We start from the raw sequence: 144,179 nt of genomic DNA, 5'->3' as shown, positions 1-144,179 counted from the left end.
ATACAATATACCGGTAACTTAACTTTGGGCAGTTTACACTTTATAAATGGCGCAGGTGTTCCAGGTTATGTTATATTCATATAACATATTATGTAGAAATTAAATTAATTCCTTATAGTCTAATTTTCTACTTCAAAAATCAGAAAACAAGATATCTGTGAGCCAATGCTCACTAGTGATACCCCCGCTCTGATGTGAATATGCAAAATAAGCAAAGTCGACATTTAACAGAAAGCTGGCATCCGATTGGTACAGAAATATATCCAACAATATGGCATGCCTAAACAAATAGTGTGTTAAAATTTCAAGCATCTGCGATAAACAGCTGCTGAGAAATCTTTGATGAAAATTTGTTTGAAAATTTTGGCTAAAATAAACAAAGTACTCATTTAACAGGAAGATGACGTCCGATTGGTACAAAAATATATCCCACAATATGGCATGCCTTAACAAACACTGTGTAAAAATTTCAAGCATCTCCGATAAATAGCTGCTGAGAAATCTTTGACGAAAATTTGTTTGAAAATTTTGGCAAAAAATAAACAAAGTCATTATTTAACAGGATGTTGACGTCTGATAGATACAAAAATATATCCCACGATATGGCATGCCAAAACAAATAGTGTGTTAAAATTTCAAGCATCTGCGAAAACTAGCTGCTGAGAAATCTTTGACGAAAATTTGTTTGAAAATTTTGGCTAAAAATAAACGAAGCCCTCATTTAACAGGAAGTTGACGTTTGATTGGTACAAAAATACATCCCAAGATATAGCATGCCTATACAAATACTGTGTAAAAATTTTAAGTATCTGCGATAAACAGTTGCTGAGAAATCTTTGACGAAAATTTGTTTGAAAATTTTGGTTAAAAAATAAGCAAAGTCGTCATTTAACAGGAAGTTGACGTCCGATTGATACAAAAATATATCCCACAATATGGCATGCCTAAACAAATAGTGTATTAAAATTTCAAGCATCTGCGATAAATAGCTGCTGAGAATTCTTTGACGGAAATTTGTTTGAAAATTTTGGCAAAAAATAAACGAAGTCGTCATTTAACAGGAAGTTGACGTTTGATTGGTACAAAAATACATCCCACGATATAGCATGCCTATACAAATACTGTGTAAAAATTTCAAGCATCTGCGATAAACAGTTGCTGAGAAATCTTTGACGAAAATTTGTTTGAAAATTTTGGTTAAAAAATAAGCAAAGTCGTCATTTAACAGGAAGTTGATGTCAGATTGGTACAAAAATATATCCCACGATATGGCATGCCTTAACAAACACTGTGTTAAAATTTCAAGCATCTCCGATAAATAGTTGCTGAGATAAATGCGACAGAAATTTTTGTTACGGACGGACAGACAGACGGACAGACGGACGGACAGACGGACGGACAGACGGACGGACAGACGGACGGACAGACAGACACACAAGGGTAAAACAGTATACCCCCTCTCCTTCGGAGCGGGGGTATAATAAGGCACATTTAATAGTAAAATGAGGTTAATTTGTTCAAAATTTAATGTAAAGCGGATTAATACGTTTTGCAAGCCTGTTGTAATCTGATGTTGGCAAGTTATATGATATATGTGAAAAATTTGTTCAGCCAATCAAATGAGGCTTAACAACCAGAATTAAATTATATTTAAAATAGGAACGACGCATTGAATATTAATTTGGCTTAAATGTGAATATCAATTGAAATCATATTTTGATTGACAAGAAGTCTATTCCATTTATTAAAAAAACCTTAATTAAAGAGTATGGCACGCCAAAGTCACAAAAATGAACTAAACATAGTTTCACCAGAGACATAAATAACAGATATTGGTAACTCCGCCATTAACGTGCTTTGTTGTTGAAAAATGGTATGGGACCAACCTAACTTTGAGAACTACATTTTAGTAACCGAGATAATGATCTTAAACCAAAAATATATTGTTTTAATGAAAAATATACATAGGTTTTAGACATTTGTGAAACAAAAATTTAAAAAATAAGATTAATATATAGAAAATATATTGGCCAGCTATAAAATATTGACGCAATCTCAGACGATGGGTAATCAACTGCCTCCTAAAACTCCTCTTTTAATATTGTTTATATAACATAAACTCACGAAAATATAATATTTTAAATGTTTTGGTAATAGGTTTTAGCTGTTTATATTTGGAGATAATTGTTTATTAGAAAGATATACTGATTTATACTGGGAACACTTTACAATAGGAACCGCGGGATTTCGCGAGAATTCGATCAGTAGCCAATCTCTGTTATTATTTATGTCTCTGGTTTCACAGTCTAAAAACTTGGTTTAATAAAGGTTGTAAAACTTAGTTTATCTGATAATTTGTGAAACTATGATTAACAACTCTTACCTATAGTTAAATAATGTAAATTAAAGTTTACAGATGTGAATCTATATTTATCTGCAAAATCTATTAACAATTATCTACTGACAGAAAAACATAGATTTGTATTCGAAAACTACCAGTGTGCAACCAAATCTCACCGAGTACCATTCTCCCCAATGCATTGATTACGTCATTTTATCAACACATCAAGTTATGAACGAAACATCTGTAATTATGCATTGGCAAGAAATGGTCACAGGCCAATATAGTTTAAATACAACTGATAAATATGGTTTTACACATAAAAACTATAGTTAATGAATTGTTAAGTATAGTTTGCAGTTCATAAACTATAGTTATATCAATCGATAAACCTAGTTTATCAACTGTGAAATTATGTTAAGCTTAAGCTCATTTTTGTGAATTAAGCGTGGCGCCATAAAAGGGTGGCCCATGGGATACCGTCTTTTCATAATCATCGTATGTTTTCAACTAATATTCTGTTATATCAGGGACGTATGTACCGTACTAATTATTAAACAGAGTTTTAAAAACTTGTCAAGGCTCGCGTGATAGTTTGTGAAATAAACATGGCGAATGTAGAAGTTGCTTATCCCGTTAGTATATACGTCCCTGCATGGTTATACATTGTATGAATTTCATTGGTGTTATTCACTACTTTTTATTTTAAATTGGTCTAGTGTAAATCAACTACACTTCTCAAAATCGAAACTTTTAGTTTTAAAAAATTAAAACGAAAGTACAATTACAAAACTACTTTTAAACAACGATTTTAAATGTCTATCATTCTTTCCATGCTTCAACAACGATCATTAAAGTATATTTGCAATATACACATATACATAAATAAATGAAAACACAGTTAGGTCCCACCTTTTACAATTTTCTTAAAGTCACGGTGTCTCCCCTAACTTGGTTTGGCAATCATTGTTGAAGGGACGATAACTCTAATCACGTCACGGGTGACTGAATCACGATTACATCATTTCCAAACAAAAATGTTTCTATTTAAATTAGAACCCCCCCCCCCCCTCAAAAAAATAAAAAAGAGTTCCAGGGATATACATGTACGTGAACAAATGTAAAAAAAACCCAAACAAACAAACAAACAAAAGTCAGTATGTAGGGAAAATGGAATTACCGGGAAAATGAATAGTTCTAAGATTGCGATTTTTTTTGTATGTGCGTGGGATGGGGTGGGGGTCAGTGCTTGGGGACAATGTAAATTGCACATTGACCTATATTATTATTTGGTACTTATGTAATCTAACGTTATAGAAGGGAAATGGCACACTGACACTCCCCTCCCCCCCCCCCCCCTTCGAATTGCAAGTTTCTTATAGCTAAGGCCTATATAATATTTTTTTTTAAAGTTTCGGTTTTAGGAAACAAGAAATTACTTAGATCTGTATAAAAACTATATAAATTATCACCAAATATAATGTCGATATTTTTAGACTATTTTTCTATGCATTGCATGATTCTTGATTATAAAACTGATTTGTACTTTGCCATGGTTTGGTGTTTTCGTATATATATTTTTTTAAGGAAACTGTCCTACGCTTTTCTTTTCTATGACTCTAATGTATAAATATTAGAGAAACATGAAAAAATTCGAATCAAGTTAGAAAGCATGATTCTTGATTATAAAACTGATTTGTACTTTGCCATGGTTTGGTGTTTTTGTATATATTTTTTTAAGGAAACTGTCCTACGCTTTTCTTTTCTATGACTCTAATGTATTAATATTAGAGAAACATGAAAAAATTCGAATCAAGTTAGAAAGGGTTGTAGATAGTAAATCAGTGGAGCTCCATGCCACCCCCCCCCCCCCTAAATCATTGTTTCACGGATAAGAATTGTGAGCTTTGGGAAAAGAGGGGTGTCTGTTTAGGGGAGTAAGATTTTTAAAATAAAGTCTGGTCTAGCATTTAAAAAAAAACCGGTGATACTTGACAATATATTCTTTTGTTCGCATACATACAGTTCAGTTCTTCACCCCAAAGAATTTGTTCATACAGGCGGGGCCCGAATCCCTTTTAAAAATAGTTTTTCTTTCCTATTGTCGTAAGTTTATTACAGATTGGGTACCACAATACTAACCTGGCTATATATTCTGTCTATCAATATAATAGCAGACTAATGACTACATCTAATACTGAGTGTATATTTATCAACTGTCATCTGCATGTATAAGACGCAGATCCAGGATTTTTTCGGGGCCCACTTTCCATTGCCCTATCCATACCATTCCCTGCCCCACTCACTTTGACCAGCAAAATAATACATAGATTATATTTATATCACTGGCATAATCACTTTATGTACAAATTCAATAATTTTGCCAATCTCAGACTGTGTGTGGGTACCCCCATCTACTCTAAGTCAGCACATATATAATGAATGATGGTTATATAACGCAAAGATTGAATAAAGTCAAAAGAATGCATGAATGTAAAATTCATAATGTATTAACAAAGGCGTTTATAAATGAAGAGTGTCGGTATTGGGCAACGCATCTGTATATACACGTAACATATATATACTTCATCTTGCCAGCTGTAATGTCATATATATACTGTAGTATAGTATTCAGGCAGTTGTCCGACACTTTTGTAAATTTCACATTTAGCGCTGATGAATATAACATTTTTACAATTGCAATAATTTATACATTAATTTGTGTATGTGTGTACATGTATGTGGAAGGGGGGGGGGGGGGGGCATCATTGAACAAGACTATGGATGCTTTGAATATTGACTGCATGTTTGCCAGATGCAGTTTTCCATTGCATATATACTTATAATTATATATAGATACCTATAACTTTGTAATACATGTATGAATTTTACAATTTGACAGCTATATAGTAGCTGCAGGATATTGCTCTTTAACCTTTCTATATTCATCTGTTGGTAATGCAAGGTAGTACATGCGAGCTTAACAATTTCGTTGCTTCAAGCGAAAATAGACCAAACAGCCTATATGGGTAAAAATAAGGTCACTAGGTTAAACAATCAACACACAGGTAACCAAAAATCATTTTCATCGAGTGGTGGGTCATTTTAACCACTGCGACCCCCCCCCCCCCCCCCAATTCAACACCCCCCCCCCCCACACACACACACCCTCAATCTCTGATTTGATAAAATCTATTAACATAATTTTTCCAAACTCAGTCTACGTAATGTGGAAAATTCTCATAGAATAAACGTCTGCTTTAACGAAATAATTTGTCGTAAAAGTGAAGCGACACGGCTTAAGTACAAGTAGACAAGCGTCAGTAAGTGCCCGGGGGCTATAATTCATTCGGCTGTCATAAATTACACTTGGGGTTGGCTTTTTCTGGATTTGAGAAAGGACAAATATAGGACAAAGTTAATTTGATTCAAGTTTGAGTTTTCTGTAAAAAAAAAAAAAAATATATATATATATATGCCATGGAAAAGGGCGAATGAAAATGGAGGTTCAGGCCCTTTTCCTGTACACAACCATTTTTACGGTATTCATGTCCATGTGATGACACTGAGAATTTAGCCGGCCGGCTGAAAATAAATCAAAAGTATACATGTCACCAATGTCTGTCGTGGTGTCCTCTGGCAAGGTTGTTTTCAAGAGAGCAATCCTCTATAAACAGAGAGGTAATTGATAATATTGAAAAAGAGAGAGAGAGAGAGAGAGAGAGAGAGAGAGAGAGAGAGAGAGAGAGAGAGAGAGAGTTGTAGTGTTCCCCAGCAATGAAAATGGATAGTACTCAAATTTCACATTAGTATAACTATATCTAACGTTATTTTCGATATCAATCCCGTTTCACTAGAAAGAAACCCACAACATAGTTACAGTAACTACAGACGAATTTAAGAAAAGAAAGTAATTGGAAATATATGATGATTTGGTGAAAGAACTGAGTCGTGTTAAGTAGTTTTTGTACATAAGTATCCAAATTATGCATACATTTACAATTAATAATATGCAAGCGTATGACGCCTTGTAAATTAACATGATTATATTGGTGCGTACAAGCTCATGTTATTCGGTACGTTTTCATTATCATTGAAGAATACATTGTCTTTCACAATTTAGGGGACAATGTAAAGTCATTCACACACACGGAATGTAAAGTCATTCACAGTCAGACACAACTTGTGTGTTACCGCAGTGTGCACACAAGACAGGTGATCTGTTAAGTCAATATTGGAACCAACTTGCTATTCAGTCCTATCTCTGTATGAATTGAGAGATTTTGTTTGTTATCACTGTAGTTTTACATTTAGTTGTTGTGTAGTCTCAAGTGCGCCCCCAAAAAACCCACAATAGCTTTGTACTTTTAAATACAACAGTACTTTTTATGGCGACAAATTTCGTCAAATAATAATGTCAGCTTCATATGCAAGGATGTCCGAATTGTTTTTAAAAACAGAAGAAAATTTCAATTAACGACAATTGAGCAGCTCAGCTCCTACATTGTATCTATATGATTGATTTTTAAAAAGTTCAGGTTATATATATTAAATTGACCTTTATTCTAAATTTGGAGTTTGTTCTAGTTAAATTGTAGGGATTTCTTGTGGTTTGTATTATTTTTCGCTCTCTAAACACAGATCACAAGAAAATCTTACAACAATTAAGAGATCTTTGATCTTGCTTTAAAAAGCTTTAATGATACGGTTGGAAGACAATGCTGATCGACCTGTTAATTAAAAGGAACCATACCGGTGTACCTCAACTTCAATCGCCGTGTGGCTTTATCGTCAATATCTGCATAGCATACCGACCTACAGGCTATAATCCCAGATTTAGCGTTGTAAAAACTACCACAAACTATATATCGACCTGAAGACCTGCCATAATATAGACCAGGCCACTGATATGTACCCGTTGTTCTTTGATGACATTGGTTTTTATATCTAGGTCAGTTCTGTGGGTTAACCACTTAAAACCGGTGTCTAGAAATCAAACAGTGATTTTTTTTATAATCTCCTCAGAGAGAGAGAGAGAGAGAGAGAGAGAGAGAGAGAGAGAGTATATATGTATTATGTATGAGTATACAGATGTAGATATTCTTACCTCTATCGATTGGTGTAAATGAAAAGATTTTGTTATACATGTAGTTGCACGGCATGGTAAAATGAAGGTAGTGTGTATTTAAAAAATATGGGGTTTATTTTAGTGCTTCATATAATATCATAGTTTTTAATGCAAGCGCAGATCTAGAAATATTCCCCCGGGGGGAGGGGGGTCCGGAGGATATTTTTGTTTCCCGGGCGGGGTAGGCCTATTTGCTTTACTTTATGAACTTAATGAGTCCAAACCCTCGATCACGCCCCCCCCCCCATTCTAGATACGACCTCTTCATGCATATTATAAGCTGTTGTCAATAATGTTGTAAATGGTTACAACCAACCATCAATGCATTCTGATTACTTACCCAACTATCAACCAGTTGCTATCCTCCTTTAAAATTTTTCAGTAGAATGTTAAATTTATAATATTTCCGCCCAACATGTTAACATTTTAGACTGCATTATCTTGGAATTAATATGATGATGGCTAAATGGGCATTGCCTGTTAATCAATTAATATACGTTCATAACAGATTTTTATTTTATTCAGATTTCATTATATATGTCGATAAAACAATAAACTTCATTCAGTTGTATATTTTTCAAATAACTTCATTTACAATTATCATAGTCATGGATATGAGTTACATAAAACAAAACATTAAACATAAGCATGCACAAGATATACTTTAACTAATGTATTTACAATTGACAAACCATTGGGTGAACAAAACTAAGCTAGTGAAAATTGACTGGTATTCATAAAGTTGAATAAGTTTTCATCGTTGACTTTCGATCTTTCTAGCGTTTAAATTTTTATTATTTTTAATTTATCTTTTAAAAAAACACCCCAAAACAACACATCCTTTTATAGCAGCTGTAATCTTTTTATGAGTGATAAGTTCCTTAATGTGATTAACATTTATAGATGTGTTCACATCATATATATTATTATAATTCAATCTACATTGGTCATATTTTGAACAATACAATACCAGGCACGTAGCATCAGGGGGGGCCAGGGGGGGCCTGGCCCCCCCACTTTTTCTCGCAGCAACAATTTTTTTAAAATTTACATATAAAAAAATGAAATATAATGGAGTTGGCCCCCCCACTTTTTTGGAAGGTAGTAAAAAATTGATATGAAAAGAAGGAAATGAGTAGTGTAATTGAAGTTACCCACCCCCCCCCCCCCCCCACCCCACGGAATAGGAATTTCATGATTTGGAGGGGAAAAAATTTTGGCAGGGAAACTTTTTTTTTGGGAAGTATAGTTGAGTCTCTCCCCCCCCCCCCCCCCCCCCCCCCCCCCCCACGGATTAGGATTTTGAAGATTTTTGGAAACTTTAAAATTCCGCCCATTTATTATTTTTTTTTTTTTTGCTTGTCAAGATTTTTTGGATGGGTCTGGCCCCCCCACTTTCAAAAACGATGCTACGTGCCTGAATACAAAGTGTTTCTCATCCTCAGCAAACAATTTGCAAAAATTACACAGACGTTTTTCTCTTGGAAAAGGAGGGTTAGAATATCTACCAGTTTCAGTAAATAATGAATAAGCTGATTCTTTATTTTGTTAAGACAGATCTGTCACGTTTTTTTAAAAGGTAAGTTAATGTTGAAGTTTTTAAAATATTTATCAAACTATGCTTATAAGACTATGTTTGAATAGATACAAAGGTATTTTTATGTACAATGCAAATAAAAATACTTGTTTTCTGTATAAAAAAAGATAGCAACTAGGTCAAAAACCAAAAGTTATCTTAAAACTGATGTTGCATACAGAGTTTCGATAAACGATTTTTGTTTGTTAAATAAAGGGGGGTTATCAAATAATACCGATATTACATTTTATCTGTAAATATGCTAGTAAGTACAACCCCAGTCGGAATGGAATTCAGTTGTTCCTTTATTTATTGTTATTGTAGAACAATGGTTCCATTTTATTTGAATTTTTGCGGCAAAATTGTTACCTTGCAAACTACGACAAATACGTGTACGACTTACTATAAGACCTGGTGATCACGTGATCAAAATTTTATTTCGAAATATTTTCTGTAAAAGTTCTTGTATTGCCTAATATCTTTAACATTTAAAAAAATGTTACAGTTGTGTCAGCAATTTATTTCTTAATTCTTTTTGTCTGTATTTTGCTTTACTCTAAGATATTTTCGTAGATGGAATAAGTGTGACGTCACAGCATAATAGTATTTCATTGGCTGTCTACTGCGTCAGAGTTCCTTTCAGTGACCGCCTGGGCTGAGATGGCGTCGACCAAGGTGAAATCGCAACAACAGGTGAGAAAAATTGTATTTTACAGAAAGAAAGGGTTGATTTTTACTCCTATTTATTCTTTTAGGTAACATTATTGTCTTTCACTTTTTATTTAACGTTATATTTGTAAAAGACTCCTATGAAGTTACAATTTTAGCTTAGCTTTACAAGGTGAATTCTGAGCGTTGGTATTTTTGATGGTCATTATTTTGGTCAGTACGACTTTGATAACATTTATTGCGATACCATTGTAGTCTTCAGTACGATTTTATTTATGGTGAATCTAATCGCAGTATTTGATACATTTTTTGAGTCCTGTTATTATAGGAATTTTTCTGCCAGGGTGTACTCATAAATATTCATGAGGCCTATATATTTTATTTGTATTTTGTTGTTGCAAAATGTACGTAATTTGTTAAATTGAAAAACTTAAGACCTCCAAATTATTTGCAAAGTTCCTGATTTTACTTTATTCTTACCATTTGTGAGTAAATTTACTCTCAATTGTTTCATTTCCTGCACGTGAAATGGAAAAGGTCACGATGATTTAGAGGTCATTTCACCGCTGAAGTTTACGCTTCAACAAACACAGGACATGCTGTCAACTGATGATATATAGTCTTTTACTTTGACAATATACAAGAATGCAGTCTCTGTTACATCAAATATGTTATATAACAAGCTGACAAATGCTAATGTTAATATTTTATGCAAATTATTATTAAATGTATGGCATTAATGAAAAAAAGCAAACGGAAGCCTAAATAAATCTCCCGTGTGTGTTCAAAATGATGCATAGTTTTAAATTTAACTGTGGTGGAATTTATTTATAGACATGTTAAGCTGTTAACAAAGCTGTCTTTCTAGCTGCTCTCAATCAGATAATCTTAGACCACAGTTTTATCTTGTTACATAATTTTACATACAGTTATTTGAATTATACTGCCCAGTGTACAAAACACTGTCTAGGTATACATGTTAAATAAACACCTGTAGGCCTACTAATGGTGGTCATTGTGTCATATTATGTAACTGTAGATCAGTGACCAGCTTACCTTCTAGCAAAACAGGATAGCATTTTCCCAAAACTTACCAGTCATAAAAACTGCCATTTGTAAAATATTTCTGGACAATAAATATTTTAGACTAATAACCATAAATCAATAAAAAGGATTATGTTCTCCCTCTGAATAATGCTGAATCTTGCAAATTGTAATTGCATGTTATTGCCCCTAGCTGTAAACAGCAGGAATTTTCTTTGTTTGAAATTCTCTGTTTGAAATTGGATGATTCCATCTGAACATTTGGAGGTACTCTTTTTCAAAGTAATTATTTAACAAATGATTTAATGAAGCATAATGCTAAAAAATGATGATTTGAAAGTTTGAGAATTTATAACCACACTATTGCTCTAAATGAAATAAATCCTGTAAACAGAAATTGAAAGGCAAGCTCTTATTGACCTTAAGCATTATATGCAATGGTTTGTGTAGATGCTGTACATTAAAAGTAAAAACTTAAAATAATATTTTTTTTATTGTTCTTTAAAATATATGAAGGAATTCTATCTTTAAAACATAAATGACAATCATTTAAATCTTGCTACTGAAAGCAAGGCTTGGTTGAATTATAGAGAACTTTTCCCTATATAGCATTTATGCAATGATAAAGTTCAAGGTTAGCATCATTACTGGGGTAATTAGGAAAAAGAGGGGTCCCTTGCAAACTGTGACCAATAAAATAGGGTACTAAGACGGTAGATGCTAAGTGAGAAGGGGAAAAAACACATGATGTACTTGCTTGTTTTGATGAACAAAAATAGGAATTTTTCCAGCATTGATTAAAAAAAATACAGATGACAGTAAACAAAGAAAGATAAAAAAATGTTTTACTCATTTTTTCCCCCCAATTTTCTTTTAACAGAACCCACGGGCTGACAGCTACCGCTATGCTGTCACTCCAGGGGGAGAGGACCCCAAAAAGGGGAAAAAGAAGAAGTCCAAGAAGGAAAATCTGGATGAACTCAAACAAGAGTTGGAAATGGATGAACACAAAGTCCCCATTGAAGAATTATACGCCAGGCTAGGCTCTGACCCCTCCATGGTAAGTATTTGATTTTATAATCGCAGCTGTTTCATATTGATAATAGAATTATGATTTCAGATCTGCTGCTGCCTCACCTTTGACCAAAATATTTGCATGTTAATGTTATTATAATAATTCATTCTGTTCAGCTAAAAAGCCAATCTTCTTGTAAAAAAAAAAAAAAGGAAAGATTTTTTTATGGTCCATTTAATTTGCATATATATATATATGAAGATAGTATATTGTGCATTTAGGAATCTTTAATTTTGAGGCAAATGATTTAAAAATTCACCTATGTGTATTTACAGGGATTAACATCTCAAAGAGCCAAAGAAATTCTGGAAAGAGATGGCCCCAATGCCCTGACTCCACCTCCAACAACCCCTGAATGGGTCAAATTCTGCAAACTTTTATTTGGAGGTTTCTCATTACTTCTGTGGATTGGTGCCATTCTCTGTTTTATAGCTTACTCAATTCAGGCCAGTGCCTATGATGATCCACCAGGTGATAACGTAAGTGTTTATAATTTATTAGATATGGATAGTGATTAAAAATTATCATTTTATTGATTTTTTACTACTCTGTTAAATCATTATATCTTACTATAACCTCTATTTTCTTGAATTTTAGTTGTACTTGGGAATAGTGTTGACAGCTGTCGTATTAGTTACTGGAATTTTCTCATATTACCAAGAAGCAAAAAGTTCAAAAATTATGGAAAGCTTCAAAAGCATGGTTCCCCAGGTAAGTTATTTTTCTACAAATTAAGCACAGGAGTACAAATAGATGGGTACTTGCAAGAACTGGACAGTCATTGTTTTTCCTTCCTTAGATATCTCATTTATTAACCAAAAGATATGAATGAATTAAAATGAATGATCAGTATTGTATCATAAATACGAATATTGAAATGTTATGCCTGACTTAAAAACATTTTCATATCTTTCAGTTTGCTGTTGTTACAAGAAACGGAAAGATTTCAAACATCAAGGCTGAAGAATTGGTTGTGGGTGATGTCATCGATGTCAAATTTGGAGACAGAGTGCCAGCTGACGTTCGTGTCATCACAGCACATGGTTTTAAGGTATGCTTCTGAAACTCTTTTAATTAAATATTTAATGTTTAATCAAATTTTCAGGTGAAAAAGATTGAAAGAGTTGATATAGATGAAGCCTTATTTTACAGGTAGACAACTCTTCACTGACTGGAGAATCAGAACCTCAGACCAGAACTGCTGATTTCACTAACGATAACCCTCTGGAAACCAGGAACATTGCCTTTTTCTCAACCAATGCTGTGGAAGGTAAATTTTTTGCCATTTTTTTTTAGATTTTATAAATTTATATATCAACTAAAGTAAAGCTAGATATGACATTCTCATGATATTTTCATACAGGTACTTGCAGAGGTATTGTTATCAGATGTGGTGACAACACTGTCATGGGACGTATTGCTAACTTGGCCTCTGGTTTGGAAGTCGGAGAAACCCCCATTGCTAAGGAAATTGCCCACTTTATCCACATTGTCACAGGTGTCGCCGTGTTTTTGGGAGTTACATTTTTCATCATCGCTTTCATCCTGGAGTACTTCTGGTTGGATGCTGTCATCTTCTTGATTGGTATCATTGTCGCCAACGTACCAGAGGGTCTTTTGGCCACTGTCACTGTAAGATTTTGTACCTTGACTTCTCTTTAAATTTTAACAATCTTATTTAACCTGCAAATCATTATTGAAAGATATGGTTCTTTTTCAAGGTGCTTACTTGATTATCTTCTTTCAGGTGTGTCTGACACTGACTGCCAAAAGAATGGCAAAGAAGAACTGCTTGGTCAAGAACTTGGAAGCTGTAGAAACTCTTGGATCCACCTCCACCATCTGTTCTGATAAGACTGGAACTTTGACACAGAATAGAATGACAGTCGCTCACATGTGGTTTGATGGGAAAATCGTCGAGGCTGATACCAGTGATGACCAGACCAGTAAGTTGTAGTGATGAATATGATTTAATACTATTTATTAAGAGAAATATGTCAGGTTTGGTATTGCTCATATTTAAATGGAAATGTAATCTGGAAATTAATCATATTTTAGATGCTGCATACAGTGGTTCTGATGAGACATGGATGGCCCTTGCCCGTGTTGCTATGTTGTGTAACCGTGCTGAATTCACTGCCAACCAAGAACACTTGCCTGTCTTGAAGAGGTAAAAAAAAGAAAGGACAATTTTTTTATACACTGTTATGTAAAGATAATTTTATGAACACTTTATAACTCTTTCTGTAACTTGTAGAGAGTGCAATGGTGACGCCTCCGAATCTGCCCTTCTGAAATGTGTTGAGTTGTCCATTGGAAAAGTTACAGAATTCAGAAACAAAAACAAGAAGATCTGCGAAATTCCATTCAACTCAACCAACAAATACCAGGCAAGTAAAAGGAGAACCATGTTTATGATAAAAAATTGTAACATTTGAAATTAAAAGTAAATACCCTGCTGTAAAAGTTTTTTTTATAATTTGTTCTTTTACTTTTGAAAGGTGTCCATTCACGAAACAGAGAATCCAAATGATGCTAGATGTATTCTTGTGATGAAAGGAGCCCCTGAGAGAATCCTGGAAAGATGTTCAACCATTCTGATGCATGGAAAGGAAGTTCCCATGGATGATAACTTCAGGGAGGCTTTCAACAATGCTTACATGGAATTGGGAGGTCTTGGAGAACGTGTGTTGGGTAAGTTGTTGTTTTGGCCTAAATTTGTGGAAGATATTTACAGCAAACTCTTAAAGGTATTTAAAATAATCTTTCAAAAAATAATTTTTTTTATCAGGATTCTGTGACTACTTCTTGCCTTCTGACCAGTACCCACCAGGATACCCCTATGATTCTGATGATGCCAATTTTCCCCTAACTGGCCTCCGATTTGTTGGTCTTATGTCTATGATTGATCCTCCAAGAGCTGCTGTCCCAGATGCTGTCGGAAAATGCAGAAGTGCTGGAATCAAGGTGTGCAAATAAATTGTACACACATTTGGATGTTTCTCTCTGTTTACATTTGACCGGATTTAATAACCCTTGATTTGTATTACAGGTTATCATGGTTACTGGTGATCATCCCATCACAGCCAAGGCCATCGCTAAAGGAGTCGGAATCATCTCTGAAGGAAGCAAAACCATTGAAGATATTGCAGCTGAACGTGGAGTCCCAGTGGAGGAAATCCAGGATACCAGGTTATTATACAGAATTTAATCTTTATTTCAAATATGTTTCTCATTGCATTTTGATTTATAAATGAATGGCATTGCATCATTGATTTTACATATACAGTAAAGGTGAATTGATTTGTGTTACAGTGCTGCCAAGGCTGCTGTCATCCACGGTAGTGACTTGAGAGACATGACCCCAGCCCAGATTGATGAGGTCCTGAAGAACCATTCCGAAATTGTATTTGCTCGTACTTCACCCCAGCAGAAACTGATCATTGTGGAGGGATGCCAGCGACAGGGTGCCATTGTAGCCGTAACTGGTGATGGTGTCAACGACTCTCCTGCTTTGAAAAAGGCTGATATCGGTAAGCACACTGGATTTTTCTTTTGTTTAATTTTAATAAATGATTTGAACATTTGATAATTTTATTTTTCATGAGATAATATTTGAATTAAAAGGAGAAAATATTTATTTTAGGTGTTGCTATGGGTATTGCTGGATCTGATGTGAGTAAACAGGCCGCTGACATGATCTTGTTGGACGACAATTTTGCCTCCATTGTCACAGGAGTAGAAGAAGGTTGGTTTATTTTCTCTGTATTTTATCTGAATCATTGAGACATGTTGATCAGTTATTGTTAATGGTTCTCTAAGCTTGCATTAAAGTGAAATATAATGTTTTTCCTTCACAGGTCGTTTGATCTTTGACAACTTGAAGAAATCCATTGCTTACACACTGACCTCCAACATCCCCGAGATCTCCCCATTCTTGTTCTTCATTCTGCTGGACATCCCTCTGCCTCTCGGAACCATCACTATCTTGTGTATTGACTTGGGAACTGACATGGTACCAGCTATTTCCATGGCTTATGAAGGTGCAGAGAGCGACATCATGAAGAGACAGCCTCGTGATCCATTCAAGGACAAACTCGTCAATGAGAGGTGTGTGCAACATTATTGTCTAATAGTGATGATACAAATGACTAAATGAATTTTGATTATATGATAATTTTTTGGTTCTTTATGTTTCTCATTTAGAAGTTATTATCTCTTCATTTCAGATTGATCTCCATGGCCTACGGACAGATTGGTATGATTCAGGCTTCCTCAGGATTCTTTGTCTACTTTGTCATTATGGGTGAAAATGGTTTCTGGATGACCCGTCTCTTGGGAATTAGAGAACAGTGGGACTCTCAGGCTGTTAATGATTTACAAGACTCCTATGGACAGGAATGGGTAAGCTTATGACTTATTTTTGCCAATATGTCTTGAAAACTGCAATGATGGTTCTCTTTGATAATTATTATATTGCACATGGTTGTAAGAATTGTATGAATATTGTTTGTATTTTCAGACTTACAACCAGAGGAAGATTTTGGAATACACTTGCCACACCGCTTTCTTTGTGTCAATTGTGGTTGTACAGTGGGCCGATTTAATCATCTGTAAGACTAGACGTCTGTCACTCTTCCACCAGGGAATGAAGTGAGTAGCTCTAGATTTTTTTTACAAATTGTTTCACAGATATGAGTTACCATACATGTATACCTTGAAAGTATGCTTTTACTTATGCACTATATATTCTTCTTTTCCAGAAATCATCACATGACCTTCGGTCTGTTCTTTGAGACTGCCTTGGCTGCTTTCTTGACTTATTGTCCAGGATTGGAGCAGGGTCTTCGTATGCAGAATCTCAGGTATGATTCCTTTCTCCATTTGATGGATTTCAGTTAATCTGTTTTAATGATGATATAACAGCAGCTCTGGTTTTGGACAGTCTTTTACAAAGAAATCATTTCCTTTTCAGATGGTCATGGTGGTTCCCAGCTTTCCCATTCAGCATAGCTATCTTTATCTATGATGAATCCCGAAAATACATTCTTAGACGCAATCCAGGTGGTTTTGTGGAACGTGAAACATACTATTAAATAGGTGCAAATACAGACTAATTCAATAGATACATTTGTGTTTGTAGAGAATGTGAACAGATTTACATGAAGTTTTTAAATCAACATTTATGAAATATGTTCAAGAAACAGACTGTATATATAACATCGTATGTACACACATATTTGGCATTGTTTATAGACATTTTGGTATCCCGATCCTACTTGAATCTGTTTCTTGGGTGATTTTATAAGTGCTGGTGTATGTGGTTGTTGTTAACATGAACTTTGTTCAATAAGCAAATTGGTTTTTTTTTTTTTAAATATTGCTGTTTTACTTGTTAACATGTCATTCTTTAAGATCACACTTGTACACTGAGGCTAAACTAAGAGTTCACAAGTTTTTATCACCGTAGGTAGTACTGTTAAACCATTTGTCATGTACAAAAAAGAATGATACTTAATGTTTTATTGAGACAATATATTCTATATTTTTATTTTCGCTCATTAATTTTTAATTTTATACATGAGTGTTTTTATTAAAACCAAAAATTGTGATCTTTTATTCAGATTGTTCACTCTCATTTGTAATAAGTTGAGAACCAAAATTTGCACTTTCTATCCTATTCTTTTTTGTTTAATAATTATCTTCTGTAATCATTCAGAAAATCAAGCAATAGCATCAAGTTCAGTGTACAGATCTGAGTGGATGTGGTTTTTGTACATAATATTGCACATATCGTAACCAGGAAAAACTTTAAACTAAGAAAAATAGTCAAAATTGATATGCTTAAAGAAGCAGGTTATTGCCAGTAAAATGAAAGGTATTTAACTCGTTTAAAATCAGTAAGATATCCAATTATTGAAATATGGGATTATATATAAACTGTATTCTGATTATTGTAATATATACTACCAAATAAGCTTTGTGTTTAAGGGTTAAGGAAATGAAAGAACATTCCAAATATTGCATACAACACCTAGATGTATAGTTTGGTACTGTGTAATCACAAGGCAAAAATCAACTGTGAAAGAGATGCAATATTGTAGACTAGATGTTTTATTCTTATCTAGAAATAGAAAATTCATTTGAATTCAAAAGTAGAGTAGATTTCTTGTTCTAAATTTCATTTCTACCTTTTCATAGCACTGAATCTCAAATCCCCCCAAAAAGATGTGCAACAGTAATCGCCTAGCATTTTTTTCTTGTTCGCTTTGTTTGTCATTTCATATACAGAGAATAGTGATGCAAAAGTCAGGAGTTCTGATAATGTGGGTAGCTATTTTAATTTTATGTAGAACTACTGAGCTTTTGTCACAGTGCTAGCGAACCAGCTACAGCTTGTAGTAGAGTCGCTGTAAAGCCTCACACATAGCGACCCTCCTCATAGCTGTAGTGGTGCTGCCTTACAAAGGAAGATTTTTTCTTTAAATAATGTATCTTTGCTGCATGTGTTTAGCACAAACCTTGTTTACTGGTTTATATAGAACATTTTTGTCCATTCAGGTGGAGTCTTGTCTTTCATTTTTATAGAACATGAATTTCACCTGCCAATTGTTTGTAGAGGAATAACACAATTTTCAATAAACCTTTTAGAGACTTGTCAGTGTCTTTCTGTCTTTTATCTCAAGTTTTTCAAAAGATCTAGACTTAAATGCATTCAGTAAAGCCATCAACCATGTCAAACTAGAGTGAAAGAAAATTGTTCGAGTGTAACTGCTCTTCAGTTAAAATGTAACTTTCCATGAATTATGAATAAGAGGGCTGTTAGTTTTATACGCGTTTAACACCTGTAATGTATGACGAAGAAACGAATACATACACGGACAAGGGTGTACAGTCGGATTCCCACGTCTCCTTTATAACTTCTCACAATGATGGTAACAACAGGTTACATGATACTGAAGGTTTTAACTACTTTTACTGGGATCTTCATGGTTTCCTGTATCTTTTGCTTACATGATGTCAGCAACAATAGGTACAAAAGCAGAGTAATGATAACCGAGGGGATATCAGGCAAAGTTGTAAAACTCTGACCCCAGTATCAATTTATCATGCATCATTTTCGAAAAATGAGCATATGCTATAGCAGTGCGTAGTTCTGCCCAGCTAAATAGTTTCTACCCCTGGGTGAAATTTCTAGTTCAAGTGATCTTTTTTACGTAGAAAGAGAGATAACTCTATTTAGATATATGACTTCTAAACAAGGTCTGTTGAACATATTGTTCGTCTCGGGACCAAAATTGAATTGTAAAGGATTTTCTATGTCAAGCAATTCAAAAGAAAATCCTGTATAATAATGTACAGAAAATTCAGGGAGGTTCAGTGTCTACAAGAATAAAGAAAAAAGAATTGAATCTCACACCCCGACTGTCACTCCAGCACAAAATGATACATTTTCTGAGTCAACAGAAAACTAAAACCACTAAAAACAAAGTTGGAGTTACCATATTTTTTATTCAAAGCGGTTTAATGATCGATAAAACACAACATAATGAAAAGAAATTGGCACAAAAGAAAACAGTCAAAGATAAGTATTTAAAGCTTTTATCAATGTATAAATGAAAAAAAAAACCCCAAACCATTCAATTTAAATAATTGCACGACGTACGGTATATTTAGCTGGCAATATTTCAAAAAGTAACGGACGGATGATGAGGGCGTTAAAAGAAAGTCTTTCATGTCTCGTAATTGCAATTTTGACTTAATTTATTTTAAAAAAGATACATATTTCTAGTTACAAATAATTTACTGAAAATAATGAATTGTGTTGTCTATTGAGAAACAAAACTGCTTTCATTTTCCTTTTTCAGTTAGAAATGAATATTCGTGTAATTAGTTATCAAAATATTTCCCCAGCCAAGAGAAGTAATCCGTGAATAGGTAAAACACGAGGACACTTTACATTGTAAAACGCATTGCTCTAAGTGATCAGCTAGCACTTAAATCTAACCAAAACAAATGTGTAATATTGGAATGAAAAAATATAAATTGTGTTTGTCGAAAAATGAACAATTCTGAACAGTAAAACAATAGACCATTCACGTTCTAGTTTGACTTCATGTGATTTCAATTGTTTAAAATTCCATCAAGTGTAACCCCCCGAATCGCAATAAACGATAAAATATATTCAAGCATTTGAGAACAAAAACATGCAAATGCATTATTTTATGAAAATGATCATACGTATATCAAGAATAGATAAAAACACTCAAATTTTTAAAAGAAATGTTCAGAGTTCTTGAAAGTCTACAGTGTCATTTGTCATTGCATGATAAAGAGGTGATTGGGATGCATCGAAACCACTGTTCTGAATAACGATACTGTGTTGTTTAGACTATCACGTCAACACTAACTTTTCTCTTCATTTCCGTATTTTGATCATGAGAAATAATAAACGGTATTTATCTAATCAAGGCGACACCACGTGTCTAGGTTAATCGACAGGGTTGATTTTGGAACTGTCCTTCACAATCCATATCGCAAACACAATGCATAGAATCTGGAAATAATAAAAACCCACATTAATTCCTAGTAGCAATATACTATACCGGGAAATTTCAACGCAGATTAAGCCATTTAGGACATGACAACTGACGAAATTTCAAATCAGAAATTTAAAGTTCTTGTAAAGAACAAACTGGTAAGCAACCAATGTTTTAAGAAAATTCGTTCCGTTGCTTGTTTAAAGATGTTGTCTTCGACATATCAGCTTGAAATTCTTAATTTTCAATAAATAAGCTTGGAAACTTTTTTTTCGATGAATAAGCTTAGAGAACTATGTTTCCCGTACAAGTAATGAGAGTATTTTTAAAACAATACTAGTAACCAGGGTAAGAGCATACCTGAAACACAAACAGCCCCACCAGGATTCCTATGGTCATGGGTTTATTGTCCTCGATCAGGTCTATCACAGCCTTGTAGCACCCCTAATAAAAAAAAAACTCCCATATCATTGGTCATTTATATCACTAATTCAACTTTTAATGCTATATACTTTTATACTTGAGAAAAATGAAACTTGATCAATAAAATACAAACAAACATTAGGAAAACATCAATTCCAGAACAGGAACCATATGTGGAGTCGCACTTACTCTGTTGAAAAATGTAGGTGTTAATTTTGTACAAGTATGGGCATTTATTGACGAGGGATTGGCTGCGTTCAGGATGTCTTCCGAGAAACCTTTACAACAGGACTGCGGCACACTTGGTAAATCATTGTAATCATTCCATCCACAGCACTGCATCTATACCAAAATAAATAAACTCTTGTTAATCTTAATCTCTCTCTCTCTCTCTCTCTCTCTCTCTCTCTCTCTCTCTCTCTCTCTCTCTCTCTCTCTCTCTCTCTGAAATTACATTTATAAATAGGAGATCCATAGCTCTGCTTTGCGGATCTGTGTTGAAATTACCACCGGAATCAAGGATTGGCTGGTACTTCTTTATCTCCTTGGTCAGGGGATCTGACAGCAAGTTTTTGAGCTATAGTAAAAGTGTATAAATTAAAAAAATGATTCATAATATTTTAAAAAACGTTAAAAAATAATTAATAATGTTTTGGATTACAAATCTTCTGTTCCCAAAGGAACAATAACAAAACTTATAAAGAAAAAAAACTACATACCGTGTCTGAAAACAAAAGTGCGACGAACGTGATCTCAGCCACAATGAGGATGATCATGACGACCACATACTGTTCAAAGATAGAAAATTGTTAAACTACTCTGAACAATAATAAAGAATGGCATAATTTTAACAAAAGCAAAAACGAGAAAAACCCACCAAAAACACATGCATTATTAAAAACTGCGATACATATGCATATCATGGACGTTTCCCCTATATACTGTGGAATCATTAAAATTCGTTGGGGCCAATTTTCGTGGATTGCTTTAATTTTACAGGTTAAAGGGGACATAATTTCGTGTATTCTATTACACCTAAAAAAGGGTTCAATATGACTTTTTATCTCAAATTTATATATTCGTGGAGGATGTTAATTCGTGGATGAGAGATACCCACAAATTTCACGAAAATTGAGCCACCATGAAATCCGATGATTCTACAGTACTCACGCCAATCAGGAAGACTTTGATACTACAACAAGCACCGCATCCTCCTAGCACCCCCATAACGACTAGGAATATTCCCAGTCCGATCAGGGCCCATGCCAGACCACTGACTACGTTGGATATCGCGGGAATTCCCTCAAAGGCTTTAAGCGCCGAGGCTATGAAATCAGATCCCACGACAACCAGAGACCCGGCGGCGATCAGTGCCAGTCCAATGAGCTGGAAAAGAGTCGAAATGTCTGTAGATTCAAAGAAAATTCTCAGAGTTCATAGAATCTAAAGGCATTAATCGCTTGAAGTAAATTAAAGAGGTTCGTTCCTGTGTTTTTGGGTAGCCATTTTGGGTCACCTCTATTATAGAAAATATGCATCATATATTGATCCTACTCATAAATTCAAATTTTATAATGCCAATTTAACTATTTTAAATGAAAAAGTAAAGGAAAAATTACATATTTACAGAGTTTAGTATGGGACTATATTTTGTGGCGGAAGTTTTTTAAGAAGAAAATGAATATTTTTCATAACTCAGTTGTTTTAGAGTACCGTTATTTTAGCTTCCTTCTTTTCAGTTCAAACAAAATATCCAGATGGTTTGTGCATTAGGATATCTTCATTTTGTTACGAAAAACACAATTTTACAATTTTTCAATATTTCTATTGACATATATTGGCAAATTTAACTTATAATTCATAAAAGTCAAGGAAAAATGAATTCCAATTTTAGCCTAAAATCAGCTTATTTCATGCCATATCTCAAATTTTACATAATAGACCTTTACTTTTTGTTTTATTTTCTGAGATGTTAAGCTTTTTCTGACAAGTTTATCATAATTTGAGAAAAAGTTTGAGACTTTTAAATAATTTCATTACATGTTAAATTAGTATTGGATAAAAATAGCCTTTTATCAGTGCAAAAAGGTCAAAATATCAATTAGGTGAAGAAATATAAACATTTTTCTTTATGATAATTTTAATTCTATTTATTTTAAATAGTATAAATTTGTGTTTGATGCCATGGTTCATTCCGATAATAAAATATAGAGGGAAAAGCGATTTATGTGCAATCTGCACTTTCAGTGCAGAAAGGTAATTTTTAATACACCGTAGTGCAAATGAAGCATATAGACCCCAAAATTTTGTTTTGAATTTTGATTAAGCTGTGTTTGTAGATTTTTTAAAAATACTTTAGAAAAAAACTTTAAAACTTTTGATTGCAAGATCCAACGTCCTTAATTTGATTAAATGTCATTAAATCAAGATAAAAGGAAATTAGAATATCATGGGTTTTTTTTTAACAATCATACAACTTCGCATAGAAATAGTAATCGAAGTTTAGAATTTAAAAAGGACTATATTTTTGGCGGAACATTGGCGTAGGAAAATATCACATGTTTTTGCAATTCCGAATTACTGTAGATTCATGAGACTATTTAACATTTTTAAAACAAAAATATTATTGTCGGATTTTTTTCAACTAATGTGAACTACTGATAAGGTACGACTTCAGAATATGTTTTTGAAATAATGATTTGCCTACCAATTTACATTTTTATTAGCTTTTTGAAGCGGTTTATTAAAAAGCGTAAACTGCCCCAAACCATTTTATATCGCATAAAACTAATAAATATTGCATTCATTGCTTATAATTTAATTTTTTGCTATTAAATGTAGATAAAAACAGTCATTTAACCTTTAAAATGTCATCAAATTGTAAAAAATTCAAACGTAACGTCAGGCGGATTAATACATGTACATGTTTGACGAGTCTTACTATGACGTAGGCAACATTCTTTATATAATATAAAATAATTTTTTAGCCAATCAGAAAGCGCGTTACTACCAGAACTAAATTATATCTTTATGTAGGGTCTTCAAAATATGTAAAAATCAGAAATATTTTAATATTGGAAGCATTAAAAAATAATCAAAAGATCTTCAAAATTCAAGAAAATAAGAGGAAATGCGGGCTAAGCAATACCAATTTCAGTTTAGATATTAATTCCAATTTAGTAATATGAGCTGATATACATTCTAATATTATATCATTTCAGTGAAGAAAAGAAACTTTATATCTTAAACAGATGTCTACATAACTATACAGATAACTACATTTATTTTTATCCAATCTAATTAGATCGATTTTTATCATCCTTTAAGTTGAGGAAAAAGGTTGACCTTGACCTGACCTTGATACGAAAACAAGAAGGTTAAATTTGATAAAACTAATAGAATCATTTGGTTATATGATCTGTTTGACTGTATCAAAATTTTATGAATTTCTTAATATAAGAAGTATGTCTGATAACGAGAAGACTCCTTCCTTAATGTCATGGTGTATTTGCAATCTGATTAAAATCAGCCGTTCTGATACGCTACTGCTCTCGAGATTTTAATCAGATTGGGCGAATATGCAGCTTGGAAGGAAAAGGAGACAAAGATTATAATGAATCAAGGAAATTACAAAATGTATGAACCCTAACGAACATCCTCATTAAAATTAAATATTTTCATAATTGAAAAATATCAATATGGAGAGATTTTTTATTACATGAATAACGTCAAATTCCTGGGAAACAACTAAATCTGAAATACATATTTGAAAATGGTACATCTATTTGGAAACATTTACTTTAAACAGTTTGCAAAAATCTAATCATAGTAGACTTTAAATTAGTTATTTTTTTATTATTAATTCAGAATTCAGTACTTAGGATAGAGTGAGATGAAAGAGTATACATCGACCTGGCCGAGGTGACAATTTCACAAACTAGTATTGTAAGTAAGGAGAAAATCGGTAGACCTTGAAATTTCGTACGTTTCATATGCTGGGCTATATGTATGAAAAATTCATTATATCAAGTTTAGTTGATAACGATGCTTGATCGTGAAATATTTGGAAGACATCAGTATAGAACCTCCCCATTTCAAGATAACTAACAATAAAAATGCGGGACTTAACGCGTCAGACTTGTTATATCCACGAAGATATTAACATTGGCGTTATTGATATTCCTGTTTCATACGTCGGTTGTTAGGACAAATATCAAAACAGGAGAGTTATTAAAATTGATACATGTAATCGAAAATAAAGACACCAACTTGTTCTTTACTGTTATTTCGAAACCGATGCGTCATAAGATGCAATTTTTCTCAGATCAATATCTCAATAATGATTTTTTTGGTTAAAGATTGGTATCTTATTGATATTATTTATTATCTATGCTTACTTATGATATAAGTATGACTTTAGGTGGAAAAAGAATCACAATAACAGTGATTTTAGGTTTCTTGCTCTTCTTAAGATGACTTGTTCATTCACGTGTAAATTTTGACAGAAGTTTAATAGTTTTCATTTCATTGAACACATTCAGTTAATGATGTAAAGATAATACAGAGACATGCTAGCTTCTTTCACGCACTTTTTTTTCATCTTTTTTTTTCATTTATTTTTATGTACACATTATACAGCAATCGGACAAATTACAACCCTTTTTCTAACAAATAATGGGATTTTAAAAGTTTGAAAATAGATTTTGTACGATATTCGTTTTCCAATTGTTTAAACAAAAGTCTAAAAACATTGAACTTTCATAGAAATTCACAGAGGTTATTTAAGTATTCGTCAACAACTTACCAGAAATAGTGTATTTAATATTCCAAGAAATAGCTTTGCGCAACATGCTCCTGTGCTCCCCATTTTTAAGCCTTAAAATTAAAATTAAAATTTTAAGGAATACAATATATCGCACCGTATAAGGAAAATTCTATACAAGAAATAACATCAATGAAATCAAAACCCGGTCCTGATTTTAACACTTGCACTTGAAATAAATGATTTTCTGTGTTTGTACCGTTTAGCAAAGGCAGACCCTGTGCTTTAACCAAACCTTGATAAGATAAGATTTAAAGCTTTACTGGAAACATAGAAACGGATATCAGTGACTCGGTTTTCTCCTCGGCCCGCATTGGCCAATGCCTTGTCGCAATGTTTGGATGGGCTGATAAAAGTGTCGATTGTTGCAAATTTATCTCCAACCACTGTGTCTGTACCCAAGCAAACTGCATTGTTTTGCTCAATTAAATTTTTGTTGTCCTCCAGTCCCATAAAATGACAATGTATAATAGAAGAAATAGATTGGTCATTTTGCTCTTTTTTCTGAATATTCAGGTTATAATTGTGATGATTTAATTTCAATTCTCTTTATTGCTGTTGCATTTATTTATATATTTCTTTATGGCAAAAGTTAGAGTAATCTATAGCAATACATTTCTATAATCTTTATTTTACAACTAGGTGTTATGATAGGCAGATTCAACCTTACACTCTACAGGTATTCAAGAAAATGAGAACAGACCCTGACAATCAAACTGCTCCAGAATATTGACAAATGTTCAGATCTGCCAAGTTTGTTTGAATAACCATACACCGCACAGAGTTCTTATGTAATCATTTTATTTACTCATTGGACATGTTAAGATAAGAAGAAAAAAATCAAATTAATTTTAGCGAATACACCAGAATGTTCAATTCTACATCCAGAACGTTATTCATGCTTGGTAAAGTCAAGACGAAGCAGAACGTACACGCGACAAAACTCCAATATGTTGATATAGTTTTTAACTCTATGGATTTTATTTGTATCAAGAGTTGTCAATCCGTGATTAATTCATGGTTATTGCAGGTAATAAATGACATTAAAACCAGCATTTTTAACACATGCTGTTCAACAGACCTTTTTCTCTTACCCAACCAAATAATTAGGGACTCAGCAAGTTTCATAGAGTGATGTTTGTGTGTCCGTCCATCCTATTCCATATGTCCGTAATATATTTCCGTTACCTTTGCCAAAGTCGAAAAATCCTTCTGTAATCCCTGTTCCTAGCACGGTTTTTTCTCCATCTTGATCGGGTTGGTCAAACTTCACCCACAGAATACCTGTGGGTGAAAGCGTGCAGTGACCTTGATTAATATTCTACACGAAGTTCAAATATAAAGGTCAAACAACCAATCTCTGTAAAATCCTTGTCCTGTCCTGGGTACATTTTGTCTCCCTATTACCCAGTCAGACTTACACTTCGCCCACTGAGTGCCCATGGAACCCTGAATGTGAACCATTTTTCGTCCGCCTGTTTGTCTATGAAAATCAATTTCATTTTTTACTTAATTATGACACATGTATCAATTCATTGAGTCAGTTAGTTATATGTAGTTAGTTAATCTAGTTTGATCCTCCTTACGATTAAAAATTGAAGAACAAGACGCTCTTCTTAAACCATTGACTAAGTTTCAATAGTATAAATTACGAAACTCGTATTACCTATCAATGTAAAATGCCTGATGTAGTAAAAAACAAATGGTCCAGGGGCCACATCGCTCACCTGAGCAACACTTGCCTTAATTCTGATCAAATTAGCATTACAGTATCAAAATATCTTGATAACTGAGTACAGTAGATCTTGCTAAAATAAATTGAAAATCTGCCAATTTTTATCCACCTCTTATTTTTTGGTAAATACCAAGCCCCTTTTGTTGTTGTACCTCTAAGATTTTTCTCTATTCCTATATACCCCCCCCCCCCCCATTTCGTGGCCCCACTATTCTCTAGAGAATCATGGTTTCATCAAACTTAAATCTACTTTAATCTCATAACCTGTGCTTTCACACTAAGTACTGAGTTTTGGACCAAAAACTTTCCCAGAATATTTTTAAAGATTTTCTCTATATATTCCTATGTAAAAATTCAAACCGCCATCACGGTCCCGCCCTACCACTAGGGACTGTGATTTTGCAAACTTGAATTTACACTACCCGAGGATGCCTCTACACAAGTTTAAGCTTTTCTGGCCAAATAGTCTTCAAAAAGAAGATTTTGAAAGATTTTCTCTATATATTCCTAAGTAAAATTTCATCCCCCATTGTGGCCTCACCCTACCCCTGGACTATTATTTAAACAAACTTGAATCTATATGATCTGGGGATGCCTCCACTCAAATTTGGGCTTTCCTGGCCTAATACTTTTGAGAAGAAGACTTTTAAAGATTTTCTCTCTATATAAAAATGTATCCCCCATTGTGGCCCCGCCCTACCCCCAGGGACCATGATTTGAACAAACTTGAATCTACATTATCTGAGGATGGTTACACGCCAATTTGAGATTTCTTGGCCAAATAGTTATTAAAATGAATTTTCTAAAAGATTTTCTCTATATACTCTTATGTAAAAATTGATCCCCCAATTGTGGCCCCACCCTACCCCCGGGGACTATAATTTGATGAAACGTGAATCTACATTACCTGAGGATGCTTCCATTTAAATTTGAGCTTATCTGGTTTTGAGAATAAGATTTTTAAAGATATTCTCTATATATATTCCTATGTAAAACTTGATCCCCCAATTGTGGCCCCACCCTACCCCCGGGGATCATGATTTGAAAAGACTTAAATCTACATTACCTGAGGATGCTCCCATTTTAATTTGAGCTTTTCTGGCCAAATAGTTTTTGAGAAGAAGATTTTTAAAGATTTTCTCTATATATTCCTATTTAAAACATGATCCCCCTATTGTGGCCCCACCCTACCCCTGGGGACCATGATTTAAACAAACTTGAATCTACACTACCTGAGGATGCTTCCACTCAAAGTTTAGCTTTCCTGGCCAAATAGTTTTGAGAAGAAGACTTTTAAAGATTTTCTCTATATATTCCTATGTAAAACTTGATCCCCCAATTGTGGCCCCATCCTACCCCCGGGGACCATGATTTGAACAAACTTAAATCTACACATCCTGAGCATGCTTCCTTTAATTTGAGCTTTTCTGGCCTAATAGTTTTTGAGAAGAAGATTTTTAAAGATTTTCTCTATATATTCCTATGTAAAACTTGATCCCCCAATTGTGGCCCCACCCTACCCCCGGGGATCATGATTTAAACAAACTTGAATCTACACTTCCTGAGGATGCTTCCATTTAAATTAGAGCTTTTCTGGCCTAACAGTTTTTGAGAAGAATTTTTAAAGATTTTCTCCATATATTCCTATGTACAACTTGATCCCCAAATTGTGGCCCCACCCTACCCCCGGGAACCATGGTTTGAACAAACTTGAATCTACACTACCTGAGGATGCTCCCATTTTAATTTGAGCTTTTCTGGCCAAATAGTTTTTGAGAAGGAGATTTTTAAAGATTTTCTCTATATATTCCTATGTAAAACTTGATCCCCCTCTTGTGGCCCCTCCCTACCCCCGGGGACCATGATTTGAACAAACGTGAATCTACACTACCTGAGGATGCCTCCACACAAGTTTAAGCTTTTCCGGCTGAATAGTTTTTGAGAAGAAGATTTTTGAAAAATACCAACAAATTTTTAATAATTCTCAATTATCTCCCCTTTAAAAAGGGCGTGGCACTTCATTGGAACAAACTTGAATCCCCTTTACCTAGTGGTGCTTTGTGCCAAATTTGGTTGAAATCTGTCCAGTGGTTCTTGAGAAGAAGATGAAAATGTGAAAAGTTAACAACGACGACGACGACGACGACGACAACGACAGACAACGGACAAATTGTGATCAGAAAAGCTCACTTGAGCCTTTGGCTCAGGTGAGCTAAAAATCCATGTAAAGAAGTCAATTTCTATTGGATTATTGTTGGATGTAAGTTCTAAGAGTTTATGTAATATACGAAAGCCCAGAAGGTTCATTCGTACGAAATCCCGATTCATAATTTTAAAAATGACTTTTTTGCTTTAAAAACCTGTACATGGAGAGAGAGAGAGAGAGAGAGAGAGAGAGAGAGAGAGAGAGAGAGAGAGAGAGAGAGAGAGAGAGAGTGAGAGCGAGAGCGAGAGCGAGAGAGAGAGAGAGAGAGAGCGCATGTGTATACATGTGGGGATGGGGTTTTCAGTAGAAATAAGCAATGGGGGCGAAAATCCACGATAAATTGTGGGATAAAGAGCAGAACACATACACGGAATATACCATAGAAATAAAACAATATGGATAATTAATGCAAAATATTGTCCAAAGCAGCTGTCTTTGCCACAAACGTCTATGTATTCCCAAATTACATACATGTATAAAGTGGTCACTACCATATTTGGTGTTATCGGTTATAATACGTATGTGTATATGGTAACAAAGTAGTAATTTTGCGCCACCTCTTCCACTTTGTAATTTTCGATTGAATTCATGGGTTATGTTGTAGTATATGTACACAGATGTTTGCAGTGCATGTTTAAATGTTTAGAAAGTTGTTTACCAACCAAGGACATGTTTTTTATTCTTCTTCAAATGATATGTCAAATTTGGTTGGGATTTGAGCTAAGATTTGATATATGCACTCCACTCTTTCTTGTTAATAAAATTTCAAACCCAAAAAAGTAAATAAATAATAAAAACACATAAAATCAATTTTTTAGGTATTACTGTTTTCAACCCATAATTAAAATTTTTTGTCAGAGCATTGTCAACAATATTGGCACCAACCACCGCAAACCTTTCATGGTATAGATTACATATATTCTCCTTGATAGAACGGTAGACCCATAAGATGTTTCATTAAGAGAAAGAGACTTTACATTTAGTGATTTAAAAAAATAATCAAATACATGATTGCGATTTTTTCAACGTGATTGTATCTTAATAATCAGTTTATGCACCAAGCGTCTACACAGTGACAAACAATACTCTGATTAATAGCAGAAACCGGTGAATGCTATTAAGATAAAAACAAATAAAATAATCTCACTTTACTTACAGCTTTTTATTTACACAATCTGGGTAAATACAATCCGGGGTTAAACGTACCAGGGGCGAATACAGACATGACATGTTTTTACATGCATACACTAATTACACTGTGTGAAATAATTTATCTGTTATTTTAAAAATTTTATAAGTGATTATTTTACATTCAAATGTAGAAAATAGCTTACACGGATGATTTCTATTTAAAGAACAGCTTGATTTCGCCAAAATCCAGTTTTTCATATTCATGATTTGATTGTTAATTGTTTATAATGTCGAATCTCAAATGAGCCTTCTGGGCTAAACGAATAGGTATTAAAATTAACTAAAATATACTTTTTGCATAAAATAGATTAAAGCATTATTATAAATTCACAATTTATGGAATTGAAAAAATCATACTTTTTGCGGGATTATATCCGCCCAATTTACTAAAAAAAACACCCCAAAACCAAACCCATATACATTGGTATTGTGAAATCGGCATTTGGATTTTTGTATTATATTTTTACATATAATTTTACATATTTTGTAGTAGACATAATATGATACATGTACATCGTCCCAAGCCACCACCCGGATACCGCAAATAGTCCTTTTCCAAATAAGGGGGAGCTAATAAATCGAAGTGGTTTCCGACGAAGACGTCCAATACTGTCTTTCCATTGCATTTATGCTGCAATATGACTAACATGTATAATATTGTTTGTTTTTTCACCATTAAGTGCGGGTATTAAAATAAATAACAAAAACATGCAATGTGAAAAGTTGATCTGCTTTATTTTGACAAATTGCATCGAACATTTTAGAATCAAAACATTGTATGAAAATTATCTCGAACCAAAGCCCGATAATTTCAGTGGTTTTTTAAAATGCTCCTTTTAATTCAGTTTTTTATATACTATATTTTATATTATTTAAGATAAAATGATACTAAGAATTATAGTCATCTAATAATACTTATGATCAAAATTTTAAAAAAATCACGGGAATATCGAACTATACTGAGGGGCGAATAACGTTAAAATTACATGTGTCTTTTTGAGTTTTTGTTGGTCTAGTCTAATGATTGAAAAAGAAAAAAGAAGAAGAAAACAAACTAACGAGAGAGAGAGAGAGAGAGAGAGAGAGAGAGAGAGAGAGAGAGAGAGAGAGAGAGAGAGAGAGAGACAGAGAGAGGTGCTATTGACATTTTTAAAAAAAATGCCTATGGATCTTCCTTACCTTAATCCAATTTGATACTATTCCACATGACAAAGAATCCAATGCTACAATAATACCAATTCATTTTCCCAACATTTTCATAATACGAAAAGACAAACAACGTGAATTATTGTTGAAAAAAGACATAAAAGCCAACTGTAAGTGATATATTTTTTTTTTCAATTCTTATTTCCGATTAATTGATAACTTCGTCACCGGTTGTTTCGTTTTCCCCAAGGCTTCAAATCAAAATCCAAAAATTACATGTCAGTAATGTATTGCTCAGGGCGGTACCAGTGACAAATGACAAAATGTTTTATAGAAAAGTCAACAAACGATTTTAGTCATCGATTGCAACTAGTCTGATGTTAATATGTTGGGGGAAAAAAGAAATGAATGTTTAGAAAATTGAGTATTATTTGAATGTGTTCAAGTAAATAAATCTACATAAACATTATTGAACTGTGTGAATTATTACATTTAACATAAGGAGATAATAACAAAATTTGAGCGAAACAAAGACAAATACATTGTATTGTTTTTTACTCCTATAGATTTTAGTCAATTCAGTCCAAGAAGTTTGCGATAATGAGATTGGTAGGCTCTGTTAAAAAACTGCCTGGCAAAAATTAAAAATTCATTGAAAAATAACGAAGAGACATATCAACTAATTGTAATTAACCATACATCCTCAGACTGAATATCTAACAGAGACAATAAACTCAATAACACTCAAAGCAATCTATTATGATTTTCCAACAGTTGTAAGTATTCTAAATTTAATTTTGTTTGATTAATCAATAGAGCTCTCTTTAGAAGACCAAAAAATATTATATTAGATCGTCATTTGTATGTATGCTTTAAGACCATTTTTCTAATTAATCATCATTTATCAAGTTTCAGAGAATATTCTATTACTTACGATAACCATGTAAATATTTTCCTTAGGATGCCATTACAAGTGTTTTTACAACATAACACGTAATATTTACTCAAGAATGTAATTCATTGCCAGTAACGCATGATTGGGCATTCAGCGTTCAGAAACCGTGTCAGGTGAATGTACACTGACACATTTTTTCAGTATAGTAATTTCATATCTTTTAAATGAGCAACCAATTTGATTCATCATCCGTCCATACCCCATCCATATTAAAATGAAAGATCGTCAGCTCATTTCATCAGAAGGTCAGTACTCCTGTAGAGGAAAGGGTGTGCAATATCGAAGGCTTCTGCTGTACTTGGCAAAGTTGAGCTAAAAAACTGAAGTCTCGCTCTAGAATAGCCTCTTTGTCCTGTGTTAGTGTTTGGGACGGCGATTTGAAAGTTTGTTACATTGACCTGGATAAAGAAGAATCCGCCAAGATGAATCTTTTAGGCCGTGTCGGGATGGTTTTTCTCGTTGTCATCAACATTTTCTTTTTGGTAAGTTTCCTTTGCATACTTTTGGCATATTATTGTTTGATACGCAATACATTTTTCTATTAAACTCCATCTTCGTGATAATATTTAATATTTTCAAAATAATTTTTTATTAACTTGTAGATTGCTGGCATTTCATTACTGATCGGCGGGGCAATTATGAATGAAAAAGGAGGGGCGTATGCCGCACAGTATATGCCATTGCTAGAGAACATTTCCATCGGATCTTTTAAAATGGGCAGCCTTGTGAAAGCTCTCGCCGGATTCGGAGTATCCCTGGGTCTTTTCGCTGTTGTCATAGCCATCATTGGTATTGCAGGTGCAATCACTAGAATGAGGCTGTTACTAATTATAGTAAGCATATTTGTAATCACGGGTGATAAGTTTATTAAATCGATTCTCATTTAACACTTAAGAAATGTCATAAAAGATTCTTTGCGATTTGTATTTTCACAAGCAGATACTAAGTTCATCGAATTAATTCTATATCTATCTTAATTCTGTATTACAGTACGGAGCGGTTATAATTATCATCTTACTTCTGGAATTTGTCGCTCTTGGAGGATGGTTCACTTTCAAACATGAGGTAAAAGACCAATGATGTATCAATTTTAAGTTTAAAAAACATCGTAAAGCAAATGCCAAAAATATTTTTATCGAAATCTTATGAAAAATAATTGTACTAAATGCTTCATATATATTTTGTTCTTGTAGATGGTGGCCTCCATTAAAGACCAGATGTTGAACCTTATCCAGAGGTATGATGGAAATGCCGCAAATCAACTGACAAGGGCTTGGAATTTCCTCTTCTTGACCGTAAGTTTAAAATAATAACGTATATAGGTAAATTACTTAAAGGTTCAATGCAATTTAAAAAATTGCATTCATAAGACTTTGTTTCGCTATACGTACAATAACGTGCTTTGAAAACGTATTCTAGCAAGTAGATATGTTATTTTTTTCCCCACAGTTCCACTGTTGCGGAGTGAATCCTGTTATTCTAGGAAACGACTTTGTGAGCAGTATCTGGTGGTTGAACCCCCTCAGAGGCCAAGCCATCATCCCGGGTCACTGCTGTGTGGGCGCGGATCCAAACACTGCCGACTTCAACATCAATCAACTGTGTACCATCAATCCATCAACTGTGACCGCTTACATTGATAGGGTAAAGAAATACTTGACCTGACCATTCATCCATTTTACGCATATTTGTTTATTATGCGTAAACCAATTTCGTCCTTGGGCAAATAACTCCAACAAATTAAAAATATGTCATTAAACTAAAGATTTATGTTACTTTCCTTTTTACAGGGATGCTACAACGAAATGTCGAACATAATGAATCCATACAGCAGTACATTCATCGCTATTGGCGTTGTCCTTGTGATAATTGAGGTAAGAAAGAGTTTCATACTATCAATAAGATAAAAAAAATGCTAAAGATCATTTCTAAGGTCCATTGATTGTAAGAAGCTACGAAATAGTTCGATTGACATTGAAAACGAAAAATTCCAAAGGAAAATTAATTCTAGATAATTCTAATCACCTTTAACTGTAAAAAAAATAAATTTAAATGGCTGTGCCTGAATTGACGATTTGTAGAGACAAACCCCCTATATCCTTATCCATACTTTTACAGATAATTGCCGTAGCATTTGCTTTCTTGATGGCTCGTCAGTTGCAAAAAGAAGTTGAATCGTAATCCCACCGGCGGAAATAAATCCAACATAAGAAACTGTTGAAAGTGTTGATTGGGCGATATAGCGACAAAGCTATGCGATGCTGATTTTATTCGAACCAAAGTCTTTTTTTAAAGCATTTTTTTACGGGTTAAGTCTCGCTAGGAATTGTGCTTGTCTCAGACCTAGATAAATGGGACGCGAGGACGACCCGATCTCGTGCATGAAGCATAATATTTTGTATATATAGCGTGAGGGAATAACAGAAAGTATATTGTATAATTTGTCAAGGCATTAGACGTACGACTTGTTCATTATGTGCTTTTGTTAAGTAGTTGCTTTAGTCCCCAAAGGTGTACATACTTTTAACGGCATGTAGAAATGCTTAACTGAATTTACCTGTATACATATGTTCGTGTGTTTTTGATTGATTATGAATAAAGTCTTTGTAACCATCTTCCATTTGTGGTCCTGACTAACGCAACGCTGTATCTTGACTTACAGATCTGTGCAGTCATTGCAGCATTTGGAATGTTGTCTCAAATGAAAAACGATGTCGAATATGAAGTCAATGAGAAAAAATGAAAAAGACTATAATAATGTGTTTATATATAGATTGGTGTACTTGGCAGGGACATGTATGCAATCAGATGTTGTTTTATTTTTTGTCATACATATGGATATAAATTAACATTGTAAACAGTGTAAACATCAATTTTTTGTACTTATGATATACTTTTCTAAATATTAATTTTCTTATATAAACAACAAAATCAATACCGTGTTTTTGTTTCTTTGCACGATGAGAAGCATTGAAATCGAATTTGAATGATGACCAGGTTTTATTTTATTTTAATCTACACTTTCGAAATTGGTATTCTTGTTATGTAACATTAAGACATGCGTCTTCTGGGATACAGACAAGCTGCCTAAAGGACAGTTCGCAACTGCAGAAAAAATGTTATCTTAAGCTTTGAGCAAACACGGTGAAACTTTTTGAGAATCCTACTTGTGTTGCGCAATATGTCACACAACGTAATATAAAATAATACTTTCTTTTACTTTGAAGCGATATCGGTCCAGGGAATATTTAACAAAGACTTAGCTCTACTACGGTATTATCAAAAGTTATAATATCATGCACCTGTCAATCATTCCTACCTCACGGTGAGAAATAGCTATCGGTTCACGTGATAAAAATGTACGCAGGTAAGGCGCAGACTCGCCACATGGTTCAACAGCTTTGACGAAATCATTAATAAAATGCCTTCTGTTTCAAAAATTCAATCAAATGCAAATGTATCCACATTTATTAGCTTTGTCATCTTGAATTATAAAGATATCATGGTTGTCAAGAAACGGTTTGAACCTGTATTTCCATCAATACTCTAAATTGGTTTTCCGCCATCTATCAACCCTACATGTAACTACCAAGACTAGCTATGCCAAATTTGGTTAAAATACAAATAAATAGAAAAATACATATAAATGAACAATTGAAAGAAAACATGAATGGATTAAATATAATCAAATATACTTCATATTTTGAAAATCATTTTATTACATAACATTAAAAACAGATGGCATTTTCAGCAATTCCATCAATAACTGCTAAAACAAGTTGCTACAGGAAAATGCTACATGGAACATGCCAGCAGAATACTAAAATAACTTGTCGTTTGATTCGGTATGAAAATGCTTACTTCTACTGTACAAAAAGAAGTGCATGTTTTTGACGGGTTGAGGGTGAAACTGTTTTAAAAATAAAATAATACTGGCAGGATGAAGAAAGTGTCCCTACTTCATCGTCTCTTGATATGTTTTGTGTTAAAAGTAAAACTAGAGGTACTGTGAGCAAGCTCACAATTGATACCCCCCGCTAAGAAAAAAATCATAACGCGTGTACTTTTGCTATTACAGAAAATATTGGATGAATCTATTTCACTGTCCATTTTCTATAAATAACAACTGCTTTATATTTGAAAACTGTTAATTTTTAGCTTCTAATATTTCCATTAATACAAGACATGACCCAGACAGAATTTAGCTTTTTTGAAACAATGACCTTGAACTTTCTCAATTGACCTTGGGTCAAGGTCATGACACACCCTTTAATCATAAGCAATCTTTGTGTAAAGTAAGAACTTCCAATGTTTCCCCATAAGAAAGATATGGACCGGACACAAATTTTGCATATTTTTTTTTGCCAGTGACTTTGACCTTGCCCGAATGACCTTGGGTCAAGGTCATGACACACCCTTAGGTCATAAGCAATCTATGTGTGAAGTAAGAACTTCCAATGTTTCCCCATAAGAAAGATATGGACCGGACACAAATTTTGCGTTTTTTCTGCCAGTGACCTTGACCTTGCCCAAAAGACCTTGGGTCAAGGTCATGACACACCCTTAGGTCATAAGCAATCTTTGTGTGAAGTAAAAACTTCCAATGTTTCCCAATAAGAAAGATATGGACCGGACACGGATTTTGCACTTTTTCTGCCAGTGACCTTGACCTTGCCCGAATGACCTTGGGTCAAGGTCATGACACACCCTTAGGTCATAAGCAATCTTTGTGTGAAGTAAGAACTTCCAATGTTTCTCCATAAGAGAGATATGGACCGGACACGAATTTTGCACTTTTTCTGCCAGTGACCTTGACCTTGCCCGAATGACCTTGGGTCAAGGTCATGACACACCTTTAGGTCATAAGCAATCTATGTGTGAAGTAAGAACTTCCAATGTTTCTCCATAAGAAAGATATCGACCGGACACGATTGCACAGACAGACGGACAGACAGACAGACAGACAGACAGACAGACAGACAGACAGACAGACAGACGGACGGACGGACGGACAAGGTGATTCCTATATACCCCCCCAAACTTTGTTTGCGGGGGGTATAATAAAAATATAAAGCACCCAAGAACAGTTTCAAGTAGACATAAAATGGTCGAATAGAATCACACCACAGCGGTACTAGTCACCACACCCGACTCCATCTGTAGCTGATCTCCGCCGGAAGCGGGCATGTCGATCACCCGTCCGGTTCTCTTTGCTGCCTTTTTGTGATCTACGTCAACCGTTATTTGCCAAAACAGGATCAAGGTTGCAACGATCGCCATCAACTTAAAAAAAATCAATTCATACAGTCAAAGTGGCTTGTATAAAAACTGATCGAGATCGAGGTACAAATTCCATCAATAATGAGTGATGTAAACATATGAATGAGAGCTGACATACCTCTGTCAGTAAGATAAAGGAAGCGACAGATACCACCCCGTCACTGTACTTGGTGAGTCGGTCGTTCAAGAAGTCGTAACAACCCTACAGTGCAAAATACAAGGGCATCAGTAATATAGTGTGTCTTTTCACCTTAAAATCATGAATCACACGAATTCAAAGTACAGAAATTACATAATGTAACAATAGCATGCTTTTAAACTTGACGATATGAACTTATAAATCTTACTCGATAAAGAACCCCCAAGACCGAATAAAAAATCGAAATAATCATGTTATCAAAAGACTAAAGATCATAAATCGTATATACCAGTCCTTAGTTTCAGGTACTATATATGTAATTAATACAGAGAGTATTGCTATTATTGATCGTTAAAAAACCCCCAAGTATATCAACTATTTGATCTCCTCTTATTGATAAAGTTGTCTTTATAAGAAAAGCTATGTAAGATTAAAACGCCCGTAAAAGTCGATCTCTTACAGAATTCATATATGCATTCTGTGCAGTCGGGGTCATTGTACAAGAAGTTCCATTCAAGGTTGCAGCCGTTGTAAGCGTAGCTTCTCTGCAGCAATATCCTGGTATGACGTCACTTCCTCTAGACCATGCTGTCGACTGGAAGTCATCTACAACCGATTGTTTGTTTACTCCACAGCATTCAAACTACAAAAATAAGCCCAAATATATCATAATACGTGTGACTTTATTATACACATTTTAAAAAGCTAATCATAACGCCTGGCATAAATAATGTCTAGTACACTAGAACATTCAAGGTATTATATGAACATTTTTAGAAATTTGTAAAATAAATTTATTAATAATATTCATTTGAAAATATGTCAAACAGAGTAATCGTTGTGAATAACGTGTCCCCAGTTTAAAAATCAAAATACGATTCAATAACAATTAATGAATGAGTTACATTATAAAACTACAAGGTTGTATTCTAATGAACACCAGTGTGCATTAAACTCCCCCCCCCCAAACTTGATTTTATTATTTTTTATAACAATTGTGTGAGAATATCAGAGCTTTACACATTAATATTATACATTTTGGCTCAAGGCGTTTAACATTTACATGTTAAAACCTTCATTACATCTCTTTAGATACACCCCACCGCATTCCCCGAATAAAAAACACTAACGATAAAGATGACTTGAATAAGATACCAAGCTAGCTTTTAACTCAGTGCTTCAATACTAGAAAATAGGATTGGTATGTACAATGTTATTTTAATTTTGGTCTGTCGTCTGTTTGAAGTGTATAAACTAAAGCTAAAAGCAATACGTATTAAATCAAGTTAACATGCATGCCGGGAAGAGTATTTCAATGAAGTCATACCAAATAGAATATGAGGTTCCAAGCAATGGATATTAGGTCTAAGTTGTAGCCTTTGTAATAAGACAAAACTTTGAGCAATTCTCCTTTAATGGCATTGTTTAGCTGCAATGTAAAATAAAATATAGGATCTATTTCTCATTATATAAAATCAATAAATTTTTAAATTTTAACTTGGTTTAAAAAACAGAAATTGCAGCTTTTTTCTTACAAAGACCTGGGAAAGTCTTTACCTTTATCTTCAATTTTGCTACTTCAGCAAGAACGAAAATTTCTGTGACGCCACAAAGAAATACTATCACCATATACTGAAAATGCAAAACCAAACACAGATATTGACGATGCCTTTCATTTATGATGAACAGTAAAGTGGAACAAAAAATCCAACAACAGTTTTCGGGCATTGTCTTCTTTGATAGTCTTTAGCTCAAATTGTATAGTATTCATAACACATACATAGTCAGCTGATCAACCAAAATTCACTGTATATATTTATTCATATAATGACTTATATGTTTCCTTATGGACTATGTTTATTGGTATATACGTGATTTTTCCCAGATGTTTTGTGGTTGTTGTCACCAATAATTGTCATATATTTGTATGCCAATAGTAAAATGGATGCAAAGAAGTTGATTTGTTTAAGTATATATTATCGGTGGAACATTTTTCATGCAGTTATACTGATGCAAATACTAAGATCTTACGACAACAAGAACTGGTCGGAACTTTCCGCAGGTCCCGATAATTCCGGCGCCAGAGACCAAGAATGAGAACACCCCGATGACAATGATGACGACAGCGATGATCCTGATGAGGTCCGAGAGGGTGAAATCTCCGCCAGTGATGGCATTCAGTACCGGGGATATGTCATCATTGACCAGCCCAGATTCTTTGTACACCAGGGATCCGATGATAATTAAACCCAGGCCCAGGAGCTGAAATTGTGGGAATATTTATACACGCTGCAGTCAGTCAATGTACACGAAATGTCTCCACCTTTCTAAAGACTTTTAATAATGGTAATTGATAAAGGGGACTGGATGGTCGTGGGCATATTTAGACTACTAAAAACACAGGATGAACCTCTACCATTCAGTCAACTGAATGTTAACTGAAAGGTCTGGAAAGGTGACTGAATGGCACAGCTATGCCATGAAGTCACCTTTCAGTTACCATTCAGTCACATTTCGGTTAACTGAATGGCACAGATTCATCCTGTGAATTTCAAATTTTAAAGTTAAGAAATGTTTTTTTTACTATGTAGTAGTTTATAGCCAAGCAAATCATTAAAAAAAGTTAAGGTAGATATGACGGGTAATTTGTTGACTACCCAGCCTCCTTTAATGCTGTTTGGGCGACACTTACTATGACCACGAGGTTCAGGATGATGAGGAAGATGGCGCCAGCTGATCCTAACAGGTTCATGATGTAGGTGGACCCTCCGTCTCCTCCCTAGCTTCCATAGTTACTGTTTCTCTGTTGTTGTATTATGTCAACGCTGATAAGACGTTTTATAAACTTCTACAAAACATATATACTTAAAAGTATTGCACTCTCGACCTCTTTTTATCAAGCCACTTTGATCATTAGAGACACAAATATTTAACGATCGCCCAGGGCGGAATCGAGGATCGATAGAAATGTCACATCAGGGGTGGATCTTGCAGTTTTAATTCAATATTTCAGCTGACATAGGGTAAAAAAAATGGCATATTGTCAAATATTAATAAATCATTCACGCGTGTTGACTTGACTTGACCTACCAAACCAACGTGACGTCCACTACTTAGCAAGAATCCATCGCCGTTACCTCCACCTTTACAAGTCTGTCTCCCGCATGAAAATCATCCAAACCGTATCGACAGAAGGAATTTACATACTGCATAAATTCTAACCGGTTTCAATTTCGAAATACTTACGTAACATTCTCTCTTAACAGCTATGTGAAGGCCACAGTGGTGAAAGGTATAAAACTAATCGTTAGACGGGGAAAGGGCCACTCAGGTGTGCAAGTCAACACAGGTGACCATAGGTAATCCATGCTACGGACCGATGATGGCTGGCGATAAAACCCGTAATATAGTGGATGTACAGGATGACTAGGAAACAGCAAATCAGGGGATACAGACCACACAATTATATTCATTACTCTCTTAACGGCTATTTACTTTACAAATGGCGTATGAAAAATCAAATTTAAATACTTCTATTAGGATAAAAAATATATTCCTAGTTTAATGAGATATGGTATGAACCTAAGCCACAGTATTCCTTAAAATAAAAAAAGTATATCAGATACATACAAACTATAATTTAAGTGCATAAGAGGCATTGCAGAATTAGCAAATATAGCAAAATACGGTATTCAGCTTAACCTCGTAAGTGGGATAAAAACTGTGTAAATTTTGCTTTATCAAATTTGTCATTTCTCACCTTTTAGCAGTGCACGAAACTTCAACTTGAGTATTTAATTATAAAATGATTTCGCGTATCACGCTATATCACGGGTCAATCAAATCAATTTTTTAAATTTTTTTTATTTATATCATTATCTCTGGATGACAAAGAACACGTTTAAAATCGATTTTTATTATTAATATGTAATTTGCTAAGAATTTTTCCTCTCTTAATCCAATGTAGAACACAAACCTCGTGATTTTCAAGCAGATTTTCATTTTTGAGAACATTTTTCTATAAAAAAAAATATTTACCGTTGGCGTTCATAATTCATTTTATAAATCAATACCTTTATTTTTTGCCAAGATCCTAGTAAAGCGAGAGATTAACATGAATTAAACAATAATTTATTACGCGGAAATTCGCGGAATAACCCAGGATTGTAAATAACCAAAGCAATAGAAGCATCGCTCGATTTTTCTGTCAAGTCAAGATATATTACCGTCCAAGCGATGTTTAAAATTGCATGCAGTCATCATCGATCCTTTTCATGCATGATTTAAAATAAAATATTGTGATTATGATAGCATAATGGCGTTTTGAAGTTTTAATCGTTTAGAAACATAGATATCGCTAGATTAACATTAGAATTAACTTCGTATTGATATACTTATAATTATAATCAATACATTAACATGCAGTATAAAACAGTTTTTAAAAAGGCAAAGATACATGTATAAACAAGTTCACCCCAAAATATCTTTTAAAAGCAAACTTTATATAACATAAAAACTAGTGAACGCTTCAAATTAATCTCAATTTTCTTCAGAGTCGAGTTCTTCTTTAGTGATTTCGGCGTTTGGATCTCTAGTAGCATCATAAAACACCAAGAAATCCTTTCCTACCACCGTAGCGTTATGAACTCTGTCCTGAGGCACCTGAATCATGTCCCCTGGGCCAAGAATAACGGTCTGTCCATACATACAAAACTTCATCTGTCCTCTCAAAATGGCGTCTTTCTTAGACACCCCATGGGTGTGATCGGGAAAATGCATTCCTGGTGGAAAATCGTATCTAATGAACTTATATCCTTGTCTTCGAAGTTTTTGTTCCAAACTAGATTCTGATAACTTTCCGTCTTTCTCTTCGTTCCACTTTTCCACTTTCAGATCCCCTGGTTTGGCATTATCCATTTTTTGAAACTAAATATTTTGTAAAAAAGAAAAGAAACAAAAATATGAAATCAACATCAGATAAATTTTCTGAGTCGTTTAAACTTAAAAACTTACCTTTAACACCGTTATAAAATGAAAAAGTCATTTCGATTGTAATGATTATGGTTAAGTGAGAAACTTTATTAAAACATTTTGCCAATGAACAAGTAAGATCCAAGGGTTTTTCTGGTTTTAAGTACCACCTGTCAAAGTATACACAACAACATTATTAATGTTTATAATCCATAAAATTACACTGCCCACGTTCTATCAATAAATTATTCACACTTTTTTTGTAAGATAATTTGTAACATCATTTTAAATATATTACATACCCGACTGTAATGACAACAATGAATCTAGCAGACTCGTAAACATTACACAAGTCAAGAGGAATAACTCCGAAGTTTTGTACGGTGGTCCGCTTGAGACAGCCCAGACAGGCTTAGTTATTAGCAACACCAAATTATGTTCCACGAAAACCGCCACTGTACAAAACAATCAATGATTACCAAAAGTCTAGTTATAGATGTACATGTAGCATGTCGTAAATCTAGTATTTATTGCCATCCAGTGAATTCAAAGTTTACAACATGACAATACTGTCATACAAATCAAACAATTTTTTTTTACGATTGAACTACATTTCCCTATAAAACCCTCATGAAAGGGACTTACACACGATTTGAGATGAACATTTTATTTTGATTTTTTTTGTATAAAATGGTTTAATGGTGTATTTGAATGATTCACTAAGATTTGAATGTTAAAAGTCAAGTTACAAGTGAGATAAGGAGGAAATACCGGTAAGTCGTTGTTATGTAAACAAAGCTCGAGTCTTAAAAAGTATATTTGTTTACAAATAATGTAAAGAAAAGAAATTACCATTTCTTTGACAATATAACATGTGGACAACAAGATTAACTGATTTAATGTGTTCATAAATAATTTTATCAAAAACAAAAAGCAACATTTAATTTGAAACTTGTACATGTACATGTACCTATCAACCACATATGTAAACAATAACAGGACTCGAGCAAAGAATTCTAACCTATGTAACTCGCTAGTAACTCGATATTTGACTCTGAAATTTTGACAAAGCACTAAAAACATCCACATTGACAATGACATTTAGAATAAAAAAAAATAAACTATGAAAATTTTAAGCTAAAATAGTGTCCAAGTCCCTTTAAGATCGCGCTCAATTTGTATTTATCATAAAAGATTAATCTATATTTACATCTACCAAGTATTATTTCTCCTTTGTCTTGACTAGATTTAGAATTGACTATAAGTTTCTTATAGAAACTTGTAGTCAATTCACAGCTCTATAGAAACAGCTAGACTGAAATCTACATGCCCCGTTTATCGATTGGTCAAAATCTACAACGGCTGAAACTGATAAGAAATTAACAGGAATGGAATTGACACGCCCTGTTTATCGATTGGTCGTAGCCAAAAGCGACCTAAGAAAACCACGGACTGCTCGAAATAATCATAATGATGTTAGACTCAAAGTATCACAGGAGACGATTTGGCTGTTTCGTTTATATTATAGCTAACGTACTTATGTACGTTAACAGTAATTTAGTGAACTTTTCATAATCAATTTATTAATAAGTTAAAAGAAAGATGGTAATATAAATGATAAAATGCTTTCTTTGATGATTCATGCAGGTTATGAAGGTAGCGATCATTGCAGAAAAAAAATTATATAACCCGCTAACGCGGGTTACGTATTATTTCTGCAATGTCGCAACCTTCATATCCCGAATAAATCCCCAAAGAAGGAATTTTTTTGTTTAAATAACCACTATCACCAAAAGTGTAAAAGTACTAAAAATGAAAATAAAATAAAATAAAAAGGTCGCAATGATTTAAGCTTCTATTCCTCTAAAAATAAAGTTTTAAATTACTTGTACTCATTTAACAACTTGTTGTTTAGTACCTCCGACCCCCACCCTCAGGAATATGTTTATCACATCGTTTTTAGTGACAGGTTTTAGTCTGAGAACACAGACTAATCATCTAAATCTCCAATAAATGTCTTGAAGAAAATGATATAATCAATCAAAAACCATAAAAAAAAAAAATGAAAAAATTACTATTAATTTGGATATGCACTATATCTGACATTTCTTCGATACCAACAACCCAGCCTATTGCCATTTTAATCAGCTTAGTAAAGATAGATGAATCTCTAAAGCCTGCAAATATAATGAACTATGTGAGTAGATTTCAAATTACTGTATTACTTCATCAAAATCGATAATTTATTCTTCTCTGTTCTTTTACACACTTGTTGAAGCAAATTTTTAGAATTTTCTCAAACATTTTTGCATAAACCGGTTTATAAGTACATATACCGGTATGTGCATTCGAAATGGACTATGAACTATTAACTTGGAAAAAGCCATAAAATAGATCTTCTTATCAAGACCACAATTAAAATGTGAATTCCATACTAGGTACCGCTAAATCTAAACAAAAGTTCATTATGAAAGAAGTAAGTCTGATCAAATCTCGCGAATATTGATTATAAATCACTGTAAAATACAATTTTCCTATATGCTCTTGAGAGACAACGCTGTTTTAAGCTATTCAATTCGTCTCGGAGAACATGTTTCTTGTTCATTTCGTTTAACTCTTTGTGGCTCACATGGCTATAATGTGCCTATTGCAAACACTGTATGGACATGTTTTTATTCAACTTTAGCAAAGTGCAAAATTCATAGGCGGGCAATTTTTTTTTATACATATCCTACTATTTGTTATTGTTCATAAATATTTCATGAAGGCCAAAGGAACATAGCATATTGGTACATTACATACGAGAGAGTGTCACGTACTGTCTTACCATAGAATAATACGTATATGAGGTCCAACTTATTTTGGTACAGTCAAAATCGGTTTACTTTTATATTCTTCAGTTCCACTGTAACCATTGTATTTGGTCATAAGCTCGGTGACTGACAACAGCGTGCTGGTCATCTTTGGTTCCTTTAATTTTCGAGCTCAAGGTATAATAGGTCACAATGTGTTCTACATAACTATTGACAAACATGCATTATGTAAAATTTACACAAAGGTTTGGCTTCTACTTTAAATTCTTTTCTGTAAGAAACAGATACACTAGAAAGAAATTCGTTTTCCAATACCTAATTCCAGTATACCTAATTTTTTGGGGCTTACAGATGTGCTGACAAAGTAATCATATTACCATCATATCAGAATTTTCGGTACTATATGCATTTTTTCCTGAAGGAAAAAAGTGTCTCATATTTTTTTTTTTTTTTGGGGGGGTATAAAAATTCAATTTTGTATAATTTATCAAAGTATATTGGATACTAGTATTGATTATGCATGGAATGTCTGTGTTTCGGTTTTTATTCACTCAATTTCCGACTTATTTTGGTACAGTCAAACTCGGTTTACTTTTATATTCTTCAGTTCCACTGTAACCATAGTATTTGGTCATAAACTCGGTGACTGACAACAGCGTGCTGGTCATCTTTGGTTCCTTTTCTCTTTGGCTGATAATAATTGACTTGATTTTACATATAAGTACTAGTATATCAGGTGTAGTTTTCTTTTTCAAAATTTGTAATTCATAAGTTCGAATTAGGGATTTGAAAAGTTTCATCTTTCCAAAAATGTTTAAAACGCATTTTTTTAGTTAAATATAGTAAAATTTGAAAATTCGAAACCAGTGAAAATATATTAATAGAACTGTGCTTTAATCCACAATATTTACTTTGCCTGTGATAACACTACGTATCGATTTTGTACTATATAACCCATAACTTCAAACGACGCCAAATTGAGGCACCAGTGGGGTTTGCTTATTTATAAATGTATGATGGCTTGAATAAATATAAGTAATAAGAAATCATTCTTGGAATATTATGAGGTGATAATTTCTATCGGGGCGTGATCAAATCTATCAGAAAGCCCTTCGAGCTTTATTGGATTTGATCACGCCCTGACCAAAATTATCACCTCATAATACTCAAAGAATGATTAATTATTCCTTAATTAAAATCGACAGATGTCCCATGCAACCTTTAGTTAACAAACCTTAAATTAATATTTCTTTCAAATGACCTTGTCCGTTAAACATGTCCCATTTAATAAATTGGTGACAATACTTCACACAAGGTCATTAGTGACCTTGCCCTATCTAGCCAGTATTTCAGTAGTCCTTAGCTGTCCAGTCATCCTTTGGAAGACCCGTGAATATCGTGCACAAATCAAGACAGGAGATCAAATGTCAGGAATTTTTGTTACCATGGTTATCGAATTTTCTCCCACCTATATCTTATGATCTTTTGGTAAGGCTGACATTTGGCTTGCTACACAGTACATTTTTGATAAAAGGTCACCAATTATTTATGATGTAAATTATTTTATATAGAAAAACCACTTGAAAGATTTAAAAGTAAGCATATTAAATAAATAGGAAAAGCTTGGGCTCTTCTGATTTTCGAGCTCAAGGTATAATAGGTCACAATGTGTTCTAGATAACTATTGACAAACATGCATTATGTTCAAATTTACACGTAGGTTTGGCTTCTACTTTAATTTTTTTTCTCAAGGTATAATAGGTCACAATGTGTTCTAGATAACTATTGACAAACATGCATTATGTTAAAATTTACACGTAGGTTTGGCTTCTACTTTAAATTTTTTTTCTGTAAAATAAAGATGCACTAGAAAGAAATTCGTTTTCCAATACCTAATTCCAGTTTACCTAATTTTTTTGTGCTGACAAATGTGCTGACAAAGTAATCATTTTATCATCATATCAGAATTTTCGGTACTAGCATTGATTATGCATGGAATGTCTGTGTTTCGGTTTTTATTAACTCAATTTTCCTCTAAGAAGTGCAACTGACTTATCCGATGTGGATATCTTTATCTCTCTCTCTCTCTCTTTAGGAATACAAGATCTCATCACATATATCCCTGATCATTTCCACTAGTTGTGCACAAATTTACAAATACTATATAACAGTTCTTCTGAAGTTTATTTCGAATATAAACAGTTTTTGTACGACACAATCTGATTTTAACAATTATACATTTATGAAATTAATATGCAATTTTAGTGGCAGCTAACTTTGGACGTTTCTTTTGCACGGGAGTATTGGGAATGCTTGATGAAAAGCGAACAGATTTCATACTAATAACCAGAGGGTCTCGTTTATAGCCTTTTGGTGGGTTATTAGACGCTTTAGACGTCGAATTGTGGTTTCGAACTTTCGCCATTTGTGTAATAAATGGAGTGAACTCATCTTCACTATCACCCTGAAAGTCTTTTGGTAAATTAACATCCCCAACTACTTTAATCGATTTGGCATTGGCTTGGTGGTCAGCAGTGGAGGAACGTGACTTGGGTGTGATAGAACGAGGCGGGGTTTTTGACTTCCGGTAGTCTTCTAGTCCCTCTCTCTGAACCTCGCTATCAGGGGTTAGTCTGGGTTTGTGTAATGCCCAGCCCATTTGTAAGTCACTCTGTTCTCGTTTGGTCAGTTGATAGCAAGGTCTCACTGTACTATGGAACACAGGGGCATCATTTTGCTCAACCGCGTCCTCCCATATATTCTTCTTTTTCTTGTTTTTAATTGTAAACGCATCTATAGTACGTAATGTTGAGGGAGTCTTCTGTTTGGATCTGAGCTGATGCATATAGTGTGGAACCTTCTCGTTCTCAAAATGTTCATTGTATTCTTCTTCATCCAAACCCATCGACATTGCTAAAGCCTTCTTTCTCATTTCCGGGGACGGTGGTCGTTCAACTAATATAATGGGATCATAGTTCAACACATGACAAGATTTTACAAAGGTCTTCTTTCGTTGGTTCATTTGCAGACTCATGCTTTTAATCTCGTGTTCAATCTTGCGTAGTTCACGAACTAGACTCTTGTCCTTTTTGGAGTTAATTTCAGCAAGAGAATGCCCAAACTTACTAGCACCAGGGTTGCGAGCACCATCTACCGCCTTCTCTCTATCAAGCATTGACCGCCTAGAAGTGTATCCCCCAAGGTCCATAGTCCTTGATCTGAAAAAGAGGCCGATGTACATCATGAATTTAATAGAACAATATTACGAGAATCTTTCAGGCGAGTAACTTTACCATTTTGATACGGAAGCGATTAACTGATGAATGAAATGTTTTCTTTTATCACTTGAAATATTAAATGAATATCGTCTGTGTCATTAGTTTTGCAAAGTTTGAATTTAGCAAGGATACCATGGCAAAGTTGCATTGGTGCCCTCACCGACACTTTTAACTACATTTTCTCAGCAGAATGCACTACTGGTATATAATAATGTCGCCAATCCGAACGAATTTCTCGAAATATCGGTTTGCTCTTGTTTTTCTTTCAATTCTTTTATCTAACCGAATTCTTCCTTAATGAAACAATTCACAGTTTGCATGTTTAAAAGTACCATTTAGTAGTTTGCGTGTGATATATAGTGCATATATGCAATTAATTGATATTTTTTCCTTTGACACACAGATATCGTGTGGAATTTACATGGACAAACGTTGTAAGATATTTCAGTTATGGGAACTTTAAATGCTCAAAAAAGAAGGAGAAGACAAAAACAGCACGATAAATTAAGTCACCAAGACTTTTAAATACCATGAAGTAGGAAAGTTAGACTCCACATTCTTGAGCTATTTGTACAAGTTAAACATTTTGAGTACGTGTAGCGGTCGTTGTTAGCATTGATGACACCGATGATAATACAAGTCAGTTCCTTTAATCTTTCAGGGTTTGATTTGGTTTAGAAAAGAAGGGATTTTAAATATTACAGTACTATCTAATAAAACTGCATGCAACAATATAAACAAGTCATTGATTTTGCTAGGGATACTGATTTGTGAATTTCAATTTTGATACCATGCAACTGTTATATATTTTATTTCATCAAAAGTAGTGAATCTGTCAAAGATTAAAGAACTTTAACTGGGAGTGTTGAAGCATTCTGTATGAAAACAACGTGAAACCATTAAAACAGTGCAGTTCAAGACAGTGGGCTTCAACAAACTGTGTAGACGTTTACCTAGAGTCTAGGCAATATTTATCAGATTTCTTAACGATTGGCCCTCAGATCAGTTGTTAAACTGACAATTCACCTGCGAGGAATTCAATACTGAAATAAATATATATCACAGAATGCATATATTTTTCTGTATAAGTAACAACTGATATTGGTTTCTGTGGGTGATTCCTGTCCCTAACCAATTCAGTTAAACTAAGATACATTAAATGGCAGTAAAGTAAATTATCAGCTGAGACATTTGGGTTTCCAACGGCTAAATATTCAAACAAAATCGCTTTGTATGCTTCATATTCATTGTGTTAGGTAAACTTACCTGGGCATCCTTAATCAGATTGTGAAACACCTTTTGAATCAACAGCCTTTACTTCACACCTGTGGAAGAGAGAGTGAGAATGAAAAATGAAGGCGTCAGAGTGGTCCAAGCAACGCCGACAGAAACTTTAGAAAATGTGGAAAACTAAATACAACGTCTATACTCTCACCCATTCTCAAAATCCAGCACACAATGAGTAGAAGGCCAGAATTGTTATCAAGAATTACCTACCAAAACGATACACAGATTGTCTATTTACCAACGGATGAGAAGTTTCTGAATCGATGGCTAGATTTTAAATTGCTGTCAAGCACTCTATGAATGCCCCCGAAACCCAAAAGGTAATTCTTGATATCGATTGAAAATTAACGTCTTTGTTGGAAAATAAGACTGTCATTCAGGTTATTGTGATTCTTGGCTTCAACTTTTCTAATGGAAGTCGGTACATTTTCTGTAAATATATACTCACTGGGTTTTGGAGTAGACTTCTGTTTTGAGTTTCTCATCCTTGTTTGTCCAATTTTGTCATGAATAGGGTCCTCGTATTAAAACTACAGAAATATAAAAATCATTATCTGCAGAAGTATCTGCTAAAGACTATTTAAATGTCATTCATGTGAATTCAATAGAGGAGTGCCATTTAGTGTTCGATGGAGGTTTTACTGGGCGCTCGGACATGGACCAATGGGCCAAATCAAATTCTTTTTAATGGATATTTAAAAACTGTATTAATTAATAGCTGGTGAGAGATCTAAATAAATAGAATATATAATGTGCAAGAGAAATATTTACCTTTACAATCATTAAACTGAACTATATTTATTTTAGAACAATTGATAAACAAAACCTACAACTTATATTAATATCTCTCGTTGGCACTGATGTTAACGCGAGAGCCCGAGTGACCCGGTATCATTACTGTGGGAGGAGGCCGGAAAACCCCGCCCCCCCCCCCCCAAAAAAAAAACACGTGTCAAAGTCATATTTCTTGAACAGAAGTTATTATTTTCCGAGAAGTCAGGCAATAAACAAATAACGGTGTTATTGAGATGAATATATAGACACAGAAACGTAGATCTATCCGCACGTACAGGTATTGATGACAGCAAAACACAGCAACTTTGAAAGTATTCATACTAAGTGGTTATCATGTATCGAATGACAATTATACAGCACATGTTATGCGTCAAACTGTTAATGAAAATATAAAAAATAATAATTATAGATAGTTTTTACGACAATGAGTCAAGTAAAACCATTATTAATCCGCACGGTATTTTTTTGTCTTGCTGCCTAAAAAAAAAACAGAGTGTGAAGAGTCATTGCAAAAGGTGTATAGGGATAGGGAAAACACTCTATCTGTACCTGATTTATTACTTAGCAAATTGTTGTATCGATTTGCAATAAATGATTTAGAAGTAAAAGGTACATATTTGCCCACGCAATCACTTTTTTCGACTAAAACACTAAAACGTGGTTTTAGTGTATGCTACATGGAACAGTATTTGTGCTCGACTTTTTTTTTTCAGAATGATAGTTATTAATTTTTTCATCCTACTTCGAAAAATGTTAATTCAAAGACGACTGAAAAGATATGCAATCTGGTTTGTAAAAAATCTTGAATTTTTTAAGAACATACATGTACTTATTGGTAAATGAAAACCATAAAAAATGAAAGCTTAAATGACATCACAAGCCATTTACAATGATTAGTGGATCATAAATAGAACTACTTTTATACATGCCATTGTTCATAACATAATAAGACATTGTGTGTGAAATACTATCTGATCTGCATGTATAAGGTGCTCTCTAGAGGAACATTACTTAGCATTGATAATAATGCATTGTTTTGTGTGCATCAGTCAGAAGTCGCGATCTCATCTCTAAAGTAAGCAAACGTTGATTATGCTTTTGCATACTGATCCCGAAGTAAAGCTGCGATATTCGATCGATCGGTAACAAATCCGTAGCAAATGTTGACATTTCATTAAAATCCAAATCAATAATACATCAAAGCTATGACGGTGTCTATCTGATGTGCTCTATCAAATGACAAGTTTTGATCTCCCAATGTTCATAGCCTGCAAACACAAATTTCCTGTGCTGATGAAGAGCAGACTAAGTATGGAGAAAGAACAAAAGTATATATCTCGCTATTATTAGCATGATATGCCGAAAATTTCTAACATGATTTGATTGAAAAATAAAATTTTACTGAATGTTAATAACGTACAACAAATTTCTTTACTTGATATATCTTTAAATACATCGTCGTTAAAGAAAATCTTCGATCATTATTTTCTTCCAACTTAAGTTTGGAATATAAAAGGCGAATGAATAAGAGTGAAGTTTAGAGTAAGTCTTATATGAAAGGTGTGTTGGAAAATTCAAACCTTTTCAATTCCCACTTTACTAACAAAAGACTGTGAAAAAAGACCTAAAAACAACGTTGTAAAGAAACCAAAATATTGAACATATCATAGCGGCCCGAATACTTTGTTCGTTCCCCACCGTTAATCCTACAAGACAAAAACCTACCTGTGCAGATGACAAACCATTAATATACCCCGATCGACTTAGCCGGTGTACAGCTGTTTGAGTTATATCATGTTTTTTAAATATGTGCACCGCAGTTGGAAGGTCTTTTCTCTAAACCTGGAATAAAAAGGACAATGACTCTCTGTTTTCTTTAAAATTTCTACAAGAACTTAAGAAGTTTTACCCTAGTTCAATCTTATTACACGCATAACCTGTTGAGGAGGCAATCGCGCATTTCATCATATTAAATTATGTATAAATCTTGTTAAGGGCCAGTGGCAACCTTTAGGGAAACACGTACACTCGGAATTAAACCGAGAGAATAAAAGACTTGTTTTTTTTTTTTATAAACTAAGCTTTGAAACTCGATAAATCTAAATATGTGTGCATGTTCACACTGCAATTATTAAATATATGCTGCATTTATAAAAATACACTAAATAGCAATCTCTGAGCATTGTATCTGATTTAATACCCTACCTTGAACTGCGTGATTTTAACCCGTCCGTGTTCAAGGTACATTATATTCCAAATAGATTTTAAATGGGGTGTGCAACTAAATCTATGTACATAATTTGCTCTGTAAATAAGAAAATGAAATAGTCAATAACTTTTGAAAATATTAATGAAAACTCGACGATCAGTTGGGATTGTGAATCGAGATTTAAATACGGTCCTTTTAAACCCAAAATAGAAGTCTCAGGCTTTGCCCTGGGAATTTTTTCATCCTTTTTTTCATCCATTTAAAGACTTGCCCTTTGTGCTATATCAAGTGTAACCAATTAGAAATAAAATTCAAATCTTCCTCAAATTGGTACTGTTGTAAGAATATCACTTACTTTCGATCGGAGCAATTATTTCATGTGCCTGTATTTAATTCTGAAATGTGCGGGCTGGAGGAATAGCAAATAAATACCTATAGATTTTCAATTTTCAGACGTTGTATTAAAACAGTAAAACAACATCAAATGAAAATGATTACTAGTCTCCTTAGTAATGGACCAGATGAATGATATATGTATGATATTTAAATCTTGGTGTGAATTGCCATTGGCCACAATACTATAATTATGATCTTGAAACTTTATTCAACGTATCTAAGAGTTATATTTCAGCTTGATTTTCAAATATTTAATTTCAAAAACGTGTCACCCATATTCAAGAAACATGTAAACTGATTTATAAACGTAAATTGTGATTCTTATTCGAAACATGTGATTGTTATTCGATAATTATGTCTTTCATATTCGATAATGTGATTTATATGCGACAGTCACTTGATTTATGTTCGATAATCTCGTGATTAACATTCAAAACATGTGATTCATTTTTTCCCAATCCATTGCATTTGCTTTGCATAATCCAATTAGATGGAGTTTTATATTGTGTCATTTACACAGAAGATCAAATAAAAATCCAAAATGTTGCGTAGGAATGTCCAGATTGTTGAACATGTCTGACACGTTATTGAATAAAAGTTTTAATAAACTTTGAGTAGTGCAACGTTTTAAACGCCATACATGTATGTTAAACAAAAATATTTACATCCACCTAGTATGATCATCTCTGTTTCTTAAGAAAATTGATTGCAATTCATAGCTCTATAAAAACCGAAGTCTATACGCCCCGTTTATCGATTGGTCGAAACCTACAGCGACCTAAGAAAAAAACACGGACTGCACGGAAAGTTCATGATGATGTCGGACTCAAATTCCCATTAAGAACAATTTGGCTGTTTCCTTTAGCTAAGGTATTGATGTATGCTGTAAATTTCATATTAAATGCGAGGAATTTATATCAGCGTAAAATCGCGAGAAGCACCCCTCGCGGATTTTTTAACCTCGCCATTATTTTCAGAGGGTTGAGAACTAAAAGAAATATGGATAAATGTTCCGTGTTCGCGATTTTATATTCTCGTGATTTGATACAAAACACCTAGATCGCGGAATTAAGTACTCACGTAATATAAGGAATTTACAGTATTAACAGAAATTTAGTTAATTTTACTTATTTTTTACAATAAATATATTAATTTCTGAAAAGAAAGATGTAAATATGCACAATAAAATGCTTTTTCTGAAGATTCACGCGGGCTAGCGTTGTTTATATTTTTTTTCTGCAATGCCGCTACCTTCATATATACAGTGTATCTCGGATGAATCACCAAAGAAATCATTTTATTGTTTTAATAAAACCCACTCGTACAATCTAAATATTGGCAGCAAAAATTTGTTACATATGAAAAGGGTTGCCGCTTATAGCAAAACTGACTTTATTTATGTTAAAAGGCGTTCACGTAATTGTACCCAATTCACCAAACATTTTTCTTTCATCTCATGGCTTTTATAATCTTCCTAATTCAACCCGAATGTCCTCTAATTATTTATAGCTTTGCTCTGCCGTTAACTAGGAACCCAAACAGTTCAAATGAATGCGTATTTGCAAATCAGTTTTGATCAAACAATTTCTATTAACTTTGTACTCAGCATTCGAGGCGTACATATTCTTTATAAAGAATTTCTTACATGTTACTTGTAGTGTTTATAATTATCATATAAATATAAGATAATAAATATCTCCGAGGTTTTACCAATTCGCATGTTCAGTAAACCCCAGTCCATTTACCTTTCAATATCATTTCATTAATAATCAACGTGCAACGTTGTTTTTGTAATCAAACGTCGTAGAGAAATATATTTAATTATGCCAGTTTGAGATACATAATATTCCAATTAAAGTTTAGCAATCAACATACGCAGTAACAGCAGATGGCATTGGAAAACTAACTGAAAGTCATTAAAGAAATTAGAAGCTGTCATTCACCGGCGATAACGACAACTGCCATTGCATGAGCAAGTTCTTTTATACAGTCAATACTACAACCAAGAGCCGGGTGTGAATTCATTTGTACTTATTTTTTCGAATACACGAATACTAGGGCTGCTATTACATACACCCGTTCTATACAGTGACGATCTTTCAATACCTATTTAACTATTTCTTTTAATGATATCTGAACATCCAAAAATCTATAAAATATTGCTGATTTTGTAAATGAAAGTTAATTATTTTGCAGACTTCTGACGCATACATGTCTAAATATATATCTGAATTTAAAGTCTAAATATTGCTGTCAGTTATTAAGTTTAATGTGGTAAGATTGAATCAATTTCTAATTTTCCTTTAATTAAATCCTGTATCGTCCACATTGAAAGGCATTGATTAATTAGGGTTGGAATGGGATTTAGCAGGGACGTATATACGTCCCTGGATTTAGCTTCAGATTAAATGCTCATTCTGACACAATGTCAATACGAGACCCTTCTCCATTCGACATTTCATTTATTATGAACTTCTATGAATACATGTTAGAGCAATATTGAGTAATATAAGTGATAGAGAATGAAAGAGAAACAAAATTGTAATACAATTATTTATGGTCAAGCGTATGTTTAGTAAAGAAAATAGATGCATTTCAGTAAAAAATGTATCAACTGATCTGATAAAAAAAAGCTTAAAATGTTTTTAAATCTGACATTATTATAGTTTCATGTTAGACATTGAAATCTGCAGATTGGTTTAAACGCAGTTTATAATCCGTTCTGTTACTCTGAACGTTAGCAACACTTGGCAACGGGTAACGCAACGAATTGTTACATTTGCGTAAATTATGCGCATATGGTTCGCCGTAGAATTCACGTTAGCAGTAAAGTTTTCTTTAAAACTAAGACATTCAGTATGATGAAATAAATAGTGCCTGTTTGGAAGGTTGACAATGGTTTTCGAGGGGTGTCAATTTCAACTGTTACCCTCCCAAACAGGCACTATTTATGTATTGTTATACTTTCATGTTAAATACTGAAATCTGATTGGTTAAGACGCAGTTAATAATATTTACTATTACCCTCAGCGTTAGCAACGCACTTGGCAACGGGTAACATTAAAAAATGTTACATGCGCGAAAATTATGCGCGTACGGTTCGCTGTAGAATTCACGTTATTCCTATATGAAAGCAGTAAAATTTTCTTGAAAATTTTAAAAAAGACATTCAGTATAACAAAATAAATAGTGCCTGTTTGGGAGGATAACAGTTGAAATTGACACCCCTCGAAAACCATTGTCAACCTCCGCTTCGCGTCGGTTGACAATGGTTTTCTCGGGGTGTCAATTTCAACTGTTACCCTCCCAAACAGGCACTATTTATATATTATAATTTGTTATGATACATGTATTTAACAGAAAATTTTATGTCCCTTTAGATATCAATATGGATGAATGTACATCACATTCTAAATACAGATATCGTTTTAGAATCGTCAAATTGTACAAAATTTAACCATAAACTGCATTTTAAAAATTCTCATCAATGTAAAACAATGTAAAAAAATTCCAACTGGTTTTGACATTGCCTAGAGATCAGTTGCAACGCTTAATCAGTTATACACATATACTTTTTCGCTAAATACGCTGTTAGAAATCTTATATAGCGTTATAATAATTGTTTTTTCACTGTTAATTTACTTTTTATTCTGAACGAAATTGCGTCACAATTTGAAGATAACTTTTACCTCCTTCCCCCAATGAGATTCAAAATCGGAGAAAAAAGTAGCGAAATGTCTGGGTTTTTACTCCTGAAGAATTGATGTAGTCCATATCAAGATGTTAGAGATTTAAAAGTACTCACTAATTAAAGATGTATGTTATCACGAACCAGACAGATGGATCCTTATTAAACATTACCCGCTTATTTTCCAAACTAACTGTACAAGAATGTTCCCTTTTGTGTTTAGAATCTTGCATGCAGTTTATTTTTATTTTCTTTCTTTAGTTTAGTTAGAAATAATGATATACATAATGGTCCTAATTATCGTAGCCATGACATGGCCGAACCATTGACGTATTAATGTTTGCATTTTCGTCCAACGTAGGGGTTGTTAAGGGCTTGGTAAGGATAAGAGATTCAAACGAATTCAAACTTCGTTTAGCTTTGTCTTTTGTCGCAAATACGTTTAAATAAAATGAAAAAAAAAATTGTCATTGCACATCTTTACAAACACAACACATCCCCTTACCAAAGAGGTCAGGCATTTAAAGGCATTGCAAGGAATCATTACTGTGTTGTCTAGAATATCGTCTACAAGAAATACGATCCTTAATTAGAATATGAACAGTATATACTTTTAAGACTTTTATTTATCAAATTAATATTAATCTTCTTAAAGGAAGACACGGGAGTAGACATGACTCTCCATTTTCTATGACGTCACACTGTATACTCTTAACTTTTATGGAATCTACATCAGTAACTTCAGATTTGAAACCGAAACCGAATTTCAACTTCTACCTTTAATATAGAACGATATTAACGCTCTGGGTCTCACGGGTTAATATAAGAAAATCGAAGTCCATTGTCACGACATGGTCTTAAACATGATACTCCGGCACGCTTAGATCCAACCCACACGAGACATATCCACTATTAAGATATCTCAGTGACACACGACATTGTATTGTCACACTTAAGAAATCTGATGTCAACATTAATTCACCCGATGAAAATATATAATGTACACATGATATGACAACGATCAATTTATCTGATGTGCACATGATATTACCACGACATATTTATCTAATGTAAACATGATATTACCACGATATATTTATCTAATGTACACATGATAATTACAAGATAATTTTTATCTGATGTGCACATGATATTACCACGATATATTTATCTAATGTACACATGATATTACCACGATAAATTATCTGATGTGCACATGATAATACCACTATATTTTTATCTAATGTACACATGATATTTACAAGATAATTTTTATCTGATGTGCACATGATATTACCACGATATATACACCTAATTTACACATGATAATACCACGATAAATTTATCTGATATGTACCTGATATTAATGGCTCAATTAAGAAAGGGGTTCCCGGCCTGTAGAATTATTCTGTGGCTCAAAGAAGGTTGACAGGGTTTTTTGAAAGTATAAAAACAAAGTGATGAACCACTTAATACAATGTATGTACATCTTTATCACTGAATATTAATTACTAATCAATTTTTAAAAAAAAAATCCCTGAAAGATGGATACATTTAGGTAGATTCTGGTTTGAAAAATATGAACAAATGCTAAATGACTAGAACTATCAATATGAAAAAAATACTTAAATTAGAAACATGTACATGTATAAATAATATAAAATGTGTATTTATTAGGAAAATCAACAAAAAGTAATTGAAACAGTAACCAGGTTAAAGCTTGTCAAAAATCTCCAACAATGTAGAACACCTCGATTTTATGCTTCATTTCTTATTCGAATCTTTTACTAAGACATTAAAGAAGAGCAGAATCTACAGAAAGATAACATCACTTCAAAACATAGCGGACTGGAGATTGTTCTTCTTTGATTGCACTACATTAATGTTATTTTGACATGACATCATTCCGGTGTTTTGCACTCTAAAGTTGGAAATGGACTCATTGCATATCACCTTGATACTTTTACACCGTGATTTGGCGCAGTCGGGAGTCGGGATCAAGTCGCAAGAACCCACTAAGAAACTGGTATATCTATTATGACGTAGCCAGAGTTTTATGAACTCATATAGTGTGTTGTTTATTTGGACATCTTTCTTTATTGTATTATTATTTTTGATCTTTATGTAAAGAAGATTTGCTAAGAAATGATATGTAACACACGTGCTAAAGTAGTACCGACTTAAAAGAATGATCTACAATGCCACTTTGGACATGGTTAAAATAGATAAACATGTTGATTCACAAGATATTAAAAATATTGGAATCAACGGTGCCATATGCATTGCTTATAAACAATATTTAGATGAACCTTTCACTCCTGTTTCTTTTTCCTTAAGCAATTGGACACCCGTCGCTATGGCAACATTCTGAAAGATTGGTTGGTAATCAAGGGCGGTAATGAGTTGTTAATAGAACGTTAACAATGCTATTACAGATAAAGATAGGACCAGAAATCCATGGATGCCTTAAAAACAACTTTCAAGCACGCAAAAATTACCATTGTTGTGTGTGCAAAAATCAAGTCTCAATAGTTCGAACAGATAAAATGTAAAATAAGCGTTATTTACGTCAGTATATGTAACACAGTGGTTTAATCTTTTGAATAAACAACGTTTCTCTAATTTAGACTTTGATGTTACGTGCAGTTAGGAAGGTAGTGAGCACTACAAAAAAATATATATAATTCTGCAACACCTATATAACCAATGTGAAACATCAAAAACAGTATTTCATGGGTTTTCTCAATCTTTTTATATTTTCATTATTATGCTTCTTCAACTTGCTATAAACTAGCATAATTAAAAATATATCGATGATATACATGCAAATTAACACGTTACACAGAAGGAACAGCCAATTTTCCATACATGTGAATTTTAACTATTTTAGGAGTCTGATGTCAGCCGGTGCAATTATATAGAGTATGTGCTCTCAATGTAGCTAAAGGTTAGATTGATCACGAAATAATCCAAGTAATTGTCAATGTCAAAAGTATAAAACAAGACACCAAACGAACAATGCATACATTATTTATTAAAAAACCAAACTAAACTATGCAGTTGAAGGTCTTTTTAGAAAGTAAATGAACTGTGTATAATAATACCTTGACTACTTAGTGCATATTTTCTAAACCTTCATTAAACATATTAACCTAAACTTTCCTTTTCTGTAGAGAATCGATCGATACACTGTCTTAACGATATCGACTATTTGAAGATCTAACAATTACAAAAGAACATAAAACAAAGATTCATTCAGAAAGGAGGAAAATTCTTAATTAAAAGTCTGTCAAACGCTTCAAAATATTGAGAAGAAAATGAGTGAATACAGGGCCCTAAAAACAGGAAACTTGCTAAAGTTTGATTAAAAAAATATCAAAGAAACATGACGACATTAAAAGCTATGAAGTGAAATATATATGAATTGTTCTTTTGAAACCTTTAATTCCAAAAGGGCCACAATGTAAATCAACAAAAAGTGCATTAATTGTTTATCAATTTCAAAGATGCTGTTGTAAAAACATAGATAAAAAACACAAAAACGTTTTACTGTAACTTAAATCACTGTTTTTCAAAATCCACAAAGCAAATAAAAATTTGCTCCATAAACGTTGACTGATAAAAAATTATTTTTATTCTTTACAGATAAAGCAGAAACATTTAAATGTTTGTTTAGAAGGAACGGCGAATTCCTGCTTGCTTTAAGAGGATGAAATAAGTGACTGTTGACTAATATTGTAACACTGTCTAGGAATTTTAGGTTCCATATAAAAAACACTTTTAATTTATACTTTTTCCTCAAAAGTGTGTAAGGTTTTTTTTTTTTAAATTGGAACCTAAATTTCTTTAACATATTTTCAATATTAGCTACTTAAACTATAACATACATGTATGTTTTAATCCAATGAATGATTTTTCCTACCTACCCCCCCCCCCCCAAAAAAAAATACGATTGTGTTTAATACACTCATGAAAGACCGCATCTAAATTCTCTATATATACATTCTTTGTCTGTGATAGCATTACGAATCAATTTTGAAGCCTAATAATTTCGTAAAAGATGAGCGACACAAAATGGGCGTTTCTAATAGCATTACCAAAAACGGTATTGGCTGCGCCGCGTAGTAATACATAACATGTGATCAATAAATAAAAAAGTGCTTTTAAAATGTTGTTTTAAAGTGTATAAATTGGAAATATTATAAATATAAATAGAACCATTTTAACAAGAGCTTGGACTTTGGGTAGTTGATTCAAACGGCAATGTGACGTAGGCCTGTCTATTTCATTGTATTTCATTGCTGGCCACTCAGCCATGGCTCTCTGAAATGAACAAGATTTGTCTGGCTTTTGAGCGAAGACTACGCAATCTGTGTATATTTCGCTTGAAACCAGCGTCATTTTATCTTGTTTTGACGCAAGAAATAGATCGTTACATCTTACTGAAAGTCAAATCTTACTAAAAGTCCAAGGTCTAGTTAAAAGGGTTCTAATAAGAAAACATTCTTTGAATATTATGAGGTGATGATTTCGGTCGGAGCGTGGTCAAATCTATCATAAAGCCCTTTGTAGTGCAAAAAATATTTTGCTGATATAATTTTCTGTGCTTCTCAGAAAAATTATGGGGGATAAAGATGGTGGTTGGGGGGGGGGGGGGTGTACCAAAATAGACCCACATCCGAAAACTTACCTCTTGCCACTAAATTGTTCAACACCCCCCCCCCCCCCCAGGTCTTCCTTTTTTCTTATCTCAGTATTGTATAAATTTTCTAGAAAAAATTGTACAAAAATTTGTGATTTGTCTTTAGCATTTCACAGGGTGTCATAAAATATTTTCCTTTTTAAATCTTGATTATTGGCATGCATTGTAAAGCTCATATAAAGTTTACATCTGTTATTGTAAAGGAAAGTTAATTTTTATGACTTGCTATCAATTTAGTGATACGTCAATGCTTTTGTGTCACAGGGTTCAGTTCTTGGCCCTCTTCTCTTTCATAGTTTCATGTTTCATAGTATTTTCTTTCACTTTGTAGATTGATTATTCCGTAAAAGGGTTTTAAAATCACACGAAATAGTTGTCTAGAAATTTATAAAACACCTACTTTTGTAAAAGATTTCTTCATTATTGCGTCTTTTTCATCTTTTTTCCAGATTCTGATAAATTACCTTGACTATTACTACCTAAATTTTAAATAGAGTGTCTAAATACATATGATCAGACATAGTATACATTTATATATTTGCTATGTTAATAAAATATTATTGACAGTTGTGAGTGAACCATCTGTATTGTACATAAACCATACAAATGCATGTATGCCCATGCCAAAAAAAACCTGTGACATTAAACTTATCAAGTTTTTCTTGTAAAACGGCAAGTTACATTTTTTTGGTTTCTATCTCTCATTGAAAACTAATTAAAATGCAAATATTGATGTTTTTCTACCAAATGAGATCTCATTGAAATTCTTCCGATGTAATTCCGCCCTCTACGGATAGACACAAGATTTAACAAGAATTAATTTCCTGGATTTTTTTTTCAAGATTAGCAATCAACGTCAAGACATCTAATTTAATTTGTAAAAAGGAATTCGAAAAGAGGACGTTTGAGATAGAAATCTACATATAACTTGTTTATGAGTGCAGTAATAAAGAATTAATAAAATACATTATGTAGTTTTTAACAACATTTCAAGAGTCAATTATCGAGTCTTGTTCAGAAAATAAAAGGTATTCTATCAATAAATTTAAAATACGAGAAATAATTCAAGCTTTACAAGTGTTAGTTTCGCAGAAAATAATGTTTTAATTTTATTAAGAAATTAGCAAACAATCTAGACAACAAAGAAGCGTCATTGCGGGAAAAAAGATTAATTGTGGTCCATTTTGTCTCATCTCATTTTTGGCATAATCATAAAAGAAATCGTTTAAACAAATATTCTATTATTTGTTGTTATCATTGTGCCATTTTGGATGCCATAATATTTTTGATTCGAATATTGACGTAAAATCATCAATACCAACAAATTGCAGTTGTGTATAGGGGTTAATTTTAATTGCTTTATCTTTACTGAGTCTATTCAAACCAAAGAATCGATAGATTTATTGACAATGGGCTACAATTTGAAGAAAAAGTTTATAACATTTATACAATACGTAATAACCCACTGAGTTTCTCAATAATTCACCTGCTTTCCCTCGCCGACAAGGAAGGTAAACCTAGTAAACTCCCAAGGATTATCAACACAAACATTTGATGCAGTAAGAAATGATTTACAACAAATATTGACAAAATCAGCATTTTTTAGTTCATTTCATCGAGATAAATTGACTTCTGCTTAACTTTTAATCCCCCGATTTTTATTGTGGAAGTACGTCACAAAAGCGAGTCGATTGCTTAGCAACAGTTGGCATCAGAGGCTGGGGACACCTGGTGAAGACACAGGTGAAACTTTGCAAGCAGTCTATTGATTCCTACGAGGTGTCTATAATAACGGTGTTTGCATACGTTGAAATAGATGATAATTAATAGGCAACTACTGGAGTCAATCACATTTTCCGCATTGGTCGATCGGGATCGGTAGCAAACCCCACTCACAATGACAGTACTTTTTAGATATGGAGGTAAAAAGAGAAATTTCTGATAGTGTGTGATGACAAATTGTTGAAGTGGTATTATCTTACATAACAATCTTAAAAGACGCAAAAATGGGGAACGCTTCGTCAATTGAGCCAACAAAAACGATTTTTCTGGACATCGACGGAAAGAAAGAAAAGGTAAGAGGTTATTCCTATTTTTATTCTTTTGATGCTAAACCATTACATGTACATCCACTGAACTAGATAAGTACATGTTTCTTCTATGAAATCCTCCATAATGTCATTTTCGAACCAAGATTTATGTAATCTACAAAAAGAAACTAAAAGTTAAAGAATACAAATACTTGATATCCAGTGTGGATATGACTTTAACTTTTCTTTTTATTAAAAAGCATTATGTAACATGTTTTCTTTTATAACTAAGACGCATATAGTTTACCAAGGTAAAATGATTCGTAAAATCAAAGAAAGAAAATCATTATGTTAAAATATTGTTTAATTTCATGTGCTTTCCAACAGAAGCAAGAAACTCTAGAAAATATTAGTATGTACAGGAATTTAATGGTAAAATCAAACCTGTTACCGGGATATCGACAATCTTAATATCAACAACCACAAACACCATTGATATCACAAAACAAGATATCTTTAAAAATTGCAACCTTTTGACCACCTTGCTCCCTTAAATACTACAAATAAGCGTATGAACTAAGGAAAGTGTTGGATCGTCATTAGTTTAAAAACATATGATATAAAATCTGTTTTTTGGAATTGTATATCACTGGCGATCTTGCTTTTTTAAACAATAGTTTACATTTATATACATATATTTTCTATATTGCATAATCCAATGTGACAATAAATGAATTTAATTACTTTCGGTAACATTTCAAGAAAATAAAATTGATTTATTTTATCATGATCATCTTGTATGATTAAAAATACATATTTTAACAGTATATTTAACAACTATACAAGAATGAATTTTGAAATACTTAGAATAATACAGGACATGGAATTTTATATCTCTGTTCAATTTTTCGATTTTTTTTCTTTTAAATAGGTTAAATCAAACAAGAACTAAAAATCAATGATTGAAGTAATTGAAAATAGATTTCATTAACATATATCTACCACTGGGCGTTTATTGAATAACAGAGCGGTCTTGGGAATTCCTTCTTATCCGATATTTTCACAAAAGGAAACTTATTTGATTCTTTTATTGACTTAAAAGTTCAAATAGAAAATTGCTCCGTCATATTGAATGGGCGTAAAGGCAGCTTATCGAAGACGACCACGTTTCTATTCAAATAATGTTTGAAGTTTTTTTTTTTTTTTTGCTTTCAAGAAAAAAGTAAAAACACAATATTCAACTTCAATTGATTTAAGTTAAATATCTTTACAAAATTAGGCTTCACGCCAAATCAATGACAACATATTCATTACAAAAAAGTTTTTTATATTATTTGATAAAATCATATTCTATCTAGAGGAAATTACTGTACATTTCTGAAATTGGTCATATTTTTTTAAAGAAACGAGTTTTAAGCATGGGCAATTGATAAGAAGTTTAAGAAATAATTATTTAGTAAAAAAATATATACATATTCCACTATACCTTTTTTAATCTGATTTTTTTTTCAATTAATTTAGCCCATGTGTTGCTTTTTTAGATATTAAAGGAGAAATTTTATGTCAGCAGGAGAGAAAGTAAATGAATTAATTTTAAAATTTCGATCGAGATTTTGATTGAATTACACGCTCAGCAATTTATCTATAAATGATTCGTGTACGACCAAGAAAAAGGTAGTTAAGTTCTTAAAAACTTTATAGATAAACATGAATTAAAGAAATATATTGTACATTCATCCTGTATTGAAGCTAACAAAATTTCCTACTTGCATTTCGCCCATCTAAATTAACAATTTTTAACATTTTAATTGTATTCAATCTTTTTGACATATACATATATATGTATGTAAAAACTATTTTAAAAAAATAATTTACACCCATAACAAATTTGAATGCTCGTGATTAATATGACATGCGATTTGATTTGCAGAACTAACACTGTTTCTTTCCACATTAGGAAATGACATGTTCCTGTTTGAACCTATTCAAACGTATATAAACACAATTTAACTTATTTTTCAGATTAAAATTACTATTTTATATCTTAAAAGAAGTAAACAAAATGCATTAAAACTTAAATTCAAAAGTCAATCTTAATACAAAAATCGATTGTGAGGGAAAATCATGATTTATAACAATCAGAATAAAAAATTCTGACGCATTCAAATGCGAGATCATCAGTTCAGTTGTTTGTTGATTTATTCAATGAGCAACAGATACAGACAAGCAAATATGTCGGTATCAATAAATTAACAATATATCTAACTTTCGATTGTGCGACGCACTATCATAAATATGTATCATTTAGAGAATAAAGAAGTACAGCAAAGCTATATACAGACTTAATAATAGAACATGCCGACCAAATTAGCTTCCTGACAAAATTTGTTTACCTCTGTTTGGAAACGTTTCCATGGAAACATTGGTTGACTATTGACTTTATTATCATATGTTTTGAGCTCATTAGTCGCTTTATCGAGATTATAGATAACGCGACCTTTTAGTGCTTATTGGCATGAAATAATGTCGATAAAACATAATGGAAATTTCAAACTTTATTCGTGATCCTTAGCATAATCTCTACTGAAGTAACGGAGAGCAAGGTTTGCTTGCTGATTACACCATCTTACATGTTTAAAAGACATTACTTTTACTTCCCCAGTATGAAATCATTTAAAGCATTTTTTAAAAAACCTATTTGCTAGAAAATTATTTAAAAACGAAGCTTATGGTTTTTGATTTGACATGATGAAATAAATATACTCAACTCTCCTTGATGCACCTTTGAGAGGGCCGGGTGGCTGTGGCCATTTTTAGACTATTTTTATCTTCTAAGAAAAAGAGTCCTGTTTAAAGATACAGCAAATGTTCAAATTTTAAATCTTTACATATTTGTATTTTTCTTAAGTAATGCTATTTTATAATAAAAAAATTATATCTGAAAATGTAAGAAAGAACTGATGGTTAATTTGTTGACGCCCAACCTCTTTAATCTTATAATCAAAACCAAACATTATATCAGAGTGATTTTGAAAATTGCTTTTATTTTCAAAATCTACATCTTAAGCAATCTGTATTTATTTTTGTATTTTAGTTACAGCTACATGTACCAGAAATGAGTCCCGCTTTAACCAATTCAAATTTGATAAATATTTGATTATGATTTGAAAAAAAAAATTAATTTTCTTTGTCTGATTTTATTAGATTTTATTCCAGAACTTATAGGATAAACAAATGTATTATCTTTTACGATTTTGCAACGAATGATTTTTACCCAGTTTACTTAGTTGCAAAACGTTAAGTTAATGAAACAAACGATTAATTATTGATATATTGATTTTCAGATTATGTTCAGTCGGCATTGCGGGACAAGAGACATACATGACCTGATAGCTCACGCAGCCGGAGTAAGTCGGTAAGGAAAAGGTTGATTTACCAAATCGGTTGCTAAGACAAGATAGTCAAAATGCATATGAAAAGAGATGATATATATTTCATAAAACTGTATATAATTTTTATTGGTTAGTCCTAATGCTTACTGAACATCTATTAAAAGACGTGTTATTACTCTTTTATATGTTAATCCCATATGTTACTCTCGCAAGTATTTTATTATTAATCCATCTGTAACCAATCTCTTTTATAAGGTGTGATATAAAAATATTTACACTACGCATATATATAGTTATAGTGTTTTGGAATAATTTCGAATGACATCGAATTTTCATTGTATTTTTGATAGAACATGTACATGCTTAGCAACATGTCATTGATTTAAAAAATATTAATGTTTACGTCTCATTTCTACATAAAAACCGATAACTATTGCCAATTTATTACATACTCTGCAATAATGGATTCATTAAAATTGATATGATAAAAAAACAGTCTTCATTGATTTTGTGATTTCAAATACTGTGTTCATCTTGCTGTATTCTTCTGTAACATGATTATACTGTCGATGCTTGGTGTTATAAGCAAAAATACCGAATAAAGAAAGATGGATAAATGTTTTGAAAAGACCAGATGAGTCTTAATTATCATTTAGTTTGGTGTGACATCGTAAAAACAAACAAACTGCTTTTTAAAAACGGGCATCCGTCTAAGATCTTGGTAATGGTATTTTAACAAATGTACATGTATTTAAAATGTATTTAAAATACACAGTGTATAGACCATGCTTCTTGAACTTTGCACAAAAGGTTGATTTGTATAACTTATTTGTTTATCTTCCAACGTCCATAATTGTCTTTTTTCCATAGTCATTATAGTATATTGTTATCATAACGATCGTTTAAAACAAAGTTATTTTACAGAATTGGTTAAATTGCGATGGCGTGAGTGTAAGAATTTTTTAGAACCTACCGATAACTAGATTTTTCGAAAAAATTTAACGATTTCATAAAAGACTTATGCGTCATATTCTTTTTTTCTGATCTGCTTAAGACTGTCTTCATATTTATGTTTGGTCTTGTTATTGTTACAAAGAGAAATCCAAATTAATAAGACAGGAAATGAAGACTACGGACCGTTTTACCTTCCCGTGGAATCAGACCGCCGCACGCGAATGAATCATTTCGCAAGAGCTCATCAACCCAAGTCATCAAAGCAGAAATTCTAGAAAACGTTACCTGTTTGTCCTTCATTGAAGAAATGTCAACATGATGTTTTAAAGACATTATCAGCAATTGTGAAATGCACACATTGAAGCAGATATCAGGAATTTTAACATGGAGATATGGAGGAATAATTCAATAAAACAAATTCTCTCTCTCTCTTTCTCTCTCTCTAATGAGCTTCCAGTCGCCAGCAAGAATGAAAATTGGACCAAATGGAAAATGTTTGTAGTGTCAACATGCATCTTGCCATCCCCTTAAAGCAGATTCTCCCATAAATGAAAAGAAATTACCATATCGAGTCTGATGGCAGTGACTTCGGAGCGAGTTGGAGAGCCATTAGAGAATAACTAATACAGTAATGAGGAGGATGACAAGAGTTTGATCGCCCTTATTCCTTGAGGCATATAAGCTTATATCATCTATCGTCTGCTACGAGTGTGCTCTGATGTAAACATAAATAATTCCAAGATTTTATTAACAAATTGTCGTAGAGTTAAATGTCTTTTAATTATCCCTGTAGCAAATTGTGGTTCTTTTGCAAGAAATGGTGGATAGAAAACTCGATTACTTATATATACAAAATGGACAAATATCCGGGAAACCCCGGAGGGTTTGAAAGACAAAAGGAGAATGATGGCTTTGAATTTATATAAGAGACGACCGACTGCAAATACCTTTACATACTTGAGAGCTTATGGAAACCTCACAAAGGAAGAAAATCCCAACCCGTTCGTTTAGTTGATGAGATTTCTTTGTCGACAACAATTCCGAATTAATTAATCTAAAAATATGACGTCAATTGGGAATTGGATGCCTGCAAAATATCAAACAAGTGTATCTAATGAGTAGAATTCTGATGTTCATTGGTATCGCTTACCGCAGTTTCTGTGTCTCTGTAGAGATTGTGTGAACAACAGGAAATACAGAAGTCGGTATAATTGTACATGTATATTGATACGAGGTTGCCTACCATTCGGAATTTCTCCTTGTCTTTGTTATGGTATACCATACCAGTTGATGAAAACTTGAAGGGGAAACCCCTTCATGTAAAAACGAAACCTCTTAAATTCTTGTATTACTTAGTAATCAAAGCTGAGTAATGAATTTAACTAGTAGGCTTATATTAAGGCAAATTATCTCTTTTGCACTCGTCTCCCAAATAAGTGATAATTAGATAGTGTTTATTGATGTTCTCCAGTGTAGCCAATCTTTTATGAAAATACTATATCTAGTTCAAGCAAACTTAAAACAATCTCTTAGCTCATATATCAGTTTAGAGAAACATTAATATTGGTAACGTGATCAAGTCGCAAGATACCTATACACCTTGCATTAAAAAAAACTCGAAAGTGTAAACGACAAAGGTATAAAGAAAATGATTATGGAAATATAACCCTCGGAGAAAATACAAATTAAAGCTTTGTCACCTGATATTTGTTTACCAATAATTTTAGAGAAAAAAAATCGAAAGTAATTTCTCTTTTCGGAAAAATGCCATAATAACTTTCCCTTTTGAAATTCGTATGTATTTCGTATGAATGTCCAGTGTATTTAATGTGTACGTTTGAAAAATATAACTTTGATATGTTATCTACATTTAAAAATGTTAAAACATTCAATGTAAAAAAAAATAACTTGCTTTTTTCAATCCATTTAGAGTTGATTTTTAATTCTTATAGGTATGCAGAAATATCCCTGAAAGATTCGACGGGAGCCTTTGTTTCCCTGAATCCAACTATGCCGATCAACACCCAAAGGTAAGCATCGATTCCCTATTCATACTTATCCCAATCAAACATTCGTAACCAAAATTCGGAAACATACGCAATTTTGATACTTTTCCCATTTTTCAAAAGAGAGGGACTTACGTCGTTTGATTTTGTGGTCTCGATTTAAATAAATCATATTGAGATAAAAGGAAAAGGTATTTGAAAATATTTTATATATCATAATACATGTAATATTGGTAATTAGTTCTAGCAAATTCTCACTATAATTACCATGCATTATTTACACAATAATTAGATTTCTCACTTAGGCTTGATATACAACACACGGCAGGATATTTTTAAAACCTTTTTTTATTTCTTATTCCTTGCATTTACAGATTTTTTGGAAAAAAGTTAGGGCATGTCTTAATATTAAAAGAATATTAAAAGAATGCTAATATTACGAATGATACGATTTTTAAGGAATCGGAAATTCAACAACAATTAAAAATAACATACTCATCTTGAAACAATTTTTTTCCTTTATAATGTCCTTATAAAAAAATTTCCCCTTTCAATATTTATTTGTTTAAAATCAATAAAAATCTCAAACTCTTATTTGAGAAATATGTGTTTTATTGTTCTGACTGAATTTGTCAACCATTAATCCCTTCAATATTGATTAAGCCTCTTTATTGGACTTACGAACAAATATTGACGGTGAACGTAATTGTGGAAAATGAATATAAAATGAATGGTTTCAGAAAACCAAGAGACAATTCATCACAAAATAAAATATCTGACAGAAAAATCAATTGGCACTCTGAATGTTGTCAAAAGGTTAACATTGTTATGGTGAAGACTTATATGAGGAAACATTTTTAACTATTTATCCTTTACACCGTACATCACGTGACTAGGCTGTGTCCTTTGTCGAGCACATATGGTTCGACAACTTGGGCTGTATCTTAATTCAGTTATCTTAAAATAGATGTGTTGATGACTTTGTCTGTATCTTAATTAAGATATCTCAAAATAAAGATGTTGTCAATTTTTCGACTGACTCTTGTTTTAGATATCTCAAAATCAAAAGGTTGATACATTAGTTTTATAATCGATGAAGTCTAATTCCAATGTAAAATACCATGTGCGAATAGATCTATGAACTAAATGATAACCAGACAAATTTCTTGTTTGGATCATATAGACCTTATTTGAAATGAACATGAAGTCAGACAGATCATTATTTTGCTTTCAGTTCACCTTACAAAGTAACATCAAAGGAACCTTCGCCAACCACTGGTAAGCATCATTAACTAGAATATTTTTAAGATGATGAAAACAATTTCAGTCTATATGAATTCAAATCAGTTTTATACATTAATTATCTATTTTTATCGCACATATTTTAACACAGTTTTTTGTCACAATTTTAGAATCATCCAATGGTAATATTTGTGTAGATGCATTTTTCCATTAACTAGATGCTTAATAATACTCTCATAGAACTTTCTACTTAACCCAACTACTTGTACTTATAGAAATAAGTTTTAACAGTGACTTTTTGTAGATTTTTATGTCTGTATAAAATTTAAAAAGGGTAACACTCAATAACACTATTTTATTTCCCTTTTTACAAATAATATAAAGCAAAGTTAACTCAGAATCTAAAAAACGGGGATTTAGTTTTAAACACTAATGTGATATCAAAATCGCAATAGGATTGCAAGAAACTGTCAGTTCAGTCTTTTTCGTGAATTGTAAAAAGTTTGTTATTTTTAGTACAGTATTCAAGTCGAACATAATAATTAAGAAAAATATTTTGAAACTTATTTTCCTTTGTTGGCGACGACATCGTTTGTTTTTTTTTAAAGGAAATTATTGAATTGTTAATCAGAAAAAAGAAGGCATTGAATTTTCTGTGAAAACAAAAATGTCTTAAAAGTCATTCGTTTACTACATGACCATTATTCTACTTTACTCTGGTCTACAGCACGAGCATGTGTATTTTTCTGATTAAAAGGCATCATTATGTCTATCTAAATGATAATGACGTGCAAGCATCAGTAAATACACACTGTATTCTGTGCCCGACAATTCACTTAAGTAAAAGGTCTAATCATCGTTGCAAACAAGTTCAAATACTTTTATTTTATTTAACTACCTTTGTAACTTGCATGTATTAAATATAAGCTTAAATGAATTACTTTTCATACTCAGCTTCTCTTGCAACTTTAATTATACTTCTTTCATTTACAAATGAGATGTTTTTCTTTACATATTTCTATCTCAACTGGTTTCCTATCAATGCATTAGGAACTATATTTTTCAAAAAAAGATCCGCATGGATATCCACATGAACACCTTTAGTGCATACAACCTGTGAAAAACAACACCTCTTTATATTCGTTTTAATAACAAATCTCTTGGTACCGTGTTTTGCAATAAATAATCAAATATAAGGGGAAAGGTGATGTGTTTTTGTATCATATCAAAACAGAAAACATTATGCCATGTGATGTAGATACATCCTCTATTTATATCCCATTTCTTACCAATGACGTAATATAATGGTTACAAAACAAACTGATTAACAATTATGTGTCCAGTATCAAGGGTACATTATAAAAATTAGATATTTTTAATCAGTTTATATTTGCCAATCATTATCAAGAAAGTAATTGAATAGAATCATTATTCTCTTCAGAAGGAATGTATCCAATGAGTAAAAAATGTTAATCACTTTAATATTGTGTCATCGTTTTGTATCCCAAACGTCCTTTTGTATACAGAGCCATTAGTATCAGAAACCTCACAGTTCAATTAAAATATTCAGAACATCTACATCAGATAATGGCAGGCATTGCTCCTAAAAGGTTTGATAGAAAGCTTGACATCCTGGAAAAATTGCGTAGTCACGCTAGGGTCGATTGCTGAAGTCTCTGTGTATTTCCTTTTCTGCTATCTAAGCAATCACGATCGTGCAGATACTTGTGTCACCGATGTAGTTTACTTGTAACTTTGCTTTGATACTAGATATACCAGTAGAGAACAAAAAGTTGCTAATTTATTCCTTTGTATGCTAACTATCTTTTCTAAATGTCTGCGGCAAACTCTAAAACACTTTAACAGGGTGTTAATTTCCTGAAAGATATTGCAACATGTGTATATCTTAATTGATCTTGAATTAAGGTTTGTTGAATAAGTTTTGATGTAAAGATTCATCGGTACACTCACCTTAAAGTGTAATAATTACACATTACCCCAGTTTTAGCATAGATTTATACATTTCAATGGACTTTTGATGAATTTCACCGTTTAACTTGACACTCAAGGAAAATTATTTTTTAAATAGCAGTGTTATAATTTGTTATGAATGCCGTATTGATAGGTAAATACAATTTAAAACAATTCGCTTTCTATTGGAAAAAAATCATATTAACTAAAGTTGTTTCTTTACAGGTGACGGGGAAGTCTTTACCCAAGTTCTCTCGCAAGTGGCATCTCAGTTTAACAAGTAAGAAAGGTTGTCGGGGGTCAGAAATCCCCGATGACAGGTTGATATACAAAGTCTGTCAAAGACTATTGAAAGACACGATGTAGTAAAGGAAATATTTCAGTAAAGACGATCCTTAGAATCTTTGGTTTCTTGGCTTTATGCCGATTTCTTGTTTTATTAGATTCTTACTTACGAGTACTATTTAATGATATTTTTCTTACACCACAGTCAATTTTCAAAAGAGGGGTGAGTTAAATCACTAAAGGGATTTCAAGGTTTAAGCAAAACAATGTGTTTGGTTTATTATTTTTTCCCATGATATATAGGAATATCTAATAGTTTAATATCATTTTTTAAATTAAAACTTGTCTTTTTTGACCTGGCAGTTTATATAGTATACTGTAGAAAAGTTTGATCCAAGTAGGGAATAAAAAATCGTGTGAAATCCCAGATATGCATGCAACTTGTAAACTCTGGATTTCGTTACTCAATCTAACCTTTAATTATGTATTGCCTCAATTTACTCCTGAGTACATATTCCAGTTCCATTACATGTACTTGTTTACGAATTACTTGGCATTCAAAGTTTCTTTTTTTCTTTATACGAGTATCTATCGTATCCTGCGATATTTCCCTTTGTTTTCTTTACTTGAAGCCTTTGTTTGTAATCATTAAGTTTATGTACGTATATGCCTTCCGTTTTCCTTTGAGTAATTGTTGTTAATGGATATGAAAAATTATTCGGTTTAATTGCAAGCGAAATTAACATTTGTTTCTTTCGATAAAGGGTTTTTAAAGTGGAAGAAATAAAGACCGACATTGCCACACGTTTGAGTGCGCTAGAAAGAAAAATGGAGCGTAAGTTCATATGCGTACCTTTTTATGAAAATATTTTAAAAAGTAACTTTATATGTCTTCCCCACCTGGTAAATCTTTTCATTGTTTTCTTGAAATTACAGTATTTTTGTCTTGTTGCCCTTTCATCTTTAACAAAGATAGAAATACAGAGAACAAAAGACATGATTCTGGTCGATATACTCAATATGATTTAGCTTCATTTCTCGATAACATCAAAACATATACAAATTTTCTGTTCTTTTATATCTGTTGAATAGTTGAAGGGTTGAAAGCTGTGGAAATTGAAAAATGTAAACGAGATATATCGGACATAAAAGATCAGATTTGGAATGCACAGAAGAAATTCGTGGATTTCAATCGGTTAAGGTGAGTGTACAGAAAAAAATAGGCGCAATCAATTTCAGGTAAAACCTGGTTCAGATCGATATGTACAATATGAAACTGATGGAATCTAGACACAAATGTCAATATATGCCCATGAAGTCTTATCAGTTCTGATGTAGATACATACCGTCTGATTGCTTTAGGGTAAGTTAACGATCTGATAATTTTCGCAAATTGGATAGATAGTTTGCAAAACCATATTATCATTCGCAAGAGAACCCATCATTATTTTCCAATTATATTAAAATAATATTAATTTGCCAACACTGTGCAATAGCGAATTCCCCGTGAAAAGCAAATGAACATGCGCTGTCTTATTATGGTTGAAATCAAACGCTGAAAGAATTTCACTTTTCGCATTCTACAGTGTATACTCATGATTTAAAAGTAAAATGTGAGTTCTAATAATCATGGACATTCAAGTGTATAGATAGCTTGCATACAGTATATGTCCAAAGCCGACTGGTAGAATATACATGAGAAACCCATATGGTTAAAACTTGTATAAAAAGAAAACGAAAAAAAGAAGAATTTAAAATAAAGATTAAATATTTCACAACAAATGTGTTTCTATCAATAGCAACGAAACCCAAGCCGACAGGTAAAGTATTTAGACATATTCAAAAATGTACCTAATTGAACCTGAATCACTTCTCTCCTTTTACTTCATATCTCAACTGCATCCAAAATATACTCGCATCATTATACAGATATAATGCACAATTCACCCAAGACTACTTATGGGTGACTCATAATGTATAAGTATGCACAAAATGTTTTTTTTTTCCTTTTTTTGTCACTCAATCAAACAACTTTTAATATTTGAGTCTATTACCAGTTTGAAACATCTTGATTTGTTGACATTCATAAACTTAATTAAAGAATAGGAATTTTCTTACCAAAATTAAATATACTTTATACAAATAGCGGAGAAACACAAACTCCGAGGTAAGAAACAAAACCAGATTCAATATTAACATGTCAGTGTATATAAAACCTAACCATTTTCTTTTCCCATCTCCACAGCATAATTAACATTTAATTTTGCTGTACTTGATTTGAAGTCATCTCTATTATTTCTTTCAGTAGAATACCAGACTATGATTTATTTCTGTAGAAATTTTGATGGCATTCCGAAAATGATTTACATTTCATATTGAAATACCAGAATTAAATTTATATTTATATGTCATGTATAATTTATTATATATATGCTGTAATGTGTTAGTGAGAACAGTAATACGTAAATTAATGCAAAGAAATTTAGTATAAAAGAAAGGGAATGCGTAACTATCTATTTTCGTGTCACCATATTCAATAGTTTGTTTTGTTTATTCTTTATTTCCAATCATTTCTGCAGTAATATATATTCCACTCATGATTTTCCTGGAGTAAACTTTTCACCTTTACCCTTTAAACTTGTAAAAATCTACAGCTTGCTGCGAATACTTTTTGTCTTTGTTCAGTAGTTCTGTAGATTATTTAGCATTTATTATTTTTTTATTTCTTCACCTTCAACGCATGCGCACATCCTTGGACAGACCCGTATATGTTGGTAACACAGTTGATCATTTTTATAGTTCGTTGAGTGATGAACGGAAGATAAGTTTAAAAAGAGATGTTCCTTCTTATCCTAAGGTAATTAGTTTTCATCGTACCAGTAGATGTAGCACAAATTGTAACCATTCCATTTCGATCATAATCGTGCACGAAATTTGATATTCAAATATAAATCACAATACACCAATGTCTGCATCTTTTATAGTGTAACATGTATTCATACTTTTACTTTTCCCCATCATAAAAGTAGTACTAAATAAAGTGTTGTAAATCAATCTTTCATATTCACAGTGCTTGTCATGTAGTTTTTCATGGCCGTTTTATTTTCTTTCAAAGGATATAGATATTTTATTTAAGAAAAAGAAATTGTAAAAAACGGCAAACATTGTAGTTTGATTTCCATTATCCTTTTTTAATAAAGACATCAAACGGTGCTTTATTAACTCTGCATGCATGCAAGTACCTGCTACAAGGATCCATCTTGTGCCTTTAAATGTTGTAAAATCAAGGACAAAAAAGATTCATTCGCACAGCTTAGGGTATATCAAGGGAAAGGGTGGAAAATTTGCCCATGGTATCAATGTAGTAGAAATTTGTTGTTGGACATGTTGATTGCGTTATCTTTTGATCCATTTGTAGCAGGGACACGCATATTATGAACAGAAAACAAACCTTATCAACTTACCGAAAGGTAAACCGCTGTAGATAGCTATCTCAAGATTTTGCTGAACACATTTTACAATGCATGGATATATCTTATGTATGCATATTCATTTGTCACTGTCTCCAAAGTGAATTTTTATTCATTTCTTTTACTTCTGATTGAAATATATCTTCATTACAATCGAAGTACATGTAAGTGAAAATATAATTTCGATATAGAAACTGTTGAATATCTGAATTTTTATGCTGTTATAATTCATTTATCACCACATAAATTAGTGAATATTTCATCTTAGTTTACGGCGTGTTGCGTATTTTGAGTCTTATTCGTGGTTATAACCCATTTAGATTTTTCTGCAATGTAAACTTCTTGTTCCAGTATACACTTTCGCAAGAAACTATAGAGTACCTCAAGCAACCAACATTTGACATTTGGCACTGGGAACCAAACGAGGTAAATTATTAGTAAACAAGAGGTTTGTTGAAAATTCTACCAGTTTTTGCATTTTGCCTGCTACAATTTCATCGTCTCTGCATTTATAGATAATGTATATATTGAATAGATAGGTACACATTTGCCCTTCTTTACGCTTGATCAAAATTATGTTGCCAACTGAATTCACTTAATGAACATTTTTCATTTCAAAGTGCTTGTCTATTATAGCATGATTAAAATTGCCTGATTAAATGCAAGATATTGGCTTTAACAACTGAATATCCCATTGGAAAAAATGTTTGCACAGAGGAAGTTTTTTATAGGATATACAGAACACCCTGAAGGATTTTTTTAAATGAACGAACTTTAATTTCTTTTAAAAATAAGTAATTCCTAGAGATATTAATTTTTAATTAGAATTATTTCTATGCATGTAAACTTCTCTCCAGATATTAAAATTCTACAAGATCAAAAAATAATAGTCATCAATAAAGGCGCATATATTAAAGATCCTGGCGGAATTTATATATTGCGGAAATTATACTATTGCTTATAGAAAATTTATCAGGGAAAATATATATATCATCTGTCACGTGAGCTACACCAATAACAAAACCTCTTTAAGCAACGGTCTATCACATGATATATTTGGTTTTATTTCAAATTTGCGCCATAAAGAAAGATACAAAAAATGCCAATATTGCATGGCAAAATCATATGACAAAGAGTTTAATTACATTATCGGGAAACGCGTTTCTTGTCTAGCAAAAGCACCATGGAAAGAAACGAATAATAAAGAAATCGAAAAAAAACATTATTTAGTAATTATTGCACTTTTACAATTTAAGTGCTTAACTCACGAATGAGCAATGCATGCATTTAATTTTTACCATTATCTGTTTTTGTCCATTGTTTTAGATGCTGAGTTTACTTGAGCACATGTTTCATGAACTGGGTCTTGTTGCCGAATTCAACATCAACCCAATTACATTAAAGAGATTTTTCGTAAGTCCTTATACGTTGTCAAAATGGATTCAATTTCCGTGTTCAATTTTATAAATGATATCGAAAAAAATTCATAAGAAGTATAAATCAACTGTATTATATTAGAATGCGCAAAAACATGCGCAATGCAAACTAAAGTCGGCCTCCTTAAATGCTGCACATTTATAACTCTACGCTTTTCAACTGAATTATTTTGGTACTTTTTCATTCTACGTCAATAGTCTGTCTAAATCTACGTAATGTTTAATTATGACGTCACGTGGCGTAAGAACACATAATTTTATTGGAATATCAAAAATTAACCCATGAGTGATATCCACCGTATATTGAGATAAACATGTGATAAAACAATTAATTTGCCTACTTTTAGTTGTGTGTTCAGGAGAACTACAGAAATAATCCGTTCCACAACTTCCGCCATTGCTTTTGCGTCACTCAAATGATGTACGGAATGATACACCTGTGTCACCTTTGGGAGGTCATGACCCGTGAGGACCTAGGGATTCTGATGACAGCCTGTGTTTGTCATGATCTGGATCATCCTGGATATAATAACACGTAATATGTCATAAAGACCCTCTTCCTACATTCCTCTTGTCAATTTAACTTTATGATCCTTTGCCATGAATATTTTAAAATATTTTTAAAAGTTTTAAAAGCTTGGTCTTGACCGTCTCGGAAATAACAACACGCACATGTAAGATGTAGGATAGACCTCTCTGTTCATTTTCCTTGTCGGGTTAACTTATGAACCGTTGCTATAAATATTCATTGGATTGATTTTAAAAAGTTTATCTTGACCCTTCTTGATATAACAGCACGTGATTTGTCATGCGGACCCTTTCTCTACATTCCCCTTGTCGAATACACTTTGTGAACCATTGCTTTGAATATTTATTGGATTTATTTTTAAAATTTGATCTTGACCACTCTGGGTACAACACTACGTATTATGTCATAAAGACTTACTCTAAACAATCCCCTTGTCAGTTAAACGTTATGAACCGTTGTCATAAATGTGTATATAATTGATTTTAAAATTTTCAGATATCAAATAAACGCCAGGACTGAATTGGCTATTCGGTATAACGACATATCACCTTTAGAAAACCACCACTGTGCAGTTGCTTTCAAAATTTTGTCAAATCCAGAATGCAATATCTTTGCAAACGTTGACAAAGACACATTCAAAAGGATCCGTGCTGTAAGTTTTTAAATGTAATAAAATTCAACATAACATGCAGGTAAGCAATTATAAACTCCAACTTGAGAGAATATTTTTTTTTTAAAAATGGGCAATTTCTTTCAATAATAAATTTCATGTTTATCTATTTTGATAAGGGTATAACTATGTTGATTCTTGCCACGGATATGGCACGTCACGGAGAAATTATGGATAATTTTAAAATGAAACTAGAGCCCGAGTTTGACTACAAGAACAAGGACAGTCTCGATACGGTATACACTAGAGGGCTCTAACGTCTGTAAATCTGGAGTTCTCGGTGTAGTTAGTTTGTTGTTTTTGTTTCAGTATTGTGTTTGCTTTACTGATAGTCAGAACCATGAGTTTCTATCGATCACATGTTACGTTTGATACTGTAATTTGAACTGTACTTAACCTAAAGGTGTCTCAGGACGACTACCATTTTATTTCACGGATCTTAAAAGTTTCTTCCACTGAATTGGATTCAACATTGAAAGAAATCTATCGGGTTTTGATTATATTCTCATATGGTTTGGCTTTTCTAAAGTAAAAGAGAAGGCAGTCACTGTTGTGACAAAAAGGACCTATATATTGAGTTAGAGAAGTCGTGTTTTCAACGCATATTATTTTCTCAAAGCACACATAAAGAGGAGTTGAGTAGACTTTACAGATGTTGCCAATTTTATCAACTTCTTTTGTCAATTTCAAACGTTTAACAGATTAAGAAAATTTTAGTAGACGATCGGTGTAACTGAGTGGCAGTCCATTACTCTAATATTCGTCGTTGTGCCATTTTTCCTTATTAGAAATTAAAAATATTTGTTGATGTTTATTTATAATATGAATAAAACAATATAAAATATTTACATAAAATAAAAAAACCATCTGGCAATCATACTTTAAAATGATACTAAAATAAATTTCTCACAATGAAAACTTTGCCTTGATCCCGATTGAAATCATGATATTTTTAATATTGAAAATATTGGCAATCAAATTAACTTCAGTTGCCAGAGGCATCTCTTAGTTCTATCATAAAATTGAAAAACCCAACTCATATTGGTCATTTTAAAAATCGTGAAATCATCAGATACTTTTCAGATTTATCAAACACATTGTTGATGTGCTAGACCACCTTAAAGATGATCGAAAAATCATATTAAACGAGTTAAAGACACCCGTCTGGGGTTTTTTTCGCGTATGAATGACTCGAGGATAAAAACAAAGGAAAAGTGTGATTTTCAAAAATCAATTAATGTCGTCTAATTAGATATCTGTTTTTATACTTGGATGATTTTGTGAAATTGTTGTGAACGCTATGTATGGAGTACGGGCGATGAATGATAAATCTTGTTTGAACCCTCGTTAGCTTTTTTCTCTGGCATTTATGGTTTATATTGTGTACCACAGGGCATGTTGCAGCTAATTCTAGCCACAGATATGGCAAGACACAAAGAAATCCTGGATGCTCTTCAGAACAATATTAAAAAATTTGAATGGGATAACAAATCTCACATGGATTCGGTAATATGATGATACATCTCATACTATCCGGTCACACATTACCTGTTTGGTTTCTTTTTTAAAATATTTTCTTTAAATACCATCACCTACCAGTACTATTTTTTTTATTTTGGGGAAAGCTTTACCTGCTTACCCTACTTTAATTAATGAATTGAAAGTTAAGTACAGATCATTTCTTTCTAATTAAGATTTTGTTTAAACGTTTCAACTCATTTTTGTTAGAAACAGTTTCTATTATGTTGCTATGTAGAATGTTCTGTTTGATGTTTACCTACTATGTTGCATGGTTCCTTAATAAGTTAGTAAATGTAAGTGACATGCATGCGATATTTTATGAGAATGTTTTTGTTTTGACAACATTTAAGTAAATCATGTTTTATCTCTCCATGTGGCTTTTATTTCATCTAAATGAAATATTGAAGTGGGATTTTCTGATCATGTTTTGTCTGACGTCCTTCTAAGTTTGTTCAAAGAGCGATAATAAGAAAATAATGACTTTAGGGATGGTGATAAAAAATAGATCTATTTTTCAGGTGGAATAACAGACCTGGAAAAAGTCAGTCAAATTAACTGAAAATGATTTGATTATAAAAGATAAAATGATAATTAAACTGTACATATGTCAAATAAGCGTTTCGATAAGAGGTCAGCCATTTTGTGATGATGTGTTATTCCACCTTAAATGATTAAATGGTCAGTTACATAAAAGATCACGTAAGCATTGCATATGATCTATATATTAATGCTTTGGATGTTGGCAAGGGGGAAATTGGGGGTTTAAAATTAAGATGAAAATTATTGGAATTTTTTTTTCCAACAGAAGAGGCTTATTAAAATGAATGTACACTTACATGCAATAAAGGTTTTAATATGTTTACTGTGATCTCTTTGAATAAGATAGGTAGGAACTGGAACTATTATTTATTTAATTAACATATATGCGATAAAGTTTATAGATATTGATATTTAAGGTTGGTGCAATATAAGAAAGGGGACCTTACTTGAGAGATTAAAAGAAAAAAATATGAGGGAAGCTGTTACTAGCATTTGTGTAAATGATATGTTTGGAAGGTACTTCCTATTTGCGAAAATAATATTTCCTTCTTCGAAAGCACATTTATCCTTTAGGGATCACTGTTTAAATGATGGAGGGTTCTCTTTAATTAATTTTGATATTAAAAAGTAAATATAGTGTAACCAATATATTGTTAACAAGCGATATAGTAAAAATATCATGTTTATTCATACGTTACCCCAACAATCTTTTGATAAAACCCTGATATAATTTAGTTGAAGATGGTGCTGATAAAATGTTGCGACATTTCCAATGAAGTCCGACCGATGGAAGTTTCTGAACCTTGGGTCGACTGTCTCCTGGAGGAGTACTTCAATCAGGTACACGATAAGTATCATGGGCTTTTTATTATTCTTACATATCTATGAGAACCCCTGTAACACAAATTGAACACGTGTCTTTGAATCTAAAGACCAAGAACTGCAAAAGCATTTCAAATGGCCACTTTGGAAATTGATAATGATGATAAATTACCGCTTACGAAAGATACATAATATTTTCTATATTATTTTTCAGTCTGACAGAGAAAAAATGGAGGGTCTACCGGTAGCTCCATTTATGGATAGAGACAAAGTCACAAAACCGACAGCACAGATTGGATTCATAAAGTTTGTCCTCATTCCGATGTTTGAAACAGTCGCTAAGGTAAAGCAAAATGCAAAAGCAAGGGCACAATCTTTCATCTGTACATTCGTTTAGTGGTACTGTAAATTCCTAATTAAACGCGAGGAATTAATATCCGCGTAAAATCGCGAGAAGCCCGTCTCGCGAATTTTAAAATCTCGCTTTTAATTTTCAGACATATGTAAACTACATGAAACTATGATAAAATTTCGGCATTCGCGATTTTATGTTCTCGCGATTTGATGGAAAACCGTTGAATCGCGGGATTAAGTACTCGCGTAAAATAAGGAATCTACAGTATCCAACGATAAATATTTTCCCTCTATGTTGTATGTTACATGATTTCTACATTGTAACCAAAATCGACAAAATAATTGGGATGAAAAGACATTCTGGTTTCAAGGAGTAGATGACCAAACAGCTCCATATTTAACCATACTTATGTCTTTGGTGAATATTGTTTTAACTTGCCGTGACACCGTTTATAATCTTTTTTAGTTGTTTCCTGTGATTGACAGTACAATGGTGGAACCTTTAAGAATTGCACGTGACCGTTATGAGGATATGAAAGAGAAAAATTCCATGCCGCCGGTTTGTTTTCTTTAAAACTTACCTGTTAAGCAATTAACTTTGCGATCAGTGAATATGAGACATGGAAATGCAGTTGTGCATCTGAAAAATTTAGTGATATACACTGTTGATCGTACATATGAAAAAACATTTTATACGTGTTAGCGTTTATTATTTTTTTTCATCATTTTACAAATTTTATAGACCAGTTCTTGAAATATACGTGCACTGTATTTACGGATAGGTGTTTCGATAATAATAACGTATACGTGTGCATCACAGCGCCGTGTTCTCTAAATGTTGAATGAAATTTTCACTCTATTTTGAAAAGTTATAAAATAAATTTACTTGAAAAAAAAAATAAGTTTATTCTGACATCAGTTATATTATGTATCTGAGAAAATGTGATTTTTTTTTTTGGTTTTCTAGCCCCCATCCCAAAGTAATAAAAAGAAGACTGTAACAGAGAAGTGAGGGAGAGTTGTGACCGACCGGAATCTCACCCCATGCATGTACAGCAGTGTGTGGTACAGAGAATCTGACCATGTTGTGATTTAATAACAATACTTGGTGTAATTAGGACAGCCCACCTCATTAACAAAACGCTATAACACTTACTTGGTGATTTAAAACCCTTTTTTTATAAACGGTTATATATCAACCTCTCTCAAAACAAACAGATGAAAACTACTTACATCACTAAATATTTGCAATGTTAATTATTTGAACTGTATCCAATTTCATTTGTAACTGATCTACTCTTTTCACCGTGATATTATTACGACAAATATTTTAAATATTGTTATGACTTTGTTAATTATTATATAATTACTCTCATTTATGAATTATGATAGGTAGTCCTTTGTTGTAAATCATAATTATGTTGTATGAAGACAATTTCAATTTTTCCCGATGTTATAATTTGTTATTTAAAGAGATTTTTCATAAAGGGGAACAAAAAAAACATGTCTTAGACTGCATGAATATGAAGTGAACCAAACACAAAATAATATGGCTGGGTTTTTTTTTTCTGAAATGATACTTTACCTTTAAAGAAATCTGCACCAACAATTTAAAGATATAATTATTTCGTTTGAAACTAAATTCTATCCAATTTATTTTAAAGGTGTTTTCTTCCATGTGTGCAACAGAAATCCTTATGTGAATGATTATTTCTTTTGACTTTGTTACATTAAAATTGGCCCTGATTGAAGTATCCGTCCAAACACAGATTTTACTGCTTTGTAAGTTATTCGATGTTCCTTGAGCAATTACATTTTTATGATATAATTTGTAAACTACGTAGATGGAATGCACACCAATCTTTTGATCCGTGTCATGTTTTTTTTCACGATTTTTTGTACAATTATTTGTTGTATGATTTAGATTATTGCCAGTATTTCTTTTTTATCTAGAAATTTAGTACATTGTTTAGTTTTATATTTCATGGTTAATCCTTTCCTTTTGAATTTAAATAAATATCAAATAATTATACGTTCAGTGTTTTATATGTTTTGTTCCCAAAAATAAAAAAAGAAAATGTAGTTTATTTTGAATGAGCTTTTAACAGAAGCGGTATTACAAGTCTAGCTTAAATTAGATTGCGTATTTCTTCCAATTGATATTATTTTCCTCTTAGATTTATTTACTTGTATACGCACGTACGAAACACCAAGTCTTACACATGTCATAACGAGTTGTTATTACGAGACAATTTGTCGTATAAACGACAAATGCTAAGTCGTAGGTAAAAAATAAGTCATTCATACAAGATAGTAGGTCATTTCGAGATTATAGATTTGTGCATACTCAATAACTGTAGTTATAAATTGTCCAACAGACATGTCTGATAATGCTGACACGCCTTCGATGAAGAACTTAACAGAAACAGTAAATGTATGTTATGATAATATAGCAAGAGTATCGTTGAAGTGCAGAAAAACTATTTTGCTGCAAAAATTTGTTATAATTATTCTGTTATTATATTTCCGACGTGAAATATGCAGTTCATACTCGATTAGAGTATACACAAAATTGATAAAATTGTAAACCATATATTTTGATTTCTTGGATATAATTTATTTGTTAATACAAGTTAATTCATAGCACTGTACAAATCCATTATACAAATATTTTAAAAGCAAACGGTGCAATAGCAAAGTAGAATATTTGTTGTGAATTTATTACGGATGCTATGAGTCTAAAATATACATGGACGGATTGATAGTATAACAACATCTTACAAAGATTAGCTCTCCTTTTAATATCGAATTTTCGTTGCGGTTTTTTTTTTTTTTTTTTTTACATATTTACTCCATGCTTTTCTGTCCATTTTTTTTTTTTTGCGTAGCGTAGGTGTTTAACCCATAGTAGATCAAACATATGATATTGAAATGCAAAATCAGAGGAGAAGTCACGAAAAGGTTTTATACAATGAAAGAACTAAAGAAATCGGAATTGAATGAGTAAGCCTGTGAAAAGGTCCTTTGGATAGTGAAGCGGAACACCACATTGGAGTTGAGTTAATACTCTGGAGTTATGGCAAGATTATGTCTAGAATATTTAATAAGTGACACCAGCATGAAATAATCATTTTTACCGAATTTGAAAGCTTGTCAAAGATTACTTGAAGGAGATTACATTAAATATTGGGGGGATAAAATGTGGCTAATACACCAAAGGAAACGTTTAAGTATATGATAAGATTTGCTGATATGAATTCATAAAGTTACATGGTATTCTTTCTGAGCTGGCAGGAGGTAGTTCCAAGAGATTCCTAGGCAAGCTCATTAAAAATCATTTTTCTAACAAGATTCCTACATGGAACAAAGCAGTTCAATCTGCTTTGTTAACATTTTACTGTTATTCTTTTAATAGCTCTCAATTTCTTGTTTTGCGTAATATCATCGACACGTAGCATTTTAGGCGTAAAGCTTCGACCAATTCCATACACTGGCATTTTTGCGACTGTTATGAGTTGTTTACGAATAACTAAACACCTTGACCATTCCGTCGCTCTGAACAATTATCATTCTATTGCTTCCACTCACTCGGATAGCCACTGGTTTTTCCAATGCGCTTTCTATTCCGAGTACGTTTCTTTGAAACAGACCATCACTGGCAAGCAACTGGACTCGGTTGTTGCCGAAGTCTGCTACAAACAGATTCCCTAACTTATCCACACAAACCCCTTGGGGCTTTTTGAGTCCGTTTTGGCCATCAGGTTTGTATCTGAAGACAACTTTGCCATTATGATCGATGCATATAATGGCGTTTTGGCCGACGTCTGAGATGATGATGGTACGATCGGGTGTGGCCGAGATGAACCGCGGCTCGTTGAAGAGCACTCTGTCGCCAGCACCACTGCCGAACGATCGCATGACGCTACCGTCTAGGTGGATGATGTCCACGACCTGGTCACGGAGCGAGGATACTATCAGGTAGGCGTCCTTTTCGGAGTACGATATCCCATCATACTGCCGTTCCGTCTTAGCGCGTTTAATGAGCTGCATAGTTTTTCGTGTTGCAAGAAAGATGACAAGCTTGCCAATCATTGTAATGGCTACATCATCTCGGTTCCCGCATGTTGTTATATCTCGTGGCTCGTCTTCAAGTTGTACATAGTCAACCAAGTCTCCAAACTGAAAACGTCAGCAAAAATTATATAGGTTGCGATAATTGGCTTGAGGCTTATTTGCAGTTCCTTTAAAGCTTAACTATGAATAATAATGTACCTGTCAGGTAATGTATAATCAATAGAGAAAACTCATTCAAGTCAAAGCTAATCGTGCGAAACTTTATATTTGGTTGTAAATTGAAAAGTAAAGGCAAGGCTAAACATGTCAGTAATTACCATTCAACGAAAACGAAAAATAATAATACCTTCCTCAGAAAATTTGCTGTTTATGTAGCAAAATATTATTTGAGGATTTAAATGTAAAGTGCAAATTCTTTTTCTCAAAACAAACATAAAAAAGATGCACTTAACGAACAGATAGTTTTGTTACCTTGCTAAACTTCTGAATGCGTTTGTTCTTGCAGTCGGTAACAATAATGTCGTCTGACGACGTACAGGTTACTCCCCAAGAGCTGATCCCCTCGTCTGAGTCCCCTACGTCCACCGTTAGGTCCCCGAGTCTGTCGAAGTTTTCAATGAATCGCTCGACCGTGTCGTCCAAGATGAAATCAAGCCGAACGGAGGGAGCTTTCTGTTCGGTGTTGCCTATAGCACCTTGGCATGAATCTAATTTTTTTCGGACTTGGTTGTAGGCAAGAAGGATTTCAACGTCACTTCCGTAACGTAAAAGAGTCTGCATTCTATCATTGGCAGCTTTAATCGATTTCAGACCCGTTTTTCTTGGTTGTATTCGATCCTGAAGGAGACCTTTTGCTTTTTCAGACTGCGATTCAAGACTTTTCAGCAGGACGGATTGGTACTGTCGAACTCGGTCGCAAATAGTATTGCAGATGGTATTAATTCTCTCCTGTGCCTCATGAATGCTGTTTTCTAACGTTCTGTCAGGTTGTCCGATTCCTCCAGCATTTTCAACCGTCGCTTGCAGTTTGTTCAGCCTCGAAATGACGTCGTTAACGTCTGTTCTTGACGTTAAAGCGTCCGAAACGGTGATCACATTTTCACATCGGCGATGAGATACGGCCATGCATTGAACACAAAGAGGTTCACGACAGTCAACGCAAAATAGTGTTATAAGTTCATTGTGCTTCATACACGGCACTTTGTTCTTCTGCTTCATCAGCGTTTCTAGGGGAATTCTTCTCATTTCCTCGATGGATAGACAGGAATGTCCAGCCGTTGTTTTCCCGTGGAGGTGGACCTTGAGACATGTTTCGCATAGTGCATCGTTGCAATCCATACACCAATGGGATGCTGGTTTATTTTCTTCTATTCTTTCACAAATGTCACATAGCTTGCCTTCACACATTGCACTTTGTAATTCCACCAGTTTGGCCAGAAATAAATCGTCCTGAAATGCGTGTGCATACTGTCCAGGTAGTGCACCTTGAGGAATTTCGCATTTCTCTTCGCACATTGGACATGCAAAATACTTTTGTCCATTCTGGTTTAACGATTTGGAAATATTGTCCTCTAAACACGAACAACAGAAAGCGTGGAAGCATGGTAGCGTTTTTGGTATGTTGTAGACTTTTTTGCAGATGTAACACTCTGAAATTGGGTCACAGTCCTTTTTTTCTTGGGGTTCTGTATTGGAGTCCTCGGAATGATGAACACCATTTGTCATCGGCTCCACGACATCCTCAGATGTTGCATCCATTTTCACTCTCTGACTTTTCTGAAAGTCAAAGAAAAAAATAAGTGTTCAAATGTTTTAATTCGTCACTTAAGGATATAAGTAGATTATATTACCAAGGATTGCCAGTCAAAATCATTGTTACGTATTTTTTTAAACCTCGCGACTCCCGAAAAGGAATTCCGCAGACCGATTACAAAACTAATAAAACTATAGCCCCTCGTAAATCAAACACAACGCCTGTTGGCTGCCAAATTTCAATATTTTGGTAGATTAGGAAAGTCCATTTTAAGCAAACGCGAAGCCTTCAAAGGCTGTGCTGGGTTGGCATGTCCCCGTAAATCACATTCACTTAACAAAAAGTGCCAATATTCGATCACATTTCTTTGTCTCCGTGTACAAATATTTTGTGTGATAATCATTCTACTGTTCGGGGTTGATCAACATAAGTGGATTACGCCTATTGGGCACTGAAGTGACTAATGCGTGGAATTTGCAGTATAACATGTATTTAATCACCTGTTATATTTGTACGTTAAATATTGCTACTTGATATTAATATGTCAATATGAAAAAAGGACCTCCTCTCAATATTATGGGTTTTGATAGGTTTGTGTACCCTGCACTTAAGACAAATAGGAATGCTTTTTTTTTTATATATATACCGCTGGTATTTATTGCACATGCATGTACATGTATAACCGAAAATTGTATTCTTAAAGTGTTTATAATCGATCACATTTGATGACACAAATAAAATTCAATATCAATTTCAGAGTACCTAAAATAATCATTCCCTCCTTCCCAGCTCACACTCCTATCATCGTTATTCAGGAATTGTCTTAAATGCTTGTGTCTCCATAAAAATTCCCATTCAAACACACATACATACACACCCACGAAAAGACAACAATGAAGCGAATTTCTACAACCCACTCCTAATAATGACCTGGGACCTTTTATATATACACCCCCCTTCCATGTCAATAACACAATATATCATTATAAAGTGCTCAATTGATAAATATAAAAAAATGAATGGAGCAACTGAACCAAGTAAACATGGTTGTTTTATCTCTGTGTCATCGCCCAATGCTTTGTTTTTTGATTGTGAGTCACGTATTGAACTGTAAATATTTGTTGTCAAACAAAACTGGCTAAAATGTATATAATTATATAGTCAACAAATAAAAAACTGAGGAACATGTTGATTCAAGTTGATGGAGTGTAGTTGTCTTATTTTATTACTTAGCTGAGATTCTTATTTTGATTGATCAAAGTTTAAAAACTTGGATGCAGTATTTATAAAAGCACAGCCATGTTGTTTCAGTATTGGTAATATCATAAGATAAGCAAGATGAACATTCCACTAATCAATAAACGTACTTAATCAACATCAACCAACGGCGGTTGTAGTATCATGTCTAATTTATAATCACTGCGGCTATTTGGTCGAAGAGGGCACTTCGCGTCACTGGTAGATCACTTAAATAATTAATTACAGGCTAATCCGGCCTCAGGTGTCCCGAAGTCCTCTGATTAAAGTGCAGGTATTGTGGAATGTCGCTGGAAATGAGAGAGTGAAAGGTACAATGAAGCCACCCTTTATAGAAAGATCGATTACAGATCAATGGGACTACGTACATGCGTGTGACGTACATGTAGATAAAACACGTACAAGTACATACATAAAACACAGGTACATACGTATTATTTCTGCTGTTATAGATAATGGTGAAAGCGAGTTTTGAAAAATGAATCAAGACCGTCTTCCTTCTTACTACAATGGTTTTTGGAAAATTCCCAGACGTACACATGTACATGTATGTGTAGGACCGTAATCCAACGCATGTAGGGGACTATAAAAAAAAAATGGACCACGCCTCTCAAATATTTTAACGGATTTATTAGAATTAAACTATCAGTTGGGTACATGCAGCTTAACGTGGTTATAAAGATATCAGGAATCACAGTTTACTCAGGGATTGAGCTTGTATGCCAGACGCTTCAGGCTTGATTGATATTACAGAGGTGCATAGTTTCGTCCGTGTGGGGTATCTTAGGTCCATCATCTTTAGGATTACATTCGATGAGGTAGTTTGCCATTTAATGACCGTGTCCAACCAAACAAATGCTTTCTGCAGTAATTAGTCGGACAGGTACTTCTAAAGATTAGCCCGTTTTTAAATATAAATATTTCGAATTGAATAGTTCAAAAACATCTTACAATATTTAATTTTCAAACAATTAAAAGGGTTAATATATGAATGCGTGGCATGAAATCTCCTTTTTAATCAAAAGCCATAAATCTGTCGTCAGAGCTGATAGTCCACTTCTCCAATAGCCGATAAGTGGGTGTAACTATCTCTTCACTTATCTTGAAATACACTATTCGGCAAATTTTCAGATTTCTTGACACAAGTTCGTCTAGAAGTAATGTATATAATTTATAAGTATTGACGCAAGCAACAAAACACATATGAAATAGTGATTTTTTTCGCAGTATCCCACAAGAGTGGGTAGTTTCCGGTCGGTAAAGCCGATCATTGTCAGAGATTAGAATAGAAATAAAAACAGGTGACTTCTAGACCGTACTTGACATTTTTGGGGAACCATTTAACCCCAATATTTCCGATTATTGTGTTTACCGATAACACAAGCAGGTCTATTCAACAGATGAAGAATACTGGATTTTAAAGAGAACTGAAATCAGAATGGACGGGTTCAGAAGGTTTCCTTACAATTCTGATATATTCAAATTGAGCCTTGCTAGATCAAAACGTTGACAATCAGTTCTGCTCACCATCTCTCCACTTTATTATCTTTTTATAAAGCACGTCGACTTTTAAAAAAAATTTATTGGGAGTGTTCTCAAAGTAAACAAACGAATGATTAAAAAAGGAACGGAAATTTACACCTGTGAATTATTGCCAACGCCTGATTGTTAAGGGTAAAAGATTGCAAACGTAGCAAAGATGCTTGAGTAAGGTCGATATTGAAGATAAATTATTGAATACTTTCAGTTCTCATTTTCTCTATATGTCATATTGCCAGCGATGACAAAATGTACCGATTCTAAACAAGTCTTCCTCTACTTGATAGAATGTACAATGAAATATCGATGTTCTGGCCAGTGCCAATTCAGAAGTAATAGGTTACATTGAAAATGCACGTGGCAATAACAATTTGGAGAGAATAGACTTGGCCAGGTAATTTGCTTTTGTTAGATCCGAGAAAATTGGATTTCTCGCAGGTTATGAAAAACAGTCGCGCTTTATTGAATTACTGTCGATAGAGCATGTTTTCGACGTTATTTCAGCGCCAAGTATGGTTACAGAGAGAGAGAGAGAGAGAGAGAGAGAGAGAGAGAGAGAGAGAGAGAGAGAGAGAGAGAGAGAGAGAGAGAGAGAGAGAAGATTATGATCCCTTACCTGTCGATTAGAAACACACTACATGTATATATTGGGTTTATTCTGGGACCAAAAAAGAAACAGACCCGTGTGTACAAATAATGCCAATAGTTTGACACGGTTCCATTGAATTAATTTTTTTGGAGTCAACCCTCTTTCCATAAGTAGATCGACAGCATTTTGATGGCAACAAAACAACTACTATACACATTTGTCAAAATTAGGAATAAATGCTGCAATTGAAGTCAACTTACCTGTTAAGTTTTCAAGATCCTTGTTAGATATTGCAGCCCGGCCTTGTTCCTTATCTCTTCATCTCGTGTTCAAATGTGTGGTTTAAAATTCAAAACCACGGTTTCAATTAATGTCAAAATTTAAGACAGAGATTTTAACAATGGAAACACTGATCCTAATTAACTCGATGTGGATCTTCGCGCCAAAAACATTGTCTTCCGTCGCAGCAGGATATTGAAATTCGAAGGACTTCCTTAGAGAGATTAAAACTCAATAAAACAGCTAAGTATTGACTAGGTTTTAAAAAACGAAGCTGTCAGTTTTTGCTAAATAAGTTCTGTACACATACCCGGCACACCTTGAACAAGACGTCCCGATATCGATCGCCCATAGGTAAAAATCGATTAAGCCGGACCTATTTTCCCCGCGCAATAATATTGAACAACGTGTCTGAACAAATATTTCTTTACCTGGGTTGCCCCTTTTTTTACAAGTATAGAAGTATGTCTTGTAAACGAAAATATATCGACCCTTTAACACGCACTTGCTGAACGACTTCACATTTCATAAATAGAATATACAAAGTTTTTATTTTCAGAGGTTATGTGCCAATGCAATGCATTTTTTGTTGAGAGAAAAACCTTTAATTAAGAACACATGCAGTAAGAACAAAATGTTAAATTTAAAAGGACAAATAATGTTTTATTTGATAACAAACATTACACCACAAGACTATTCGGCATGCTTTGTGCAAAGCTCTTACGCCAAGTTCAATTTATGCGGATGAATGACATTTAATAATGAAAAGTCAGAAAATATTTGGCAAGCATACAAAGTTGAACCTTTACATTGAACCTATAGCATGAATGAAAGGAATAAACTTAATTTTGCTCCGCTCTGGTTGGTTTCCAATTCTATACTTAAATAAAGTGAATTAAATTCCCCTTTTCTGCCTTTTTATTATCTTTTTCAAAACGGATGTCAAATTAAATTTAGAGATTTTTTTCTTCGGGATAATATATATATATAAGTCGCGGATCACTTTTATAAATGAAAATTTGTAATGTGTACCTTAATATCAATCACATGGCCCTCTTCTTGTAGTTTGACTAAAAGAAATGTTTAAATATGTTGATAGGCTTTATAGTAAGCATTCTTAAATGTACTGTCAAAAGGTTGCGCTTTTGGAATGTATAAATGGTCTCTTAACACTTACCGATGCTTATAAATATACCTATACATACATCTATCGAGTATGAGTTAATTCATAGCAATCTACACGCCCTGTTTATCGATTGGCCGAAACCTACAGCGACCTAAGAAAAAACACGAACTGCACGAAATAATCATAATGATGTCAGACTCAAATTCCCTTAGGAGGCGATTTGGCTGTCTTTTAGCGAAGGTTCTGATGTACATTATCAGTAATTTAGTGAATTTAACTTACTTTCTACAATTAATTTATTAGGTTATGTATTTTTTTCTGCGATGTCGCCACTTTCATATCCTGCATGAAACACCAAAGAAAGCATTTTGTCGTTCAAATATACACATGCATACGCACACCAAAGTTGGCTCACTACTTGTAGATCTGAAGTCGTTCATCTGCCAGAGACCAAGGGGTTTGCACACGCTTAGATGGTGGTACATGTACATTTAATACTGTAATGGCAAAAGGAAGAGACCGCGTTTTCGATCTTTGTTTCCAATTACTAGTAAATTGATCGACATGTTGTATACCAACAAAACGCACCGAACAGTCTACTACAATTTTTTAATAATACATTGTACATAACAAAGTTTGAATATATATACACAAGATTTTCAAATGTGCATCACAAGATACTAATCACAGATCAAACGATTAATGAATATGCAACACAAGTTATTAATCATTCATTACAAAACAATGAATATAACTAACGATAGTATGGAATAAACATAGCAAATTAAAATGTACATCCAAATTATTGACAAAGGTTTTATTTCTCAACCAATTTTATTACAAATGTAAGATGTATCTCATATTACACATAAACGACTAATATCACTAATGTATGACTTATTTCAAAGTACGACTTTTCCTTTCTCTAGTGTAAGATATACCATATCATTAATGTGCGACTTATTCTCTATCACTAATGTACGACTTACATTCATTACACTTTTCTCATCACTAATATACGACTAATACCATATTTCAATTGCTCACCTAATGTAGTGTTTTTCCTTTTCAAGAGACAAAAATATATTACACCCTAAATGAAAAACGACTAGTATACATTAAGGTGCAAATAATTTTTTTATTGTTTTTTTTTTCCTTTTGTTTTCGTTTTTTTTTTAAATTTCAGAATCATCTTACAGAAAATTTATATTGTATAATAAGTCGATTTCATGATAATTAATGTAATCGGTAGTAAAAGATTGGCAAAATAAAAAAAGTTTAAAAGAATGCACCACTTTTACATATCACATTTAACAGTTCATATAACTTTTAATTACATTTTTTTAAAAATGCTAATCCCGATTCACACTCATATCACTTTTTATCATCTTGATGATGTCATTGTAACACTGCGAGGGTGCGTCTAGTGCCCAGATAAAGTCTAGGTGTTCCCACACAGTAAGGTACTTATTAAACCGGATATTTTTGAGCTGTGGTATAAGTGTTTGTACGTCCCCTGGGTCTGCAAGCCAATCGTGACCACCAGAGAAAAGGGCGACAGGGGTCTCCATTTTAGTGACGTCATACAATGGAGGTGTCGACTAAGAGGAAATAAAAAAAAAAAGTTAGTTAGGGTAAGAATTTATTATGCTTATAAAATAGTACATGTGTAAAACAATCAAGATAATCTACCGGTATGTTGGCCATTTTTTTCTAAACTTAAATAAATAATAAATGATTTATAGAATTAAGTTTTACCACCCACCCTCCTTCCCCCCGAAAAAAATAATGATAAAAAATTCAAACGAATAAAACAAAAAAGACAAAAGAAACAAGCAAAATAAAATAAACCATAAATCTTTCTCTATAGTTAATAGTAATGCGCAATCAATTTCTTAAAAACCTGATTGTAATGTTTCATGTTAGCCTCCGGTGATCCAAAGTCCAACATGGAAAATTGTCCAGTCAGAACGGACTAAAAAAGAAGAAAAGAAAGGTTAAGACATATTAAAGTTCAGTCAAAGATCGATAATGTTTTCCTCTATCATTGACGACTTGGTGACGCACCTGGCTGTAATGAGCGATATTCTGCACGGAAGTTCCGGCCGGGTGATCCCTGACATACACGGGTATCCGGCTCTGAAAATAGGTCAATGAGGTCAGGCATGATAGTCAACATTGATTTATTTCTATGAGAGAAGAATTGTCTTCAAGAATTTAGTACATACAGTAAGTTTATGCGCTAAATCTACTCTCTCTCTACCAAATTTGTATATTACTATTCAATGATTTCAAAGTGACATATAGGTCTCATGGGCCGGTGTAATTTAATGATGTATAATATTGTAATTTTGACACAAACATAACAATATAATGAGATATCTAATTACTAGTAAAATAATGTCTAAGTACGATTATATACGTTGTCCGATTTCAACGTATTGTTTTAATTCTAAAGATGTTGTATGTTTCTCATTAAACAAATTTTAACTTTGACGTCCAAGCGTTTAACAAAGTTATATAACATTAATGCCTAATTAAAATTCAATGGAATTAAGAAATGAAGATAATAATTTTTCTATTGATCGACGTATCAAAGAAAAAATTGACCGGAAAACTTCATCAATGCGCGTAGCGCATTGATGAAAAAGTTTTCCGGTCAATTTTTTCTTTGATACGTCGATCAATAGAAAAATTATTATCTTCATTTCTTATCATTTAATAAAACATTTTCAAATCAAAAAATGTGAAGTGTCATTGATCAAAAATGTAAATAATGTAAATGAAGCGGCGCGTATGAATACAAAATAACAACAGCAACAATATTCAAAATGGATGCGCCTTCAGCTGATGCAGAGCTATTGAACTGAATTTAATGGATTAAATACAAATAGTGAGTTAAAATCTGAACCGGTTGAATTGAAAACGAAAGGAAAATACATGCGATAGCTTGTGATATTATTCACTGTGCAGAAAAATTCGTAATAACACTAGTTTTCATGTGAGATCGATGGAAAATGCAACTGGACGTAACCATCCAAGGAGAGGCGATCGTGGACGAAAATAGTTGATATGTCGACAAAGAATAGTATGTATAAGCGACTTTTGTAAACATTGTGGTAACTATATAGCCAGTGATGTACTTAAATGGTATACTATAGTATCTGCCGCTTGGAATGCGCCGAAGGAGTTGATGCATTGTACTCAAAACGATGCTTATTCTGAATTTCTGATGACCGATCATGTAGGGTACTGTGTCAGTTTAAAAATCATCGTTACCAAATTTGAACAGCAGTGTTACCGTGAAAGTGTATGGGCCTATATGTTCGTTATGATTATTCTGGAAAAGGAACAGCCAGCCTCGCAGTAATGTTGATTGATCTGTTCAAGCAGACGAAATCGTGAGAAGACGCTTAATTTTCTATTTCGTGAATAAGATATTGTGTTTTGTTTATTTTTGAAGGTTAGACTTTCAAGTTTTTATGTTTATAAAGTTGTATTTTGTTTGCTGACAATAAAACAGACACAACTTTACACTTTGTTGACAGTGTTTATTTTGAAAATTCCCGTTCTATAAATAGTGTTAGATCAGAACAGTTGAGAAAAGTAGATCCGGCGAAAATTTTATTGATGCAGGTATCAAAGAAATTTTTCGACCAATCAGAAGCGCCGATATCTCATCAAACGAATAAATATTAAATGATTAAGGAATCATTCTTTGTGTATTATGAGATGATCAAAAACGGTCGGGGTGATCAAACCCAATAAAGCCCGAAGGACTTTATGATACATTTGATCACCTCTAATCAAATACATCATAATATTCAAAGAATTAATCCCTATTACATATATTTATATAATTTTCAGCAATAGTAGGATTAAATATAAGATAGTCATTAAAAAAATGTACTGCTCTAAACATTACAAAATTGATTTGTAGTTTTATCCCCGGAAAATGTAAATACGAGGGTCAATCAAAAAATACGAAGACTTTTGTCATAGCTATGTTACTGAACGTCATATCATTACTAAATTTGGTAGACATAATTTAGCAACATTTTCAAACAATTTCCAAGGAAAAAAGTTAATAGATTCCTTTATTTCTAAGAATTATTTAGAATCTAATCCTGCAAAAATGAGGTCACGGCGCACGGTCAAAATTTGTGTAATGTCAACAATAATCCATATAATGTTGAAAGTAAAATCTCTATAAATTGGGCTTAAAAACAAATGATATTGAAACCTCAAATTAAGTTTTGTCTTGGTATTCTAAGTTCCAAACAATGACAGGATATAATGTTTTGTCGAACAGATATTAATAACTATAGACAGATAGTCCTCTTTAGAATTGACTAAAAACATCGAAGTCGCTGGACGTCACGGCGCAACGAGAGGTACAAACAAAATGGATTTAACACAGGAAAAAGCCGACACAAGCTGTGAAAATGCTCAATTGTGCAAAAAATAAGTCAACAATTTTTTGCAAGTTTGTGTTTAACTGTAATAAATTTTGTGGGGGTGGTGATAATTGTATTTCGAATATAAAACAGTTCGAAAGAGAGTAGAATATCTGTAAATATTTGGTAAAAAAAAAAATAAGTAACGTCAACCGACTTCTAGGGTTATCCTTGCTATAAATTAAGAGATACACGGTTAGAAAATGAAAACTTTGAAGAACTAACTTATGATTCTCGAACAGATGTGTGCAAGTAAGATGTTAAGTGGTTCAGTGTCATTTTGAATTGTAAGGAGAAAGACACAAGAAACTAAGCGTGATGAAAAGATGGGGTATATCTATAAACTGTGCGTGTTTAATCTTGATGTCGTGTTTTGAACGGTACCGTGCGCCGTGGTGACAAAACATGTTGTTTTTAAAAAGGGGTAACAAAAATACCGTTTCATCAAATGGACTAAAACTTCGCATATCAATAACATAAGTGTTGGTGCCCAGATTAATCTGTTAAGTATGACTCTCATTAAAAATATATGATAGACAGCCAAATTGTCTTCGTATTTTTTGATTGACCCTCGTAGTATTGATTATATGTGAACATTTTGAGATATGTGTAAGATTGTAGAACCATAGATGGGAGAGTACAATCAACTATAACATTATACATGAAGAAATGTTCACTGCCATTTTGCCACTTTCAAGCAGAAAGCAATGGTAAATTGGTTTTAAATTTAAAACTCTCATTTTCTTATATTTTTCCTGTTTTCTTTAGTGACGATTTCATTAAAAAAAAGTTAAATGATTATAAAAGTTGCTTGAAAATCTTTTAAAAACAATTTATAACTAACTGTGTGTCTTGATTTATTGTCATTCGTAGAGTATTGAATTGCGTTCTCTACAAAAAAGGAATAATGAGAAGTTAAGTTTAAGTTGTGTAATTGTTTTGGTAAAGCATGGAAGGTCCTTTATATTTATATACTTTAGATCCTTTTTTTTTTTCGTATACCCTGCAAAACTATTTCATATATTGATTATATGATTAAAATATTTGTAAGATTTTCATCTGGTTGGTGTTTTAGTCTTCAATATATTTTAGAGTTATCGTTCTTCAGCTCTTGAATTTAACAAGCTACCTAATGGTCACAGCACTTAATGACAAGAGCAATGTGGTTTACCTCTGATCAAATTAAGCATTAAACAGTACTAAGAATTTTTCCTTGAAACATATGGCTCTTAAAGGGGCGTGGTCACGATTTTGGTCAAATTCTATTTTTCTGTTTTTATTATTTACAATGCTTTAAGAATGCATTTTCTAGTGATCAACTGAAATTTGAAAACAAGTCGCAGAGATACAAGCAAGATACAGGGAACGAATGACACTCAAATTATGGTTGCCTGTGCAAAATGCCTATGTAAAGCATCGTAGACACTAAGATCGAAAAAAAAATTATATTTTGACCGAAGTCGTGACAATGTCCCTTTGTCATCTGATTATATAGAGTAGGTGAAATATTCAGAAAACAAATCAGTTCTATGCATTTTGTTTTAATTATAAAGTGAATAGATCCAAGTATATATGGTTGTGTCGATTCAGAATGGTATTCAGGTAAAAGTACAAATTTGGGGTGGATTGGGGGGAGGAGTATTATGATATGCTAAAAGGAAATATCATATTCCGCTTACTTTTCCACTAATTGTTTATGCATATGGATATATATCGATGGACTCAAGCCAGATGGCACTGTCTTTTAATCAGAAGTTGGTACAATAAATAACTTGTATTTGGTTAATTTTGCTGATACCAAGAGCATAAAAATATTTGTCACATTATTTAAAGAAGAAGAAATAGGCGAAAAGTGTATGGGATGATATGCATCGTGCTTGTAAAACGTTGTTTTGAACTCCACTTAATTGGTAGAAAATGAAAAGAAATCTTGGAAAATTTCCGGGTGAAGACGAAGATGACGACATATGCTGAACAAATGTTATAAACAACGGTTATTTAAATCTCTGCTACAAAGTCATTAAATCATGACTAATATCAGCAAGAGAAAGTATCACATGATCCAAGATTTAGTGCCGAACAATCAGTGAATTAGTTTATAGATTGTACCTGAAACAGTCTATCCCTGCTGTACTTAATAAACCAATGAATAGTCTGAACCTTTATGAATTCTGGCATTCCCAGAAATCCGGAGCCAAGTTATCATACCTTGCCGAAGGTAATCAACTACAGGTTGCGGCTTTCGTGGCACTTTCCATTGGTTTCTATGATCTCAATAAGTGTCAGTACAAGGATAATCATCATTCATTCAACTAATTTGAATAATTGACATTGGTTTCCAACAACGTACACTTTATTCAAGATTTCTGAATGATCACGGTAATTTTGTCTTGAATTTAAACAGAAGTTAACATTTGGTGTTGTGTGTAACCTCTTTAACTCCAAACATTTTCTGAAAGCTTTCATAAAATCACATTGCATTAAGGTGGAATAACACACCTGGAAAAAGTCACTCAAACTAATAGTAAATAATTTGATTATGAAAGATATCATGATATCTAACTAAACTGTACATATGCTAAATAAGCGAAAAGTTTGCAGTTTGGGGATAAAAAATGAATATCTAAAAAAATCAATTCAGTAAGAAACAACAATAGCCCCCTCGGGATTCGAACTTGGAATATACGGATGACAAGCCCGACACTTTATCCACTCAGCTATGGAGTAAGTTTCTTATTGCCGTCGATAAATTCCTTTTATCAAAAACAAAATGTCGTTTTGATCAGAGGTAAGCCATTTTGTGATGATGTGTTGTTCCACCTTAAATCTATGAATTACGGAAGCATATCGGGGCCTACACTTGTTGTGTTTCAACTAATAAACTGTCCTTCTTTTTATTGTATTGTCAACATATACAGTATTGTACAAATAGTATTGTGACTTCTTATTTATACAAATGTATTGAATTTTTATCTTGTGAATTCAGTAAGATTCAAATCACTCTTATGCATTTAACCAGTTTTATTGCTATCTATCTTTATGGAGTTTAAGATGTTGATTTAAGTATATTGAGATAGAAATTTAGACGAAAAACAATAAAAAATGATTTATAGTTATGTCGTTATTAATAAGCTTTCTTTTCTGGACGGGGAACTTTTCTCGAAATTATTGTAATCAAATGAAACTTGCGGGCGTGAGAGTTCCTCACGGCAGCTCACTCTGAATGTAGCTCGAGACGGCACATGTAAACTGACTTTGATAGTTTGATATATATGAAAAACAAAGAACACTAATAACTTAACATGTAATTTATTTTCAATTTGTATTAGTATTACACATCGTAGCTAGAGGGCTGCTTTATGATCGATATTTAAGCAGTTCGTTTTCATCTTCTATGCTTGGGATAGTCTCCATTAAACATGTAATATAAATTTTGAGACCAATGGTAGAACTACGAGAACCCCTTTAATTTCAAGTACTTACAAGTACTTTATTATTCTCCAAATAGTTATATTTTATATTCATCAAAGCATCGAAAAAAAATTAAATAATTGTGTTTGCTGTATATTTTTTTTGGCATAAATTGATCACATGAGCGTTGCATTTTTTTTTTTTAGTTTAAATTCCTTTATTTTGGTTTAAATTTCATGGAGCCAAAATTTCATTTGTAGATTGATATTTTTGCATAGGTTAATGGGAACAATTTTATGATAATACTGTTAATTTATATAATTTTTTGTGAATTTAAATTCATGGATGATAGGATTAACGAAATCCATGAACATTTTCGATTGATTACATATATGGCAGTTAACATGAACTAGATTCAACGTGAGGTGACGAGCCATCAGACCACCCGCCCCCGCGAAATCCATTCGATAACGATATTTTCGCAATATGTTCCCAAGAAATGAAAATATATTTATGTTGATATACTTATAATGTATACATTTTCATTGTATATTCCAGTAGGTGATTTAGATTAAGTAAACTCATTTCATTGAAAAGCAAAATAATTTTTACAAATAAAATGACATAATAGCTTATATGTTGATAGGACGAAAAAAATGTATGACAATGTACAAGTTATAACACAACACGCGCAGGCCCGATACGATTCAGTAGTGAATCTCTATCTCCATTGTCACATAATGTAGATGATTTTTTTCAACATTTATTCATATAAGTCAAATTATTCTCTATGGAAGACTAAAAGAGTTCACCAAGAACAGAAGGGATGCTTTGTGAACGCATTTTGTTTAAAGAGACAAGTTCAAAAATTGGATATTGTTTATACTGATGCTGCACATCTAAACAATAAAATCATATTCATTTTTGTTGTCTGTTCCAATGACGGATTTTTTTTTTTTTTTGAGGATTCTTTTTTAAGATGGCTAAACGCTTTTCCTATTATAATCATGGAAGTCTAACATCAAAGAAAGCACAGGGATTGTGAGTTTCTGAAACTAAGTCAAGGAGTACGGACGTTATATTACCACCTGGTGCTTTTATATAATTTGATAACATGTAAGCAATCCTCAAGTCAAAGTATCCCTCAAAAATTAAATTTTTGTCCGACTTGAAAATAAATCAAAGCCATGTTATGTAATTTGTACTGCCTCATACTATGATGTAATTTAAAATAAGAGAGCCTTCATTCATATTTTGAATTTTTTTTTTCTTATTCAATACTTAATGGAGAATGAAATTAAAATTTAAAACAATAATCCAACGGCGACATCGCACTTATAAACACAACACAAGCTAGTTTTTTATAACTGGGTTTTCCAAAGAAAAAATCCGGTGAATAAAATGGTGAAAATAGCGAGCGGGCAGACGGCTGCCAAACAGGTACCCCTATTGTACGGATAACTCCTCCTACAGTTTTCAAAATAGAAAGTTGTTGTTTTTCAGATCAATTGTACTTATATCAGAGCTGTGCATATTACTTGGATTTTGATCTTTGATAATTTATGAAAAAAAACACAAGCTGTTAAACTTAGTCATTTTCACGCAGAATATTGCATACAGGAGACTCGGTTACAGAACCCGGTCACATTGACAGTTTTTCTTTTGTTATAACAAATAAATCACCATACCAAATGTCTTATGCATTATATCAACATTTTTCATTGTCTTTACTTTCGTATCAATTTTGTACTATACAGACTGGACAATAAATTTAAATGACGTATATTTTGGGACGCAAGCGGGGTTTGCTTATTCATATCTAAATATTTAATCAGACAATTGCTGAAAACTAAATAAATATGAAGAATGAGGAATCATTCTTTGATAATCATGAGGTAATAATCAAGGCGTTATCACATATATCATAAAGCCATTGTTATTTGATTTGATTACGCACCGACCAAAATTGTCACCTCATAATACTCAAAGAATGATTCCTTATTCCTTGATTAATTTTATTCTGCTTTTGTCATTTCTCACCATTTTCCTTTAAAATGTAAAGGTATTTTAAACGTTGAATAGTAGTTACCAAATTTTATAAACAATTCACATTCTACATATTTAATTCTTGTTGTGTCTCCTCTTTTATACCATATACGGATCCTGTCTGAAAAATCCTGAAAGTTCTTACAGAGAGTTTGTTTGAATGTTAACTTAAAAATTGAGGTACAGCACATCTACGCTCTTATTGGATATCATCTAAATGAATTTGTGTAAAACTATTTGGATTCGCTATTCTGGTGACTTCTGAATCTCAAATACATTGTACCAGATTCTCAAAGTGTTCCTCAATATAATTGAAAACGTTTCTATGAAAAAAATTAAAACAGGATATTTGTAAATTCCTGAATGAGCTTACATATAGCAACGCAATGTTAACCTAAAAATGTTTACACTATTTATCACTAAAATAAACATAAACGGAGGGAAAAAAAGTGTCAAAACACTTTAAATATTACCATAATTTATCAAAGTAGCGATAATTCTATCTTCCATGTTCAATACAAGACAAGTTTTAAAGATGATTTCTTTGTATTGAAATGACAAACGTTCTATCCCAATATTGTTTCTTCTCACCCATGTAGGTAAAAAAGGGACAAGAACGTCCAAAATGCATTAAAATGTCATAGACGCCATCTATATCACCGTATTCACATGTACAGCCTACTACGAATAATCTAATTTTGCCTTTTACATTCGATTGTTTATCTTGCAAATTCATTTGGTTTGTTAAGAAACTTATTCTACCAGTCTTATGTGGCCATCATCATTCATATTTAACGTTATATGTACGGGGTACTGGGGTTCTATGAGTCATTTATTGCTTAAACGTCAGTTAAAAGCGAGTTTCAAATTATTAAATATCTATATTTGAGGTGTAAAAACGGAAATATTTTTTTTATATTTTTCGCCTTTCATTTGCGTTCATGATTCATTTTGTTATGAAATCGATGCATGTAAGGAATAAAGTATCGGCATTTGATTGATCCAAGACGCTGGAAATAGCAAACCTAATTCCTTATAATGATGTTCATTGTTGTAGAAAAGTTGAACATCGATATATGCACATCTCATTTGCTGGTTTAACTCGTTACCAATTTTTGTGTGAGTTGACATGATTTATTTAAAAATGGCCTGCATATAAAGGATCAATTTAAAACTAAAAATAATAAAATCTTAAAGTTTACAACTCACCATGTTTAGTTGTGCAGAATCATATCCTCCCAGAAGAAACAAAACGTTCTCACACACGAGATCAATGGTTTTTCTTTTGCAACTGTCTTGAGCAAACAGGGTAAATAATTCCTTATTGGGAAGAAATTCGTATTTACCGAACATTTCCAGGAACATCTGTCAAAAATGAAAACCGAAAGATGGCACAAAAACAATTAATGAAAGCTAAATGAATGATTCGGCACCGATCATTTACGTAGTATCCGTAAACAAGCTTTATACAACATAGGGGCTTTGTATATGAAAATTCAAAATGAGAGGTCAATAGGCCTTCACGGTCACCATATCCCATACACAAACTAATCGAGGAGTGTTTTATATATATATATATATATATATATATATATATATATATATATATATATATATATATATATATATATATATATAGCAAAAAACTTTCTAAAGATCATAATAGAGTACATGACCTGTTATTTAAAGGTGCAAACATTTTTTTCCATATTTATTAACGTTCAAGATAAGATTTATGAGTATATGTTTCCATAGTAAACTAAAACAAGGTGGCAAGTATACTTGTTTTTTTTTAAACAATTTCCATCCATCATCTTCAGGGGCAGACAGAAACTCTCTCTCTCTCTCTCATGTGCAAGATTGTAAAATCCAAAAAATCCAGATAATTTCCGGATTTTTTAAAGGATTTTTCGTTGATTATTAATTGGCGCAGCTTGATTGAGAAAAAATAAAAACAAATTGGTAATCTTCAAGTACCAATGATGTTTAAAATATATAAAACAAAAGACAGTACTCTTCCGATTTCTCGGTATTAAAGCCCAAAAATTCGAGTCTATTATTTTAATATAGTAGTATAGATAGATATCATTAACATTAAATTGTTATTTTGGTCACACCCTGCATTAAGAACCCCTACGCTATACACTATATGAGTGTTTTGGTCCTGCCCTATATTCAAATCCTTGGGAACATTGGGAGACAAAAGATTTCAAATTTTGACAGATGGCTTTATTTTCTTCCTTTATATGCATTATGTTTTTATTCAGTATCAGTAGAAGTAAAGAAGTCGTGTACGATTATTATTAATATATTTAATTATCATTGTTTACAAATCATTGTATAGAGGATGTGTATAACTTTAATCATGATTTTAGTCATCATTGCTCATTCGCTAGCTGTTTATCTTTCATGACGTCACCTAATGACCTAATTCCTGCAAATTTGCAAACAAATGAAAATTTTTTCAATTTTTGCTTATATTTTGCATTCGGAAGTATAGAGCGTAGGTATGCTCAAGTACGATTTTAACATATGCTTTTCTTCAGATAGTTATACACATTATACTAAAAAATGGTACTTGAGCAAGTCGAAAAACCATAGGAAAACACCCATATTTTGCTACAAAACACCAATTTATCAAAATAATGCAATCTTCATGACGTAATTTCTACATCATGACGTCACTGTGGTGATAACCTTTTACACCCTTATTTCCAATTTGATTTTAACTATCTTTAAAGCTCTTTATTTAAGGAATGAATTCAATATTTATTTGTTTTTTCAACGATACAAAATGGTTTGGGGCAGTTTACGCTTTATAAACCGCGAAGCGGTTTATAAAAAAGCATAAATTGTTTCAAACCATTTTATACCATATAAAACTAATAAATATTGAATTCATTGCTTATAATTTAATTTTTTTACTCTTCATTGTAGATAAAAACGGTCATTTGACCTTTAAAATGACGTACATTTGTACAAAATTCAAACGTAACGTCAGGCGTATTGATACGTTTTTGACGTTAGTCTTACTGTGACGTAGGCAACATTCTTTATACGATATAAAATAATTTTTAGCCAACCAGAATTAAATTATAAAACTTTGATTTTTGGGGCAAAATATATGCATAATACCGCACATAGTCCTTTATAGTTTTGGATGAAGGCGTCCTGGTCTTAAAATTTATGACTTCATTTACCTTATATTTCTTACAGGTGTGTGAAATTAGGGAAGATAATATTTAAACATTTTCTATGTATTAACACTATACATCCATTTTGGCCTCGTTCTGGAGTCAAAAGCCATACTCCAAGGGACATGAAATTTACGATTCCTATAGAGGACTTACTGGTTAAAATATAGGAATATGAAGTCAGTTTTCTTACAGATATGTGAGAGAAGATTTCAAACATTATATGCATTAAACTATTGCCCCCCTGAAGGCCTGAACCCCTTACCAAGGGGCCATGAATTTCACAATTTTGGTAGACCGGTTTATGTACAACATAACAAAGCATTATTTTAGTTTTTACCTCACATATGTGGGAGTAGAGAAGACGATTTTTGAAAATTTAGTTTTTTTTGCATAATTGGCCCTGCCTGTGGTGCCCCGAGGGGGGGGGATCCATGAATTTTACAATTTAGATTTCTCTTACCATAGAGATGCTTTACACAAAAAATGGTAACAATTGGCGTTGTAGTTAGTAGTTTTTAAGAAGAATTTAAAAAAGTAAAACTGTTAACGCACGACGACAGACGAAGACCAATTGCAATAGGTGACCTAAAATTTAAAGGGTTTAAAGCATTATTGTTAATATTAACATCTCTAGAAATAAAATAAATAAATTAAAGAACCCCGATCTTGCATTCATGGAAAGTTTGAAATAAGCCCGTGCAAATTCATGAATCCGACTTCATGGTCTCATTATAACTAAAATTTCGACCAATCACAAAATAGTACATACAAAGCCAAAATTTGAAACATGGTAAAATTATGTTCTGCATTTGTTACATAGTAAGGAAAATTTATATGTATATTTCAGTTTTCAAGTTTGAATGTTTTCCTATATGTTTTTACATGCTCTCAATTTCAAGGAGAGTTAAGGTGGCTCTTTTTGATGACGCAGTACGCAAAAAAGTAAATCTGAAAGCATGTAATTCCGATACTGGCTGATTTAAACTGAGGCAAATTGTGTGGAGACCCCTCTTTTGAAAAAATTGTTAAATGAATGGATTGGATTTCATAATTGGAAAATTCATTACTTACAAGTAATGTGGTATATGACACCTTCACGTTGTGTCGTATTATTTATCGAAATAAACAATAAAATCAAGTATCATTTTTTAAATAGTTTCTCTCCCATCATCGACATCTAACAGCGTAGCGCAGTGGGTTAGTGGGTCTCACTACAAACCTGTAGATCATAAGTTCGTGTCCCGTTGAGGGCAATAAAATTTTTAACTTTCCAAAATATTTTTAAACGCATTTTTTGGTTGAATATTGTGAAAGATATTTCTAAACTGGTGGAAGTATTTCAATTATGATATACTTTAATCCACATTAATACATGTATCGACAGATGTTCCTTACCACCTTAGGGGATGGGAGGGTGGCTTTGAATTTTTCTCAAGTTGGGATACATAAATCCTATAAGTTAATTTTCCCCTTTATTTATGTAGCATGATATTTAGGAAATTTTCTTCAACTCAGAAATGAAAAGTCCCCAAGGTGTCTTAGGAACGATAACTCTTACCTGAGGAACTTTCATACCAAATAAAATTTAAAATATTTTTTGTGTTTATTTGCAGTGATTTTCATTCAACTTTTCTATGTCACATTCATTAAAATATATTTTCTTATATCATCAAGCAGCTTTTTTAGATGAATTGTAAACAGAGTAAGAAAATATGAAAAATGATGTTTTTGGGATATTCTAAAAAAAATTGCAATAATAACATGTCTGAGTGTTTTTTTTATAGGTGTCCGAAGGAAATATCCATCATATGACAAAAAAATTTCACTCAATTTGTTAATAGTTAACTTTTTAAAAATTATTTTACAAAAAACAGGAAAAAACATTAAAAAATTCTTTAAAAATACCTATAATAGTATCCCTATCGTCATTTTGATATTTGATAAGAATATGTTTTGTGGTCTTCTATTGAAAATTGGAAACTGTCGGTTTATAGAGCCACCTTAAATACATGTAGTTAAGAAAGGGCTAGGACCAATCAGCTCTATTAAAAGAGAACATATCGCATAGCATTCATTCATTTTACCTCAAAATCTTTTGCAAATGGTGCCAAAAGCTTAATTGGACTTTCGATTCCCGACATATTGCCTACAGGGGCAAGGGCGAAGAAGGTTTTGACTTTTCTCCCTAGATCAGGGTTGAGACCAAATCCTGCAAAGGCCTGCTCTGTTCCCTGTGAATGACCGGCATAGTAAATTCCTTCGTTTCCGGTTTTCTGAATGACGTACTCTATCATCGCGGGTAAGTCATATTTTGCCATTTCGTCCCAGCTTCAAAAAAAAAAAAAGAAAAACACTATAAATTATCTCCATAAAAACTGGTTTAATGAAGGTTTTTCAGAGGTTAGTATTACAGTACATATCCTGTCACTTGATGTGCAAATGATGCCGTGACAATGAACAGGGGCTATGTTTTTATAGGTCATTAGTCTGAGAATCTAAATATCGGAAGAGCCAAACAACCCGGAAGGACTCTGTCAAGGCTGGTGTTATCATTGATTTAATTGATGATAAGAAATATTCCTTAAGGGAGACATATTCTTATGTCTTCAAAACTGAAAGGTCTTATTCTCCGTCAATGGGCACCTGCAACTGTAAAAATAAATCATTACTGCAAAAAAATAAAAAAAATATGGGAAAAACCTCAAATGTGGTGAACATAATAATAATTGATATGGGACAAGTCTTCGTATTCTCAGATAATGAGTTTAGTCTTTTTATAATAACAATACTAAAGTATGACGATTGTTGCCCCTGATTCTACAAATTAATTGAATGAATATTAGTTTCCACGTTATTCATAACAAAACACAAGTAGGTCGTGACACTGTGTCCGTAGACCACAATTAGGGCACAGATGTTTATCTTTTTCCTTGAATCCACAGTAAACACAAAAGTATTTTGCACAGGGATATACAGTCATTTCTTATGTTTCTCGATAAAAAGAAGATCCAAGGTCATAATTGTTTGCGTCATTTGGAAGACATGGATGTTGGGGCAAAACAACTTAGGTTTATTTTCTTAGAAAAATAATGAAATAACCATATCCTGTATTTAAGATAAAGATCTGAAATGATTTAAAAAACAACGTACAGTTTCTTATTGCACCCAGTTTTATCTTGATTTTGTTTTAGTTGGACCACTTTTTTGAGGGAAAAACATGCTATTGTGACTTAAAAGTCAATATATTCTATACCAGAGATCGAAAGTAGAGTGAGGTTTTTTAACGACTAAATGGACCTTGACACGAATTGAAATCAATTTTTATAAATTTTCAATCGGTTTTCCGTAGAAAAAAAATCTGGTTATTAAAATGATAAAAATGACAAACGTGCGGTCGTGCGAGCAGGTGGCTGCTTAAAGGGTACGCCTATTGTACGGATAACCCTTCTTTTCAGGATGTGAGATTTTTATTTTACGAATCAATTGTACTTATATCATAGATGTTTGATTTTCGATAATTTATGCAAAAATATTAGATGTTCAATTAAGTTTTTGGGTTTTTTGGGTTTTTATGTTTTGTTTTGTTTTTTTTGTTTTTGCAAAATAAAACCCACCGTGTGTTCTTTTTCGTGATCGAGAAAAAAAAACCGTAGATAAATAGCGATTAATTATGGTCGAACTACATGTATAAGTATAAAAAAAAAAGTCAGTCAGCATGCGACACTGTGGAAATTTGCATTTGCTGGCAAGGTTGTGGTATCGACCAAAAGAACTTACGGAAAAAAACTTCAATTGAGAAAGTTGATAGTCCTGTTTGATCAAGTTGTTTGTCAGTGGCTTGCTTTAATATTAACAAAAAAGCAACATTTAATGAAAACGAATTCCAACACAACACATAGTAAACAATGACAAAACTTTGAGCTTTGTTTACATAACAAAGACTATCAAACTGTATCTTGTTTGTAACTCAATAATTGACTTTAAATTTTTTACGGAGCATTATAAATAACCATGTTGATAATTCTAAGCATTACTAATTGAAAAGTTTTGCTCGAATCGTGTCTATGTCCCTTTAAAAGAGGAATCAACTTTGTAAATGACCTTTCTATAAAAGATTTGTTTAGTCAGTTTCCATAAATGCATAAGCAGTTAAATATTACGTAAGTTTGTTAAATATAATGTATTAACACTGTGCTCAAATGTACCATTCAACTGGTCGTTCATGATTGACATTTATACATGTATCAATAGCTACAGATCTACACTGTATTGTACTGTACATCATTACTTATCCTTGACAAATGTAAAGTTCTCGAATTAAACATATACATATATATAAACATATACAAATATATACGCATATACAAGAAAAGCTGTATCTTAACCAAACAAATCTCTAAAATACACAGTGCATGAATAAGGTATTGTCCACTCTATAATTACAACAATTTTTCAGAATCTTAGGATATGAACACAAACAATTTTTGACAAGAAAATTTAATTGCTCTTTATGCGATCTCATAAGATGTTTGGTTTTTACGTAGAACAAGAGAATATGAATAGGCTACAACCTTTTCTCAGTTTTATCCCCCACTGTATCCTGCAAAAACCAATTTTTTATATCCACCCTGCTACAAGATTTAATGCATATTTTCACTAAAAATTGTTTTGAAAATTGAATTTGAAGAACAAATAGTTTTATCATTGATATCTTATACTAGTATTACAATATAACTCGTTTGCGGGTTCTGACGGTTTTTGAGAAACACGGAAGAAGTATTACAGACAGTTATTATCATTGATTTTTTTCAAGCTTCTTATTTCTTAATAATTGACATACCAAAGTTATGGTTTTTGCCCTTAGAAATAATTATCTAAAAATACCATAAATTTTGCATGCATTGACCGACGAAATTACTTACTGTATTAAAATCATTATCTTAAAATATACATGCATTGCTTATTAGGTAAAAAAAAGTCTCCATAGAAATTGTCATTATGAAATAACCACTGAAGCTATCTATCTGAAAATATTTTCGTTGTAACACCAGTATTTTGTTAAAAGTAGGTTAAATCAATATTTCGGAAAACTTATTTCTTCAGACAGGTATTTGTAGGTTATACTGCATTCACCATCAGGTGCGAACCTGGAGGAAATAGATAGATAAAAACTTTCGTTGATTACACTTTATTATTGTATTTAAGCTCTCCTGTTTTTGATCACGTACTAACACATGTCATCTGAGATTTTTCTTGGCGAAAACAAAACTTGACATAATTACAACTTTGATTTTAGTGTAACCAGCTGACCTTTCAAGAAAAGAGTTAATAATAAGCACTTGCTGATTCACCTAAAATCGCCCCCAAAATTTATCTACCGACCTTTTGATATTTGTTAAGCATCGAAGTCAGTACAAAATATACTGGTAAAACATGAATTTCAAAAATCAATATAAATCAAAATTGATTCTAAACGTAGGCAAGTTTTAATATGCACGCACGACGTATTCTTTATTATTTTTTCACATAATCCTTTTTAAAAATAAAAATCGACATCAGCAAATCAGATAAGAAATCCCATAAATCTACATAATTAAACAATAACTGATCTCATCATCATTGATGATCTGTTCTGGTAATGTTTAAACCATATGATGACAAGTGACGTCATCGTCGCACATTGATTACAATGGACATCTGCATATAGGCGTAAGTGTTTGCTTGGATCATTGAATTTCAACTCACAAATTAGTTACATTTATGCATGATTAATAACAGTTTAACGTTCATTACGTTTATTTTAGGGGGTGATAATGCTTTTATTTTTAATGGCTACGTTCATACATTTCCGTTCTGACCTCACATTATATAAATTCACTTTCTGAAAAGTATATTTTGCAAAAGGAAAAGTTATTTCAACATATTTTTTCTCCTTTATATGTGTATTGTCATCACCGTTGGCAACTTAAATCAATTCAAAAGCTCTGGGCGAAATTCAACCAAATATTAGATGTTTGTGATATCCAGCCAAGGTCAAGGTTTAAAAAAAATTTTTGGTCAAATATTGTAAAATTTGAAAATTCGAAACCGGTGAGAGTATTTAACGAGGCCGAGTAGAGATCGAGTACGAACGCTTTCGCGAGTGACGTCGTCTTTTGGTTGACGCCATGGCGTGATAGTGCAGTAATTCAGCGAAATTTGATGCAAATAGCTCGTTTGATGCGTAAAATTGATATCATATTGTGGAATAAACATAAATGTCTCGAAGTATAAGCTATATTTGGGCTGGGATCGAAAACGTGAAGAGGGTTCAGCAAGTCTAGCCCTCTGTCACGTTTTCTTTACCCGCCTAAGTATAGCTTAATTCATATATTTCAAGACAGTAACCATGTATTTTATATTAATGACCCTTAATATGTGATGTTATATATTAATTCATTACTTAAATATGTCTGAATGTTTTAATAATACTATAAAGATCACCATTTCCGCCTTTGTCAAATAAAAAATAGCCATTATCTGACAAATCTGGGACATTGGGCATACCAAAAACAACTTTGATAAGACCCCTGGAACAAACCAGGAGGTAAAAAGGGTGTTTTTTTATTTGACCATTTGATGCCTTTTAGCAATAACTTTGATGTGTAGAACAGAAAAAGAAATCCCTGGGGCAGAAGTTTTAAAAAAATGTCAAAAAAAAAAAAATATGCAAATTGATGTATTTCAAGCAAAATCCCGTAGGGTCGTTTGTTAAAAAATAACAAACTTTGAGATGACTCCTTGAACAAACGGTGAGGTAAATGTCTTTTTTTTTATCTTAAAATAGTAATTATATCAGTAGAAATTCGTGTAAAAAAAATTTTCATTCAAAAATCTAGGGCAGAACAAATTAGACCCGCCCTCTTTAATTATAATGTATTTTTAATATCGACAAGTGTCCAATATTCTATCCGTTTTAATTTTATCCTCTTTTGAAGTTTATATGCATAATTTGTTATAATGATAGGCATCAGTGTTAACTGTTTTCATTATCCTTGATGAATTTGCCAAAGAAATCCAAATCGTGTAAAGTTGATACACCCGTTGTTAATCGAATTCATTGTGAATGTCGTTTGATTGTATATCACTGTAATTTAAACGATTTCCATAATCAAACGAAAAGAAAGTCTGAGAAGAGAACGTGAAATGGATGAAGGCTAGTCTGTCTGTATTTCTATTATGACATTTATTATGACACAAATAAAGAAGCATGAATGTCTGTAAAATCTGACCTAGATTTCCAGAACCGTGAACCATCAGGACTAAGACTGACCTAAATTCCCAAAAGCGTGGATCATCAGGACTAAGACTGACATGGCGTTTGGAGTACTTGTTTCCTCTATTGTTCCCAAGCCAGACATCGACGCCCGCATCAGCAAGCATGAAACCGAGACTTTCATTGGCCAGATTCTCAACCCAGCATGATGAACAAGACAGAAGGCCGTGCTGTAGAAGTATGGCTGGTTTACCTATATCGATAGATGTACACTGTTTATTTTCACATTTATCTTTTACAGGCACATTTCTGCACGAACTTAGAAATAGCAAAATAGACATAGATATATTGGGTTGATGAAAAAGTTGTCTTTATGGACTTTTAAAAAATATTTTGATTAGACACTATTATTCAGAAAATTTACCATCCGTGTTTTTATATGTATCAGATATTTCAGTGATATCTCATTGTCTTTTTTATCCCTTAAATGTTGCGTTTTGATTGTATTTACAGGTGTTTTCGGTGGACAATTGCTTAACATAATTAAGTTTGTTTAATCTTTTAATTTTTATGCTGATTCTTTGTAAAGCTTAGATCCATAACCCATTGCAAACAAATTAAAAAAAAACATGTTCAACCTTCCTGTACTTTATAATAATTTATTCAAATAATTTTACCTTTTCTGGTTGGCGACTTCTTACTGAATGGAATTCTTTGAAGACTTAAAATATAACCATCCTTAGTTAATACATCATGTTGCTCGCAAGGATATCCCTTACTTGTGATTAATTCTGTCTGAAAGTGATATACCGGTATTAAGAAAATACACAGGTTAAGACAATTTATATTACATCTATATTATTAGATTGGGAACATTGCTAACATGTTTTGTGTTCAGTTTTGATGTATTTTAGAATTTATTGTAGTGGTTAAAAGGACTATACTATGTGCGGTATGGTCAAATATCTGCCCCTGATTTCAACCAATATTTAAATAGTGTCGTATAAAAATCAAATCTTTATTAATCATTGTACAGAGAATGCCTATCACTTTAATCTTGATTTTAGTCATCATTGGTCATTCGCTGTTTATCTATGACGTCACCTTAACGACCTAATTCACGCAAATATACAAACAAATGAAAATCTTCTCATTTTTGCTTTATATTTTGCATTCGGAAGTGTTGAGCACAGGTCAGCTGAAGTACGATATTAACATATGTTTTTTTTCTTCAGAAAGTTATACACATTATACAAAAAATGGTACTTGAGGAAGCCTGCGCTCGATGTTTCCCAGTCGAAAAACCGTCGGAAAACACCCATATTTTGCTACAAAATTTCACAAAATAAGGCAATCTTCATAACGCCATTTCTACATTATGACGTCACTGTGGTGATAACCTTTTACACCCTTATTTCCAATATGATTTTAACAATCTTTATAAAACTTTGATTTTGGGGGCAAAAATGCATAATACCGCACATAGTTCTTTATTATAATTAACTTATTAGAATTTAAAGTAAAAAAAAAACATAAGAAAAAAAGAGGTTTTTTCACAATAGACTTTCAGTGCGAAAGCGTGGTGCTTTAATGACACCTTAGAATTAGAAAGAGGGCAATTCGCTGTGGGTTGTATCAGGACAGAAATAAAAATAACTGTAATAAGATGATAGCTATATAATGCTACAGTAACAGGTAACGGTGAGAACATCTCAGTTAAAGCATGAAAAAGTCTGTCCAACATCACGATTTTCAGACCAGATTTTGATACTTACCACGTTTCTGTTTTCATCAGGGTCTGCGGTGATGCCGCTGTGCAATGAAACCTTAGAACTGTCTACGACTATTAGGGAGACCGACCATGTGTTGAAAAAAACCGACAAAATGACACCCTTTAAGAATGGGTGAGACATATCTGCTCTTGTCGCTTAATGTATGTTATAACCTGTTAGGAAAAATTCAATGTTTTAAAGTGAATCAGGCAACGTACAAGTATACTGAACTCTTAACTCGTCCTTTATCTATGTGTTATCTATGTACCTATGTGGTCAGTCAAACGCATGATAGATAATAAAAATCTACATTAAAATGTGACATACCATGTTCTCAATATTGGCCTCAATATTAACTCTAATTATTTTGTTGTGAGTTCTGCGTTCTTGTATATCTTCTAAAGATATGTCAAATATGCATGTGGTTTATGAATTTAATAAAGTATGTGTCTTATTAAAAAATATTTAGGCCAATAAATTAGAGGGATGTTTTGCTTGATGAGATAGCTGTAAACAACCCCTTAACCAACCCATAAAAACTCGCACTCTCGAATTTTCCACGGTATTACGCTGGAAAATAATATATGAGTGCAAAATATATAAAGTTACTTAATATTTTTTTTATGTTTGCCACTTTTCAAAGTTTCAGATAAATGGTTTCAAATAGCCTATTCCCTTTAATAAATACATTCCTATAAGCTATATATTCAATTATCTGCACTGCACTTCTGGATTTTTTCCCTATTGTAATAAACTGCATGGACCATATTGCTTTACTTTGAAAGACAAATGAATAGCGGTGTAAAATATGAAATATTCGAAGGATCCGAGAAAATAATTGGTTCATGTACGTGTATGAATATTACCTGATTATAAATTAAACAATCGTGTTTATATATATATATATATATATATATATATATATATATATATATATATATATATATATATATATATATATATATATATATATATTAAATAAAAAAAATATAGAACTTGAAATATGACAAATTCAAATTATGAAATCGTCACGAAAACACTCTATAAAGTACACGTACAACACTCTCGAAGGCGTCTTACTGGCATATTAACCCAGATTATTTGCAAATTACATATACTTTGTACGTTAAATAATTCAAAAAGTAAATTTCACATAACTGGAAGGACTTATCTGAGAAAGAATGATAGGTAGGATTTTGATTTGAAGAAACTTAGATGCTTGTTTTGATTAAATAAAATAGTTTTTTCTGTACAGATGAACAAATGTTAAAGTTGTCCACATATTGATTTTATTTTTTCTAGTATGACAACAAATGGTCATGTTCTTATGAAATTGGCGATCTGGAAGCCCTTTTAGAAGGCAAAATTTGCAGTGAACTATGTTGATGCAGTATATTCCTTAAGTTTAATATTTATATTAAATGAACACTGTAATTTATTTATTTTTTCGATTGAATTTTATTTCTTTAAATTGCAGACATATTGACTTGTATATAAGACTGAAAGCAAAAGATTGAACAAATGGCTTGTTAAATAATAATGTACAAAGTAAAATTATCGTTATTTAATGAAATTTGAATTTCATACAAAAAATGCATTGTCAAGGAAAACATGAGGCAAATTTTGAAATTCTGACGCATGTCCTGATATTTTAAAAATATTTCATTAGCATGTGTTTTCTGAAAAAAAAAACAATTGACAAGTATATACAAGTGCATGACAAATTTATGTTAAATACATTTTTCTGAAATGTTTTTGATTATAATTAAACAGGGATTGGACGGTGAAAAAAAAGAATTGCCAATGCTTCTATTATTTTTATCTTCTAAAACATATTTTCTTCTTCTTTTACGGTTAGATAACACGCTCCTGAATTTTTCCAGGAATTCGCTGTTGATTTACTATTACTTTGACCAGTTTTCTTGCAACAAATTAAATTAGGGTACTACCTTACCAGGCATTTGCACAAGATACTAGATTATTCAATTTCCTATATAATCTTATTGAAAATTGCTGATATGTATATATATATATATATATATATATATATATATATATATATATATATATATATATATATATATATATATATATATATATACATGACTTATTGGAATTATATTCCCGTATATATTTTTTGCAATTAGTACAAAGAATGAGGGGAGGTGTACAAGTTCATTTTCCACTAATTAAAAATAAATCGCTACCTTAACTATCAGTTATTTAATCAAGTAGTTTATTGAAAATACAACTGGCAGAATTAAAATTGGTTTTCAACCATAATACTACATGCATAAATCGTTTAACACGATACAAGACATGTATTTAACAAGTAAACAGGTATTATCTGATCTGATTTTGTTAACTTAATCACAATTATAAAATTTTATCGTTGTAAATGTGATGTATGTTTCTACTCGATGATTAGTATATGTAGTTTATCTGATTCTTGTAAACCAATATTGCTTTTGCTAAATTTATATGAATAATCATGCAGTCTGTATAAAAATATTTGAAATTACCATTTAACCATAATATGATAACCATGCCAGAAAACAGAACATGCCTTTAAATGTCAGACAACATACCTACAAAATCATGTAAATTTGAAACATGTTACTATTTTTATTTATTCTAATTACAACAGTCAGGACACAGGGCGTAGCATGTGTTATATTTTTCATTCATAACAATTCAGACAATAAGACGGACACATGTACACATACTCACATCAGGCATGTGCCATTCCTCTTATTCCATTTTTCTGCAAGTAATCAAGTATGAAAGATTAAAGTTTTCTGCCACACTTGCAATCAATCTACTCAAGAAAATTTAAGAAAAATTAGCATAATAAATTATATAACAATATTCATACATAACTATGAACAGTCATATTCAATATACATGTATGTACCTATTTTATTCTGTTGGAATTCGGACAAGCACGTAAAATATGTTAGTTTGATATAATCTATGTTGAATGGATCGAATTCTGCAAAATAGCAATGACAAGCCAGTTGTAATTATATCTAATAAAAAGCTGATTAGATTGAACAATTCTATGCATCAAATTTTTTTTTTTTTGGTGATAGATATTTGTAAAAAGATCCTAACAGGCTCCTTTACTCTCTTCTTCTCTTTTTCCCCTCTATCTCGTTGATCTTTCTACTGTTTCCTCCCTTTGTTGACACAAAATACATTTTTTATATTCTTTTTGTTTGAATTTCGAGAGTTTCCTGGAAACAATTTAAAAATGTTTATGTTACAATTTTTGGACCCTAATATTGCATGAAATGTTTTCTACTTTATATCCTTCATTACAAACAAAATATTAGGTATGGATTATAATCGTAGTCTTAATCTGCTCCACGAATATATTAACTTTTATTATTTCTCTACTCCAGAATGCTTTTGTTATGACGCTTGTTTATCTTTATTATGCTTTATAACAAGAGCGCTTCAGAGTAAATAGATAATAAAATAAGTAATAATTAGTAGAGCAGGTTAAAGGGACATGGTCACGATTTTGGTCAAATTCTATTAAGTTATTATTATCTACAATTCTTTAGAAATGCATTTCTAATGATCAAATAAAAATTGAGAGTCATTCGTAGAGTTAAAGGCAAGATACAGGGCTCACGATTCTTTGTAATGTGTTCGTGCCCTGTTTTGTTTACATAGCTTCAATATACCAGTAAAAAACCTTTTCCAGCTTATTTGTCTATCTTTTTATTTATTTCAGTCATTGATTAACAGTACCTAACGTTTAACACATTAGTTTTAGGTTTAAAACTGAAATTTTTACTTCAACGTTTAAAATGTAAACAAATGCTTTGTTTACATAGCCAAGAATTTCAAGCTCTGTAACTCGCTTATAACTCAACAACTGACACTTGCCTATTAAAAATGTCTTTCTAAGGCATTGTAAATATTAAAATCGGAAAAAATAATTTTTCACCAAAATCACCCTTTAAGACTACAATAACGAATATATTCCTTACCAAATTAATTGTGTGTCATGGAAGATACATGCCATTTGTATATAGGTCCTCATAATTATGTTGTTTACAAATATCTTAATATTATAGATTTTTATAACGGGATTAATGTGTTTTCAGGCTAATAATGAGTATATATAAGTTGAAATAGGATATTATCATTAAAAAGGTTAAATAAAAATCAAACGCAGTTTACTTAAAAGTTATTATACTTAAGTTTGTATGTTTCCCTTAAGAAAAAATAAAATGTATATTTTATTGTCTAAAGATTTCCCTTAATAACAAAGCTGAAATGTGCCGTCTATCATGCAAAAGATTTCCATGGAAACTTAATCGCCAATCTTTAATACATAAGTAAGGATTTCTCTAACACTTCAGAGTTTTATCTTAGACAAAATCTGAATTTTAAAAGAATTATTTAGTGAAAAGTAATGAAATATTTTGATAGGAACAACTATATGATGATTTTAAATACTGAATACTGCCATGTATCCATTTTTTTAACAGTACAACTAGGTTACATATTATTATTCAGTAAATGTACTAAAAACAAAGGTGTTTTTTTCTTTATGATGTGTTCCTCAAAATTCTTTTTGAAAAATTATTTCTTTAATTAAATCTACAAAGGTATACTATAATTTATATAAATCTATTTTTGGTTATTTTTAATTGTTGTTATTGAAATTATGAGGTTTTTACATTTCTGAAAACACGTCAAAAATTACAAATCATTCTAATTCAAATTTTTTGGACCCAAAATGATAAAAAAGAAGTTTCTTTCCTAAGAATATACACATTTTAATCAATATACATTTATTTAGAGTTAAAGGGACATGGTCACAACTTCGGTCAAAAATTTTTGAATTTCTTTTTTATTGTTTATAATGCTTGAATGCATTTCTAATGACCAAGCAAAATTTGAGTGGCAGTCTTAAAGTTGTAAGCAAATACAGGGCTGACAATTCGTTGTTATGTAAACAAGGCTCGAGTCATGTTGTTGTGAATAGTTTATTACTCAATATAAAAAAGCTCTAAAAATATTTAATCCGCACCACAAGTACCAGAGGAAACGATGCTATTTACAAACAGAACTCTTAACTATATAAATACAGCCGCTGCGTTGCAAATTATTTTTCTGTATGCTAAACTTTACGGAATGCAACCTCAAACGCATTATTCTTTTTAAAAGGCCACGCAATGGGCTGCATGATACCCCTCAAACTTGTAAAAAATAAGAAATTTAATCTTAAGCCTTTATTTTATGTCCTTTTCCTTAAATGTAAATATGACTTAAAATCATTTTAATCCTTTTTAATCACAGAAAAAGTGAAGATTTTTATAAAAATTCGAATGTATAGAAAATCTTTAAATGATCTACTATACATGTTAGACATGTAGCTCATACAGTAAGCGGAATAAAATTATACGCACGCATAAAAAGAAAATAGTTCTAGCATATATATATATATATATATATATATATATATATATATATATATATATATATTGCAATTAAAAATAACACAAAATACTAATAATTCATACTAAGGGTTTGAGAAAAAACCCAATTTTTACATGAATTTGATTCTAAAAATTTCAGACATTTAGCTTCAGAGAGAACGCAAATACTGATGAAAACCAAGATAGAAACGTTTCGGAATTAAACATAGATTTATTTGGCTGCATTGATTGCGAAAGAATTGTTACCTTTCGAAATGTGTCTTGTTGATATTTTATTAGATTAAAAATTCTAAAACTCTAAAACAAAATACTTGATACATGGAGACACCGAATGTTTGAGCTGGCTATAAACAGTCAAATAATTCATTAGCATTTCATTCATACATTTTAAGTTCTGACAAATTTACCTAATTAATTGCCGTCTAATTCAGTGAATGTGAAGAAAACCACAAATTATTTCTAAAAGGATGTACATTTTTATAAACATGTAAAATTTAAGATGCACAACTACTTTATAGTGAATGTGGTTAACCTCAACAAGAGAAGAAAAGCATGAATAAAAACCAAAAAAATATTTAAGCCAAATTCAAATTTACATAAATTTAACCTAAGCGTCAGTTACAAAGGATAAGCTACTCCATATTCTATGGTGCTTAATTTTTCTTTTACAAATGGTATTTCAAATTGTGTATTTCGTGGAAAATATTGAAAAAAATACACATACACACACAATCTCTGTCAAAGTGTCATGCAGTATTTTTCATTAAGATTGCGATCATTAATTTCCGAAGAAAACGATAATAACGAGTATTCATTGTATCTACGCTTTTCTTTTAAACATTTCATGTGTCTGTCTATTGTTTAAAAACTTTTAAACCTGAAATATGGGTGATTTCTAATTAAATTCTAACAAGCAGAAAATTTTGTTATTTATTTTTCTTACATTTCATATTTGATAAACTATAAATGATAAAGAAGCAAGATACCCAAAAAGTTCTACTGTGGCCGCGTTGCTATATTAAGAGAAGTCAAAGATTCTAAACCTATATAATTTGTAAGTAAGTTTGTAAGAAATCACTTTAAATTAACTATATAAAAAAAAAAATTAAATGTGTAATTTAAAAAAAATCCAGAATTTCCGGCGGAATTAATAGTCTGAGATTAGTCAAAGTACATGTAACTAAATGGCAATCCAAAAAACTAAATAATATATATTATAATTTCTTCCGTTTGACTGCTTGGAAGAAAATAAAAATAATCAAATACAGTCTACTGTGATCAAATCCAATTAAGCCGAAAGGTTTTATGATATATTTGATCATCCCCGACCGTATTTGATCACCTCATAATATTTGAAGAATCATTCCTAATTACTTTACTTATATTTATATGATTGAAGCAATTTTAGGATAATCATTAAATATCAAAGTGGTCTTTAATGGAATGTTTTGAACTATACATTACAAAATCGATTTGTAGTGTTATCACAAAAAAAGACACTGGAAAATGTAAATAAGTAAAACTATAATCAATATAGATTTTAGTGAACCCAATTTCGACCCAGAGTTTAAGAAACTTGAATCTTCTTCATTCAAAGCCTTTTCAAAACCTTGTTTTATGGTCAAACTTCCACATGAATCCATCCAGCTTGACCTTTCTTTTGAACAAACTTCTATTATCTACCAAGTGGATGTATATTAGCTAGGTTATAACAATGGTGAACATATTTTGTTTAACTCAGAAAAACCACAAAATAAAAGAATTGTCAGTTGATTCCTATCAACTTGATCTAAAAAAAAAAAAAAAGTAAAAGAGTACATATCACCACAAAAAAAATCAAATGACTTGGAGTCATTTGTAACCGATGTCTTTTTTTTCCTTTTCAATCTTCTGAATTAAAGTCTTAATTATAGTCACATAAACCTACTGACCTAGTAGAATCCATAATCTAAGGATTACAACAAGAATTGTCCTATTTTTCGTTTGGGGAAACACAGTGTATAAAGTATGCCCCTTAACAAAATATACAATTAAGCTTAAAAGGATTATCACATTTAAGAATACGCAGTACCAGTTATCTTTCATAAATATTTCTTAAGGGTTTTCTACAACGCGCTAGTGTCATTTTAATTTTTTTTTTTTTACAACGACGTGAACTTTAACTTTTTGAATATCCCTAAAAAGTCATAAAAAAGTACAATGCACTCGTTGAGATTTTATAACGGTGATGAATAATGTTTATCCAAGATTAAGTTAAAGACTTCATGTGTGTTCTAATAGTTGCTTTATTCGATATACTCAAAGTGAATATATATTTTTATATTCAACAGTACTTGAAGAATATTTCAATAAATTCAATTCAAAATTCAATACTATCAAAAAAATAAATATTAAAAATAGCACGGATGCACCTCATTTTGGTGTATTCAGTACTTATACTTTTAGCGAAATACAAGTGCGGATGTATTCTTAGCCTTGTCGTAAACAAATTCACAGACTTAAGAAAAACAAAACAATTAATGACATTTGAGTAGAAATGAAATAATAACTTATCTAAATTTGAGTGATGAGTTATAACCGTCTGTCTGACTGTCAATCAACTTTTCATTGTTTAGACAGCTGCATTTATTCCTCGTCACACAAGTATCCACAAAATTATTGTGGTGTGACGATGTGTGATTTAATCAATTTTATGGACTTTTTTGTTTACATAGATTAAATATTATATTCAATAAATCTTTTCATACAAAGCAGATAGTTTGCATTTATCTTGCCTAAAAATCTGTGTGAAGTGTTATATCATTTATGGTTAACATTCATTTTAAGACAATTTTTGAAAATTGATTATAATATCATTTAAAAAACTACTGCCAAAATCATATACAATTTATATATATATATTTTTTAAATAGGTTACTATTGAACGGATTACAAACACAAAATGTACTGGCATACACTTTGCAGAGCGCATGTCATCTGTTTAGCTATAGTTATATTTTCCAGTGTCTTTGCCTGTGATAACACAACGTATCGATTTTGTACAATATAACCCATAACTTCAAATGACGTATAATTTGAGCGCCAGCGGGGTTTGCGTATTCATATCTAAATATTTAATCGTACAATGGCTTAAAATTATATAAATAAAAGGAATCATTCTCTTTGAAAATTATGAGGTGATAATTTCGGTCGGGGCGTGTTCAAATTTATCATAAAGCTCTTCAAGCTTTATTGGATTTGCTCACGCCTCGACAGAAATAATCACCTCATAACACTGAAAGAATGATTCCTTATTCTTTATTTAAACTAAATGTTGGAATATGTCTGTCAAGGATTTAGAATTGACTAAAGTGTTAAACTATTACATGTAGGTTCTTTGTTTTTGCGATTTTTATTTTTTAAAAATATACGTGATTAAATCGAGATATTAATGAAAAGAGTTAATTTAGCATAATCAATTATAATTCTTTCAGATAAAGCAGGAAATATCAACAGGTTCTATTTAAATTTAATTAATAAACCTTTTAATATAATTATGAATGTCAATCCACCCACCTTGATTTAATATACAAAATTACGAAAAAGACGACATTTGAAATCAACTCAGTGATCTCAAATTAATACATGGCTATGTGTTATACTGTAAATACATCAGACTTGAATTTCTCTAAGAAATTGACTCTACAGTTTAACTAGCATCTACAGTATTAACTAGTTGTTGTCATAAGAGTTTATTACATCCTTATAGTTAAACATTTAGTTGATAAATAATTTTTGTAAATCAAGATCTTAATGGTCATGATAAAAGCATCATAAGTTTACCACAATATTCTTCATTCAAATGTATCACGAACGATATATATTATATCGAAATTATGACATTCCAAGTTTAGACATATAGAAATCTGAAATATAATTTAAGGTATTCATTCATACTCATATTTATACAAGAAATAAAAACGTATTGTATCAATGGGCCTTGTGTTAATGATTTGTCGCGGTACCTTTAAACATGTTGTTTTTGAAGTAGACACTTCATAATTCAAAGTAATCAAAATCATTAAAAATCAAAACCATACATTGATCAGTCATTACGAGATATAAAAAACCTTCAAAGCATTACACAAAAAATGAAAATGTCCAAGATTCGCATTTAGTCCCATCGCAAAGACTACCTTGCTATTTTGCATTTTTCGATACAAAAGTAAAATATTTTAATTTTTAATTCCTTAACAGGTCAAAGATATCACTTTAACAACCGAAACAAGGACAAACAATTTTATAATAACGTTATGGAATTGATGGAAACAAACAAGCTATGATGGTATCTTGATCGGTCAAAAAGGGCCGGGGTTTTAACTTAAACAGCTTTTTAAATTATACTGTATACACTGGTTCCTGTATACATGCATAAATTATATTCAAGCATTTCATTGTTTAATTATCAAAAATCAAAGCTAGATTTTCATTATATGAAAATTGTATTACCAGTGTAAGGAGGAATACAAATGATTTTAAATAGATATTCCGCGAAAATTTGTTGAGTTTCGCATCATTGAAGAAAAGATAAATGACTGTACTTATTTCTTTATAGCAAGATGGGTATTAAAAACCACAACACGGTAATAGACAATGCATGTTATTACAACTATATGATCCTATACATCTGTAGTTCTCATCACTTGTCTTCTTTAAGCTCGCATACTTGACGCTTATCCATTTCATCATCATGGCTATATTGTGAAATATGATGTCGATGAAATATCACGTGACATTATGACAAACGGTCTTAGTGCGCGATTGGTCTGCAAGTCGTACATTTGTATTCAAATACATCACACTAACACGAAGTTTCTCTGACAAACACTGTAAATAGACAAGTTCAAGCCTGAGTGTAGACAGTAAGCTGACAACTGCATCTGAGCAGCACGTGTCTTGTACCAAAGGTAAATACTATAAATTTCATAGAATATTTAAGGTATTTCGTAAAGCTTTCTGATATATATTTTCTTCATATATTTTTTTTTTTGCAAAAAAAGTTGTGGGTTTTTTTGTTACTAGAATTTTACATAGAACGATGCTTTATTGATTTTCTTTTAAAGTCCTCTGTTTTAGATCATTTTTTATGCATAATTAAACCACGCAAATATTCTTAATTTAACTTATAATAAATTATTGAAATGTTTTGATAATATCTTTACCAAAAATGAAAAAACAACTCTTATTAAAAACTGTTTTGTGTTATCATTTTAGAAAATACTTGACTCTTATCAAATATTTTGGTTTATAGTATTCATACCTTGTCATGTTAAATATAAGATTAATCGTTCCTTTTGACACTTGACTGACAATTACAGATAAAGCAAACGCTAGGTTTTTGCATCTAAAGTTATTTAAAAAATTGTTGAACTATCGGTTGTTCACATCAAATGAGAGTATTTGCACTTTATATGTTATGGTGAACTTATATTTATCACAGAGTTATAGTATCTACACAATGTTTTTAAGATTCTTAACTAAAAAGATACATTGTAAAATAGAGTGATAGAGATTTATTGCCATTTTGATTTTTTTACTCGTTGTTTTAATCAATATAAACATTAGTATGTACTCTAAAGACGCAATATCCATTTTTCTTGTAAAATATTTTATTGTGATCTATTGGTGAACATATAATCATTGTATTCATTTGCATTTTCTTATAATACTTAGATCTGCATGAACTATGTACAGTACATAATTTTTCCATAAAATTGCAAAATTGCTTCTTTTTGTATTTCACTCAACTCGAATTTATTTTCTGCTTACTTTTCTATTAAGTGGTACTTTTGGCGCGAAATAAACTTAAAGTTTTGCAGTAAAAAATTGTAATTCACAATTTTAATTACTAGAACGTAGTTTGATACACCTATTTTTTAAATAAGCGGAAATAAATTGAAGGCTCTGTTAGATGCAAAATTATATAATTATCAAATTAAGAAAAACACGTAAGTTTACTACATATTCCAAAGTATATAAATCATATTTGGAGTAAAATTTAATTCTCTGACCATTTGTAACTCGGCTTAACATTACATTATTCTGTATAGAATATATACAAGATTAGTTATCAAAAGTAGAGGATAAATTATTTACATAGGTACTGACTTTACCGACCTTTTCTATAAATAGTCATCATAACATAAAAAAATATTTAGCATTTGTGCAAAAAAATTTCCTAATTAGTACAGTCTATTTTTATTACTCATTTCTAAAGTGTGTATTGGTTGTGGTGACAAACATATGTAAATGATCAACCTATTATCTTGAACGTAGCTTGAGGTCTTTAATATGCAATATTATAATTTTAACACGAAGGCAATAGGTACGCACATGTTTTATTTATTTAATTTTTTATTCATTCATTTATCTATTATAATTTGTGGGTTTATCAAAAAATGATATTTTTATTAAAAGTTGGAGTATTTTGTTTTGGGAAGAAAACTGATGCAAAAACACTACGATTACATCATCAAGGATTCTGTAATGTAGACAGATTCTTCTATTGTCAACACATAAATGCTTTTTACTCTTTAATCTCAAACATTTTCCTACACCATTTATTCGTTCACTATCTTACAAAAAATCTATATGAAGGCATATTTTCACAAGATAACAAACCTTTTTTTTTTATCAAAATAAGTGAGCTTAGTGTACTTTTCCCAATGTGAAAGTGATCGCAAAAAACCGAAAATAATCGGATTTACGGTATGACTTATATGACTACCCTTTGCGTAACTTCGCTGTAAGATCTTCTCTTGTAGTATTGTAATTAATAAACCCGGTTCTAGGCAGTCTTGCGTTACATGCATTGTGGCAACGCACTTTGAAAAAATTACGCACTTTGAAAAAAAATTTCAAAGTGCGTTTAATTTTGGACAAAATCAACGCACTTTGAAAAAAATTTTCAAAGTGCGTTAAATTTTGGACCTTATTAACCCACTTTGAAATTTTTTTTCAAAGTGCGTTATGAAGGTACATCAACATTTTTTAGTATCGACACTCTTAACGCACTTTGAAAAAATATTTTTATATCACAAATTCTGGAAATGAATTTCTAATTTCTTGATTGTATGATGATTTGTTTACACTCATGAATCTAATTTAACATATTTAGAACGGGGATGGGGTGGGGGTTAACCAAAGATACAGGTCAAATACCAGTGCATCATTTATTGATTACAAGAAGAAGGTCCCCTACCCTTCATTTTTCCTTCCAAAACATATGATAGTCTGCAACTTTGGTTAAACATTTAAGATCGGAAAAAGAAATATGATCTGTACAAGTACATGCAGTGTTATTGAAAAAAACGAGCTGGCCTAACAATAATTTTTCCAGTGGTATGTTAAAGAATCTATGTGTTTCAACAATAACCATCTTTTCGTATTCTAATCAAATAAATCACTTCAATAAAAGAATATTAACATTAACGAACATTAAATTATTATAAACTTAAAAACAAGCAAAATGATGTGGGTTAATTTTCTCGCACTGATCTTCTAAAAGATCACTATTGTTTTTGAAAAACAGAACTAAGGTATCTTTTTTTCACATCATATTTGCAATAAGCCAGTTGAAATATATTATACATTGATCTCCATTATTCATATATATATATATATATATATATATATATATAAATCATACTCGTTCGGGCATAGCCTAATATACTAGATAAGAGGTAAATTTGCTACATACTCAAAAAAAGGAAAATGCAGTTGCTAAGCGATGAAGTTTATGTCATTTTGGATAATTAAAACCTCCCAAATTTTGTTTCTGTGTAAATTGTCGATATTGTCTTATGAGAAAAGAAAAAAAATTCTCATCTAGAAACTGATTATCCAGTTAGCTGAGAATGCAATGAGTTCTTCTTTAAATATATCACATTAAGCTAAACAAGGTTAAAACAATCATTTATTTTATATAAAACTATCAACTATTTTTTTTCTCTAAACCATGAACATTTTTCAAAGTGCGTTAATATCAACGATATCAACCTACTTTGAAAAAAATATAATTTTTTTTCAAAGTGCGTTGACTTGGTCCCAAAATAACGCACTTTGAAAAAAATGTTCAAAGTGCGTAATTTTTCAAAGTGCATTGTAACAATGCATTTCTATAACTGCGCATCGTTGTCCTTCGCTCATAGACTTTCTTTTATGATGTTGCACTATGCGGACATCTGCTCAGACACATCTTTTTCTTTTCCTCTTCTTTAATTACAACTAAACTTTGCGGACTTCTGCACTCAGACCTCCCGTTGTATTTTTAAAACTAAGTCTAAGAATTCTGTTTGAATACCTCTTCTTGTTGTATTCCTTCATTGACAAATCATGGTCCTCTGTTTAAGATCTCCTTTTTTGAGTTATCCCTTTAACAACATGACGCGGAATACTAAGTTAATTATACTATATATCTTTTCGATTCCTTCCTATAGTTTCCCTACAGCTTCTTGTCGCAGGCCTCCGTTCTTAACTTCCTATAGCTACACGTCGCAAGTATCCGAATTTAGACCCCTTCCTATCGTATTTCTTTAACAACAAGTTGGAGACCTACGCTTTAATTAATCTTCTTTTGGTTCTCCAACAACTATTGTTGCAGACCTCCGCTCTAAAGTGCTCCCATGACTTCCCTTTGCGGCCCTATGCCTAAAGCCAATGCAGCGAGTATGACAAGTACAATGTGTTACGTAATCCGTGTGAATTAAGTCAAGAGGCAACTATAGATTAGTATTCTCATTTTGATGTGTATTTCGTTTTCCAGTATGATTTATTTTTATTGATGAGGTGTGGGTTTTTTTTTAGATTATTTTCACTTTTCTTTTTTATTGGGGGGAACTTATCAGAGTTACCTCTCTTTATGATAAATTAACTTGCCAAAACGAAAGCAATTCTCATGCACGACTCCAAAATTTCTTTGGATAAAATTTGGATATATTTGTTCTTCAGAAAATTTCAAAGTGATATTTCTTAATTTGATTTAAATTAATGACTTAAATTAATTACACATAAACCAACTTATTGAAATCTGTATCTTCAATTGAATATTCAAGAATAATAAAGATGCTAGAACTTTACCCTAAGCCAAATTTTCTTTGCAATTACTTTTTTTAATACATCATTTTCCTTCTCGTTTTTAATGGTAGCATTTTCTCCTTGAACTTTTAAGTTCCTACATGTAAACAGTCGATGAGCATTTCTCAACGATGACCTCAGTAACCAAACTGTTGGCATCCAGAATTCTGAGAGGTCAACCTCTTGGCTTCTCCGATTGGACAATTTGGTGTAAACAAACAATCCATTCCCCACACGTCTATGATAGATAATCTTGTCGGGAGTGATGGGAGAAAAATGCGTCCACATGATAACTGAATTATTTTGTTGCTGATAAAGAATGCGAATATGTCCAGGGGTTCTACAAACAAATATTTTTTTCGGACCATAACATCGCTGAAAAATAAACCTACGGGTGCTTGAAGTGCAACTGAACTTTCTTTTGCCGAGGAATAAAAACACAAACACCATTCGTCTAGCGGGAGACCGGTCAAAGTTTGACTTCATGCGCGGATCCAGAAAATTTTTCCAGGGGGGGGGGGGGGGGTCCGAGGGATAATTGTGTTTGCCAGGGGGGGTCCGAGGCATATTTTCGCGATAATTTTACTATGTAAATTTAATAAATTTTCATTTTCCAGGGGAGGGGGGGTCGGGACCCCCCCCCCCCCCGACCCCCCCCCCCTCTAGATCCGCGCATGGACTTAATAACGTTATGGCCTTCATTCATAACAACCCAGAACATATCTGAATGAATATCCTTTTATTGAACCCAGTCAATGAAAGGCGTTTGGGTGCGCGCCTGTTAGCAGTAATTCTGACACTATTGTGAAAGAAAAGTCACTTAAGTTGGTTGAACCAGAATGCTGCATATTGCATTGGTATCACAGCTATTTGTAGTAGAAGCCATTGTCTGAGAATATCCGCGTGGGATGGGGTTCGGTCGGCATTGTTATCCAAAGATCATCACTGGCAACATCTCCAGCCCAGCCCCCAAAAGGCCGGCCTTCATTCCAAGCTGTTATAGCGATCAATCAATTTAATAACAAAAGTATATAAATGGTTCATTCCATGAAATAGCTTTAGTATTTGAAAAACTGTGAGAGTATTGATGTAAAAGATATTTCCATGGACACTTACTCATTACTGAAGTGTCGCACTTGATATTTTGTCATTTACAGTAACTTGTTCAACTGAGTGAGATATACTTTCTTCGAGATAAAGGACTTTGAAGAAAAAAACATGAAGGGGGCTATTGGAACGGCGATTCTCTTCTACTCTTTATGCTGTGTTGTGTCGTTACCATTGCATAACATATTTAAACGAAATGCCACACATCAAAAGGTATGTTTTATATTTGTTCTTGTCTTTCAAGATTGTTTGATTATAGGTCTATTAAATTCCAAATATTTATGGTCTCTGTTTTTTATAATTTATATACTGGTAATCTCTTGTGATATTAAGAAATACAAAAGCAATTTTATGCAGTATCCATGTGTTTTTGAAGACTATGGCACTTTTGTTTGCCAATTTAAGTTATGAAATTGTATATGATGCATGTATCATGATAGGATATGGATATTATGCTAGAATTTTCAAACATGAATTTGTTTAAAAATACGGTAAAGCGTTTGACAAACCTGTTATAAATTACTTTTGTTCTGTTATTTTCATTATTATTATAATGATGCCAACTTTCCTAATGCCCTGGATATCTGGCTTTTGTAAATGGGTATTGTTGTTGAACTGAAATAAAGCATAGTTATAAATTTAAAAAAAGTTATGAAATTGTAGATTTGAGTCAATTTGAAATTGGCAGACTTCAGGTTTAAACTCATTACTTAGGGATTGATTTTCTCTGGTTAAGAACTGCGCAAAAGTCGTTGTTGGTTTTTATCATTAAATAAAAGCAAAGCAAATTTCTTAATATGTTTACGTTGACATTAATATTCAATAAAATCCCGGGTTTAGAACTTTTGCAATTTCATTTCAAAACTAAAATTTTTACTGTTATCTTTTACAACTGATGATTTAATTTGATTTTATTTTTTCCTAGTCTATCACTGGTTTATTATAGTTTAGAATTTCTATGCGTCAATCTAGTGTCGAATGTCGAACATTTTAAATGATCATGAAGTGCAATGAATGTATTTGATATATATGTACTTATTTATAATAATATTTTTTTTAAAGAGTTTGACCTTTCTTATCATTTTCAGAGGAACTCTGAATCCGATGCTCACGCCCACATTCTAGCAGAGTATATCTTTGACAGTACTGCTAGCAATGCGCGTATTGTTACCCACCAAGACATTAGTGATTTTTACAAAAGTGTTTTTGAATACGACGATTACATGGCTGACCAAATAAGCAGACGATACATTGAATGGGGTGATGTAAATGGCGACGGTGCACTCACGAAAGAAGGTAAATACAATAATCTTACAATTTTTCCACATTATCAGGCTGATTTCTAAACTGTTCTCACATTCTCTCATACTTTTTGTAATTATTGCAGAACTGACAATTGCGATTCGGAACCATTACCCATAACGCCCTGGACCACCGAACCATCCCCAATTGGTTTTGGTTGTGTTCATTTTTGTTGGTGATGTCAACGTCTGTTGTTCTTGTCACGTGATCCTTGTCACCATGTCCTCGCTGCGTCGTTCAAGCTATTCTTTTTTGTATTTCTTCGCAAATCTGAAGACTGCTTCGCAGGACAATGTAAGGGAGTCCATTTTCTGTTCTCCGGAAACGACGTTCGCGGTTGTCCAGCCTTTTCCAATTAGAACAGAGCGGAACACACGCTAGCATGAAGCGAATGTTGACTGTCTTGATGACTTTAGAAAAACATCGACATATCAAACTAATCGTTGGTAAATATGTATCTGTATTAACCCTATTTTGTTTTACATATTTTGCCTTATTGCGAATGATATAGTTGGTGGGTTTTTGTCGCAATGCTGTTTTTTTTTTTATATTTGACATCTTTTTTATATAGAAATTGTAGCATTGACTTTTGTCATTCCAAATGACTAGATGCAGGTTTTTGGTCATTATATACCTTCTAGGTTTTTGTTATTTAGTTTGGTCAGTTCCTTGTGACGCCATGTAATGTTGTTATATATTTTGACATATCGCCTGAATTAGACGATGAAAAATGTTTTCCACCGGCCGTACCCTCATTGTTTTCACAACTACACTAATTTATTTCTTACAAATAGGCCGTTTGCCTACATTCTATTTATCACCTGTATTTGTACATGTATATATTTATTACTAGTATCTCGCTTCTGAGGTTGTGGTTTTATTGTAAGACATTCTATATGTGCTCAAATTTTCCGAGTCATGTTTTCATATTATCTATAAATATATATTTTTTCAAACATTGTTTCTTTTTGCTTCCATGAATAATTCCAATAAACATTGATAAATTAATTTGGCTTTAATTTATTTGTGTGGCGTTTGTCTGTAAGAGTGATTGCATGATGCATCAATGATATTCGTTCACATGGAGCCGGATTCATTTGTCTTAATTGAATTAGAAATTTACAGCTCGTTTATAATCTGAAAGTAAAATTTGTTTCAGAGAATTTACAGAAAACCAATGATTAATAGATAACTTTGATCGTGTAATCATTATAATTGAAAATGAACTAGAAATAAAATATATTTAAAAACTGATTTAACATAGATCGTAAAGGAATAGGTTTATAACATTCCAGTTGAACGGATGTCATAATTAAATATAAATAGTTCTTATGTAGTAAATTGTCGTCCGTTCTTGAAACCAAACACGAGGTCCTTTAAACCGTTACAGTGTAACCTTCAGGACAAATATTCCATAAATATTTTGAAAGTATTCCACCTATTTAGAAAATGACAGCTATGGTCGTCATCTGTATCAAAAAATGTGTCATCTTTACAGATGACGATCCATCTTACACACGTGACCCGCGCCTCGATGGCCTTCTCTTGTCATCCAGCAGAGATTTAATGAACCACCAATGGTCATTCCTTGACCCGAGTACTAGTACCTGTTAACGTTAGTGCAAAGGGTAAATGAAAACACACGCATCGGTGACACATGATTTTTTTCTAATTATATGTACAATGTATTTCATTTATATTGTAAGCATTTCTAAAGATTGAAATATATTAAATATCACGAAAACACATCCTTTGTGAATGCAAAAAATATGAAAACATATTGTATCGAAATCACATGCATTCATTTAAAAGCTTATAAATGTATAAACATGTACGTGACAGTATATTTCCTGATAAGACCCCAAACTACCAGTCAACGAATTCAGCGGATGTTGATATTATAAGGGCCGTAGACCTTTTATATATATAAAAAAAAAACCAAGAGATTTTGGATTTAGATTTTCTTATATAACTTTTTGATTGGTTGTGCTTATCTAAAATGGGAATAAAATTTATCTGAATTCAAACAAAGGTAAAAAAAAATCAAATAAAGCAATTTTAAACCTTTCACGTGTGTACCTATCAAATTTCACCGGTAAGAACGTTTTGCCTTTATCATTGCATCGGTTATGGTTGACAGATTTTAAGTCTATGTATTACATACTGATATCATGCCTATCTGAATCTATTTTGATTTTTTTTCTCTGGCTTCGAGCAAATCAGGACGCTTCACAGAGCCAAAGAATGTAAGGGTCAACATGTTTTCGGGCAGTAATTTTTTTTCGGTTCTCAAATGATATCGTGGGGTTTTTTTTTCTAAATTTTTCTTATTTGTTTCAATAAAACCTATTCCTTTTTAGCTCTCTTATCATAAAGAATAATGAAAGATTCCAAAATATTTCTTACTGTGTTTCAACAAAAGATATACATTGAAAGAAAAAATTATAAAATTATATGTATAGTATACTTAAAAGCTTCCTTTGTGAAAAAAGACTTCCAATATTATTCCGGAAAAATGTTTTAAAAACTCGTTTGACAGTGAGTGATTTGGCCACCTGAAATAGAATTTCTAAGAAGGGATACTAATAAGAGCTGATAATTTGTAACAAACTAAATGAGTGAAAATAAAACTGTCAGCATGAATAATAAAGTAAAGTGTTAGCTCGTACATTTGATTGATGAGATTTTTAATAAATCTCGTCTCTACAGTTATTCATTTCTTAACCCAAAGATTTTTTTTTATCATTTTACCAGTCTCATCCCTCGATTGTTTCTATGATAAAGTGTATGTAGCAATTTTTTTCCCCAATATATTTTCCATATCTGTTTTATCTTAAAAGAAATTGTTTTGATTTTTTGATTATCTTTAAGCCTATGAATGGCTTGATATCTTCTTTTTTTTATGTTATATCAAATCAAATAAAAGAAGGATCAAAATTAAATTAACTGGTTTTCATCAAAAGGTGTTGGAACTTGACTGCCTATCACATGCTTTCATTTCAGGGAGAGAAAAAAAAAACACCAGTTGAAAAGATGTCTCAAATCTCCCCAAGGATATGACAGTCTTCTTGAATAATCTATTGATTGAACTTTTTTGGTTAATCGTATTCAGAAACAATCTGAGCAATATGGAATGCAAGTTGATGTATTTCAAATTGTCGCTTTTCATATAAAACACATGGCGAATGGTTTCAAGGTAAAACTCGTCCTTCGCCATTATTTTCAATATTATTACCTCTGATAATTTTTTACTGGTTACTTTATGTATTTTTTTTTATAATAACGTAGGATATTATTTCTTGTATTTCTTCTATGATTCTAGGAAGGGGTTCCAATTTACTTTTGTTGCTTATGCCACATTGAATGGTTCACAACAATATATGAAATAAATGATAAACGAAATGGAAATTGTGGAAGAGAATGTTTTTTGTTTTTTTATATAATTGTGGACTCTGAATCATACAAATATATATAATTAATGGCTTCTTACACTTTTAAAGACCTCGACATAATTCAATCAAATAATAACATCGATTACTTCAAGGTTCTTGTTCATCTGTTAGGAAAGATAACTGTGATCGCTGAGATGAGTCTTATATTCTTGTGAAAAAATGAAAAAAAACACGGTTTCATTCGAAGTTAGGTCATTAGGTATTCGGATATCGTGGGTATTTAATCATTACATTGATTGAAATAATAGTATTTATATTGGAAAATCAATATCATTTAATGTCATTTGTGTGGGTAAACAAAGGAGTGGGATACCTTAAACTTGTTTTGTTTTGATTTGGCATGATTTTGTTGGTGTTAAGAAAGCCTATTTGAAATATTTCAAAACTATGTCCGTGTAAATTAATCAATGTTCATGTTTTCTCGACACCAATCCTTGATATCAATTCGTCAGCCATGTTTTTGTCATGGAACCTTCAAGAAAAGACATTGTTGGCATTTCTTTTATTATAATATAAAAAAAAAACCTCTTTCTATTTCTTCAGATGTTTGAAATCTTCAAATGCAAATACAAATACATAACGTTAAATAAATCAGAAAACAAACTGTACAATTACTTGCATGCCCCACTGTAAAACATACCTAGTAGTATTTGACTTTGCACATATATAGCAAGTTTGCAACGTATGAAAACAAAGAGTCAGTGGTTCTTCAGATTGTGCTAGAACATCACCTGATTTTCCATATCGCAACAATTTTTTCTACAGGAAAGAAGACAATAATTGAATAGATATTAAAAAAGATCACACAGAATATCAGATTTTGTTATTGATGCAGCTGTGACGCAAATGAATATGTTATTGAAGGCCTTGATAAGGAAAAAATAAAGAGGTTTTTTTTTTAATTTTGAAAATCAAGATTACATCTTGTCATCTTGTAAGTTTTTGACCATGTTTGTTTCTACTGAATCACTTCATTTTTTAAAATATTTCTGGGGCATTTCCCATTTATTTTTGTGTGGAGTGGGGTTAAAAATATTTTTGTTTTCAATTTAAACCCATTTTATGTCCACTTGATTTTTGGTCGGCTTAAAAACGTTTCCTCGCGTCAATCAAAGGGATGGGGTCATTTTAGGTTAATAAACTGTAACAAACTAAAATTCGTTGTGTATAATTATAATCCCCCTTGGTTTACCTTTCCGGTTTATCCTTTGGAGAGCCCCTTGTTTTAATACTTTGACCCTTGGTTTCCGTGGTAACATATCAATCCTGTGGGGAGCCCCTCGTTGATACCTTAAATAGTTGGTGAAAGTATGCACGGGTAGTACCCGGGAACATCAGCCGATAGACGTGGTCGTCATCCCGTCTAGTGCTCAGGGGCCTGTAACAAACCATTTTTGTACGTTTTAACCATACGTGTTTGAATAGGTTTTCGGTAGTATGTTTTTCTTTTTGTTAATTTTATCAGGGTCTTTTCTGCCTTGTTTTGCTGTAAAATTCCCCGTCCCTACAGAACGTCAATACCTGTCAGGGAAGGAGGGTTCTTGGGTGCTGAAATATTTCCGGCTCCTGTATTTATGAGTAGCCGTTTCCATGTTCATGGGATAATTTATAGAGACCGCTGTTCTACAGTGAGTGAGTGAACTACGGCGGCCCTTTCGACACATCTCTAAAACTACTTATGAATTTATATCTGAGGGTGATCCTGGCAGTTTTACCAATTTATAATCGTCAATGCAGATACGTGCTTTAACTTAACATTGTTAAAGTTTGATATTTATATAATTTGTGTCATTTGAAAACTTATATTCTGCATATTGAGTTTATTGAAAGAAACCTCCAATCAGCGTGGACGAGGCCATGTGATATTTACATTTCCAAGGAAAACTTTCGTCTAATGAAGCCTCGATAGACCCGTGCAGCATGTGAACTTTCTACATGTACTTCAACTTAGTTCTGGTGGTTGCCGATATACCTAAACCTGACTGTAACCACGTGTTCACCTGAGGGTTCTTCAACACCACGTGCGTCGGAACCGGGCTGACCAAACAGACTTTATTTCTTCATTTCATTATTTAATTTGTATATTTTTGTTTGTTTGGTTTTTTTTCCTTGTTGAATTTTCTGTTTAATTTTATCTTATTTTGTTATTAAATATTTTGTTAAAAATTTCATTCTTGTTCTGTTGATTTATGTACGTTCATCAGGATGCATAATCACACATCCTCACAAATGGTGGCAGCGGTGGGATGCATCTGAGCTTGCATAAATCAAAGGATTTTCTTGTGTTTACATGTTAGAAATTTTGACTTTGATATTTCTTATTTTTGTATGTTTCAGTGCATAAACTTTCACAATGTCACATATGCCGAAATGGATGACCGAGCTTATCGCGAAAGGGTCAAGCGTCAAGGACTGTTTAGAGGTGTGGCGTCAGGAGCAGGAGGCAATGAGAGCTGAGAGAGAGTCTGCTAGGGCTGAAAGAGAGGCAGTGAGGGCAGAGAAAGAAGCTGAGCGAGAACTTGAGAAAGTAAGGTTAGCTCATGAAAGAGAGGAGCGTCAAGCTAAGAGAGACAGAGATAAGTGGGAGGCTGAGAAAGAGATTAAGTTGAAAGAGTTAGCTCTTAAAGAAAGAGAGTTAGAAACTGGTCCCTCCCCTCAGAGTGTTCAAACTCCTAGTGTAAAGTTGCCCAAAATTTGAAGAAGGTCAAGACCCTGATCTTTTTCTAAAATCATTTGAGAAAATAGCGGGCTTACAAAAGTGGGATAAATCTCAATGGGCGGTTCGTTTAGTCCCCATGCTATCGGGTAAAGCTCTTGAGGCCTATTCTAGATTGTCAGATGAGGAGAGTGATAATTACGATGCTATGAAAACTGCTATTCTGAAAAGGTATGAATTGACTTCAGAGGCTTATCGGGATAAGTTTAGGAAGTGTAGACAGTTCAGTGATGAGTCATTTAAAGATTTTGTTGTTCGTGCAGAAAGGTTCTTTCACCATTGGTGTGATAGGGAGGATATTGGGTCAGACTTTGAATTGTTGTTTGATTTGATTTTGAGAGAAAAGGTGATAGGAAGTTGTTCAAATGATTTGCAATTGTGGGTTCGTGAGCATACTCCAAAGTCTATCAAAAAATGTTATAACTCTGTCGGAGTCATTTCATGTTGCACATAAAGGCAGTAATGCAGGTGGTGGACGAGGTAACGCAGGGGAAAAGCCGGGTCCCAGACCAAATCAGTTTGGTTCAGGTCAGTTTCAAAGGGGTAAGCATGTCTCGCCATCAGAGCAAAGTAAAACATGTTACAAGTGTAACCGGGTAGGACATATTGCGCCAAATTGTCCTTTGCGTAGTACATATCAGTCGAAACCTCCTTTTAATCAAAACCCAGGGAATCAAAAGTCGAAAGAGCGGTTTGGGTTGTGTCTTGATGAAAATATGACAGTTTCTTATCAGGGTGATGGTGTTCATGAGAATAAGATGGTTGTTAAGTTGTCTGGCGTATCAGCTACTGATGAGTCTAGTCTTGAGACATGTTGTGAATCGGGTCTAGATTTGGTAAGTGGGGAAGTTGGTGAAAAAGTTGTCTCAGTTTTGAGGGACACTGGATGTTCCACTGTGTTTGTTAATAGTAAGTTGGTTTCAGATGATGAAAAAACGGGGAGAACAAAAGTAATTACTTTGGCCGATGGTACAAGGAGAACTTGCAGTGAGGCGATAATAAGTGTGAAAACGCCATACATTTCAGCTAAGGTGCACGCGCTATGTCTTGACTCGCCTTTTGCTGATGTAATTATTGGCAACAATGTAAGCATTGTAGTACCGAAAGAGGCAGCACCTTTGTCCATGATTGAGACTGCAGAAACAGTGGATGAAGAAGAATGTGGAGTTGTTCAAACTAGATCAGAGACAAGGAAACAGGAGGATGCAAAGAAACCAAAGCTGGATGATTTGAAAAAAGTGGACACAGAACATGAAGGTATGTGGTGTAATAGAGGGAAATTGATCGAGCATCAGAAAACTGACGACAGCTTGAAATCGGTGTTAGAGATGGCCAAAAATGGTCCACATGAAGGAAAGTCTTATTTCATCCTGAAAAATGATTTACTGTATAGAGTTTTTGACTCAGACTCTGGCGAAAAGGTATTCCAGATTTTTGCTCCAAAGAAACTGCGCAGTAGTATTATGTCATTAGCTCACGACTCGCCACTGGCTGGACATCTTGGAAACAAGAAAACAAGAGAAAGAATAATGAGAAACTTCTTTTGGCCAGGTATGTATATAGATATATCTCGGTATTGTAAGTCATGCTCTATTTGTCAAAAGGGGACGCAAAAAGGAAGAACGCCAAAAGTGAAACTGGTGCCAATTCCAAAGATCGACGTTCCATTTTCCAGAGTAGCGATTGATTTTGTGGGCCCATTACCGATGACGGAAAAGAAAAACAGGTATATTCTGGTATGTATGGATTATACCACTCGATTTCCAGAGGCTTTTCCGATGAAAAATCAAGACGCAGTAAGTGTGACAAATGCACTGATAGAAATGTTCTCAAGGGTAGGTTTTCCTAAAGAAATTTTATCAGATCAGGGGACAAATTTTATGTCATCTCTCATATCAGAACTGTGCAAAATGCTCAAGGTCCGTAAGCTGTCAACTACCCCTTATCATCCCCAAGCAAACGGGCTAGTAGAAAGATTTAATGGGACTCTTAAACAGATGTTGAAAGCATATGCAGTTGTAGAGCCATTAAAATGGGATGTTCATTTACCATATGTACTTTTTGCCTATAGAGAGGTCCCGAACGAAACAACAGGTTTTACTCCATTTGAACTTCTTTATGCCAGACATGTCAGAGCCCCCTGGACATCTTAAAGGAGCAGTGGGAAGAACCAACCGAGGAACAAACGTCAGTTTTAAGTTACCTGATGGAAACCAGAGAACGGATGGAGACAGTAAGTAAAATGGTTACAGATATGGAATCTCTAGCAAAGAAGAATCAGAAAAGATACTATGATAAAAACGCCAGAAACAGAAATTTTGAAGTAGGTCAAAAAGTCTTAGTTTTGTTGCCTACAAGCACTTCGAAACTATTGGCGCAGTGGAAAGGTCCGTATGAGGTGACACAAAAAGTAAGTCCTGTTGATTTTAAAGTGAGGTTGTCCAAAAGCAAAGAGACTGTTTACCATGTGAATATGCTGAAGGAATGGTTCGATAGAGAGCCGGAGGAAAACAGTAAGTCTGAAATTATGGCATGTTTGAATGTTATTTCTAGTTTAGCCAATGACGACGTTCAGATAGCAGACGACGTGGTGTCAGATAGCGTTCCGACCCAACAACAGACAGAATCAGCAACTGACGTACAGTATTCAACAAACCTGACTGCAGAGCAAATGGATCAGATTCAGAGGTTAGTTGAAGAATTTGGTGATATTTTTACAGATGTCCCCAAGAGAACACATTTGATGAAACATTCATTGAAAACTTCTACGGAGGTGCCAATTCAGATGAAACCATATCCGATTCCCTATGCATTACAAGACAAAGTGAAGCGTGAGTTACAGCAAATGATGGACCTTGGTATCATTGAGGAAACGGACAGTCCGTATTCAGCACCAGTCGTCCTCATAAAGAAGAAAGACAACTCGCTGAGATTCTGCGTTGACTTCCGGGAGTTGAATAAGATTACGGTATTTGATCCTAGACCAATGCCTAGAATAGATGCTATTTTGAATAAGATCAGCAAAGCTAAATTCATCAGCAAATTAGACCTGACAAAAGGATATTGGCAAGTACCATAAGACGATGACGCTAAGCGTAAAAGTGCATTTGTAACTCCATTTGGACATTTCAGTTTTACAGTTATGCCATTCGGGATGGTGAACGCACCGGCTACTTTTGTTAGACTGGTAAGCAAAGTTCTTACAGGGCTGGAGGATTTCACGGAGGCATTCATTGATGATATTGGTATCTATAGCAACACCTGGGAAGAACATCTTGAACATCTGGGGACAGTGTTCGAAGCCTTGAGAAAAGCAAACTTAGCAGCTCGACCGGCAAAATGTGAGTTTTGTTTTTAATGAACTTTGTTTTCTTGGTCATACCATAGGGAGTGGGAAAATAAAACCGATGATGTCGAAAGTAGAAGCCATACAAAACTTTCCGATTCCAACTACAAAGAAAAGGGTTAAGTAATTTTTAGGTATGATTGGGTTCTACCGGAAATTAATTCCAAACTTTGCCACAGTAGCACTTCCGCTTACAGACCTGACGAGAAAGAGAACGCCCAACAAGATCAAATGGACAGACGACCTTGATCACTCCTTCAAAGAGTTGAAAGGTAAGTTACTATCAGAACCAGTTCTTCGAAGTCCAGACTTTAGCAGATCATTTATTTTGCGCACAGACGCAAGCGCACACGGCGCAGGCGCAGTACTAGAACAAGAATTTGAAGATGGTAAGCATCCAATTTGTTTTTTAAGCAAAAAGTTCAGTCCTGCTGAGAGAAATTATGCTGTGGTAGAAAAAGAGTGCCTAGCTATTGTGTGGGCGGTTCAGAGTCTCAGGGTGTATTTAGAGGGTAAACCATTTGAAATTGAGACTGATCATGCACCATTGCAGTGGTTACAGAGGTCAAAGCTATCTAATCAAAGATTGGTACGATGGAGTTTTCTTTTGCAGGAGTTTGTGTTCTCGATTAGGTATATTCGTGGTACACAGAATTAGTTACAGACTTTTTGTCAAGAATGTGTTCGGATGATGCAATTGACTAATTATATGCTATAGCTTTGTGTCTGGATAAATATGAATTTATATAATGCATTTGTATATAGTTTGCGTTTGTTTATTTTCAATTTTAGTTTGTTGGTTTGGGTGGACTAAATGTTGTTTAGTCTTATAAGAGGGAGGTTTGTAACAAACTAAAATTCGTTGTGTATAATTATAATTCCCCTTGGTTCACCTTTCCGGTTTATCCTTTGGAGAGCCCCTTGTTTTAATACTTTGACCCTTGGTTTCCGTGGTAACATATCAATCCTGTGGGGAGCCCCTCGTTGATACCTTAAATAGTTGGTAAAAGTATGCACGGGTATTACCCGGGAACATCAGCCGATAGACGTGGTCGTCATCCCGTCTAGTGCTCAGGGGCCTGTTTTAGAAAAAAAACATCAGGTATTTAAACAAACCATTTTTGTACGTTTTAACCACACCTGTTTGAATAGGTTTTCGGTAGTATGTTTTTCTTTTTGTTAATTTTATCAGGGTCTTTTCTGCCTTGTTTTGCTGTAAATTTCCCCGTCCCTACAGAACGTCAATACCTGTCAGGGAAGGAGGGTTCTTGGGTGCTGAAATATTTCCGGCTCCTGT

General features: G+C 32.7%; 11 protein-coding genes and 1 long non-coding RNA gene across 42 annotated transcripts in view; 4 read left to right on the top strand and 8 right to left on the bottom strand.

Annotated features, from left to right (window-relative positions):
- The window catches only part of LOC128157120 (uncharacterized), a 93,986-nt gene extending 90,650 nt beyond the window's left edge, over positions 1-3,336 (bottom strand). For all 6 annotated transcript variants that reach the window (XM_052819500.1, XM_052819504.1, XM_052819503.1 and 3 more), the window contains exon 1: positions 3,254-3,336. The gene's annotated coding sequence lies outside the window, so the exon portion shown is untranslated. The remainder of the gene's footprint in view (positions 1-3,253) is intronic.
- Positions 3,337-9,600: 6,264 nt separating this feature from the next.
- LOC128192860 (sodium/potassium-transporting ATPase subunit alpha-like) lies at positions 9,601-18,491 on the top strand. Its single transcript, XM_052865864.1, has 20 exons — positions 9,601-9,738; positions 11,639-11,818; positions 12,109-12,312; positions 12,431-12,544; positions 12,750-12,884; positions 12,986-13,103; positions 13,197-13,465; positions 13,581-13,779; positions 13,892-14,003; positions 14,091-14,223; positions 14,335-14,527; positions 14,625-14,800; positions 14,886-15,025; positions 15,149-15,366; positions 15,480-15,581; positions 15,694-15,943; positions 16,063-16,237; positions 16,356-16,486; positions 16,597-16,698; positions 16,809-18,491. The coding sequence occupies exons 1-20, from the start codon at positions 9,706-9,708 to the stop codon at positions 16,927-16,929; spliced, it is 3,105 nt and encodes a 1,034-aa protein (XP_052721824.1). The 5' UTR covers positions 9,601-9,705; the 3' UTR covers positions 16,930-18,491.
- An 834-nt stretch (positions 18,492-19,325) lies between these two features.
- On the bottom strand, positions 19,326-25,915 carry LOC128157356 (tetraspanin-1-like). Of its 2 annotated transcripts, none has more exons than XM_052819856.1 (8): positions 25,818-25,915; positions 25,601-25,671; positions 21,967-22,182; positions 21,516-21,584; positions 21,251-21,373; positions 20,986-21,138; positions 20,734-20,817; positions 19,326-20,390 (listed from the first exon to the last, which is right to left on the bottom strand). In XM_052819856.1, the coding sequence occupies exons 2-8, from the start codon at positions 25,661-25,663 to the stop codon at positions 20,325-20,327; spliced, it is 774 nt and encodes a 257-aa protein (XP_052675816.1). In that variant the 5' UTR covers positions 25,664-25,671; positions 25,818-25,915; the 3' UTR covers positions 19,326-20,324. The 2 variants fall into 2 exon arrangements, with proteins under 2 accessions (XP_052675816.1, XP_052675817.1); XM_052819857.1 differs by having other exon boundaries at positions 25,601-25,672; positions 25,781-25,851.
- A 7,169-nt stretch (positions 25,916-33,084) lies between these two features.
- LOC128156843 (tetraspanin-9-like) lies at positions 33,085-35,786 on the top strand. 2 transcript variants are annotated; one of them, XM_052819153.1, is made up of 7 exons: positions 33,085-33,333; positions 33,454-33,684; positions 33,842-33,916; positions 34,045-34,146; positions 34,301-34,495; positions 34,642-34,725; positions 35,514-35,786. In XM_052819153.1, the coding sequence occupies exons 1-7, from the start codon at positions 33,274-33,276 to the stop codon at positions 35,592-35,594; spliced, it is 828 nt and encodes a 275-aa protein (XP_052675113.1). In that variant the 5' UTR covers positions 33,085-33,273; the 3' UTR covers positions 35,595-35,786. The 2 variants fall into 2 exon arrangements, with proteins under 2 accessions (XP_052675113.1, XP_052675114.1); XM_052819154.1 differs by having other exon boundaries at positions 33,086-33,333; positions 34,970-35,786.
- A 517-nt stretch (positions 35,787-36,303) lies between these two features.
- LOC128156842 (tetraspanin-9-like) lies at positions 36,304-41,628 on the bottom strand. Of its 2 annotated transcripts, none has more exons than XM_052819151.1 (9): positions 41,517-41,628; positions 40,963-41,118; positions 40,302-40,532; positions 39,828-39,902; positions 39,598-39,699; positions 38,731-38,913; positions 38,250-38,333; positions 37,913-38,134; positions 36,304-36,848 (listed from the first exon to the last, which is right to left on the bottom strand). In XM_052819151.1, the coding sequence occupies exons 2-8, from the start codon at positions 41,020-41,022 to the stop codon at positions 37,970-37,972; spliced, it is 900 nt and encodes a 299-aa protein (XP_052675111.1). In that variant the 5' UTR covers positions 41,023-41,118; positions 41,517-41,628; the 3' UTR covers positions 36,304-36,848; positions 37,913-37,969. The 2 variants fall into 2 exon arrangements, with proteins under 2 accessions (XP_052675111.1, XP_052675110.1); XM_052819150.1 differs by lacking the exon at positions 41,517-41,628 and adding an exon at positions 41,361-41,502.
- Positions 41,629-42,751: 1,123 nt separating this feature from the next.
- LOC128156200 (uncharacterized) lies at positions 42,752-43,656 on the bottom strand. The gene is made up of 2 exons (XM_052818249.1): positions 43,544-43,656; positions 42,752-43,196 (listed from the first exon to the last, which is right to left on the bottom strand). The coding sequence occupies exon 2, from the start codon at positions 43,185-43,187 to the stop codon at positions 42,810-42,812; it is 378 nt and encodes a 125-aa protein (XP_052674209.1). The 5' UTR covers positions 43,188-43,196; positions 43,544-43,656; the 3' UTR covers positions 42,752-42,809.
- A 4,563-nt stretch (positions 43,657-48,219) lies between these two features.
- LOC128157427 (uncharacterized) lies at positions 48,220-53,759 on the bottom strand. 2 transcript variants are annotated; one of them, XM_052819972.1, is made up of 5 exons: positions 53,620-53,759; positions 53,140-53,256; positions 51,068-51,149; positions 50,599-50,657; positions 48,220-49,272 (listed from the first exon to the last, which is right to left on the bottom strand). In XM_052819972.1, the coding sequence occupies exons 4-5, from the start codon at positions 50,604-50,606 to the stop codon at positions 48,303-48,305; spliced, it is 978 nt and encodes a 325-aa protein (XP_052675932.1). In that variant the 5' UTR covers positions 50,607-50,657; positions 51,068-51,149; positions 53,140-53,256; positions 53,620-53,759; the 3' UTR covers positions 48,220-48,302. The 2 variants fall into 2 exon arrangements, with proteins under 2 accessions (XP_052675932.1, XP_052675933.1); XM_052819973.1 differs by lacking the exons at positions 51,068-51,149; positions 53,140-53,256; positions 53,620-53,759 and adding an exon at positions 50,768-50,920.
- Positions 53,760-64,120: 10,361 nt separating this feature from the next.
- On the top strand, positions 64,121-85,663 carry LOC128192543 (high affinity cGMP-specific 3',5'-cyclic phosphodiesterase 9A-like). 18 transcript variants are annotated; one of them, XM_052865298.1, is made up of 21 exons: positions 64,122-64,484; positions 67,784-67,854; positions 70,738-70,815; positions 72,026-72,069; positions 72,204-72,215; positions 74,230-74,284; positions 74,495-74,512; positions 75,054-75,124; positions 75,382-75,490; positions 76,089-76,109; positions 76,436-76,456; positions 77,050-77,146; positions 78,111-78,185; positions 79,086-79,172; positions 79,543-79,730; positions 80,220-80,376; positions 81,787-81,900; positions 83,191-83,295; positions 83,492-83,620; positions 84,098-84,190; positions 84,599-85,663. In XM_052865298.1, the coding sequence occupies exons 1-21, from the start codon at positions 64,416-64,418 to the stop codon at positions 84,641-84,643; spliced, it is 1,659 nt and encodes a 552-aa protein (XP_052721258.1). In that variant the 5' UTR covers positions 64,122-64,415; the 3' UTR covers positions 84,644-85,663. The 18 variants fall into 18 exon arrangements, with proteins under 18 accessions (XP_052721274.1, XP_052721258.1, XP_052721257.1 ...); XM_052865297.1 differs by lacking the exon at positions 81,787-81,900 and adding an exon at positions 80,514-80,630; XM_052865306.1 differs by lacking the exons at positions 77,050-77,146; positions 81,787-81,900 and adding exons at positions 77,708-77,759; positions 80,514-80,630 and having other exon boundaries at positions 64,123-64,484.
- LOC128192545 (uncharacterized) lies at positions 64,491-69,866 on the bottom strand. Its single transcript, XR_008244553.1, has 2 exons — positions 69,733-69,866; positions 64,491-64,614 (listed from the first exon to the last, which is right to left on the bottom strand). It is a non-coding gene; the product is annotated as an uncharacterized LOC128192545 (long non-coding RNA).
- A 789-nt stretch (positions 85,664-86,452) lies between the features above and the next one.
- LOC128192541 (uncharacterized) lies at positions 86,453-93,519 on the bottom strand. 4 transcript variants are annotated; one of them, XM_052865294.1, is made up of 4 exons: positions 93,104-93,519; positions 90,826-91,005; positions 88,177-89,481; positions 86,453-87,810 (listed from the first exon to the last, which is right to left on the bottom strand). In XM_052865294.1, exons 3-4 carry the CDS (start codon positions 89,461-89,463, stop codon positions 87,151-87,153), a joined length of 1,947 nt encoding a protein of 648 aa, XP_052721254.1. In that variant the 5' UTR covers positions 89,464-89,481; positions 90,826-91,005; positions 93,104-93,519; the 3' UTR covers positions 86,453-87,150. The 4 variants fall into 4 exon arrangements, with proteins under 4 accessions (XP_052721254.1, XP_052721253.1, XP_052721255.1 ...); XM_052865293.1 differs by lacking the exon at positions 90,826-91,005; XM_052865295.1 differs by lacking the exons at positions 90,826-91,005; positions 93,104-93,519 and adding an exon at positions 92,871-93,061.
- Positions 93,520-94,838: 1,319 nt separating this feature from the next.
- On the bottom strand, positions 94,839-116,631 carry LOC128157376 (gastric triacylglycerol lipase-like). Its single transcript, XM_052819894.1, has 8 exons — positions 116,390-116,631; positions 115,292-115,409; positions 114,672-114,867; positions 109,444-109,687; positions 105,372-105,527; positions 96,316-96,387; positions 96,152-96,223; positions 94,839-95,849 (listed from the first exon to the last, which is right to left on the bottom strand). The coding sequence occupies exons 1-8, from the start codon at positions 116,525-116,527 to the stop codon at positions 95,601-95,603; spliced, it is 1,245 nt and encodes a 414-aa protein (XP_052675854.1). The 5' UTR covers positions 116,528-116,631; the 3' UTR covers positions 94,839-95,600.
- A 10,021-nt stretch (positions 116,632-126,652) lies between these two features.
- LOC128155232 (uncharacterized) lies at positions 126,653-134,376 on the top strand. 2 transcript variants are annotated; one of them, XM_052816841.1, is made up of 4 exons: positions 126,653-126,791; positions 132,117-132,279; positions 133,155-133,362; positions 133,454-134,376. In XM_052816841.1, the coding sequence occupies exons 2-4, from the start codon at positions 132,178-132,180 to the stop codon at positions 133,486-133,488; spliced, it is 345 nt and encodes a 114-aa protein (XP_052672801.1). In that variant the 5' UTR covers positions 126,653-126,791; positions 132,117-132,177; the 3' UTR covers positions 133,489-134,376. The 2 variants fall into 2 exon arrangements, with proteins under 2 accessions (XP_052672801.1, XP_052672799.1); XM_052816839.1 differs by lacking the exon at positions 126,653-126,791 and having other exon boundaries at positions 132,022-132,279.
- Positions 134,377-144,179: the final 9,803 nt, after the last annotated feature.

Source organism: Crassostrea angulata, chromosome 7 (genome assembly GCF_025612915.1).
Source record: "Crassostrea angulata isolate pt1a10 chromosome 7, ASM2561291v2, whole genome shotgun sequence".
Lineage (NCBI taxonomy): Eukaryota > Metazoa > Mollusca > Bivalvia > Ostreida > Ostreidae > Magallana > Magallana angulata.
This window is presented reverse-complemented; position numbering and strand designations above follow the sequence as displayed.

Excerpts from the sequence above, each read along its gene's own strand:
- LOC128156200 (XM_052818249.1), bottom strand. The coding sequence starts at position 43,187 with ATGGATAATGCCAAACCAGGGGATCTGAAAGTGGAAAAGTGGAACGAA.
- LOC128156843 (XM_052819153.1), top strand. The coding sequence starts at position 33,274 with ATGAATCTTTTAGGCCGTGTCGGGATGGTTTTTCTCGTTGTCATCAAC. Across the intron at positions 33,334-33,453 it reads TCATCAACATTTTCTTTTTG|ATTGCTGGCATTTCATTACT; the intron begins GTAAGTTTCCTT and ends ATTAACTTGTAG. Across the intron at positions 33,917-34,044 it reads GGTTCACTTTCAAACATGAG|ATGGTGGCCTCCATTAAAGA; the intron begins GTAAAAGACCAA and ends TTGTTCTTGTAG.
- LOC128157356 (XM_052819856.1), bottom strand. The coding sequence starts at position 25,663 with ATGGGGAGCACAGGAGCATGTTGCGCAAAGCTATTTCTTGGAATATTA. Across the intron at positions 21,585-21,966 it reads TCAAAGTCTTCCTGATTGGC|TATGTGGTCGTCATGATCAT; the intron begins GTGAGTACTGTA and ends ATCTTTGAACAG. Across the intron at positions 20,391-20,733 it reads TGGGGCTGTTTGTGTTTCAG|ATTCTATGCATTGTGTTTGC; the intron begins GTATGCTCTTAC and ends TATTATTTCCAG.
- LOC128192860 (XM_052865864.1), top strand. The coding sequence starts at position 9,706 with ATGGCGTCGACCAAGGTGAAATCGCAACAACAG. Across the intron at positions 9,739-11,638 it reads AGGTGAAATCGCAACAACAG|AACCCACGGGCTGACAGCTA; the intron begins GTGAGAAAAATT and ends TTCTTTTAACAG. Across the intron at positions 13,104-13,196 it reads CTCAACCAATGCTGTGGAAG|GTACTTGCAGAGGTATTGTT; the intron begins GTAAATTTTTTG and ends ATTTTCATACAG.
- LOC128156842 (XM_052819151.1), bottom strand. The coding sequence starts at position 41,022 with ATGAACCTGTTAGGATCAGCTGGCGCCATCTTCCTCATCATCCTGAAC. Across the intron at positions 40,533-40,962 it reads TCCTGAACCTCGTGGTCATA|CTCCTGGGCCTGGGTTTAAT; the intron begins GTAAGTGTCGCC and ends CCACAATTTCAG. Across the intron at positions 38,914-39,597 it reads GGAACCTCATATTCTATTTG|TTTGAATGCTGTGGAGTAAA; the intron begins GTATGACTTCAT and ends TTATTTTTGTAG.
- LOC128192541 (XM_052865294.1), bottom strand. The coding sequence starts at position 89,463 with ATGGATGCAACATCTGAGGATGTCGTGGAGCCGATGACAAATGGTGTT. Across the intron at positions 87,811-88,176 it reads GCATTCAGAAGTTTAGCAAG|TTTGGAGACTTGGTTGACTA; the intron begins GTAACAAAACTA and ends TGACGTTTTCAG.
- LOC128157376 (XM_052819894.1), bottom strand. The coding sequence starts at position 116,527 with ATGTCTCACCCATTCTTAAAGGGTGTCATTTTGTCGGTTTTTTTCAAC. Across the intron at positions 115,410-116,389 it reads CTGATGAAAACAGAAACGTG|ACAGAATTAATCACAAGTAA; the intron begins GTAAGTATCAAA and ends TATCACTTTCAG. Across the intron at positions 95,850-96,151 it reads ACATGAAACATTACAATCAG|TCGACACCTCCATTGTATGA; the intron begins GTTTTTAAGAAA and ends ATTTCCTCTTAG.
- LOC128192543 (XM_052865297.1), top strand. The coding sequence starts at position 64,416 with ATGGGGAACGCTTCGTCAATTGAGCCAACAAAAACGATTTTTCTGGAC. Across the intron at positions 75,125-75,381 it reads GCTAGAAAGAAAAATGGAGC|TTGAAGGGTTGAAAGCTGTG; the intron begins GTAAGTTCATAT and ends TCTGTTGAATAG. Across the intron at positions 80,631-83,190 it reads ACAAGGACAGTCTCGATACG|TTGAAGATGGTGCTGATAAA; the intron begins GTATACACTAGA and ends GATATAATTTAG.
- LOC128155232 (XM_052816841.1), top strand. The coding sequence starts at position 132,178 with ATGAAGGGGGCTATTGGAACGGCGATTCTCTTCTACTCTTTATGCTGT. Across the intron at positions 132,280-133,154 it reads GAAATGCCACACATCAAAAG|AGGAACTCTGAATCCGATGC; the intron begins GTATGTTTTATA and ends TATCATTTTCAG. Across the intron at positions 133,363-133,453 it reads CGGTGCACTCACGAAAGAAG|AACTGACAATTGCGATTCGG; the intron begins GTAAATACAATA and ends TAATTATTGCAG.